This window comes from Phyllobates terribilis, unplaced genomic scaffold (assembly GCF_046119375.1).
Source record: "Phyllobates terribilis strain yellow unplaced genomic scaffold, ASM4611937v1 Scaffold_12__6_contigs__length_324123572, whole genome shotgun sequence".
NCBI classification, from domain to species: Eukaryota; Metazoa; Chordata; class Amphibia; order Anura; family Dendrobatidae; genus Phyllobates; species Phyllobates terribilis.
Window position 1 is genome coordinate 254,826,507 of NW_027362772.1, and position 144,179 is coordinate 254,970,685.

A 144,179-nucleotide genomic window follows, 5' to 3' on the forward strand; every position below is an offset into this window, starting at 1 on the left:
TTGTTTTACAGAACATTCAAGTCACAAGAGAACAAGTGTCAACCTTAAAGCACAATGATAGCATTCAGAAAGATAACTATTATTTGAAGTTCTGAAGACAGTGGCTAACACTAGCCATTTGCACTCCAGTTGTCCAAGAGTCCTAGCAAAAGCCAAAGACACTGAATAATAGTACCGCATGGATAAGATACAGTAGATAGACAGATAGATTGATAGATAGATAGTGTAAGCAAAATACCTTTAATCGAGAATTTATTAGAGCTGATAGATAACAATTTATCAGTAGGGGCATAACGATCACGTTGGCAGAGGACACACATTCAGCTGAAGTGTATTGCGGCACAGAGACCTGCCGGCTCCCTGCACTATAATAAACGCTACCGGCCAATCAGGAGCCAGCAGCTGCCCATAGCTGGCACGCTGAAGTCAGCTACAGGCTATAGGGGCCCAGGATGAGGGGGAATTATACCAGGATGGGGGTCATTATACCAGAAAGGGGCTCAGGATGGAGGATATTACACCAGGAAGGGGCCTAGGATGGGGGACATTGTTATAGGATGGGTCAAATTATATCAGGAAGGGGCACATGATGGAGGACATTATACTAGGATGGGTGACATTGTTACAGTAAGGGGCCATGATGGGGACAGTAAGGGACCCAGAATGGGGGATATTATTACTGGAAGAGGCTCAGAATGAGGGACATTATACCACAAAGGGGCCCATGATGGGGGATATTATACCAGGAAGGGGCCCAGGATGGGGGATATTATATAAGGAAGGGGCCCAGGATTGGGGTCATTACACCAGGAAGGGGCCTAGAATGGGGGACGTTGTTGGAGGATGGGGGAAATTATATCAGTAAGGGGCACATGATGTGGGACATTATACCAGGATGGGGGATATTGTTATAGGATGGGGACATTATTACAGTAAGGGGCCCAAAATGGGGGACATTATTACTGGAAGGGGCTCAGGATGGGTAACATTATACCACAAAGGGGCCCATGATGGGGGACAGTATAACAGGAAGAGGCCCAGGACAGTGGACATTATACCAGGAAGGGGCCCAAGTTGAGGGGCACTACTATAGGATGAGGGGCACAGGTCCAAATTTTACACCTGGGCTTATCGAACTCTAGATACGCCACTGTTTAATCAGACATATTCTGGGTTATTGGGTGAACACAGAAAATGTGTGAAATTTACTTGAATAATTGAAAGACAAAAACCTCAATGCAGACAATCCAGTATAAAACTAATAAAATATCCTGCTATTTTATTTTATTTTTCAATCAGAGAAGGTTTATAATAAGTTCTTTCCACTCTTTTTTCTGGTCCTGGTCTTGTAAAATTGAAGATTGTCACATAGTTCTGTGTTGGAAACAAATGCTGAATCATCAACCTCTGTTTGAAATTGGAGGGAAACTTAGGTGCAGTACGGGCCAATGGATTCTACGAGGCTGGAATACTGAACCGTGCAACAGATCGAGAACACTGTTGTTCACATTAAGTCTTGGAGTGTATCCTGACACTTCCTTCATCCAATGTTTCCCAAGTTCTGTTGCTCTCTATAGATCGCCATTGTAACAAGGCAAATAGCCTGTGGCAAGTGAACGTCCGCCCTTGAATACTATTCCTCAGTTGCCACCGCCATTAGTAGGGGATCAATGCATTCTGCTGATATACTGGACTCAATTATAAAGCCATATCCAGTAAATTTCCAAGCGCTCTCTAGTGGAGTCTTCACACTCCGAGTTTTTAATTTCCGGCTTACTCTTGTTAAAAAACATAAAATCAGCATTACTGACATTCCCCTACTCCACCAATACTCCTGGTTATTGTTGACAGGCTGCAGCAGTGACATCATGACTACAGCAACAAGTGACCACTGCAGCCTATCACTGGGCACAGTGGAATTGCAGTGCTTTGGGAAATCCTTCTTTATAACAGGACAGTTTATTTTAATTAAGATGGTAATATCAGAAAAGTTCAACAATAACAACACAGGACTCACAGTATAGTTTGGGAAGAAATTTGCTTTTTCCCTCTTTGAGTTTGGCTCTCTAGACACCGGGAGTCCTCTTCTGTATGTATGGCCATTTCTAGCCCTTGTTGCTACTGTTTTGCTGGTGACCTAACTTTGGCACTGACTTTGCTCAGGTCCCAAGTGTCTGGCCACCCCCGGCAGTCAGGGCTCACAATATAGTTTGGGAGGCAGTTCAAGTTACCTTTTGTATTTAGCTCTTGGGACACCAGGTGTCCTCTTCTGAATGGATGGCCACTTGTGGCCCTTGTTGCTACTGTTTTGCTGGTGAACTCACTTTGTCACTGACTTTACTAAGATCCCAAGTGTCTGTCCACCCCCCCCCCAGCAGTCATGGCTCACAATATAGTTTTGAAGGCAGTTCACCTTACCTTTTGTAATTAGCTCTCTGGACACCAGGTGCCCTCTTCTGTATGAATGGCCACTTCTGGCCCTTTTTGCTCCTGTTTTGCTGGTCACCTCACGTTGGCACTGACTTTGCTTAGATCCAAAGTGTTTGGCCACCTCCTACAGTCATGGCTCGCAATATAGTTTGGGGGGCAGTTTGTGTTACCTTTTGTATTTAGCTGTCTGGACACCAGGTGCCCTCTTCTATATTGTTGGCTACTTCTGGCCCTTGTTGCTGCTGTTTTGCTGGTGACCTCACTTTGCCACTGACTTTGCTTAGATCCCAAGTGTCTGGCCTCCCCCAACAGTCATGGCTCATAATATAGTTTGGGAGGCAGTTAACATTACCCCCTTTTGTATTTAGCACCCTGGACACTGTGTACACATATTTGTATCCCTGGCCACTTTCCATTGTGATGATGGAGACTTCACTCTGGTGCTGACTCTGCTCAGATTCCCTGTGTCTGGCCACCTTGTATTTTCAGCTCTGGCTCTACATAGGGTACTCACTGACCTGATACTTTGCACACAATTTCTTTGCAGACAGCATACACAGGCTACCCCTAGAGCAGTTCTGTCCCACACGTACTAACTTTCAGTATAATGGACCCCACAGCCCTCCATAAAGTATAAAGGCTCCCACATAGCCCTCCATATAGTATAATCCACTCCCCATAGTCTTCCATAAAGTATAATGAGCCCCACATAATCCTCCATATAGTATAATGCATACCATAGTCCTCCATATAGTATAATGCACTTTTCATAGTCCTCCATATAGTATAATACACCCCATAGTCTTCCATACAGTATAAAGGGCTCACCATAGTCCTCCATATAGTATAATCCACTCCCCATAGTCTTCCATATAGTATAATGAGCCCCACATAGTCCTCCATATTGTATAATGCACCCTATAGTCCTCCATATAGTATAATTCACTTCTCATAGTCCTTCATATAGTACAATACACCCCATAGTCTTCCATACAGTATAATGGGCTCACCATAGTCCTCCATATAGTATAATCCACTCCCCATAGTCTTCCATATAGTATAATGAGCCCCACATAGTCCTCCATATAGTATAATGTACCCGATAGTCCTCCATATAGTATAATGCACTTCTCATAGTCCTCCATATAGTATAATACACCCCATAGTCCTCCATATAGTATAAGGGGCTCCATAGTCCTCCATGTACTATGATGTGCCCCACATTGTGCTCCATATAGTATAATGCAACCTCCCTAGTCCTCCATATAGTATAATGCACTTCTCATAGTCCTTCATACAGTATTATGGTCACCATAATGTACTCACTAATTTAAAAAAATAAATAGAATAATCACCTCTCCTCCTCATTCCCCAGCTGCTCCGGTCTCTGCAGCGAGCGCTCTGAAGCTTTGTCCTCACTGCTCGGCACAGCAGGTGCAATGAAGTGGCGTTATCCAGCCCGCTGCGCTGAGATGTTAGATCTCAGGCTTCGAGGGAGAATGATTGTGGAAGGAGTGGACGACTCCCTCTTTCACCATTGCTTTCAACCATATCAACATCCAGGATGCCGATACAGTTGAATGTGCGATGACAGGTGGGGGCCTGGAGCCAGCTCTGGCCCCTGGCCCCCCGACTCATGGGCTCCATAGTGGCCTGCTGACATTGGCGGTACGCTACTGGCAATTACTTTACACATATACTCCTTGGTGCATCTGGTTTAATGCCAATTCCTTCGTTTTCAGAGAAGATAAGCCGCTGCCAAAGGTGTCTGGCAGCAGCTTTTTCCTCTCTGAATAGAAAACACATGAGAGATCATTCAAGCTGAGCCTTCCCATGCATGGGGCAGTTGGGAGAGATAGCCATCTGCCGAACTATTATTGACTCGACAACTACAGTATCTCATGGGTGTGACCAGCATTAATAATTTTAAGGCTCAAATGAGAATCCTCAGCCCATTAGTTGGCTACAGTTCAAGACAATGCAAACCATAACCATCCATATACAGGAAATTAGCAGAGCTTTAAGAGGCACAACTACTATGACCTTGACGAGATCGTCATTAAAAATGTGCATGGCGCTTGAGGGTGGATGATTTAAGTCCTGACCAGCTTCCATTGCCCCAATGTCTGGGCCATAGTGTTTCTATCACAGTCCAGAGATCACTTTGCGTGTTGCCACTTTGTATTTTGAAGTGTGTGCACACAGTCTGAAACCCAACACTGCATTGCGTCCCAAGGCACACTTTTTCACGCTTGTGGAGTCTGATTATCCACAGCTCTGCACATACATGTTTATGAGGTTAAATTAACATCAATGTGTGTTTGGTGAACTCCTAGTACAGAACCGTGCTGACTGATAACATCAAATGTTAGAAATCCTCAGTGCCCTTGGCTACAATACTTGACATGAAGTTTTCATCATGCGAATGTGACATGCTAAATTATACTAAAGACACTTCTTTTTTTTTCTTATGCTTAAATTAAAACAAATATCATACATATTTGTACAGAATATAAAAAGGTAATTTCTAAAAAGTTCATTTTTTTCTCATTAAAGTACACTCTGCACCCCATCTTCACTAAAAAAAAAAACAGAAATGTAGAAATTTTTGCAAATTTATCAAAAAAGAAAAACTGAAATATCACATGGTCATAAGTATTCAGACCCTTTGCTCAGTATTGAGTAGAAGCCCCCTTTTGAGCTAGTACAGCCATGAGTCTTCTTGGGAATGATGCAACAAGTTTTTCACACCTGGATTTGGGGATCCTCTAAAATTCTTCCTTGCAGATCCTCTTCAGTTCCGTCAGGTTGGATAGTGAACGTTGATCGACAGGTATTTTCAGGTCTCTCCAGAGATGCTCAATTGGGTTTTGGCTGGGCCAGTCAAGAATGGTCACAGAGTTGTTCTGAAGCCACTCCTTTGCTATTTTAGCTGTGTGCTTAGAGTCATTGTCTTGTTGGAAGGTGACCCTTCGGCCAAGTCTGAGGTCCAGAGCACTCTGGAAGAGGTTTTCATCCAGGATATCTCTGTACTTGGCCGCATTCATGTTTCCTTCATTCAACCAGTCGTCCTTTCCCTGCAGCTGAAAACACCCCATAGCATGATGCTGCCACCACCATGTTTCACTATTGGAATTGTATTGGGCAGGTGATGAGCAGTGGCTGGTTTTCTCCACACATACCGTTTAGACTTATCCCCAAAATGTTCTATCTTCATCTCATCAGACCAGAGAATCTTATTTCTCATAGTCTGGGAGTCCTTCATGTGTTTTTGAGCAAACTCTATGCGGGCTTTCATATGTCTTGCACTGAGAAGAGGCTTCCGTCGGGCCACTCTGCCATAAAGGCCCGACTGGTGGAGGGCTGCAGTGATAGTTGACTTTGTGGAACTTTCTCCCATCTCCTTACTGCATCTCTGGAGCTCATCCACAGTGATCTTGGGGTTCTTTTTTACCTCTCTCACCAAGGCTCTTCTCCCACGATTGCTCAGTTTGGCTGGACAGCCAGGTCTAGGAAGACTTCTGGTGGTCCCAAACTTCTTCCATTTAAGAATTATGGAGGCCACTGTGCTCTTAGGAACCTTGAGTGAAATTCTTGTGTAACCTTGGCCAGATCTGGGCCTTGCCACAATTCTGTCTCTGAGCTCCTTGGGCAGTTCATTGAGCTCATGACTCTCATTTGGTCTGACATGCACTGTGAGCTGTGAGGTCTTATATAGACAGCTGTGTGCCTTTCCAAATCAAGTCCTATCAGTTTAATTAAACACATCTGGACTCAAATGAAGCAGTAGAACCATCTCAAGGTGGATCACAAGGAAATGGACAGCATATGACTTAAATATGAGTGTCTGAGCAAAGGGTCTGAATACTTATGACCATGTGATATTTCAGTTTTTCTTTTTTAATAAATTTGCAAAGATTTCTACATTTCTGTTTTTTTCAGGCAAGATGGAGTGCAGTGTGTACTTTAATGAGAAAAAAAATTAACTGTTTAGAATTTACCAAATGGCTGCAATGAAACAAAGAGAAAAAAATTTAAAGGGGTCTGAATACTTTCCATACCCACTGCATATATATATATATATATATATATATATATATATATATATATATGGAAAGTGTGTGTGTATATATATATACAGTATATATAACAAAAAGTGCAGCAGCGCACAGTCTATACGCTAACATATACAATGCTCAAAAAATAAAGGGAACACTTAAACAACAGAATATAACTCCAAGTAAATCAAACTTCTGTGAAATCAAACTGTCCACTTAGGAAGCAACACTGATTGACAATCAATTTCACATGCTGTTGTGCAAATGGAATAGACAATAGATGGAAATTATTGGCAATTATTAAGACACACTCAATAAAGGAGTGTTTCTGCTGGTGGGGACCACAGACCACATCTCAGTACTAATGCTTTCTGGCTGATGTTTTGGTCACTTTTGAATGTTGGTTGTGCTTTCACACTCGTGCTAGCATGAGACGGACTCTTCAACCCACGGAAGTTGCTCAGGTAGTGCAGCTCATCCAGGATGGCACATCAATGCGAGCTGTGGCAAGAAGGTTTACTGTGTCTGTCAGTGTAGTGTCCAGAGGCTGGAGGCCCTACCAGGAGACAAGCCAGTACACCAGGAGACGTGGAGGGGGCCTAAGGAGGACAACAACCCAGCAGCAGGACCGCTACCTCCACCTTTGTGCAAGGAGGAACAGGAGGAGCACTGCCAGAGCCCTGCAAAATGACCTCCAGCAGGACACAAATGTGCATGTGTCTGCACAAACGGTTAGAAACCGACTCCATGAGGATGGTATGAGGGCCCGACGTCCACAGATGGGGGTTGTGCTCACAGCCCAACACCCTGCAGGACGCTTGGCATTTGCCACAGAACACCAAGATTGGCAAAGTCGCCACTGGCGCCCTGTGCTCTTCACCGATGAAAGCAGGTTCACACTGAGCACTTGTGACAGAGTCTGGAGATGCCGTGGAGAGTGATCTGCTGCCTGCAACATCCTTCAGCATGACCAGTTTGGCAGTGGGTCAGTAATGGTGTGGGGTGGCATTTCTTTGTAGGGCCGCACAGCCTTCCATGTGCTCGCCAGAGGTAGCCTGACTGTCATTAGGTACCGAGATGAGATCCTCAGACCCCTTGTGAGACCATATGCTGGTGCAGTTGGCCCTGGGTTCTCCTAATGCAGGACAATGCCAGACCTCATGTGGCTGGAGTGTGTCAGCAGTTCCTGCAAGATGAAGGCATTGAAGCTATGGACTGGCCTGCCCGTTCCCCAGACCTAAATCCAATTGAGCACATCAGGGACATCATGTCTCGCTCTATCCACCAACCACACCACACCACAGACTGTCCAGGAGTTGGCGTATGCTTTAGTCCAGGTCTGGGAGGAGATCCCACAGGAGACCATCCGCAACCTCATCAGGAGCATGCCCAGACGTTGTAGGGAGGTCATACAGGCGCATGGAGGCCACACACAGTACTGAGCCTCATTTTGACTTGTTTTAAGGACATTACTTCAAAGTTGGATCAGCCTGTAGTGTATTTTTCCACTTTAATTTTGGGGGTGACTCCAAATCCAGGCCTCCATTGGTTAATAAATTAATAAATTTGATTTCCATTGATGATTTTTGTGTGATTTTGTTGTCAGCACATTCAACTTTGTACAGAACAAAGTACTCAATGAGAATATTTCATTCATTCAGATCTAGGATGTGTTATTTGAGTGTTCCCTTTATTTTTTTGAGCAGTGTATACAAACATTAAGTATTTGAAATGTAAATTGCATTACTGCAATATAGACTATACTTATAAAATGAAGGTACTTAGCACGCAAATTGGCCAATTTGTGTGTGCCCACCGGTATTTGTCAAGGTGACCTTTCTCTGGAGGGACCCTAACCTTTCCAATATATTTTGATAGGTATAGATATATGTTACATTCAGACTATAAAGTGCAGCAGCACACTACACAAGATATAGTGTGCTGCTGCACTCTGATTTGCATACCGCACAGACATGGCAGCTGGCACCTGTTTACCCTTGCTTCATTCTTAGGAGGTGTTGGTCAGTTTCTTTTGCTTGCATCTAAGCAATAAACTAGTAGTTGTGAGTAGTGTTGAGCCACCCCCGTAGTGTTCGAGTTCGGTTCGGTTCGTCGAACACCCGTGTGTTCGCCGAACTGTTCGTCGAACTGTTCGTCGAACACCTTCGAACACCATTAAAACCAATGGCAGGCAAACAAAAACACATATAAACACATAGAAAACACCTTCAAAGGTGTCCAAAAGCTGACAAACTGCTCAGAAGACACAACTAACACATGGAAAAGTGACAAGTACATATAGTCATGCGAAAAGAAAAGAGGTGGAGGAGTAAAAGGAGGGGGAGACACAGATATAGGCATGTCATGCCCTTCTAAAATCCAAAAAGTGAGAAGCCGAGACGGCCAGTCCGCTCCTGCCCGTGCCACCTCCGTGTCGCCGGGTTTGTGCCAGAGCCGCGGTGAACCCTGACGGCCAGCCCCCCTCTCCCAATACTGGTGCCTGTCCGCTGGTGGGTCGAGAGAGCCCCCCTGTGGTGGAGGCAGCTCTAAGCTTTTTAATTTAAATTGTCCCTCTAATTTGAATGAATACACTTTAAATCCATTTACAAGGATCTATTGGAGGGCAAGTCTCATGCCAGCAGCCGCGTAATTCCAGCTCCAGTAGCGTCCACTAAAGCTGCTGCAGTTAAAAAGCTTTTATAAGGATCGAGCTCGGCTGTCCACCGCAAGGCATCCTAGTGCCAGTCCCAGCCCCTATGCCTTGGGGTGCCTCCTGATGCTCTTCACTAAGTATCCCGTGGTCCCGAAGCATTTCCTTTGAAAAAATTAAGTGTCCAAACTACAGGTGGTGTAGCTTGCTTAACAGCCGGGATAATCCGCTGACTAGCAGACACTGCTACTAGGCACAAAGTATTTCCTGGGCTAGATGCAGTTAAAAATTTGTAAGTAGATACTCTCGTTGGATGCTGAGAAAGCATTCCATAGAGTCTCCTGGCACGCCATATATGATTCTCTTAAAAAGCCTGGGGTAGGGGTCTAGGGGACCCTTTTATAGCCAAAATCACGGCCCTGTATCACAATACGTCACCTAGGCTGAAGATAAATGGAACTGTAGCACCGAGGGCTCGGTTGCTACAGACGTATTGCACCTCACCCAGAGGTGTGATATCTCACTCTCAGATAAGGATGGAGTGTGGATCAGGACCCGACACCTGCATGCATTACACCACATTGCCGTGGGGCAGGGCGACCAATATGCCCCTGAGATGGGCACGACAGTCCCTGTCCCTGGCTGGAGTGGGGGGAGGGAACACTGAGGAAGGGGAACCCTGCAGTGCAGGAGCAGGGAGGAAGCAGTTCCTGGGTGCATTGAGAAGGGAGTATAAAAGGTGGGCACCATCTTAGTTCAGTGCAGAGAAGTCTGAGCAGAAGTGGCAGGGAGCAGGGGCTCTGCATGAGCTCTGCTCCGGAGGCGGGCCTAGTAACAGAGGCCCAGGCCTGCAAGAGGGAGAAGGAAGGAAGAGGAGCGGAGAAGGCTCCAGGAACGAGGAATGAAGGGATCCCAGGGGTGCGGACGGGCGAGTCGCCACCGCACGCCCGAATCCACCTGCGTGGAGGGGTCAGGCCAAAGGCGGAGACCGGTCCCCGAACTAGTGGAGGCAGGAAACGACCCTCAGCTAGAAACCGGAGGCTCTGACATTTTATGTGGCGCAGCCCCTTGCTCCACCCGCTAGGAAGGCACCACATAGGGTCAGGGAAACTGGCGCCAAGTTTACCAAGAGGAGGCCCGAGGCAGCCGGACAGAAGTGTTGGTAAGAAAGGCCAGACAAAGGACACACAAAGGGGGTCCTGTGAAGCGCTCCAAAGTTATCTGGGAGTTGTCTGAGCCCCTCACCTGGTGAGCACAGTACGACGTGGGCAGCCGTTACCTGCAGACGTGGTCTGGATAATAAGAACTGTGAGTAAAGGCCCTGAACTGCATCACTGACTCCGTGTCGTTACTGCTGCTGCCCTGCACCATCACCCCCATCCTCCGCATACACTGCCCTGAGGCTATACTCCTCCCGTGGGGAGTTATGCTACGCTCTGCTGCACCCACAACACCAGCCTTAGCGGTCTGCCCTGTAGCGGCGGTTCACTCTGACCGCAATCCACGGGTGGCGTAGTCGGACATTTAAACATCAAAACCACATAAATAGTTCCGCCACTGGTTTGACCGCCCTGAGCCACGGAACCGGATCGCCGCCACGAAGACTACAACCACCAGCATCCACCAAAAAGGGTCCGGCTCCGGGTGTCCCAAGGCCCAGGGGGTGCGTCAGAACATTTTTATCACCTTTCACAATCACCAATGGGACAAGGCAGGGATGTCCTCTGTCCCCTCTCTTATACATCCTAGTGACGGAGCACCTGCTCTCATCAATTCGCCATAACCCCAATATTAGGTGGATTGAGGTGGGAGGCACCGAGTACAAGTGCTCTCTATTTGCTGATGATGTCCTAGTATATATCACTCAATCACATATATCCATCCCTGCTGTTATGGCTGAAATAGATCACTTTGTTACATGGTAAAATTTTAAAATCAATGCAGTGAAGTCTGAGGCCCTCGATGTCTCCCTCCCTAAATCCATATAGGATTCCATCCAGTCCAACTTTCCCTTTGCCTGGCCCTCACAGGGTATCAAATACTTAGGAATTCCTATTCATAGAGACCTCTCCCATCTATGTTATCTTAATTTTGGGCCCTTTATTGAACAATTCCATACAGACCACGGTTGGCAAGTTGGAACTGTGAGATTCACTACGTGCACCACTGGTATTTTGTGGAAAAGCACATGTAAGATTCTGCAACAGTCTCTGCTGATACTCCTGCATGCGTGCATCCCTTTCTATGGCAGGAATAATTTCTGCAAATTTACTTTTGTACCAGGGATCTAACAGTGTGGCAACCCAGTAGTCAGGATTATTTCTAATTCTCACAATTCGAGGGTCATGTTGCAGGTAGTGCAGCAAGAAGGCACTCATGTGTGTTGCGCATCCAGGAGCACCAAGTCCCTGTTGTGTTGGTGGCGAGGTAACAATCATGCTTCCTTCCTCTGTCCTCTCCCCCCAACCTCGCACAACAGAAATGTGATCAAGGTCTCCCTCATCTGATGAGTCTTCCATCAGTTCGTCCTCCACTTCTTCCTGGGCTCCTGCACCTTCCTCACTAGTTTGGCTGCTACCATGCGCCCTGGTAAAATCATCTCCCCCACCCTCACATGCCTGCCGCCCTGGTGCTGCCGACCGTCTGGACCTTGCAGATGTTAGCCCTTCCGCATACAACTCCTCCTCCTCTACTTCCTCCACCTCCTCTTGTGCCACCACCTGACTCCGAATTCTGTTTAACATGTGCTCCAGCATGTAAATCACCGGAATAGTCATGCTGATAATGGCATCGTCAGCACTAAACATCTTCGTCGCCATTTCAAAACTGTGCAGAAGGGTGCATAGGTCCCTGATCTGAGACCACTCCTCCAGCGTGATTTGCCCCACCTCTGAATCTCGTTGGCCCAGGCTATACGTCAGAACGTATTGCACCAGGGCTTGTCGGTGCTGCCACAGTCGCTGCAACATGTGCAGAGTTGAATTCCACCGGGTAGGCACATCGCATTTTAGCCGGTGAAGTGGCAGGCCCAACGACTTCTGTAGAGATGTAAGTCGCTGAGCTGCGGGATGCGAACGGCGGAAGTGAGCACACAGCGACCGTGCCCTCTGCAGAAGGCCATCTAGTCTGGGATAGTGGGCTAAAAATTGCTGGACAACCAGGTTCAACACGTGAGCCATACAAGGCACGTGTGTGACATTGCCCCGGCGAAGGGCCGCACCCAGGTTTGCAGCATTGTCGCACACGGCCTTCCCTGGTTTCAGGTCCAGTGGAGACAACCATTCATGAAATTGGTTCTCCAGAGCTGACCACAACTCCTCAGCTGCGTGACTCACATTTCCCAGACATTTCAATGTAAAAACCGCCTGATGACGTTGAGCCCTACTGCCAGCATAGTAAGGAGGTGTGCAGGATCCCTTCTGCGCAGTTAGAAAGCTTGTGGCATGACCAGACAGGCTTTGGGTGCAGGTGGAAGACCGAGAGGAGGTTGAGGAGGCAGAAGCAGTGGAGGAAAAATGACATAAAGAGGATTGACGCACAACTCGTGGGGACGGCAAGACTTGGACAGCAGCCCCTTGTCCTGCTGTCACCATAGTTACCCAGTGCCCAGTCAGCGACATGTAACGCCCCTGTCCATGCCTACTCGTCCAAGTGTCTGTGGTGAAATGCACCCTGTCACACACAGAGTTTCTCAAAGAAGCGGTGATGTTGTGTGCGACATGCTGGTGGAGCGCAGGCACACCTTTCTTTGAGAAGTAGTGCCGACTGGGCATCTGGTACTGGGGCACTGCGACGGACATAAGGTCTCGAAAATCCTCTGTGTCCACCAGGCGGAAAGGCAGCATTTCTGTAGCCAAGAGCTTGCAGATGGTGAAATTCAACCTCTTAGCTTTCTCATGGCTAGGAGGAAATGGTCTTTTACTTGTCCACATCTGAGGGACCGAGGGCTGGCTATTGTGCTTAGACGGGGTTGATAAGGGTGTCCCCGGCAAACTGCCGGTCTGTGAGGAAGATGCAGACGGACATGTTAGGTTGCCTTGATCCAAAGGTGGTGCTATCGATGTCGGACAGCGCTCAAGACCAGCTGGTGTTACCACCTCCAAAGAAAATGATGACCTGCCAATCACGCTGGCTGTTGCGGGTAAAGAGGTGGCAGGTCTGCGCCCCAAAACAGGTGTGACTGCTGTCCCCCCAGTCACAGAGGATGAAGAGGCCGCGGATGCACAAGATATGGCAGACGGTGGTTGGCCCGGCCGGCTAGACCGCATTGTAGCACACTGAGCTTCCCACTGCAACTTATGCTTCATGTCCATGTGCCGGTTCATGCATGAAGTACTCAAACTATGTATTTTTTGGCCTCTACTTAGCTTTTGCTGACAAATGTTACAGATAACACGAGTTGGGTCATCTTTATCGATCTGAAAAAATGCCCAGGCTATGCAAGGCTTAGCACCCATGCGACCTGAAGAGCCACCACGACTTGTGGTGAGAGGCAGAGTTGTGTTTGAAGATGCAGTTGTTGACGTGCTTCCAGTACTACGTCTCTGTCCAGGAAGGCGCAACCTGACCTCGTCGTCACTAGCATCTTCCTCCACCTCCTCTGCTGACCTCATCTCTTGGCTGACTGTGGGTTGACAGTAAGTGGGATCTCCGACCTCATCATCATCACCCTGTGCGTTATCACACCCGTCGTCCTCAGAGCCAACCTGTTCCTGCCCTGACAAAAAACTAAAGTTGTCGCTCCAATCAGGTATTTGAGTCTTATCATCGTCTTCCTCATTGTCTCCACCAACAGGAGTTACAGTTTGGGAATGAGGGTCTACATTATGGTCAGAACCTTCTGCGTCTGGTCCTGGATCCGACTCATAAAGATTCTGGGCATCAGTGCAGATCATTTCCTCGTCTGGATTCACAGAAGCGCTGGAGTCGACCTCTGATTCCCAGGCTATAGTATGAGTAAACAGCTCTGCAGACTCAACCATCTGTTCTACCTCATACTCAGACGGGCAGCTGGAGATTTGGGAGCTGTGAGGAAGCAAGTGCGATTTGGGTGACACCTTTGAGGACTGGAGTATTTGTGATGTTGAAGTTGATGTGGAGGAGAGCCCACTTAAAGGAGCACTTGATTTCCGTTGAAGCACCTGCTGTTTTTGTGCCTCATCTGGAATTTGTAGCGATTGGCGTGGCCGTAAGAAAGGGATCTTATCACATTGTCCGCTAAAAGAAGTAGACATTTTAGTTTGGCTGGAAGATGGTCTTTCTTCTGCACCTACCCCACGGACACAACCTTTTTTCCCCTTCCCAACACGCCTATTCCCCTTTCCACCAGCAGCAGGCCTTTTTCCACTCATTTTGGTGGTTAACTAATTCACAACTCTGGAGTTGTTTGCACAAAAAAACAATGGATGGTAACCGAGCAGAGCTGAGTGGCCAAACTGTGGTATTAGGCCAAAACTATTGGCTGGGTTAGATGCAGAAAAAAATTATTTTTAATTTGCAACCTGATGGAGGTCAGTATAGATGGACTAATAGACCAAGTCCCACACACCGCTAGAAGCCCAAATATTTTTTCAGAGCTAGATGCAGAAATTTTTTTTATTCAATTTGCAACCTGATGGAGCTCAGTATAGATGGACTAATAGACCAAGTCCCACACACTGCTAGAAGCCCAAATATTTTTTCAGAGCTAGATGCAGAAAAAAATTATTTTTAATTTGCAACCTGATGGAGGTCAGTATAGATGGACTAATAGACCAAGTCCCACACACTGCTAGAAGCCCAAATATTTTTTCAGAGCTAGATGCAGAAAAAAATTATTTTTAATTTGCAACCTGATGGAGGTCAGTATAGATGGACTAATAGAACAAGTCCCACACGCTGCTAGAAGCCCAAATATTTTTTCAGAGATAAATGAAGAAAAAAATTATTTTTAATTTGCAACCTGATGGAGGTCAGTATAGATGGACTAATAGACCAAGTCCCACACACTGCTAGAAGCCCAAATATTTTTTCAGAGCTAGATGCAGAAAAAAATTATTTTTAATTTGCAACCTGATGGAGGTCAGTATAGATGGACTAATAGACCAAGTCCCACACACCGCTAGAAGCCCAAATATTTTTTCAGAGCTAGATGCAGAAAAAAATTATATTCAATTTGCAACCTGCTGGAGGTCAGTATAGAAGGACTAATAGAACAAGTCCCACACACTGCTAGAAGCCCAAATATTTTTTCAGAGCTAAATGAAGAAAAAATTATTTTTAATTTGCAACCTGATGGAGGTCAGTATAGATGGACTAATAGACCAAGTCCCACACACTGCTAGAAGCCCAAATATTTTTTCAGAGCTAGATGCAGAAAAAAATTATATTCAGTTTGCAACCTGATGGAGGTCAGTATAGATGGACTAATAGAATGATGCTATGCCCAAAAGATTTTACTTCACTAGGTGCAGTAAAAAAATTGGTATTCTATACACAGGTGGTATATCTTGCAACACAGATAGGCTACTCCACTGACTAACACACTCTGCAATAGGCCAAAAAGGATTAGCTTTGCTAGATTCAGCCAAATGCTGTGAAAAAAACTTGCACAGCACTGGCACAGACCTGCCTGGCAAAAACTGATAGGAGCTCATGTAACCTAGTCCTGAAAAGGACTCCAATTACAATTAGTCTTTACTCCCACAATCTATCTATTTAAGAGCACAGACCTGCCTGATAAAAGTCGTAGGAAATGCTGTAACCTAGTCCTTAAAAGGACTGCAATCACAACTATTCCCTACTCCCAAGCTATCTGTATATTTGTGCGAAAATTGGCTTGAAATTAACAAGGTATAGCGCACACAGCAACAGCGGTGCCGTCTAACACGCAGCTGCAGCAGTGAGAAAATGGTGGCGATGGGGAAAATGGCTTGGTCTTATAGGGCAAGGACATGTGACATACACTGCCAATCACACATGCCCTTGCTTGTGTGAAAAAAAGCACTTCGCTCCGTGTGTGCGCTGCTGATAGGCTGACAGATTGCACCTCCCCACTGCAAATGCGGGAAAGAGAAAAAAAAATGGAGATCTTCATTGTTCCTGCAGAGATCCATCCCCTGCCCCTCCCCCCGCCCCGCTGTACACTCAAACTGCGTATTAACATTAATTTTCATCATTACTGAGAAAAAATCCAGTTATGATTTTGGTGCACGAACAGTTATCGAACATAACCTCGAACAGCCGAATTTTTCTCAAATTGTTCGTGTTCGCCGACCGGCTCGAACACCGCCCAAAACAGCTCGAATTTGAGATTGGCGAACAGTTCGAGTAGAACAACGCTCATCTCTAGTTGTGAGGGAAGAGGAGGAGAGTCCACATCTAAAAATTTACCTGGGGTCGCTCTAGCTACTGAACAAAAGAGAGAAAGTCCAGCTTCCAAAAATCCCAAAAATGTTATTGTAAAAAAACTTCACGCAGTTAAAAATATATACTGGGCATATAGGAAAATCTTACATAATGAAACAGAGCGACGCATTTCAAACACACATCAGTGTTTTTTTCTCCAAGCTCTAGTTACACCTCTGTACAGCAGCATTTACAAAAAGTAAAAATATCTATCTATCAAAGTCAATGGCTGCCCACTCTCCCCTGTCCCACAAGCTCGCTGCCTCGGGGTAACCCTTGACTCTGATCTCTCCTTCAAACCTCATATCCAAGCCCTTTCCACTTCACGCCGACTCCTACTCAAAAATATTTCCCGGATTCGTACATTCCTCAACACTACTGCACGCCCTCATCATCTCCCTCCTCGACTACTGCAACCTCCTGCTCTGTGGCCTCTCTTCTACCACTCTTGCACCCCTGCAATCTATCCTAAACTCTGCTGCCCGACTAGACTAATCCACCTGTCCCCCCCCGCTATTCCCCGGCCTCTCCCATCTGTCAATCCCTTTACTGGCTCCCCATTGACCAGAGACTCAAGTTCAAGACCTTAACCTTGGCATATAAGGCCATCCACAACCTGTCTCCTCCATACATCTGTGATCTAGTCTCCCGGTACCTACCTGCACGCAACCTCTAATCCTCACAAGATCTCCTTCTCTACTCCCCTCTTATCTCCTCTTCCCACAATCGCATACAAGATTTCTCCCGTGCATACCCCCTACTCTGAAACTCTCTACCCCAACATGTCAGACTGTCACCTACTGTGGAAACCTTCAAAATGAACCTGAAGACCTACCTCTTCCGACAAGCCTATAACCTGCAGTAACCATCGCTCCACCATACCGCTGCACAACCAGCTCTTCCCCGACCTACTGTATCCTCACCCATCCCTTGTAGACTGTGAGCCCCTGCGGGCAGTGTCCTCTCTCCTCCTGTACCAGTCAGCGACTTGTTTTTGTTCAAACTATTGTACTTGTTGTCTGCTATGTATCCCCTTATTTCACATGTAAAGCGCCATGAAATTAATGATGCTATAATAATAAATAATAATAATATACTGTATATTAAAGGGGTTGTCCAGCCTTAGGTTAGAAGTCTGCAGTCAGTCTATGTGACTGCCGGCTTGTGAATACTCACATTGTGCGCACTGTGAGGATTCTCCGGCTCCAAGAGCAGCGGGCGCGTCACCACAAGTGTGATTTGCATACATGTGGTCACCTGACGACTAGACATGCGCGGTCTTCCTTAATGCAAATCTATTGAGCGAGGCCGGATACAGTCTAGTCAGAATGTGTCCGGAAGTATGTAAATCACATACTTGCGGTCACATGACTGCCCGTACCAGAGTACAGTGCGTGCGATGTGAGGATTCACAAGCCTGCAGTCACCTAGAGTGACTGTAGACTTATAGGCTAAGGCCAGACAACCCCTTTAATGGCAAGTGACAGGTGCCCTTGAGAAAATGTGATAATGTGCACCAAATTGTGCCAAATTTTAGGCACAAAAAAGTAGCACAAAACAACAAGAAAAAATGGGGGAGGGGAGTCGAAAAGTTTTTAAAGATTTCCCCCTAATTTATCATCTCCCAGCTGGATTCCAGCATCAGTTACTGTGATAAAGGTGTTGCATTTTTACACCATCTAGCTCAGATGAGCAAATTGATTTGATGCAAATCAGATTTGTGTAGAATTTTGGGGAATTTTCTGAACCGGGAAAGTTCAAACAATTTGCAATTTGCTTTGCCTGAATGGCTGTTGCCACTTTACACAATGCAGAAGATTGCATCCACCAGAAAAAGATCACATGGCCTCGGGCACTTCCCCATAATGCTTTGCAGCTATCACATCACGTAGTATCACAGAGCCAATCAGAAGGGAGTATAATAGACGGTATAAAAGCAGAGGCAGGGAATGCAGCAGCTGTTTTGTGATGAATCTTGATAGTGAGAGTACGTCACAGCTCACAACTAAAGCTTTTTTCGAAAAAAATTTCAAATTTGGCAAATAAATTTCAAAAGATTTGGTAAGTTCTAAAGTCTACTCTAAAGCTGCCACTAGATATGAGCTGTCAGTATTTTGTCCGGCAGACAGCTATCTCTCCTGACACCATGATATACAGTACAGACCAAAAGTTTGGACACACCTTCTCATTTAAAGATTTTTCTGTATTTTCATGACTATGAAAATTGTACATTCACTCTGAAGGCATCAAAACTATGAATTAACACATGTGGAATTATATACTTAACAAAAAAGTGTGAAACAACTGAAAATATGTCTTATATTCTAGGTTCTTCAAAGTAGCCACCTTTTGCTTTGATGACTGCTTTGCACACTCTTGGCATTCTCTTGATGAGCTTCAAGAGGTAGTCACCGTAAATGGTTTTCACTTCACATGTGTGCCCTATCAGGTTTAATAAGTGGGATTTCTTGCCTTATAAATGGGGTTGGGACCATCAGTTGTGTTGTGCAGAAGTCTGGTGGATACACAGCTGATAGTCCTACTGAATAGACTGTTAGAATTTGTATTATGGCAAGAAAAAAGCAGCTAAGTAAAGAAAAACGAGTGCCCATCATTACTTTAAGAAATGAAGGTCAGTCAGTGCGAAAAATTGGGCAAACTTTGAAAGTGTCCCCAAGTGCAGTTGCAAAAACCATCAAGCGCTAGAAAGAAACTGGCTCACATGAGGACCGCCCCAGGAAAGGGAGACCAAGAGTGACCTCTGCTTCTTAGGATAAGTTTATCCGAGTCACCAGCCTCAGAAATCGCAGGTTAACAGCAGCTCAGATTAGAGACCAACTCAATGCCACACAGAGTTCTAGCAGCAGACACATCTCTTCAGCAACTGTTAAGAGGAGACTTTGTGCAGCAGGCCTTCATGGTAAAATAGCTGCTAGGAAACCACTGCTAAGGACAGGCAACAAGCAGAAAAGACTTGTTTGGGCTAAAGAACACAAGAAATGGACATTAGACCAGTGGAAATCTGTGCTTTGGTCTGATGAGTCCAAATTTGAGATCTCTGGTTCCAACCACCGTGTCTTTGTGCGACGCAGAAAAGGTGAACGGATGGACTCTACATGCCTGGTTCCCACCGTGAAGCATGGAGGAGGAGGTGTGATGGTGTGGGGGTGCTTTGCTGGTGACACTGTTGGGGATTTATTCAAAATTGAAGGCATACTGAACCAGCATGGCTACCAGAGCATCTTGCAGCGACATGCTATTCCATCCGGTTTGCGTTTAGTTGGACCATCATTTATTTTTCAATACCTCCAGGCTGTGTAAGGGCTATTTGACCAAGGAGGAGAGTGATGGGGTGCTACGCCAGATGACCTGGCCTCCACAGTCACCAGTCCTGAACCCAATCGAGATGGTTTGGGGTGAGCTGGACCGCAGAGTGAAGGCGAAAGGGCCAACAAGTGCTAAGCATCTCTGGGAACTCCTTCAAGATTGTTGGAAGACCAACTTTGAAGAACCTAGAATATAAGACATATTTTCAGTTGTTTCACAGTTTTTTGTTAAGTATATAATTCCACATGTGTTAATTCATAGTGTTGATGCCTTCAGTGTGAATGTACAATTTTCATAGTCATGAAAATACAGAAAAATCTTTAAATGAGAAGGTGTGTCCAAACTTTTGGTCTGTACTGTACATGAGCAGACCGTTTAGCTGCGCTTTTATATGTTTTCGATGGGGAGAGAGGAGGAAGCTACTGGCAAACACCACTGGACTATAAAAGGATCATCCTTCGAAATCCCATTGGCCCAATCATCCCCTCCTCAAACTTCTTCTGTCGAGGAAGAATCGGGAAGACCGGCCGTTCCCACCGAAACTGGCGGGTTCAGCCGACTGTCATCAAATGTCCTATTAATATAGGACATTATTAGTAAATCCGCCCCAGAATGTCATGTATCATTTGGATATAAACTGTATTTTCTCAGCGTAATCGTCCTTTATATTGAAACGACTAAATTGTGGTGTAAATCATCCATAATACATTTAATTATGAGCGTAGAAGTGGCACTTTAATGTTTGTGGTTGTGGATAGTTATTATAAGATACCACAGAATTGTTTTTGGACTCCTCGTTTATTGTTTTTCTGGAGTCATCTTATAACCTAGAGAACATTCAGTACATCTTGCCTTACAGAGGATCATCTATGCATTTGCTATACTTGTATGGTGCTTTATTTATACAACTACTATAAAAGAAAAACTTTGTATCCTATGCGAATACTTTAGTAGTTTGGGCTATCAAGGGTTTCGCCTTGTATCGGGTTTCGCCTTGTCACTTCATGACATGCTACCCAAAGGAAGAGTCTGTTCTTTTTTGGCTTTAAAGGACTTGTCTTGTCCTATATGCCCTTTTAGGAATTATGGAAGGAGGTCCTCTGCACAATAAGCTAGGAGAGAGATCTACTCCGTATGAGAAGGTCTCATTCTGGAGGACTTGGATCATTCATGTATAGCATGAATGACCACCATATAATCCTTTCCCCAAATATCTGATGGCCAAGGTGGCTGGTAACATTTTCAAAACAGGTTCCCTCTTCTTAGACTATCCCTATAGAAGAGTATTGCATAGCTGCCAACTGTTCCGGTTTTCCTGAAACAATAGGGGTTTATTGAAAATCCACCCAAAAAAGTGATCAGAAAAGTGGTGCTGCCAGGAAAGGAGGAGCATTACTGGAAGGATGGGTTTGAGGTGGGGCTTAAATAGGTTGCCCACCTCTTTTTTTCTTTACTTAAATAAATGTATTTGAGGCTGAAAATTATTTTTGTCATTTGGTTTTATTAAAAATTTTGCACCGTTTGTTTTTTTATATGCTAATTTTGTTCCTTTCACACTCAACTTTGATGTGGTCTGTGATCATAAATCAGCAGAGAGGAGCTCAGAAAAACACAGATAAAAGAGATAAAAACTCACACATTGGACTGCTAGAATGGGTTCACTGACAAGTACTCAGTTAACCCCTTATGCAGCCAGCATTAGACAGCGCAATACGGAGGCTATAGAAAGCAAACGGTGCAAAGGGAAACCAATTACGAAATTTTTTAGCCTAAAATACATGCATTTAAGTAAGAAATAAAAATGCCTCCTAAAGTGGATAACCTCTTTGAACATCATCAGAACTGTAGCTCTTCAAGTTCTTATTTGAAATAAATGAAAAACTCTAAGGCCTCATTCACACATCTATTGTTTCACGTATGTGTTTTTCAGAGACAGAACACGTACCCATTATAGTTTATGGGGCTGATCTCGGACGGAGTCACAGATAAATTCACCCATAAAAGTCAATGGGTCCATCAAAATGACAGACAGCACCCAGATATCATCCGTGGGCACTCCGTGTAATGTCCATTTTTATCATTGCAGGGATAGTAGGAGAAGCGTTGTATTTTTTTTTTGCATACGAGAAAATCATTGACGTTAAAAATGGACACTAACCAAACACTGATGAAACTCGGTTCAATTTTTTTTTCATGTACATGAAAAAATGGATGTCTGAACGAGGCCTTGGAGGAGGAGGATGCATTGATTGTTTGGAGCAAGAATGGGGGCTTATGTGGAAACCCCTTCTTGCACCCGGTGCACATGTTGGCCAGATGTACGGGCCCTTGTAACATTCTAAATCCTATAAGGACATACAAGTTGCACCTCCTCCCCCATTATGTTGTAATGGCCCCCATCTTGGGCTCCTTCCTGGTATATATGTCCCCCATCCTGGACCCATCCTAGTATATATGTCCTCCATCCTGGTATATATGTCCTTCATCCTGGCCCCATTCTGGTATATATATATATATATATATATATATATATATATATATATATATGAGTGTGTCCTCCATTCTGGTATATATGTTCTCCTTCCTGGCCCCAACCTGGTATATATATCCCCCATCCTGGTATATGTGTCCCTTATCCTGGGCCCCATCCTGGTATATATATCCACCATCCTGGTATACATGGGCCCCATCCTGGCATATATATACCCCATACTGGTGTATGTCTCCCATTCTGCCGCTTTTTTTTAATGCATAGAAAAAAAAAGATTCTACTCACCTTCCCTCCGCTCCCCCGCCGCACGGCATCCTCTTCTGAAGTCTGCAGCCGACTACAGCGTGCAAGCAACGGGAGAGCATGCCGTCACTGCAATGCGCCCCCAGTCACGTGCACGCTGATGTCAGCTGCTGGCCTCTGATAGGCCGGCATAGCGTATTGCAGCACATGGACCTGACTGGTCTCTGCACCGCAATACACTTCCGGCTTAATGTGCATTCAAGGACGCACATCCAGTTGGAGTTTGTACTGGAATCGTGAGCCCCTCACCTGCACAGGCGCGATTGCGACCTCTGTGACCACGACTGTTACAGCCCTGTCCTTAGAGCTATGGTCTTTGAGCTCTCCAGATTTTACCGTAGACATGGCTTGACAGAGACGGGTAGACAGAGGAAACAGTAACGATCAGAGAAGAGCCTGCTGCTGGGTGACTGGGGGACCATACCCATCTCTCCATAGTAATTTTCTGTCCCCAGTTAGGCAAAGTTTGACAGCTCTGGAGGACAAACTGCAAGCCAGATATTCACCCTATCTTAACTCTGCACTATTTACCTGTTCATGGGGTTTGTTCGGGGGTGGGCAGCATTGGGGAAGTGTGAAAAAACAATACCTGATGTTTGCACATATACAGTAGTTGAATCTGACTTCAGCACAGACAAAGACATTATTTATCCAGAAGCTAATTAATGATACAGCGACCAACCCGCCTTGTGTTTTCTCTGTCATATTGCCAAAATCCATTGTCTTCCGCCTGAAGCCATCAGGAAAATTCCCACAAACACCCCCCATTCATTCACACCTTGACTTCTGTAATGAACTTCCTGGCTCCCCCATTTCTATTTTCTCCTCTTCTACTGCTTGGGAGACTATAGATCATCAGATGTATTATGAAGAATGTCCGTCAGCGAGACACCTGCCCTTTCTTGGGCTTCGAGAAAGCGGAAGGATTGTGTTATTTTTCAGCAAAGATTAAAGGGATTGTCCTAATTTTACAGATTGTATTTCCGTTGATTTTTCCCCTGTTGCAATCAGCTGTAATCTGTGATGAAACTCAGCAGAATATGCCCAGGTAACCCACAGTGCCTCCATAGACTAAATAAAGTTAGCACACCCTTTTCGCTCGGAAGTTTACACACATATCCGTTTGCAAATTAGCTCATATTAGCCAAATTAGAGACCTCATCAGCAGAAAGCACTGTATCAGGGTTCTTGCCCCTTATCAATACAGAGGTACTGATTGGTGAAATGAGATGCCTTAAGGTCCCATACACATCAGGTAGTTGTCGGCTGAACGATCCTTCAGTCGAAAGCTATCTATCCCAACTACCCCATACACAGGGAATGCTCAATTTGGTCGATCACTCCTGCGTTTCCTATGACAAAGACGCTGCCAAAATCATCTGGCACCAGCTTATTTCCCGGAAAAAAAATGAATCCAAAAATTCCAACCGCCGCATTCTTCTCTCCCTTGACATCATCTGACTGAGAGAGTCAGCCAGTCCTGCCAATATCAACAGGTTCAGTCAATCTTAGTCTAATATGTATGAGGACCCTGAAGAAGCAGATGCGAAACGCACATTGGGGTATGAGGTGAAAGAACAGCCTTTTAGGTTTATCTTCCTATATCTCTCGTCTTGTGCTGATTGTGATTTCCCTCCTCAGTACATTGTTATATATTAAAAGTATCAGATTTATACTATCATACATTGATTTATTCAGACTTGGTTCAATACATTGGACATTTCCAAGATCAGACCTAGGCAAAGTGTGTCCCATGGCCCACATCTGGCTCTCCGACTGTTCTAGTCCGACAAAGACAGCCTAAGGACTGAAAACACTGGCCCACGGGCCGCACCATGCTGCCGCCCTCCCACCAGCTACTTCCTCCATCATTCAGCGTGTGCAACTGAGACAGCAAACGTGATGAAGTCACTACACAGTGCACACAGCAAAGCCAAGCGCCGGGGGAATGTGAGCAAGGTGTATATGTGTATGTTTTTTTTTCACCATATGTGTGAATGTGTGAGGGGTGTATGTCTGTATATAGGAAGCTTATGTGGGGCTCACATTGTATATAGGAGGCTATGTGGGGGCTCATACTGTATATAGGAGACTATATGGGGACTCGTACTGTATGTCAGGGGCTATGTGGGGGCTCATATTTTATATTGGGACTATGTGAGGGCTCATATTGTACATAGGGAGCTATGAGAAGGCTCATAATATATAGGAGGATTGTGTGGGTGCTCAAACTGTATATAGGGGGCTATATGTTGGCTTTTATGCAGCAAAGGTTTGTGCTGGCACTATCCACAGATACTCCCTTTACTGCAGGGGATAAGCAGGGAACCAGACCTTGCAGGAACATGGGCAGCGTCGGACTGGCCTGGTGGGACACTGGACAATCCCCCAGTGGGCCCTCATGCCAGATATAGTGGGGGCCCGCCGGTAATTGTGGTCTTTCTAACCACGGGCCTATCACTGTCTCTGCAATGCCACTGTGACGCTCACAGCCCTCCCTGGTAAATGGGGTACTCGGAGCCGGGTCAGATGTTGGGGAGGCAGTCGTGGCCAGGACCCGTTCCGTGCCCAGGGCAGTCACATAAAAGTAATGGGCTATCAGGGTTGAGTGGTTGCTATCGACTACGCCACCTGTGGTATCTGGTGATGACCACTAGCACTGCTGCAGTCCTCTGAGGCGGGATGTAGTGGCAGCTGTAGTTGGTGCTACTCCCCACAGGCGGAGCAGGGCCTCAGGGCAGAGAGGTGGATGGAGGGAGTAATAGTCAGAAGTTCTGGTGCTGTGCGGTGTGGTGCAGAAATAAAGGGACCGGAGACCATAGGGGTAGACTTCCAGGGTTTTTACTCAGCATGCAGCTGCAAGGCTTCTCCCTGCTCCTCACGGGGCTCTACGGCCACCAGGACCGGGAGTCCGACAACCTCCGAGTAGTTCAGGTGCTTTGGTCAGGACCCCACACCAGAGTGTTCCTAGACTTCAAACTAAGTCCTCTCCTGTCCGTGTGTGTGTAGAAAGGCCGGGTCTCCCTCTGGACTATGCACAGAACAAGGGTACGGGTGGCAACTCCGCTCCGTCCGTTACCTGGTGGGATCCACTGAGCCTTCCGGGCTTTCCTGACTAAGACGTGAAGTAGCAAAGTCAGGTGTCGGGGGCCGGTACCCCTCTTGCAGCCGGAATCCCTCTGACTAGGCCAGAATAGCGAGGACAGGTGGCGTACACCGCTCCGTCTGCATCCCCCTGGGATCCTTTTGCGGTGGAGCTAGACTCCTCTGCTCCAGGCCTTGATGGGTAGGGACCTTGACCGGGTAGAGACAGCCGTTAACTCTTGCCCGCTCCTCAACTCAAGGCCAGAGTACTAGGACCGTGTCCCCATCAGCTGCAGGTTCACACAGAAAGCCACGTTCAGTGATGAAGATCACAACCAAAAGACCATAAGCCCAAGATGGCTGTTTATTAAATATGAATTATTAAGTGCAATGTACATGTGCGTCCTCCACCCTCACCCACTACATGGTTCCCCCTAGCTTTTGGTTCCCCCATCTCCACCTATCCCGGCTGGGGCAACACACTGGTGCCTATTAACCCCCCCTACAGGTGGGAGAAGTGTAGTGTTGGATGTAGAGGTGGGGTCCTGACAGCTGCACCATCCTTACCTCGAAGGAGAGATACCACACCCCATTAAAGAGATGCAGTATCTCTGTGGCGATCGAACCCCCAGGGGCGCCACACCACGCTTGGATGACATGCGGCGCATAGCACTGCCGTTAAAGGCCGAAGTCCATTTGACATCACTGCTATGCGCTGCCCATGGACGTCGCGCATAGCACTGCCGTTAAAGGCCTAAGTCCATTTGACATCACTGCTATGCGCTGCGCATGGACGTCGTCATGCGGTGCATACCAGTGACGTTTAGAGGAAGCTGGTCATTGAAAGGCCGTGCCCATCAGCGTTAAGCCTCTGATACGCCAGCGGGCATTGAACGTCACTGCAATGTGCCGGGCGCTGACATCTGTGCACGGTGCTTAGCAGTGATGTCAAATGGCCTCCGGCCTTTAACGGCAGTGCTATGCGCTGGGTGCTGATGTCAGTGTTCGGCCTCTGATGGGTTGCCAGCCCTGTTGAAGACCACACAGCCATGAAGCTGCAGAGGACACCGCCGGGGGAGCGCAGGAAGGTGAGAAGATTTTTTCTCCCTATATGAATGAGCAGGTTAGTGAGTGGACATACTGTAAGGAATTGGGATGGGGCAGCATAGAAGCTCAGGGGGGATGATTCATAGGGGCCCATGATGGGGGGGTAATACATAGGGGCCCATGATGGGGAGTGATTCATAGGTACCCATGATGGGGGGTAATACATAGGGGCCCATGATGGGGAGTGATTCATGGGTGCCAATGATAGGAGGGTAATACATAGGGGCCCATGATGGGGGGTGATTCATAGGTACCCATGATGGGGGGGTAATACATAGGGGCCCATGATGGGGGGGTGATTCATGGGTGCCAATGATGGGGGGGTAATACATAGGGGCCCATGATGAAGAAGGGGTGATACATAGGGGCTCATGATGAAGGAGAGTGATACATAGGGGCCCAGGATGAAGGGGGGGTGATACATAGTGGCCCAGGATGAAGGGGGTGATACATAAGGGGCCCAGAATGGGTGTGGGGGGATACATAGGAGCCCAGGATATGGTGGGAATACATGGGGGCATAGGATGGGGAATATTAAATAAAGGGGGCCAGGATGGGTGATAATTACAGTATGGGGGCCAGAATGAGGTATTATTAGTTGATGGTGGCAAGTGGGGACATAATTACAGTAGGGGACATTACTGCTGTAATATAATTTACTTTTGAGGATACTATCTTCCATGGGGAAGGAACAAAATGAAAGGCAGCACTATGTCGCTTTTTTTCTTCATCTGGTGTAGTGTAGAAATCGGGGATTAAGTGTGGAATGTGCTTTAGAAAAAATCAGCTATTGATAACTGTGTGTTATTTTCTGCAGCAATGAGTCCTGGATGGAAGAAGAAAAGCAAAGATGAGGGACTTCAACTCGAGACGTCGCTGGTGATTCAGTGTATTACATGTACACGCACACTATACACTATATAGTATATACAAAGCTCCTGTGTATAATGTCACTGGTGATCACTGTATTACCTGTACACTATATATAGAGCTCCTGTGTATAATGTCACTGGCGATCACTGTATTACCTGTACACGATATACAGAGCTCATGTGTATAATGTCACTGGCGATCACTGTATTACCTGTACACTATATACAGAGCTCATGTGTATAATGTCACTGGTGATCACTGTATTACCTGTACACTATCTACAGAGCTCATGTGTATAATGTTACTGGTGATCACTGTATTACCTGTACACTATATACAGAGCTCATGTGTATAATGTCACTGGCGATCACTGTATTACCTGTACACTGACACCATATGCAGAGCTCCTGTGTATAATGTCACTGGTGATCACTGTATTACCTGTACACTATATACAGAGCTCATGTGTATAATGTCACTGGTGATCACTGTATTATCTGTACACTATATACAGAGCTCATGAGAGCTCAAGTGTATAATGTCACTGGTGATCACTGCATTACCTGTACACTGACACTATATACAGAGCTCCTGTGTATAATGTTACTAGGGGTAATAGTTGTGTTATTAGTATTGTGGTTTTTATTCATGATCCTTATTGTAGTGTTATTCAGTGACTATGTAAGGGTAAGGTGTGATCTGGTCATGATATGGTGGTAATTGTCCTTTGTATGTGGTGGTAATATGTGATCTAGTCAAGGTGTGGCTGTATTTGTTCCTTGTATGTGGTATTATTTGGTCACTATGTGATAGTGATATGTGGTCTGGTCATGGTGTGACGCCATTTGTTCCTTGTATGTGATATTATCCGGTTGCTATTTTGTGGTGATATGTGATCTGGTCACAGTGTGGTGGTATTTGTCCCTTGTATATGGTATTATTTGGTCACTATGTGGTGGTAATATGTGATCTGGTCATGGTGTGGCGGTATTTGTTCCTTGTATGGAGTATTATTCTGTCACTATGTGGTGATAATAAGTGGTCTGGTCATGGCAGTGGCAGTATTTCTATCTTGTATGTGGTATTATTGGTGTCAGTATAGTGCATTCGGTTATGTATGGAGGTCATTTGTTCTCGCTGATATCAATAAGGGGAAGATTCTTTATTTCCAATAGAGATTAATTACTTGGACGTTTAACTCTTCCCTGTCTTGTGTCTATTACACAGTAGCAAATATGCACTTACAGATGTTCTCTGGAGAAAACAAGTAATCACTTTTCCTAAGGCCATGTTCACACGTTCAGTATTTGGTCAGGATTTTACCTCAGTATTTTTAATCCAAAACCAGGAGTGGGTGATAAATACAGAAGTGGTGACTAGTGTTGAGCCACCCCCGTAGTGTTCGAGTTCGGTTCGTCGAACACCCGTGTGTTCGCCGAACTGTTCGTCGAACTGTTCGTCGAACACCTTCGAACACCGTTAAAACCAATGGCAGGCAAACAAAAACACATAGAAACACATAGAAAACACCTTCAAAGGTGTCCAAAAGCTGACAAACTGCTCAGAAGACATAACTAACACATGGAAAAGTGACAAGTACATATAGTCATGCGAAAATAAAAGAGGTGGAGGAGTAAAAGGAGGGGGAGACACAGATATAGGCATGTCATGCCCTTCTAAAATCCAAAAAGTGAGAAGCCGACACGGCCAGTACGCTCCTGCCCGTGCCACCTCCGTGTCGCCGGGTTTGTGCCAGAGCCGCGGTGAACCCTGACGGCCAGCCCCCCTCTCCCAATACTGGTGCCTGTCCGCTGGTGGGTCGAGCGAGCCCCCCTGTGGTGGAGGCAGCTCTAAGCTTTTTAATTTAAATTGTCTCTCTAATTTGAATGAATACACTTTAAATCCATTTACAAGGATCTATTGGAGGGCAAGTCTCATGCCAGCAGCCGCGGTAATTCCAGCTCCAGTAGCGTCCACTAAAGCTGCTGCAGTTAAAAAGCTTTTATAAGGATTGAGCTCGGCTGTCCACCGCAAGGCATCCTACTGCCAGTCCCAGCCCCTATGCCTTGGGGTGCCTCCTGATGCTCTTCACTAAGTATCCCATGGTCCCGAAGCATTTCCTTTGAAAAAATTAAGTGTCTAAACTACAGGTGGTGCAGCTTGCTTAACAGCCGGGATAATCCGCTTACTAGCAGACACTGCTACTAGGCACAAAGTATTTCCTGGGCTAGATGCAGTTAAAAATTTGTAATTAGATACTCTCGTTGGATGCTGAGAAAGCATTCCATAGAGTCTCCTGGCACGCCATATATGATTCTCTTAAAAAGCTTGGGGTAGGGGTCTAGGGGACCCTTTTATAGCCAAAATCACGGCCCTGTATCGCAATACGTCACCTAGGCTGAAGATAAATGGAACTGTAGCACCCTGAGGGCTCGGTTGCTAAAGACGTATTGCACCTCACCCAGAGGTGTGATATCTCACTCTCAGGTAAGGATGGAGTGTGGATCAGGACCCGACACCTGCATGCATTACACCACATTGCCGTGGGGCAGGGCGACCAATATGCCCCTGAGATGGGCACGACAGTCCCTGTCCCTGGCTGGAGTGGGGGGAGGGAACACTGAGGAAGGGGAACCCTGTAGTGCAGGAGCAGGGAGGAAGCAGTTCCTGGGTGCATTGAGAAGGGAGTATAAAAGGTGGGCACCATCTTAGTTCAGTGCAGAGAAGTCTGAGCAGAAGTGGCAGGGAGCAGGGGCTCTGCATGAGCTCTGCTCCGGAGGCGGGCCTAGTAACAGAGGCCCAGGCCTGGAAGAGGGAGAAGGAAGGAAGAGGAGCGGAGAAGGCTCCAGGAACGAGGAATGAAGGGATCCCAGGGGTGCGGATGGGCGAGTCGCCACCGCACGCCCGAATCCACCTGCGTGGAGGGGTCAGGCCAAAGGGGGAGACCGGTCCCCGAACTAGTGGAGGCAGGAAACGACCCTCAGCTAGAAACCGGAGGCTCTGACATTTTATGTGGCGCAGCCCCTCGCTACACCCGCTAGGAAGGCACCACATAGGGTCAGGGAAACTGGCGCCAAGTTTACCAAGTGGAGGCCCGAGGCAGCCGGACAGAAGTGTTGGTAAGAAAGGCCAGACAAAGGACACACAAAGGGGGTCCTGTGAAGTGCTCCAAAGTTATCTGGGAGTTGTCTGAGCCCCTCACCTGGTGAGCACAGTACGACGTGGGCAGCCGTTACCTGCAGACGTGGTCTGGATAATAAGAACTGTGAGTAAAGGCCCTGAACTGCATCACTGACTCCGTGTCGTTACTGCTGCTGCCCTGCACCATCACCCCCATCCTCCGCATACACTGCCCTGAGGCTATACTCCTCCCGTGGGGAGTTATGCTACGCTCTGCTGCACCCACAACACCAGCCTCAGTGGTCTGCCCTGTAGCGGCGGTTCACTCTGACCGCAATCCACGGGTGGCGTAGTCGGACATTTAAACATGAAAACCACATAAATAGTTCCGCCACTGGTTTGACCGCCCTGAGCCACGGAACTGGGTCGCCGCCACGAAGACTACAACCACCAGCATCCACCAAAAAGGGTCCGGCTCCGGGTGTCCCAAGGCCCAGGGGGTGCGTCAGAACATTTTCATCACCTTTCACAATCACCAATGGGACAAGGCAGTGATGTCCTCTGTCCCCTCTCTTATACATCCTAGTGACGGAGCACCTGCTCTCATCAATTCGCCATAACCCCAATATTAGGTGGATTGAGGTGGGAGGCACCGAGTACAAGTGCTCTCTATTTGCTGATGATGTCCTAGTATATATCACTCAATCACATATATCCATCCATGCTGTTATGGCTGAAATAGATCACTTTGTTACATGGTAAAATTTTAAAATCAATGCAGCGAAGTCTGAGGCCCTCGATGTCTCCCTCCCCAAATCCATATAGGATTCCATCCAGTCCAACTTTCCCTTTGCCTGGCCCTCACAGGGTATCAAATACTTAGGAATTCCTATTCATAGAGACCTCTCCCATCTATGTTATCTTAATTTTGGGCCCTTTATTGAACAACTCCATACAGACCACGGTTGGCAAGTTAGAACTGTAAGATTCACTACGTGAACCACTGGTGTTTTGTGGAAAAGCACATGTACACTGCGTTCCAAATTATTATACAAAAAGTGTTTAGGAGTGATAAGGGAAGAATTTGTTTGTTTGTCAGTTAAACTCATTGATGGTGATGTGTGTCAGGGCTCTTTATATCACTGTAAGCAATTGCAGACACCTGTGCTAATTAGTTTGGCAGGTGTGTCCAATGAAAGGCAAGACTACTTAAGAAGGCTCTCTCACATTATTAAGCAGCCTACATTTTCTGCCAAAATGGGAAAGAAAAAGGATGTGTCGGCTGCTGAGAAGCAACAAATTGTGGAGTGTTTAGGTCAAGGCATGACTACAATCAACATTGTGCGATGATCAGGATGAAGTGTCTTGGCAATCAAGAAGTATGTAGCTGATTCACAGTACACACGTGTGCGTGCTGATAAGGGCAAATTGAGGACTCTTTCCTACAGGCAATTACGTCAGGTTGAAAGAGCAGCGGCAAAAAAGCCTTGTCATAGCAGCAGACAAGTTTTTGAAGCTGCTTGTGCCTCCAACGTCCCCCGAACAACAAGATGCAGGGTCCTTCAGAGGTTTGCAGCTGTGCATGCGCCATCCTGTCGACCTCCTCTATCCACTTCACACAAGCAGAAACGGCTCCAGTGGGCCAAACATTACATGAAGACTGATTTCAAAACTGTTTTGTTCACGGATGAGTGCCGTGCAGCGCTCGATGGTCCAGATGGATGGAGTGGAGGATGGCTGGTTGATGGACACCCCACGCAAACACGGCTACAGCGCCAACAAGGAGGAGGTGGAGTAATGTTTTGGGCTGGAATCATGGGGAGAGAGATTGTCGGCCCCTTTAGGATCCCTGAAGGCGCTAAAGATGAACTCCATAATGTATGTGGATTTTCTCAAACAGCACTTCCTGCCATGGTTCAAGAAGAAGAACCGTGTATTTCACAGCAAGATCATTTTTCTGCATGATAATGCACCATCTCATGCTGCACATAAAACATCTGCATCTCTGGCTGATATGGGCATAAAAGGGGACAAACTTATGGTGTGACCCCCATGCTCCCCTGACCTCTACCCCATTCAGAACCTTTGGAGCATCATTAAAAGGAGTGTCTATGATGGCGGGAGGCAGTTCACATCTAAGCAACAGCTCTGGGAGGGTATTCTGTCCTCATGCAAAACAATTGAAGCAGAAACCATCCAAAACCTGACAAATTCAATGGACGAGAGAGTTCAGAAGCTCCTTTCGAACAAGGGGTCCTATGTGAAAATGTAACATCACCTAGAATAAAGTTTTGAGTTGAAAACTGTTTGATTTCAGTTTCTAACAACCTGCTAATGCTTATAATTTCAAAAATGACCATTTTTTTGGTCTTTATTAAAATGAAAAGGTTGATCGAAAAGTTTGGGGGATCTAAGAGTGTGGCAACCCAGTAGTCATGATTACTTCGAATTCTGACAATATGAGGGTCATGCTGCAGGTAGTGCAGCAAGAAGGCACTTATGTGCCTTGCGCATCTCGGAGCCCCAAAATTATTTTCCGGGCTAGATGCAACTAAAAATTATTTTTAATTTTAAATCTGGTGAAGCTTTAGTATAGATGGCCTAATAGGATCAGTGCTGCACACTGCTACAAAGCCCTAATTATTTTCCAGTCAAGATACAGATAAACATGATTAGTAATTTGAAAGCTTAAAACGGTTGGTAGGGTGATTTTAACCAATCATCAAGCTTTTACTCTCCCCAGGATGACACAGGGGTAGAAAAGTCGTTTCGGATCCATGATTTGTTCATCTTTATGAACGTGAGTCTGTCTACATTATCAGTGGAGAGCCGCGTGCGCTTATCTGTCAGCACACCACCAGCAGCGCTGAACACACGTTCAGACAGAACGCTGGCTGCGGGGCATGACAAGATCTCCAAGGCGTAAGTGGCTAGCTCCGGCCATTTATTCAGATTGGAAGCCCAAAAAGAGCAAGGGTCCAGTGACACAGTCGTGGCTTCAATGTTTACTTGGAGATACTCCTGTACCATCGTCTCTAGGCGTTGACTATGTGTCAGACTTCTTGTCTCCTGTGGCCTTGCAAAGGATGGGCTAAAAAAGTGGTGAAATGATTCCGCAAAATTGATGTTACCAGCAGATACTGTGGTTCTGTCACGGTTTGAGTGCTGAACACTTGACGGTCCCACGGTTGGCAAGTTGGAACTGTGAGATTCACTACGTGCACCACTGGTATTTTGTGGAAAAGCACATGTAAGATTCTGCAACAGTCTCTGCTGATACTCCTGCATGCGTGCATCCCTTTCTATGGCAGGAATAATTTCTGCAAATTTACTTTTGTACCGGGGATCTAACAGTGTGGCAACCCAGTAGTCAGGATTATTTCTAATTCTCACAATTCGAGGGTCATGTTGCAGGTAGTGCAGCAAGAAGGCACTCATGTGTGTTGCGCATCCAGGAGCACCAAGTCCCTGTTGTGTTGGTGGCGAGGTAACAATCATGCTTCCTTCCTCTGTCCTCTCCCCCCAACCTCGCACAACAGAAATGTGATCAAGGTCTTCCTCATCTGATGAGTCTTCCATCAGTTCGTCCTCCACTTCTTCCTGGGCTCCTGCACCTTCCTCACTAGTTTGGCTGCTACCATGCGCCCTGGTAAAACCATCTCCCCCACCCTCACATGCCTGCCGCCCTGGTGCGGCCGACCGTCTGGACCTTGCAGATGTTAGCCCTTCCGCATACAACTCCTCCTCCTCTACTTCCTCCACCTCCTCTTGTGCCACCACCTGACTCCGAATTCTGTTTAACATGTGCTCCAGCATGTAAATCACCGGAATAGTCATGCTGATAATGGCATCGTCAGCACTAAACATCTTCGTCGCCATTTCAAAACTGTGCAGAAGGGTGCATAGGTCCCTGATCTGAGACCACTCCTCCAGCGTGATTTGCCCCACCTCTGAATCTCGTTGGCCCAGGCTATACGTCAGAACGTATTGCACCAGGGCTTGTCGGTGCTGCCACAGTCGCTGCAACATGTGCAGAGTTGAATTCCACCGGGTAGGCACATCGCATTTTAGCCGGTGAAGTGGCAGGCCCAACGACTTCTGTAGAGATGTAAGTCGCTGAGCTGCGGGATGCGAACGGCGGAAGTGAGCACACAGCGACCGTGCCCTCTGCAGAAGGCCATCTAGTCTGGGATAGTGGGCTAAAAATTGCTGGACAACCAGGTTCAACACGTGAGCCATACAAGGCACGTGTGTGACATTGCCCCGGCGAAGGGCCGCACCCAGGTTTGCAGCATTGTCGCACACGGCCTTCCCTGGTTTCAGGTCCAGTGGAGACAACCATTCATGAAATTGGTTCTCCAGAGCTGACCACAACTCCTCAGCTGTGTGACTCACATTTCCCAGACATTTCAATGTAAAAACCGCCTGATGACGTTGAGCCCTACTGCCAGCATAGTAAGGAGGTGTGCAGGATCCCTTCTGCGCAGTTAGAAAGCTTGTGGCATGACCAGACAGGCTTTGGGTGCAGGTGGAAGACCGAGAGGAGGTTGAGGAGGCAGAAGCAGTGGTGGAACTTTGACATAAAGAGGATTGACGCACAACTCGTGGGGACGGCAAGACTTGGACAGCAGCCCCTTGTCCTGCTGTCACCATAGTTACCCAGTGCCCAGTCAGCGACATGTAACGCCCCTGTCCATGCCTACTCGTCCAAGTGTCTGTGGTGAAATGCACCCTGTCACACACAGAGTTTCTCAAAGAAGCGGTGATGTTGTGTGCGACATGCTGGTGGAGCGCAGGCACACCTTTCTTTGAGAAGTAGTGCCGACTGGGCATCTGGTACTGGGGCACTGCGACGGACATAAGGTCTCGAAAATCCTCTGTGTCCACCAGGCGGAAAGGCAGCATTTCTGTAGCCAAGAGCTTGCAGATGGTGAAATTCAACCTCTTAGCTTTCTCATGGCTAGGAGGAAATGGTCTTTTACTTGTCCACATCTGAGGGACCGAGGGCTGGCTATTGTGCTTAGACGGGGTTGATAAGGGTGTCCCCGGCAAACTGCCGGTCTGTGAGGAAGATGCAGGCGGACATGTTAGGTTGCATTGATCCAAAGGTGGTGCTATCGATGTCGGACAGCGCTCAAGACCAGCTGGTGTTACCACCTCCAAAGAAAATGATGACCTGCCAATCACGCTGGCTGTTGCAGGTAAAGAGGTGGCAGGTCTGCGCCCCAAAACAGGTGTGACTGCTGTCCCCCCAGTCACAGAGGATGAAGAGGCCGCGGATGCACAAGATATGGCAGACGGTGGTTGGCCCGGCCGGCTAGACCGCATTGTAGCACACTGAGCTTCCCACTGCAACTTATGCTTCATGTCCATGTGCCGGTTCATGCATGAAGTACTCAAACTATGTAGTTTTTGGCCTCTACTTAGCTTTTGCTGACAAATGTTACAGATAACACGAGTTGGGTCATCTTTATCGATCTGAAAAAATGCCCAGGCTATGCAAGGCTTAGCACCCATGCGACCTGAAGAGCCACCACGACTTGTGGTGAGAGGCAGAGTTGTGTTTGAGGATGCAGTTGTTGACGTGCTTCCAGTACTACGTCTCTGTCCAGGAAGGCGCAACCTGACCTCGTCGTCACTAGCATCTTCCTCCACTTCCTCTGCTGACCTCATCTCTTGGCTGACTGTGGGTTGACAGTAAGTGGGATCTCTGACCTCATCATCATCACCCTGTGCGTTATCACACCCGTCGTCCTCAGAGCCAACCTGTTCCTGCCCTGACAAAAAACTAAAGTTGTCGCTCCAATCAGGTATTTGAGTCTTATCATCGTCTTCCTCATTGTCTCCACCAACAGGAGTTACAGTTTGGGAATGAGGGTCTACATTATGGTCAGAACCTTCTGCGTCTGGTCCTGGATCCGACTCATAAAGATTCTGGGCATCAGTGCAGATCATTTCCTCGTCTGGATTCACAGAAGCGCTGGAGTCGACCTCTGATTCCCAGGCTATAGTATGAGTAAACAGCTCTGCAGACTCAACCATCTGTTCTACCTCATACTCAGACGGGCAGCTGGAGATTTGGGAGCTGTGAGGAAGCAAGTGCGATTTGGGTGACACCTTTGAGGACTGGAGTATTTGTGATGTTGAAGTTGATGTGGAGGAGAGCCCACTTAAAGGAGCACTTGATATCCGTTGAAGCACCTGCTGTTTTTGTGCCTCATCTGGAATTTGTAGCGATTGGCGTGGCCGTAAGAAAGGGATCTTATCACATTGTCCGCTAAAAGAAGTAGACATTTTAGTTTGGCTGGAAGATGGTCTTTCTTCTGCACCTACCCCACGGACACAACCTTTTTTCCCCTTCCCAACACGCCTATTCCCCTTTCCACCAGCAGCAGGCCTTTTTCCACTCATTTTGGTGGTTAACTAATTCACAACTCTGGAGTTGTTTGCACAAAAAAACAATGGATGGTAACCGAGCAGAGCTGAGTGGCCAAACTGTGGTATTAGGCCAAAACTATTGGCTGGGTTAGATGCAGAAAAAAATTATTTTTAATTTGCAACCTGATGGAGGTCAGTATAGATGGACTAATAGACCAAGTCCCACACACCGCTAGAAGCCCAAATATTTTTTCAGAGCTAGATGCAGAAAATTTTTTTATTCAATTTGCAACCTGATGGAGGTCAGTATAGATGGACTAATAGACCAAGTCCCACACACTGCTAGAAGCCCAAATATTTTTTCAGAGCTAGATGCAGAAAAAAATTATTTTTAATTTGCAACCTGATGGAGGTCAGTATAGATGGACTAATAGAACAAGTCCCACACGCTGCTAGAAGCCCAAATATTTTTTCAGAGATAAATGAAGAAAAAAATTATTTTTAATTTGCAACCTGATGGAGTTCAGTATAGATGGACTAATAGACCAAGTCCCACACACTGCTAGAAGCCCAAATATTTTTTCAGAGCTAGATGCAGAAAAAAATTATTTTTAATTTGCAACCTGATGGAGGTCAGTATAGATGGACTAATAGACCAAGTCCCACACACCGCTAGAAGCCCAAATATTTTTTCAGAGCTAGATGCAGAAAAAAATTATATTCAATTTGCAACCTGCTGGAGGTCAGTATAGAAGGACTAATAGAACAAGTCCCACACACTGCTAGAAGCCCAAATATTTTTTCAGAGCTAGATGCAGAAAAAAATTATTTTTAATTTGCAACCTGATGGAGGTCAGTATAGATGGACTAATAGACCAAGTCCCACACACCGCTAGAAGCCCAAATATTTTTTCAGAGCTAGATGCAGAAAAAAATTATATTCAATTTGCAACCTGCTGGAGGTCAGTATAGAAGGACTAATAGAACAAGTCCCACACACTGCTAGAAGCCCAAATATTTTTTCAGAGCTAGATGCAGAAAAAAATTATATTCAGTTTGCAACCTGATGGAGGTCAGTATAGATGGACTAATAGAATGATGCTATGCCCAAAAGATTTTACTTCACTAGGTGCAGTAAAAAAATTGGTATTCTATACACAGGTGGTATATCTTGCAACACAGATAGGCTACTCCACTGACTAACACACTCTGCAATAGGCCAAAAAGGATTAGCTTTGCTAGATTCAGCCAAATGCTGTGAAAAAAACTTGCACAGCACTGGCACAGACCTGCCTGGCAAAAACTGATAGGAACTGATGTAACCTAGTCCTGAAAAGGACTCCAATTACAATTAGTCTTTACTCCCACAATCTATCTATTTAAGAGCACAGACCTGCCTGATAAAAGTCGTAGGAAATGCTGTAACCTAGTCCTTAAAAGGACTGCAATCACAACTATTCCCTACTCCCAAGCTATCTGTATATTTGTGCGAAAATTGGCTTGAAATTAACAAGGTATAGCGCACACAGCAACAGCGGTGCCGTCTAACACGCAGCTGCAGCAGTGAGAAAATGGTGGCGACGGGGAAAATGGCTTGGTCTTATAGGGCAAGGACATGTGACATACACTGCCAATCACACATGCCCTTGCTTGTGTGAAAAAAAGCACTTCGCTCCGTGTGTGCGCTGCTGATAGGCTGACAGATTGCACCTCCCCACTGTAAATGCGGGAAAGAGAAAAAAAAATGGAGATCTTCATTGTTCCTGCAGAGATCCATCCCCTGCCCCTCCCCCCGCCCCGCTGTACACTCAAACTGCGTATTAACATTAATTTTCATCATTACTGAGAAAAAATCCAGTTATGATTTTGGTGCACAAACAGTTATCGAACATAACCTCGAACAGCCGAATTTTTCTCAAATTGTTCGTGTTCGCCGACCGGCTCGAACACCGCCCAAAACAGCTCGAATTTGAGATTGGCGAACAGTTCGAGTAGAACAACGCTCATCTCTAGTGGTGACATGTTTCTATTATACTTTTCCTCTGATTGTTCCACTCCAGATTTTGGCTTAGAAATACTGATGTAAAATACTGAACGTAAACGTGGCCCGGCCGATCGGCGGAATGAGCTTTTATCCCCATTAGGCCACAGCCCCACTATCAGTATTCGGTCAGTATTTTTTCTCAGGAGTGGGAGCCAAAACCAGGTGAGGAACAATCAGAGAAAAGGTATAATAGAAACAAGTCACCAATTCTGCATTTATCACCCACTCCTGGTTTTGGCTCCCACTCCTGAGAACAAATACTGACCGAATACTGACCAAATACTGATATAGGGGAGCTGTGAGGGGACTCATGTTATATATAGGGGGTTGTGCGTGGGCTCATACTGTATATGGGGCTCACACTATATATCGGTGGGCTGTGTGTGGGATCATACTGTATATAGGGGTCTGTGTGTGGACTTATACTGTATATAGGGGGCTGTGTGGGGCATCATACTATATCTAGAGGGGCTGTGTGGGGACTCATGCTGTACATAGGAGGCCGTGTGTGGGATTATACTATATATAGGGGGACTGCGTGGGCTCATACTGTATATAGGGGGTGCTGTGCGTGAGAGCATACTGTATATAGGGGGCTCATACATTATATAGGGAGATGTCAGCATACTTAATTCTGCTCAATATTAAATGATACAATTAATATTAATATAAAATTATAATTATTATGTTAATATTAATATTGAGCAGAATTATTTTTTCAGCCAATTGGTTCGGCCCTACACAACAGTCATAGCCTCTCATGTGACCCCTTGGGGAAATTAATTACCCACTCCTGCCCATGATGCATTGACAGTAAATAGTTTGCAATGCAACAACTGGGTCTCTACAATACAAGTCAGTAAGCGCTACGTGCATGTTTGCAGCTTAAGTATGTTAAGGGTTAATATGAAACATTTTCTCACTATTGCATTTTTTTTTTTTTTTTAAATTTTCATTTCCTTAAACAGTCTTTTCCCCTGGGGTTAAAAAAAAAAGTTTTTATAGGTCATTAAAATGTGATTAGCATCTCTGTGGAGAAGGACTGAACTGCTTATCAGCTCTACTTTAATAGGGCTGTTAAAAAACTAGGATTGACAGATGAGCAGGGTGAGTTCCCTCCCTCTCCTTCAAGTAGCAGCTACAGGAAAGAACGATATATTTGGTGAAATGAGCAGCCTGGAGAACAACTGCCAATTTGCAGTTAAGAAGAGACAGAGTAAGAGGGAAACTGAGAAAAGACTGGGACGTAGAAAGAAGGAATATCCCATCATTCTGAACTCTCAGAAAAAAGCTATATTCTCTGAAGACATTTCTGCAGGACATTTTTCTTCTTCTCCACTATTTCAGTGCAGATTTTTTTTCTCTGTGAGCACTTTTTTTTTTTTTTTTTAACACGGCTATTGACAGAGAGCCAAGACCAGATATTGACTTCTGTATGTTACAAGGTTTTATCCACGAAGAGACATAACTTTTATCTGTCTCAAGAATTAATGTTCAACTGAAGAGCCTGATGATTGGATGATTGGGTCACTTTATCGGATCCTAAAGGTGGCTTCAAGTCAAGAAGAAGACGTCAGGTTGTGAATGTGTCCAGTTCCAGTAACAGATGGGGATGACTAGCGATCAACAGAATTTCCGCTTCCTATTGTCCACCTAATGGGTCCACTCATTGATCATCATTACCGAGGAAGGTCTAAGCTGATGGGGCTCTATGCTGGCAGATGTGGGGGCTGAGATGTCATCCTGATCTCTTTAATGGTGAAGGCTTCATAGCCGAGTGAGTTTTAATTATACTGTTTGGACTTTTGAAGAAATTGATGGGAGAACATTTGCTTTCACCCTCCCTCCTATATGTCATGTGTAAAAAGACCTGGTGGAGTCAAGTAGATTGATGCTTTATCTTGACCCCTTTTGTCTTGGCAAGTGCTTATCTTCACAGAAGGATCACTTTCCACTTGTTTTATTCCTCTCAGCATCTTCTCGAAGGTACTTGGAGCTTTCCACAAGTTCAACTTTGTAAACTTTGAAGGATATATTCAACGAGCATAATGAGGTGTTGGGTATGGCTCCTGGTGGCCACGGTACTGTGCCAACAACTTGCAATATTCCCGGTCGTGGCAGCTAAAAAAGAACGTAAAAGGGGAAAAGATCCACATCAGTTCATTGATCCTTTTAATGTTACACTATCCAACAGTGAGGAGGTACATGAACTTGACAAGGTATGTGAGCTATGCATAAGACACCTCCACTGTCTCTTACCTTCTAAGCAAGTCAACTCACATCAGCCTTAATCTTAAAATCACTTGTGTCCTTGAGATTAATGTAACCGCTAGAGTGGCATCTAAGGTACCAAAAGGACCTCAAGCAAGGGGGAGATTCAAAGTAGTCATAGCTTAAACCCAACAATTCATCCAAATTTTAGAGATGTCTTCTCCAAGACCAATGAAGCAATGGGTTGGAGAGAAGTTATGTAATTTTTTTTACCAGCATTTTTATGGTAAGAATCCCCCTTTTAGGTTTGTTGTTGAAAACATTTTTGTGGTCTTCTATGAGATCCTACTATTACATTACATCTTTTAATTATCTGTTTTCCAAAAAGTCTACCTCTCTGCGTGTCGTTATGACTTATGCATTTATATATACTGTATGGGGTAACCTGTAGTAAATACATTTTAATCTTTGTTCTGCTAAAGGTGCTAGTAGAAAAGGCTTTATGTGTTGGCTGACTATATGCAATCTACTCTTTTTAATCTGCTTTTATGTTATATTGTGCTAGGATTAGAAATATTGTCACCTAATTTGTACACTTTATACTAAAGACACAACGTTGGTTTAGGCGTTATGCAAGGTTAGGTAGAAGAACTATATTGTAATGTGTTAATCTTAGGTGGTATTAAAGAGTGTGAAATAAGAAAACTATATAGTGATTGTGACTTTAGTAACTTTTAGAGACCTTTTAAAAGGTTGATGATTCGACTAACAGAAGAAACAGGTAAGAATAGCACGTGAGCCGTAGGTGTTTTTTTTGCAGAACACAGGATTTTCTGTGTAGGGTCATGGTCATTTTAGTCAAGCAAATGTAAGTGAATTGACTTTTGATATATTTTAGTTATATCTTCCCCGAATGAATGGGAGACATTGTCAGGGGGAGGGGGGAGAGTTGGGTTTCTCGAGAAAGTCTTGGTCTGGCTGTGAAGAGGAAGAGATGAGCAATGTAGTGTAAAGTTGTTGAGATAATGAGAGCGAGCGTCTGGAATGAAAGAGATGTATTTCAGGAAGAGAGAGGTGTTTACGTTGTGGGATGCACTGGAATGTAGTGGAAATATTGGACTGAGGCATGTCGGTTGCATTCGGACCAGAGAAATCGGGTTGCCAGCCTAAAGTGGTAAATAAAATGCACACAGGGGACAGATGATGAGGCTGGGAAGAGGCGAACACAAGATGGAAATGTATAGAGACAGAAATAACTGGAAGGCACTTAGATGTGAAGGTTTTGTGGAAATAACCCATAGGCATACACGTAGGGGAAGAAGATCTACAGATGAGTGATGTCAGAAAATACCAGGTGTCTTCAGTGATTGTGTAGAAGAAATGAATTATGAGCTACTCGAAAGAGGGTGATAAGAAATATTATAAATATGTGCATGGATGCTATGTATATCCATAGTCATCACATACCGTAGACACCGTTCACACTTTTGCACTTGCAGTTATCAGGCATGTATCATACATTCAACCAGTTTTCATGTATATTCCAAAAATATGTTGTTAAGTTATTTCATAACTACAACTATCAGATGCACACTATACATAAAAAATAATGTGCATACCATACACACGACTATGACGTCATGCAATGCAGAACGCTGTAGGCAACTATGTTCACATTATAAAACGTGTACGTGGAATGAACTTTGTTAAATGATATTCCGTGAATCTACTGTACGCATAGATCTTATGTACAAGGAGTCGGTTCTAAAAATGAGATGTAACCTGAGCCCTAGTTCCTCTGTAATCAGTTATCTCTGGGGCAGGGTTAGGGATAGGGGTATACAAATTGGAATTCAATGGGTTGGAAAAAGTGGTATCTGTTGTGCTACCACCAGTGCTACTGCAATAAATAGACACTATACGGGGGATCAAGTGCCATGGCTATCTTTCACCTGCCTTAACCCCCCCCCCACCCCCCCAACAATTCAGCGCCACCTCCTCTTCCTAACATTGGGATGAGATAAGAGATAGCATCACAACAAGTCAGCTGCCCACACCCGGACCAGGCAAGTGAGCAACAAATGACCTACACGGGACTCTCCAGAATCTTCTGGAGCAGGCGGCTGCTGCCAGCTGTGGCACGCCAGTGCTTCCCCCTCCTGAGTATGTGAGGCCAACCTTAGTCTAAGTAGTGCAAACCCTTATTATTACTGCATGTCCATTTTTACCATAAGTGGGGCATCTGTTCTTCTCGTAGGCAAAAAAAATCCAAGCTTCTCCCACCTATTAATCAAGTAAAAAATGGATCACACTCGCGTGACACGCGGATGGCATGAATGTATTTTCCGATTATTTTACTGACCCATTGATTTGAATGGACGAATTTGATCCATATAGCGGATCAAAATCGGACATGTCCTTTTTAGGTTTTTGAGGTCCCACAGTCTGCAAAAAAAAAACATAGACATGTGAGCCACCCCAGAGACTATAATGGGTGTATGTTTTATCCCTGAAAAACAGACATCTGAGTAACCGGTCTGACGCCTCTCACCCAGCCAAACCAGAACTCACACTTTGCACTGACGAGGGGCAGTACCCCAAACACAGTGTCTGCAAATTGAGTTTCTGGTCTTGGCTTTTATCCTAAGTCATGTCACAAGGCTTGTTAAAGGGTCAATATTAACTTTTAGGATTGCTACTTCCTATAGGTGGCACTAGAGTTCTAGTCCTCTTCCTCTCTGAAGAGACAATTTGCATATTTCCCAGAGGAGCATTGCGGCTTGAAAAGTCTCCTCAACGTGACGTGCTTAGCATGTCGCTCTCCGCAAGGAGAAACATTACTTGTTAGATACATCTGAGTAAAGGAAGACACGAACACAAAGGAGACACAAGATCTGGCAGTGATTAGGTGTGAAATGGCCTTCGGACCCTCTCTGGTTAAGCTTGGCATCAATTCAGACTGTTGTTTTAAAGTTAGAAATGTCATGTTGGAAATGACATCCCAATGACGGAGACATAAAGGGGTTTAACTTGAAGCTTGTAGGTCCCAAAGCAATATCTCCAACAGGACCACCAACCATCATGGGTCTTTAAGTGGGTTGTCCACTACTCGGACAACCCTTTTCTTAAATACAACAGTGCCCCGTGTAACATAAAAACACCATATACTCGCCTCCCAGACCAGTACCATTCCAGTCTTGTTGGCCATAAGTTTGCCGGTGCTGTCTTGTGAGCGCTGCAGTCAACTGCTCCGAAGGACATGCCAACTTTATCATCTAGCATGAGCCACTGTGATAAATTTGATGCATTTCGAGACTCGGTCTCTAGTATAAAAATTAGAAATGATTAGTAAATCAATCCCCCTATTTTAATTTAGAAGAGCCAAAATAAGTAAAGGCTCATTCCACACTATGTCTGTGACCACGGTATGGCTCATATGCTTAGGAGGTATACGTCCGACAATGTGCCGAGGCATCCGACCACCATAGGAACCCACTGGTATACATTTCTTTGCACTAACCCTCTATATAGAAAATCGTAATCTGTAGTGCTTTCCTATACAGTTAAACAAATGGTATGCATTTGAACACACACTCGGGCTCCGTCTGCTGAATGGGGATCTATGGGAACGTTACAGTATACAGTAGGTCTGGAAAAGCTTCCGACATATATTGTAGGCTGGCTGGACAGACACAGTATGCACCGAGCCAATTACTTATGGAAAGGCTCCTTTACACAAAATGACTTTTCGAATCAACAATGGATGATCGGTGAGTAAAAACATCATTCCTGATGACCCAATGGTCACTTCTCGGCCGAGCAAGGTGCAACACTTTTTACCTAGCACCGGTTCTTGCACATAACGCCCTGTGTCAAGGTGAATATTGCTTTGCACAGCAATAAATTAGGTTAGGTTAATGGATTGAACTTATCTGTAGCGAACATTAACACTGTATTACGGAATCAATAACTGAAGCGGATCTGTCACCCAATTTCACAAAACAAACTACATACATTATTAAATAGACCTTTAATGCCTGTTGGGTCTGGTATACTTTCTTTGAAAATCTATGTCAGAATGGCTGTATAAGACTTTAGGAAAGTTCACATGCTGAATATTAAAAGCTGATACCTGAAAATTGAGACAGCTTTTTAAATAAAAGTACCGTATTTTGCAGATTATAAGACGCACTTTTTTCCCCCCAAATTTGAGAGGAAAAAGGGGGTATGTCTTATAATGTGAACTTACGATATTTTACCTGGGTGGGGTCGGAGTCAGATCGGGGTCCCAGATACAGGAGGTTAGTGGTGGCTGCGGCGGTAGCGGGGCGATGCTGCGGCCCCGTCCTCAGAAGAAGTGTCGTTGATTCAAGGCGGTGGTGATGGCGGCGGGAGCGGGGCGATGCTGCGGTCCTGTCCTCAGAAGAAGTGTCATTGATTCAAGGCGGCGGTGGTGGTGGCGGTAGAGGAGCGATGCTGTGGCTCCGTCTTCAGAAGAAGTGTTGGTGATTCAAGGCGGTGGTGATGGCAGCGGTAGAGGGGCAATGCTGTGGCCATGTCCTCAGAAGAAGTGTCGGTGATTCAAGGCTGTGGTGATGGCGGAGGTAGAGGGGCGATGCTGCGGCAATGTCCTCAGAAGAAGTGTCGGTGATTCAAGGCGGTGGTGATGGTGGCGGTAGCAGGGTGATGCTGCGGCCCTGTCCTCAGAAGAAGTGTCGTTGATTCAAGGCGGTGGTGGTGGCGGTGGTAGCGGGGCAATGCTGTGGCCCCGTCCTCAGGAGAAGTGTCGTTGATTCAAGGCAGTGGTGGTGGCGGCGGTAGTGAGGCGATGCTGCGGCCCCATCCTCAGAAGAAGTGTCGTTGATAAAAGGCGGTGGTGGTGGTGGCGGTAGTGGGGCGATGCTGTGACCCCATCCTCAGAAGAAGTGTTGTTGATTCAAGACCATGGTAGTAGCGGCGGTAGCGGGGCGATGCTACAGCCTCGTCCTCAGAAGAAGTGTCGTTGATTCAAGGCGGTGGTGGTGGCGGCGATAGCGGGGTGATGCTGTGGCCTCGTCCTCAGAAGAAGTGTCGTTGATTCAAGGTGGTGGTTTTGGCGGTAGTGGGGCGATGCTGCGGCCCCAACCTCAAAAGAAGTTTCGTTGATTCAAGGCGGTGGTTTTGGCGGTAGTCGGGCGATGCTGCAGCCCCATCCTCAGAAGAAGTGTCATTGATTCAAGGCGGTGGTGGGGGCAGCGGTAGCGGGACGATGCTGCGGCCTCACCCTCATAAGTCGGTGGTAGCGGAGACGAGGTTCTCTATTCCGTACATAGCCTGCGCTGTGCTCTGGCAAAATAGTCGCCGGAGCATGCGCAGATTGAGATCTCGCAGCATCGCCCCGCTACCGCCGGCACCACCACCACCGCCTTGAATCAGCGACACTTCTTCTGAAGACGGGGCCCGCAGCATCGCCCGACTCCTGCCGCAGCCACCTCCAATCTCCGGTATGTGTGTCCCCTGCTCCACCACCATTGCCCCCCAAGGTAAAAAGTATTATAAGGTGCACCATTTTATTTAAAAACAAAACATTTTTTCCTATTTTGCATCCCAAAATTTGGGGTGCGTCTTATAATTTGCAAAATACGGTATATTAATAAATTCTTTATATTTATGTGAGCAACACATCTAAACAAAATTATTTTGAAGTAGACAACCCCTTTAAAGGGAATCTGTCACAAGGTTTTTGCCACCTAATCTGAGAGCAGTATGATATAGAGACAGAGACCCTGATTCCAGCCATGTGTCACTTACTGGGCTGCTTGCTGGAGTTTTGATAAAATCCTTGTTTTATAAGTAGGAGATTATCACTACGGGACTAATAAACCTGCTGCCAGGTAGTCCAGCCACACCCCCACCACTGATTGGCAGCTTCTGCCTGTACACAATGTACAGAGAAATCAGCCAATCAGTGATGGGGGCAGGGTTATACAGAGTTCAGCATTCTGAGAACTGCTAGATCTATAGCAGATCAAAAGTGATTTTATTAAACTATTACAACAAACAGCCTAGTAAGTGACACATGGCTGAAAATGGGATCTCAGCCTCTACATCATGCTGCTGTCAGATGGGGTAGCATAAACCTGGTGACACATTCCTTTAAAGGGGTTCTCTATATCATTGCTATTTATTTATTATGCTTATTTACATAGGACAATATCCTTTCATTAGAAGGATAAAATAATAATAAGCCGACTACATCATTTTGAACAGCTTTGAACTCGGTAGAAATATGGAAGCAAGTGCTACATTTCCCTGCAGTGCCACCCCAGGGGAAAGAAGGTATTACAAGTTTCCACTTGCAGTGGGCTGCCCATGTAATGCACAGATATGCTAGGTCCTCTAGAGTGAGAGATGCTCTTTGTAGTTTCTTTCCACTTGGCTAATAGATGAAGATATTGAATAAGGAGGCTCCCTCTAAAAATTGGCCAAATTGGGTGTTTGAATGGGTTGTTCTAAGTCGGACAACCTCTTTAACTACAAGAACTTTTTATTTTATTTTACATACCCGGCGTGGTGCGGTAGAGATGGATCACATCAAGGTTGATCGTGACCTGTCAATCATCAGCAGAACACTATAAGCAGGGTGGAGTGGATATCACTGTCATCAGCTGATAGCATCTGGAGCGGAGTCTCACATTCTCGCCAGCAGCTAGTTCTGTCTTTCCGCCCTAAAAACAATAAAATCTAATACAAGATCAAAACAATACAAAAATGATCTTATCAGCCGCATTGGAAATATAGAAGCCTGTGATCCTTTTCTTTGCACTTTGAGTATAAAAAAATAAGATAGTGTATATAAAACACTTTTGCACACAAACATCACAAGAATGATAACTTTCATGCAAATTTGCACGAAAATTTGCACAAGCCCCACTCACTTTTGTGCATTCTGGGTATGCACTATATCAATAGGATTCCCTAGGATCTGGTACAATGCATCCCATGACTTCTGTAATAATGGAAGCCATAGTGCTACTGTGACCAGAGCCTAAATATTCATCTTACAGTCAAAAATTTAGCTATGGCCACTCAAGTAAAAAACATATAGCATGTTCAGGGATGTTGAGTGGTATACTGTAGGTGTAGACAGGGTTTCTTAAGTTGTTTTTAAGTACTCTTTAATCAAAAAATTACATCAAAGCACAACCTAAGTGATGATCAAAAACTGTGCTGTACCTACAGAATTAGAGCATCAGGACAGTGTGAGACCCCCGCTGTAGACATGGGCCCCGTTTCATCATTTGCGTTTTATTAAGGTCACTTTTCTTTTTTCGTCTTGTGGGATTTGTTGACATTTGTTACACCAACTTCTTCAACATTGGGCCACGCGGTTCATGAATTTGACACAAAATAAAAAAATGCTCTTATGACTTTGTCTTTTTTTTTTTTTTTTGCAACTTTTCAGAGGCAAAAGTAGCAAATTCTTTCAAAAGTTGCATGTTTGTATGAAAATACACCAAATTGAATACTCCTCAAAAAAACTTTACTCCAGGCAAGGATTGAAGTGAGGTATGCCAAGAAAATGTGTCATTTGGTAAAAGTCGCATTTCATGAATCTTGTCTAAAGCATCAGGATAAGCAAAGTTGATGAGGAAGAATTAAAAAAAAAAGAAAAGTAAAAAAAAGAAAGACAACTTAAAAAGTGGCGCAAAACGATTAGAGAAGAAGCAAATATTGTATTTCTCTGAAAATAAGACAGGGTCTTATAATATTTTTTGCTCTGAAAGATTGGTTAGGGTTTATTTTCATAGATGTCTTTTTTTTTTTTCTTGTACAACAATCCACATTTATTCTTGAGCAAAAAAAATCAAAATTTAACATGTATATACACACACACACACACACACACTCAGCATACACTGCACATACAGTACATGCCAGCCTGTCTACTCTTCAGTTCCTCTAGACTACTGCAGTTAAAGGATCTTTGGTGACATCATGGTCGCATGAGTGTGATGTCACCAAAGGTCCTTAGTGATAGAACCCTCGTTTGTTTTTTCCATCTTGTGTTTTGCGGTCACGTGACCATCTGCCTTTATACTCCAGCTCCGCCCTTTTGGCTTTGCTGGACTTCAGTGTTTGACTGTTTCTCTAGCCAGGTGCTTCGGTGCCTTTCTCTGTCAGTTCGCTTGGTCCTTCTGGAACCTCTAGTACCTTTTTGTCAGTTTGTCTTTTTGTGTTCTGCAACAACTTCTCTGTTTAGGAGGTGTCCCATTTTTGTCCCAGTCCTTAGTTCTTTTAGGGACCCCTCCCCTTATGCTATAGGTCTTAGTTCTGACTAGCCGATGACTAAGGCGGGTCTGTTCGCTAGGAACAGTCAGCCCGCTACATTGTATCGATTCAGCTTAGTCTTACTGTAGGGACAGCTTTCCCCTATCTTTCCTTAGTACTTGTTGCAGATCATAACAGTAAGTCCAGCCCAAAAAACTAAAAGGAAAGAAATTCGGGGATCAGTATGGTTTCCGTCCAGGATTTGGCTCAACGCCTGCAGAGATTGTCCCTGGAGGTGGCCGAGCTACAGCAACATGTGAGTAGCTGTTCTGGAGCGCATTTTGTGGAACCCAAGGTAGGACTGCCTGATGTTTTTTATGGTAAACAGCAAGATGTTTTTTCCTTTAAAAATGCTTGTTTGTTATATTTTCGTTTGAGAGCAAGGTCCTCTGGGAATGAATCACAGCGCATAGGTTTTATTATGTCACTTTTGCGCAATGAACCACAAGGGTGGGCCTTTTCTCTCCAACCTAATGATCCGTGTTTAAGGTCTGTAGAAGAATTTTTTTCTGCTATGGGGCTATTATATGACGATCCTGATAGAATCTCATCTGCTAAGGCAGAACTCAGGCGTTTGAATCAGGGGTCAGGTGATGTTGAAAATTATTGCACACACTTCAGAAGATGGGCTTCAGAAGTCAAATGGAATGATCCTGCACTGAAATGTTTATTTCTTGCTGGTCTGAGTGAAAGGGTTAAGGATCTGATAATTGTATTCCCCGCACCTGAGACTCTGCAGGATGCCATGTAATTAGGTGTTTTTGTGGACAGGAGACTGAGGTCCGGTCCAGGGTGAATGAGGTAAAGACTCCTGTAATGTCAGGTACTAGTCCCCAGAAAATCTGCTCTGACGGCGGAGAACTGATGGAGGTTGGGGCGATGTCACTCCGCTCTCAGGAAAGAGACCGGAGGTACGCCGAGGGATTGTGTCTTTATTGTGGTAAAGCTGACCATTTGATTAAGTATTGTGAGCTTCGTTTAAGTAAAGAAAAAAAAAAGGTCAGGTATTGCTTGTTTACGCTCTGCAGGAGTATTTCTTTCTGGGAGTACTACTTTGCAGGAAAATTTGATTGAATTTCAGGTATTTGTGGATTGTGGTTCAACACTTAATGTGATTGATAAAGGGTTTTTAGAAAACCTTAAATTGAAATCCAAACCTTTGTCATCACCTATTTCTGTGATTGCAATTGACAACACTCCCTTGAAATGTATTACTCACAAGACTGCTGCATTTCCCCTCACTATCAATGGAGTTCACCAAGAAATTTTGGACTTGGTTGTATTAGATAATTTACCCTCTCAGGTCGTTTTAGGTTTGCCTTGGTTAAAACTGCACAATCCTTTGCTGGACTGGTCTACTAATGTGATTAAGTCTTGGAGTCCGAAGTGCTATGATAAATATTGTAATGGTCGCATTGAGGCTGTGGAAAAAGGGGAATTACCGGTACCTATTCAAGATTTTTGGAGGGTTTTTTTGGAGGAGGAGTCGCATGTTTTACCTCCTCATAGGGATTATGATTGCGCCATTGAGTTTGTTCCGGGTGCTACTCTTCCCAAGAGTTGCTTGTTTAATCTGACTATCCCTGAAAGAAAGGCCTTGGAGGAGTACATACAGACTAGCCTGGCTGCTGGTCACATTAGACCTTCTAAGTCGCCTGTGGCAGTTGGATTTTTCTTTGTTATAAAAAAGGACGGGGGTTTACGTCCATGTCTGGATTTTCGTGAAATTAATAAGATTACCCTACGCAATTCCTACCCATTGCCATTAATTCCTGACTTGTTTAACCAGTTGGTGGGGGCCAAGTGGGTCTCTAAAATTGATCTCCGGGGGGCATACAATTTGTTACGAGTGAAGGAGGGTGATGAATGGAAAACTGGTTTTAACACTCCGGTAGGTCATTTTGAGAATCTGGTGATGCCTTTTGGTCTTACCAATGCACCTGCATTTTTTCAGAACCTTATTAATGACATCCTGAGACCTTTGATTGGTAAGAATGTGGTTGTGTATTTGGATGACATTTTGATTTATTCACCAGATCTAGAGCCCCATTGGCAGAGTGTATGTGAAGTTTTGCAGTTATTGAGCGATAATTCACTCTTTGCTAAGCTGGAGAAATGTGAGTTCGCTGTGCAGAAAATTAGTTTTTTGGGCTACATTGTCTCCAGCGAGGGCTTTGAGATGGACCCGGTGAAGGTTCAGGCTGTGCAGGAATGGCCTAGGCCTATTGGTTTGAAATCTATACAGAGATTTTTGGGTTTTGCCAATTATTACAGGAAATTCATTAAGAATTTTTCTGTAATTGTTAAACCTCTAACCGATCTCACCAGGAAAGGTGCGAATACGGCCCAGTGAACTACTGAGGCCATTGAAGCGTTTGAGTATCTCAAAGAGAGGTTCAGTTCTGCCCCTATCCTTATGCAGCCTGATGAGACCAAGCCTTTTTTGGTCGAGGTCGATGCTTCATCGGTGGAGGTCGGAGCAGTTTTGTCTCAGGAGAACAAGGATGGAGTACATCCTTGTGCCTTCTTTTCGAAAAAATTTTCGGAAACCAAACTGAATTATGATGTTGGAAATCGGGAGTTGCTGGCTATTAAACTCGCGTTTGAACATTGGTGTCATTTTTTGAAGGCGCTCGATTTCCTATTCAGGTTTTCACAGATCATAAGAATTTGATCTATCTGGATGCTGCCAAGCGCTTGAATGCCCGTCAAGCTAGGTGGGCACTTTTTTTTTCTCGGTTTCATTTTTCTGTTACCTATATCCCTGGTACTAAGAATGTTAAAGCCGATGCTTTATCTCGCAGCTTCTCTCCTACGGTCGGTGCCGAGGAGGAGGAGAGTATTTTACAGAAAGGAGTTGTGGTGGCGGCATTGGACTCCGTTTTGGAGAATGGGATTCTGAAAGCTCAAGATGATGCTCCATCTAACACTCCACATGGGAGGTTGTTCGTACCTAGAGCCTTTAGGAGAGATTTGTTTGTGGAGTGTCATGAGTCTCGGTCGGCAGGTCATCCAGGAATTTCAGAGACTAAGAGACTTATCAGTCGCAGTTTTTGGTGGCCTGGATGGCAGAAGGAAGTCATCAAGTGGGTGCGTCAATGTACTGTGTGTGTTAGGTCAAAGGCTTCACATACTCCTGCTGCGGGGTTGCTTTGCCCTCTGGAGGTTCCTAGTGTGCCTTGGACGCATCTCACAATGGATTTTATTACTGATCTTCCTGTGTCCAAGGGTTTTACTGTCATCTGGGTGGTCGTGGGCCGTTTTAGTAAGATGTGTCATTTGGTTCCATTCATTAAGTTGCCCTGCGCCAAGACATTCGCTAAGGCGCCCCCAGGGCCGTGGGGTACTCGGCAGCCGGGCCTCTGGATGCCGGTTGGTGGGAAATATCACGGTGGCTGGCCCGGTCCGTGACCCAGGGCGGTCAGTGCAAAAGGGTAGTATTTTTAGAAAGTTTGTGACGCCACTTGTGGTGCCTGGTGAAGATCACCAGCGCTGCAACAGTCCTCTGAGGCAGATGTTAGGGCAGCTTGTGATGGGACGGCTCCCCACAGGTGGAGCAGGCCTCAGGGTAGTGTAAGATGGTGTGGTGGTTGCGCTGGGCATTGTAGTGCAGAGAGGGAATGATGGCATGGACGAAATAACTGGACAGAGGCGGTGCAGTGCAGTCATCCATGTCTTTACTCACAGTTCTTTAGTTCCACAGGGTGCACTGTCAGATCACAGCCTCCCACGTCGCGCTGCTTTCACCGGGCAGGGGTTCAATCCTTCCTCAGACAGCTTGGGAATACCTGGCAGAACCCCACTTTCTCGTGTTCCTATTTTGACCGACTTCACACTGGTCTTTCTCCCTCCTGCTCTGCGCTGCCCACTCTCAATCCTGTTCAGGTACTCTGAAGTCCCTCCTGTCCGTCGGAGTTACACAGACTTGCTTGACCCTCAAGGGACTAGAATGCGGCCACGATCCCTCTCTCTTCTGGCAGATACGGGGCGTACGGGTGCCTTCCTGCACTCGCCGTACCCCCTGGGATCCCTTCTCAAAATGGAGCCTACTCCCTGCTCCCCTCCGGGGCCTCCAGACTTGGCCCTACTTGTGGAGCAGAGCTCCTAATGAGACTCTGCTCCCAGACTGTTCTTCTGAACTGTCCCGAGCTGTTCTTCTGAACTGCTCCTCTGAACTATCTCTCTAACCACCGCCCTAAGATGGCTTCCCTATCTTATACTCCTACCAAAGTGCTCCCTCTAACTACTTCCTCCTCCCACACCCACTACTGGTTCCCCCTACCTTTGGGTTCCCCCCACTCCAGCCAGGGTCAGGGCTCACCAGCTGCGCTCTGCATGTTGCCCCTACTGCCGGCCTGGAGCAGTGTAGTGTTGGATGCAGGGTCTCCACACGTTTGTTAAGGAGATTGTCAAGCTTCATGGCGTTCCCACGGATATTGTTTCTGATAGAGGACCTCAGTTTGTGGCTTACTTTTGGTGTGCTTTTTGTGACAGGTTGAGAGTCCATTTGTCATTTTCTTCTGGTTATCATCCTGAGTCTAATAGATAGACTGAAAGAAAGAACCAGGATGTAGAACAGTTTTTGCATTGTTTTGTGGCGGACAATCAAGAGGTGTGGTCTGAGTTTCTGCCTCTCGCTGAATTTGCTCTTAACAATCATACATCCTCCTCTGCTGGGTGTTCTCCTTTTTTTTGTTGTACCGGGAGACATCCGTCTTTTGGTTCGTTCTCCAAATTGGGGTCGGCGGTGCCGGAGGAGAAGAATTTTTCCAGTGATTTGGAGAGAGTTTGGACTAATGTATGTTGCAACCTTCAAGAGGCTAACAAGAAGTCCAAGAAGTATTTTGACAGGAAACGTAAGGAGGTTTTGTTTACCGTGGGTGACATGGTTTGGTTATCCTCAAAGAACCTGCGGTTGAAGATTCCCTCTAAAAAACTGGGTCCTAAGTTTTTGGGTCCATTTAAAGTGCTTCAGGTTGTTAACCCGTCTGCTGTTAGGTTGGATGTCCCTACTTCCTGGAAGATTAATCCTGTGTTTCATGTTTCCTTGATGAAAAAGGCTGATGTATCAGATAGGGACGCTACTGTCACAGTTCCTCCTGTTGTGGAAGACGGCGAATATGAAATTTCTCGTATCTTGAATTCTAGATGGCATAGAGGGAGATTACAGTATCTTGTCTCCTGGAAGGGTTTTGGTCCCAAAGATAACTCCTAGGTAAGGACGGATGATGTCTCTGCTCCTAGGCTTGTTAAAGCTTTCCACAAGAGGTTTCCGGATAGGCCTGGGCCTGGAGGATCCGGAGGATCCTCATAAAAGAGGGGGTACTGTTAGAACCCTCCTGTTTGTTTTTTCCATCTTCTGTTTTGCGGTCACGTGACCATCTGCCTTTATATTCCAGCTCCCCCCTTTTGTCTGTGCTGGACTTCAGTGTTTGACTGTTTCTCTAGCCAGATGCTTCGGTGCCTTTCTCTGTCAGTTCGCTTGGTCCTTCTGGGACCATTAGTACCTTTTTGTCAGTTTGTCTTTTTGTGTTCTGCAACAACTTCTCTGTTTAGGAGGTGTCCCATTTTTGTCCCAGTCCTTAGTTCTTTTAGGGACCCCTCCCCTTATGCTATAGGTCTTAGTTCAGACTAGCCGAGGACTAAGGCGGGTCTGTTCGCTAGGAACAGTCAGCACGCTACATTGTAGGGATTCAGCTTAGTCTTTCCTTAGTACTTGTTGCAGATCATAACACTTAGACAGTCTTAAGGTCAGAAATGAAATGCTGGGGGAACCTGGGAGACTGGAATCCCCCAGAACTTGCCAAGTTTGCCCCTTCCACCTATAATGCCGGCTCCGCATACCAGCTTGTCTCCTCTTTACTTCCTCTAGACTACTGCAGTTAAAGGACCTTTGGTGACATCATGGTCGCATGACCGTGATGTCACCAAAGGTCCTTAAGCAGTTTTAACCACGGAATAGAAATGCTGGGGGCCCCTAAGAGAGTGGGGACCATGGGCAATTGACCAGTTTGTACCTCACCACCAGTCCTGGCTGTAACTAGGGCTTATTTTTGGAGTAGGGTTTATATTTTGTTATGCCTCTGCCTTTTTTTTTCTTTTACGTGTGTATATATTTTGGTTTCTTTATATATTTTGTTATACCATGCCTGAGGAAGAGACCTAAGAGGTCTCGAAAGCTTGCTTTGTTACATCATTTATTTATTTTTTGTTGGCCATTAAAATGTATCATAACTACAAGATTATCTTGTTTTTCCCACTGAGAGCAATGGTTTATATTTCAAGCATGCTCCAAAAATCCTTATTTTTTGCAGTCTTATTTTTAAGGAAAAAACCCAACTAAAGATACTAAAGAGGAGCAAAACTGGAGAAACCATAATGTTGAATTGGAGCTATGATGTGTACCCCTGGTGGACACATACAACTGGTTAAGAAATTTACATGTAGACACTCAAAAAAACTAAACAAAACCTAACTAATATGTATCCAATCCCAAGAAGGACAAGTAGCAAGAGTTTATTTTTCTACAATGAAGTAGTGGTTCTTGGGATCACTGGAATTGCCCCAAAGATAGGATTTTCAGAGCATGACAAACAAATATTTCTGTTGCCTCTTTTTCAGGTAGGCAACTTTGAAGATAATTCATGTATGATGTTACAGCCTACTTTCTAGGCATTTTTCCACTCTTTATAAATATCACTAGTGTAAGGAACTATCAGGCTTCATGGCGAGTTCAAGGAGATAAACCATGATTAAACCAATGGAATACCAAAGGACCATCGCTGCTCTTGTAAATTCAGTCTGTGATGATATTTCTTGACCACAGTAGAGATTCTCCATTGACTTTGTTCTAAAGACTAAACAAAACTGGCTGCCATCTTGTGGATATCTGAAGAAGGTATCTTCTCACTGAAGAACAAGGGGAAAGGAGCTCTTCAATCTCAGGCTAGATATTTGAGTTTGCTGCTTTTGTTGACCTGTATCATGATCCTAATTTTGGGCTATGGAGAATTCTGTAGGACTGAATACTATAGTGTCCTCCATCAATCAGTTGAAATCTGGCACAAATGTGTTAAAAGGGTTGTCCCGTCTACAGTCATTTCTGAAACCGGACAAATTTCCCTGCAGCATCACCAATGGGTAGATGAGGCATTGCACATTGTCCATTTATAATATTTGATTATTTTTGTAATGTAGGAGGGGGCAAGTCCTCCAGATGAAGTGATGGTCTTTGCTACTGCTCTGCATTATGACAGAGAGATAAAGATCCCAGAACCGAGGACCTTTTTAACTCAGAAATTCCCAATAGGGTGTATGAAAAAAGTTTTCCAAACTTGATAGCCTCTCTAATCAGACCTATGATTCATGAAGACAAATGATTCCCATTACGACGTGAGTATGAGCCGTGCGTTTCATGATTTGGAACATTTTAGAGCTCTGCGATCCACTGGCACACATAAAGTGTCTGTGTACACGAGGGCTCGGAGACAAGGCATGTCAGACAAAATATTTAAATTAACTTGATAGTATTTACTCCTATTGGTAAATTATATGTGCAGTGATCCCAAGCCCAAGATTGAGAATAAAAACTATAACAGATATGAGTGTTGGGCTAATGCATTGTATAAATATTATTCCTTAAAAGAATTTTTGGAGAAGAAAAGTTGATCGGTGCCATTGTTTACCTAGAAACATTGTCCGTGGGGGTGAGGGGATATTTGAAACTTTGCACAAATAATGTATATTTTTACTTTTTGGACAGGTGTCATCGGGGATTATTCTGGTTCATAAATTATATATAAAAATGCAGATCTGCTGAGTGTAAATCAGTGAGGGCTGTGCATTTCTAAAGGGATTTCCAGGAAGGATTCTGGAAGCAGAGTGTGGACAAAACAATAAGTAGGATTAAGAAGTTGCAGGATGAAAGAGTCTGGAGAGAGACAAGTGATTGTAAAGCGTGTTAAGAAAATAAGATCAACTCAAAATATTCTTCTAACTGATGTGTAAATCTCAGCTGTTACAACAATAAATACAAAAGCTTGCGTGTTTGACATGTAAAGTGACCACAGGGTAGGGTGAGAACCCCAGTTGTGTGGCTCGGAAGTGCGTGATGGATAGGATGCAACAACGGACTGGAAGACACTTCTGATCAGTGCAGGAGAAATCAGACGCTGCGGTCTTCTGGCCCCTCTCTGTCACTGTAAACCTGTGACATGTGGTCAAGTGGCTCAAGCAGACAACAAAGTAGAATCCTGACTGTGTGCATATTGCACACTGTCAGGACGCCACTGTGTTGCTTGTTATGTAACCGTAAGTATGTGATTTACCTAGTTTCGGTCCCGTGCCGACTAGCAACTTTTCCTTCTCTTCTAAATGTTATATTGAGGGAAGCGAATGAAAAGCTAGTTGGCACGTGATCTCAACTATGCAATACTTGCAGCCATGTGGCCGCCCACCAAGCAGGCAGCAGAGCACAATCCCGATGGTGTACACATTGCACACTGTCAGGATTTAATAATCTGCAATCACATAAAGTGATTGCAGAAATTTACATGAAGCCCTGAAAACCCTTTAAAAAATGCTCTTAATTTCTGGGGTATATTAGTATTTACTAGCTGGGCATAAATTTGCTTTTAAAGGGCAGTTAGTAGTGTAATATTTTCCGTGTAACATACGATGAAATAAATCCGGACATTAGGGCAGAGTCATATAAAAAAAATGAAAATATACTATAAACATACATTGGACTTACTGAAACTGCATCTATACAATGGTTCTATGGTTTCACCAATGGGAAGATATTATTACTCCCATATGATTCATATTTTTTAAGACCATCCAATATTTTTTTGACCTATCCCAATTCTTGGAGGACAAGATCTTTTTAATAAAGGGGCAACGCTCGACATAGGAAAGTGGATTTTTCAGGTTGGCTCAGATATGACTGTGTGAATGGGTAGATTTGGGATGTGCTTTATGATTTGGGAGACGCTTGGCGGAAAGGTCCAAACCTTTGTTAATGAAGTTCTTTGAAGTTTTTAGGTAGTGACCCAAAGGTCAGGGAGTCACTTTGTACTCTAGTAAACTTGTTTTAGTGTGTATTAAGTTAATAAAGCCACCAAACTAAAAAGTGCAAGACCTTTCCGAGCCAGGTTTCATCCCAGAAGATGACAACTCCGAAAACTAATTGACCCCCAAGATTACTATCTATCTATCTATCTATCTATCTATCTATCTATCTATCTATCTATCTATCTATCTATCTATCTATCTACCTATCTATCTATCTATCTATCTATCTATCTATCTATCTATCTATCTATCTATCTATCTATCTATCTATCCAGTGTGATACAGTGTGATCAACTCTACACCAAAAAGCAAAGAATAAGTGCTCCTCGGAGAAGATCCCAAGCACTGTACCCCCACCGATCACACTTTCTTGACATCTCAAAATGATTTGTGTTGGAAAACATGTGTAAACCTCCTTTATGCTTGTTAACTTGAGTGCAATATTACAAAAAATAAGCCAATTTTACTTTAAGAGCACGTGTCAGATTGTCAGTGATGTCAGGAATCAAAGGCATATTTCAGCACGGGGCTGGAATTACCTGCTTACATTTCCTTTCATGCTTGAAAAGGCCACAAGAAGCTCGGATCGGGCTTGAAGTGTCAATTTCAAAGTACAGTGGGGCTTTTGATACTCTTGTATTACACAATCAAACAACTAATTTCAGAAGTTGATTTGCTGATAGGAGATTTGTAGAAGTCACAGAGCTCAGCTACAAATTCTCAATTCCCTGGTGTGAGATGGGATTTGTAGCTTGGCTGCAGTACAGACACAATTTTGGTTAGTATAACAGACGGCACTAGTAAAACGAGCCTTATTATTCCCTGGTTGTGAGGATAAAAATAGCATTACTGGCTTTTACATTACCAGACCAAGCTGAAAACAAGAAAGATGTTGGAGTAAGGTAAGTTATCCACATCTGTACTATATGGTGATTTTTTTTGCATTCATTGAGGTGTCTGGCTATTCTATGTCATAAATATCAGTAGGCTCGTCAATAATTTTTGTAATGGAGCATTAGAGCTGGTTATGGACAATCAATATATAGTATATTTATATACAATATACTCTGCATCCATTTTAATATCCAGATGACACCCATACATAGACTCTTTCAGCCAGAGTATGCCCTATACCAGGGATGTCAAACTAAACTTAAGCACACAGAGGGCCAAAATGAAAAATTTGGACAAAGTCGCGGGCCAACCGGTATACAGAATAATGGGCCTCACATAGTCCTCCATACAGGATAATGGGCACCACATAGTCTTCCATACAGGATAATGGGCACAACATAGTCCTCCATACAGAATAATGGGCCCCAGAGTCCTCCATACAGTATAATGGCCCCACATAGTCCTCCATACCGGATAATGGGCACCACATAGTCCTCCATACAGAATAATGGTCCCACATAGTCCTCCATGCAGAATAATTATCCCACATAGTCCTCCATACAGAATAATGGGCCCCACATAGTCCTCCATAGAGTATAATGGGACCCCCATAGTCCTCCATACAGAATAATGGGCCCCACATAGTCCTCCATACAGTATAATGGCCCCACATAGTCCTCCATACAGAATAATGGACCCCACATAGTCCTCCATACAGTATAATGGGCCCCACATAGTCCTACATACAGTATAATGGCCCCACATAGTCCTCTATAAAGTATAATTGGAACCACATAGTCCTCCATACAGTATAATGGCCTCACATAGTCCTACATACAGTATAATGGGCCCCACATAGTCCTCCATACAAAATAATGGGCTCCACATAGTCCTCCATACCGTATAATGGCCTCACATAGTCCTACATACAGTATAATGGGCCCCACATAGTCCTCCATACAGAATAATGGTCCCCACATAGTCCTCCATGCAGAATAATTATCCCACATAGTCCTCCATACAGAATAATGGGCCCCACATAGTCCTCCATAGAGTATAATGGGACCCCCATAGTCCTCCATACAGAATAATGGGCCCCACATAGTCCTCCATACAGTATAATGGCCCCACATAGTCCTCCATACAGAATAATGGACCCCACATAGTCCTCCATACAGTATAATGGGCCCCACATAGTCCTACATACAGTATAATGGCCCCACATAGTCCTCTATAAAGTATAATGGGAACCACATAGTCCTCCATACAGTATAATGGCCTCACATAGTCCTACATACAGTATAATGGGCCCCACATAGTCCTCCATACAGAATAATGGGCTCCACATAGTCCTCCATACCGTATAATGGCCCCACATAGTCCTCCATGCAGAATAATGGGCTTGACGTAGTACTCCATACAGAATAATGTCCTCACATAGTCCTCCATACAGTATAATGGGCCCCACATAGTCCTCCATACAGAATAATGGGCTCCACATAGTCCTCCATACAGTATAATGGCCCCACATAGTCCTCCATGCAGAATAATGGACTCCACATAGTCCTCCATACAGTATAATGGCCTCACATAGTCCTCCATACAGAATAATGGACCCCACATAGTCCTCTATACAGTATAATGGCCCCACATAGTCCTCCATACAGAATAATGGACCCCACATAGTCCTCCATACAGTATAATGGGCCCCACATAGTCCTCTATAAAGTATAATGGGAACCACATAGTCCTCCATACAGTATAATGGCCCCACATAGTCCTCCATACAGTATAATGGCCTCACATAGTCCTACATACAGAATAATGGGCCCCACATAGTGCTATATACAGTATAATGGGCCCCACAAAGTCCTCCATACCGAATAATGGGCTCCACGTAGTACTCCATACAGAATAATGTCCTCACATAGTCCTCCATACAGTATAATGGGCCCCACATAGTCCTCCATACAGAATAACGGGCTCCACATAGTCCTCCATACAGAATAATGGGCCCCACATAGTACCCCATACAGAAAAATGTCCTCACATAGTCCTCCATACAGAATAATGGGCTCCATCTAGTCCTCCATACAGTATAATAACCCCACATAGTCCTCCATGCAGAATAATGGACCCCACATAGTCCTCCATACAGTATAATGGCCCCACATAGTCCTCCATACAGAATAATGGACCCCACATAGTCCTCCATACAGTATAATGGGCCCCACATAGTACTCTGTAAAGTATAATGGGAACCACATAGTCCTCCATACAGTATAATGGCCCCACAATGTCCTCCATACAGTATAATGGCCTCACATAGTCCAACATACAGAATAATGGGCCCCACATAGTGCTATATACAGTAAATGGGCCCCACAAAGTCCTCCATACAGAATAATGGGCTCCACGTAGTACTCCATACAGAATAATGTCCTCACATAGTCCTCCATACAGTATAATGGGCCCCACATAGTCCTCCATACAGAATAATGGGCTCCACATAGTCCTCCATACAGAATAATGGGCCCCATGTAGTACTCCATACAGAAAAATGTCCTTACATAGTCCTCCGTACAGAATAATGGCCTCACGTAGTTCTCCATACAGTACAATGGCCCCTCATAGTCCTCTATAGAGTTTAATGGGAACCACATAGTCCTTCATACAGTATAATGGCCTCACATAGTCCTCCATACAGTAGAATGGCCTCACATAGTCCTACATACAGAATAATGGTCCCCACATAGTGCTATATATAGTATAATGGGCCCCACAAAGTCCTCCATACAGAATAATGGGCTCCACGTAGTCCTCCATACAGAATAATGTCCTCACATAGTCCTCCATACAGTTTAATGGGCCCCACATAGTCCTCCATACAGAATAATGGGCTCCACATAGTCCTCCATACAGAATAATGGGCCCCACGTACTACTCCATACAGAAAATTGTCCTCACATAGTCCTCCATACAGAATAATGGCCTCACATAGTTCTCCATACAGTATAATGGCCCCACATAGTCCTCTATAAAGTATAATGGGAACCACATAGTCCTCCGTACAGTATAATGGCCCCACATAGTCCTCCATACAGTATAATGGCCTCACATAGTCCTGCATACAGAATACTGGGCCCCACATAGTGCTATATACAGTATAATGGGCCCCACAAAGTCCTCCATACAGAATAATGGGCTCCGCATAGTACTCCATACAGAATAATGTCCTCACATAGTCCTCCATACAGTATAATGGGCCCCACATAGTCCTCCATACAGAATAATGGGCTCCACATAGTCCTCCATACAGAATAATGGGCCCCATGTAGTACTCCATACAGAAAAATGTCCTTACATAGTCCTCCGTACAGAATAATGGCCTCACGTAGTTCTCCATACAGTACAATGGCCCCTCATAGTCCTCTATAGAGTTTAATGGGAACCACATAGTCCTTCATACAGTATAATGGCCTCACATAGTCCTCCATACAGTAGAATGGCCTCACATAGTCCTACATACAGAATAATGGTCCCCACATAGTGCTATATATAGTATAATGGGCCCCACAAAGTCCTCCATACAGAATAATGGGCTCCACGTAGTCCTCCATACAGAATAATGTCCTCACATAGTCCTCCATACAGTTTAATGGGCCCCACATAGTCCTCCATACAGAATAATGGGCTCCACATAGTCCTCCATACAGAATAATGGGCCCCACGTACTACTCCATACAGAAAATTGTCCTCACATAGTCCTCCATACAGAATAATGGCCTCACATAGTTCTCCATACAGTATAATGGCCCCACATAGTCCTCTATGAAGTATAATGGGAACCACATAGTCCTCCGTACAGTATAATGGCCCCACATAGTCCTCCATACAGTATAATGGCCTCACATAGTCCTGCATACAGAATAATGGGCCCCACATAGTGCTATATACAGTATAATGGGCCCCACAAAGTCCTCCATACAGAATAATGGGCTCCGCATAGTACTCCATACAGAATAATGTCCTCACATAGTCCTCCATACAGTATAATGGGCCCCACATAGTCCGCCATACAGAATAATGGGCTCCACATGGTCCTCCATACAGAATAATGGGCCCCACGTAGTACTCCATACAGAAAAATGTCCTCACATAGCCCTCCATACAGAATAATGGCCTCACATAGTTCTCCATACAGTATAATGGCCCCACATAGTCCTCCATACAGAATATTGGGCCTCACATTGTCCTTCATACAGTATAATGGCCCCACATAGGGGTTGCGGTTCTGGTGTTGTGGGCCAAATATAACCACCCTGCGGGCCAGATTTGGCCCACGGGCCGGAGTTTGACATGTATACCCTATACAGAGTGCCAACTAAAGTGTACCAGCAAGAGCACTCATAGATAGTGCCAACTGAATATCGCCTCTCCAAATAGTGCCAACAAACGATACCTCTTATACAGTGCCAGTCAGAGCGCTCATAGATAGTGTCAGCTGGACAGCGTCCCTCCAAACAGTGCCAACAAAAGGGTGCTTCTTATACAGTGCCAGTCAGAGCACTCATAGTATCAGCTAAATAGCGCCCTCCAAACAGTGCCAGTAAGAGCACTCATAGGTATTGCCAGCTAAATAGCGCCCCTCCAAACAGTGCCAACTAAAGTGTACCCCTTAGACAGTGCCAGTTAGAACACTCATAGATAGTGCCAGCTGAATAGCGCCCCTCCAAACAGTGCCAACTAAAGTGTACCCCTTATACAGTGCCAGTTAGAACACTCATAGATAGTGCCAGCTGAATAGCGCCCCTCCAAACAGTACTAGCTAGATAATTCCCAAACAGAACAATGCAATGGGTGACATCATAGACAGCATCAGCCAGAATTTATCCCTATTTAAAGGGGTGTTTCCAGAATCCCAATTTATGCGTCTGATTGTTGGAAGTTCCACTGCTGGGACCCCCACCAATCAATAGGGGTCCTTTGTTTCCATTTTAAATGGAGTGGTGGTTGGAGATAACTGAGAAGAACTTTCTTCCCCAGTCCGATATACTTTAAAGGAAATCTGTCACCCCCTGGGTGATATCAGACCACTACTATGGCCATACATGGTATAGAAAAGTAAATCTATACATACCTGTATGGTCCATAGTAGAGGTCTGATTGCAGAGAAATCTGGTTTTATAAAGTTGTTTTCCAGAGGCTTGGTGCCCGGGGGACGCCAAGCAAACCCCTCCTATCTGCTTACTATTCCCCTAAATCACCGTCTCTGTGCTAAATTACCATATTCCCCCCTCCCCTGCACTTTATAAAACCAGATTTCTCTGCAATCAGACCTCTGCTCTGGGCCATACAGGTAAGTATAGATTTACTTTTCTATCACCTGTATGCCCATAGTAGAGGTCTGATTGCTGAGAAATCTTCTTCAATAAAATCCGTTTTGCAGAGGCTTGGCGTCTGGGGGATACCAAGCCAACCCCTCCTATCTGCTTATTATACACGTAATTCGCCACCTCTTTTGGAAATTAACATATTCCCCCCTCCCCGTCACTTCACAGGGCGCTGTGACAGGCCCTGTGACGTTCCCTGCGCTGACACCCATCCCGCGCATGCGCAGAGCTCCGGCCCTGTTTGGCTGCGCACTTGTGAGTCTGTGACTCCCTGGCACTTGCGCAATGCGAGGCTGCGTCAGCGTCACACAAGTGCGCAGCCAAACAGGGCCGGAGGGAAACAAAGCACGGCTCCAAGGGATCCTCGCTTTGCGCATGCGTGGGATGGGAGTCAGCGCAGGGAAAGTCACAGGGCCTGTCACAGTGCCCTGTGACTGTTACGGATCCGGGTGGTGGAACCTCTGTGCTGCGGTGCAAGGAGGCACCCAGAGGGGCGTAACTAGGTATCAACTCGGAGCGACCTAGGTCGTACGGCGGCTCAATCGACTTCGTGACCAGGGAGGATCCAAGCAGAGGGACCAGGTGTTACTCTGGGGATGACCTTGTAAGGGAGCAAGTGACTCCCACGGTACAGATGGCAGGGACTGACCAGTATTGCAGATGGGCACAGCAGGCAGGCTGACGAGTGATCCGGGTGGATGGACTGGCAGACATGGCAGGCGGGAGCCTCTAGGTAGGCTGTCAGGTGGTCACGGCAAGTGACGGGCAGGAGCCTCCAGGTAAACTGACAGGTGGTCACGGCAAGTGACAGGCAGGAGCCTCCAGGTAGGCTGACAGGTGGTCATGGCAAGTGACAGGCAGGAGCCTCTAGGTAGGCTGTCAGGTGGTCACGGCAAGTGACGGGCAGGAGCCTCCAGGTAAGCTGACAGGTGGTCACGGCAAGTGACAGGCAGGAGCCTCTAGGTAGGCACGGCAGGTAGCAAGCGGGAGCCTCCAGGTAGGCACGGCAGGTAGCGGGCAGGTGCTTCCAGGTAAGCAGGCGGGCAAAGCCCATAGACAGACTGGCGGACTGAACGGAAGACAGACTGTCGGACTGGAGAGTAGTCAGGCTGGCGGACTGGACTGGAAGTCAGGCTGGCAGGCAGGACTAGTAGTCAGGCTAGCAGCGGGACCTGAGGGCTGAAGCAGAGGTAAGTACACTGTGCAACAACTATTGCTCGGGCACCTCCATATTGGAGGAGGTGCCTTATATATGGGAGGTCCTCCGGCAATTGACCGGGGACTCCTTAGGACGGCGCGCTCGGCCCCTTTAAGAGGGAAGGAGCGCGCGCCCTAAGCAGAGTGCCCGGGAAGCTGCGCGTGCCGGCAGCAGCAGGAAGGGGAGCACTGGAGGACGCCGGGCGGGGAGAGCAGCGGTGAGAGGGACGGTGTCTCTGCCTGGCAGGAGGCAGAGACGCCGATGCTACAGTGACGTGATGGGGAGGGAGGGAATATGTTAATTTCCAAAAGAGGTGGCGAATTACATATACAATAAGCAGATAGTAGGGGTTGGCTTGGTGTCCCCCGGATGCCACGCCTCTGCAAAACGGATTTTATTAAAGAAGATTTCTCAGCAATCAGACCACTACTATAGGCCATACAGGTAAGTATAGATTTACTTTTCTATACCCTGTATGGCCATAGTAGAGGTCTGATATCGCCCAGGGGGATGACAGATTCCCTTTAATGTGTAAAACCTCTACAGGGACACAGGATGATCAATCTCAGGAGTGGTGGCCAAATGGCTGCCCCTATGCTAAAAAAAATTACGTTACTTGTTTCTCATCATCAGATATGAACTCCTGATACACACTCTGGAACCTTTACCTGGTTGTCATGATGACTTTAAAAGGACCTGCCACTTGCCAAAAATATGTAGCTTTTTTATTTGTTGTAAATTCTACTGTTCTCCTAAGTCCGCCTCTGATTTTCTTTTTTGTTTCTGTGCCTCTCCATTCCTGAGATATGTCCCCCTCTTCCCTGTATGTAGATTGAATCTTGTTAGCCAAATGGCTGTGGTCATCAACTCTTCATTGCAGGTGTGTTTTTTAGGATCACAGCCACTTGGTAACAACACTAGATTTTTATACAGAAAAAAGTGGTATCAGTATTGCTGCCTGCGTTGTTTACATAATTGTTAGCTGGTTTCTAGCAGAACTCAACTCTCCTACACTCCTCCTCAGTGTAGTTTATAAAAATTAGGCAGTGCAAATCTGTGTTTGTTGCCTGTTTCTGACAGATTAGTGATGGGAAATGGCAAATGCTGCTCTGGTGATGCATATGGCAGATAATCCTCTGTCATATGCAGAAACAGAGCAGCATTTGCAGGTTTACATTACTGATCTGTCAACAGGAGGCCACAAACAGCTCAGCTTTTCACTGCCTAGTAATTACAAACTCCTTTGTTGATGAGGGGTGCAGGAGAGTTGATCTGCTAGAAACCAGTTAACAATTATGTAAACAACGCAGGCAGCAACACTAATGTAGATGGCAGAAGATATGTTCAAGTCAGGCAGGTTACTGTACACGAGCAAAGAATGCACAGAAACAGAAATGGTGCTGATTGGGAGAACACATAAGTGGGAGGTAGGGCTCTACAGCACTGAAGAGAAGCAAGGTGATGCTGTCAAATGTAGTATTCACAGATAAGACTAGATATGTGAAGCTGGATGCACATAGGGACAGATAAAGATGAAAAAGACACAAAGGCACAAGAAAGAAACTGGGGGTCTTAGTCTGTACATTAACAACAAGCATGCATTTATTGTGCTTTGTAAAAAATGATAGGATTGTGAAAATAACCCTTTAAGGCTAAAGGTTTCTTCTGATTTTTGTCAATAAGTACAATTCCATTGTCTCTAGTTTGTGTTTAAAACATAATACTTACTGCAGACGCCCGTCGATCGCTATAAAGAAGAAGCAGAATCGGTTAGCTAAATGCTGCTCTCCCCTGAGACTCTGAAAGGTCAGTGAGTCCAACTTCTATCTGACGGGAGAGCAGCAAGCTACTTGTGGTTCTGATCAAAACTCTTGACACGCCTGTATGTCTATGACATTTCAAAACTTTTTTAAAAGTCACACTTTAATTTATGATTAGATGCCTTAAGAGAAATAGGTCCAGTTAGATATTTTTTACATGGAGTTTTAACTCATCATTGAGTGGAAAGAAATACCCAACCCAGTGGGTGCATGATTGGTGTGTGTGATGTCTTTTGCTGTCATCTCTGTTCTAGGTTGTTGACAAGTTGGACTGGGTAGTCTGTTTTTGGGTTTCCTAAGTTGTCAGATGTTTCACAAACCACCACACTAACACTGTGATCATAGCCATGCATTGCTATACAATGGAACATGAGTATCTAGTAATGTATTCGATCCTGGATAAAACAATGGGAATGGATTCCATTGGAAGTACCTTGGCTTCCATTTTGCAATTTGTTCATTTTCTTTTTAAATCTCGAGTTATGGCAACTTGATGGATGAACGCTCTGTAGGAAGATCGATCTTGTGCAAGCCTAGATAAGTCCACCAGGGTCTTGATAGTATCAAGCCATCGGGTTGCTGGTGACGCGCCCCTGGGCCTGTGTCGCGCTGCGTTGCGCACGCGGGAGCTTACCCGGAGCCGGATCTCTTGAGGGTTGTAGTCTCGTGGCGGTGACCCGGTCCGTGCCCAGGGAGTCAAACTGAGCGGCGATGTAACAGCGGTAGATGGAGGACGACTACGCCACCCGTTGAATGCAGCTATGGAGCTGCCGCTGCAGGACAGTCCGCTGAGGCCGGTGGATGGATGGTGCAGCGTAGATGGTATAACCCCCAACGGGAGGGGTATGGCCTCAGGGCAGCAGATGTGGATGATGGGGGTAGCAGGAACCACTCAGAGACGGTGCGGTGTAATTCAGGGTCTTTACTGGTAACAACGATAGACCCTCCCGGAGTACTTGCTAGTGAACGGGGCCTGGTCAGTCCTTGAGCAGATGGGATCTCCCCTGGCCAGGCAGAGTTGTAGGCCTCCCAAACTGACTGTACTCTTCTGGCTACCTTGCTAGAAGCGGATATAAGTAGCCCACGTCCCTGAGTGTACCGTGTGGTGCTCACCCGTATGGCCGGTGACTCGGGGCCTTCTAATGGCTTCCGCTCCACGATGGCGGTGCTGGTCCCACGCGTGTGACCGTGCCTTCGGGTTTCTAGGCCTGAGGACCTGAAATCCCCTGCCGGTCGGCTTCTGCTGCTGGGTAAGAGTTAGTCCCCACAGCCTCGGACGCCGGGTCCGGTAAGAAAGCTTCTCAGTCAGGACGAGCTCTGCAGCTGCCAGTCCCTGACTCGTAGTAGTATTGCTTCTGCTGTTTCTTGTCTCTACTCTCCTTGACTGACTAACCCTGCCTCAGCCCAGGGTTTATACAGGGGAAGTTCTTCCCCTCCCAAGACTGGGCAGGAGGTGTGGCATGCACAGGATCCCTGACCAAAGGACCTCCCACCTGCTCTCAGACATAACATTACATTACTGTGGAAAACCAGACCCCTGGGGTGCCACACTGGTCTTCTTCTTCGCTTTGTTCCTTCTATTCTTCCGACCATGATGTCCTTCTCCAGTGATTGTGTTCTTCAAGAAACTAATAATTGGATTGCATCAGTGTTGTGTGCATATAGCGTGCAAATCTTTTCCACTTGCAGCTGTATATAATCTACATGAAATTGTCCAGCTCCAGTAGATGTCACTGTCACCAGCCAAGCTCTGCTAGCCGGAAAGATTTATGAATCAGCAGCAGTGGCATAAGTAACTGCGAGACTGTGTGCACTCACCATGCTGCTGGGTATTACGCTTCATGTCCAGTAGGACAGCGCCTGGCAGCACCTGAATTGGCAGCTTTGCCTCAATGCCTCAACTTAAAGCTGCCAAAACAAAGAAGATCCCAGCCAGCGAGAGCTGGGACCGCTTCTGCATGCCATAGTAATTAAATAATCACTGTGCAATGGGGCTCCTTCCAGAAGCCATTCAGACTTCACAACAGTACTTGGGTGGAGAGAGTGAATTACTGTTTGTCTACCATAAAAAAACACGCTGAGTGGTTTTTAAGCTGCTATATATCTTAAAATCTAACCAGTATCCCAGATCTGGGGTTGAGACAATGAAGAAAAATTTAAGAAGTTTAACATTTTATATGATTCTTTTTTTAATATTAGTACATATTTTTTTTTTTATTTCTAACCTTTATATGTCTTTTTTAAATGGTTGTACATTGCAGGGGCGGACATACCATTGGTGCAACCGCACTGGGGCCCAAGAGGTAAGGGGGCCCATTTCCACCTTCAAAACGGGTGGAAATATGCATTTTGATGAGCTATTGAATAGCAAGGGGCAAATCAACAATGAAGTCATTGGACAAGGTCTTCAAATCAAGGATCAATTTCACTGGCAACGAAGACACTGCTCGTACAAAGCCTGGTCTTTTCTGTTGTAATATATGGATGTGAAACCAGGACTATAAAGAAACAAGACAGAAGAATCGGCACCTTAGAAATGTGGTGCTGGAGAAGGATGTCATCAATACCATGGATGGCAAGAAGAACAAACCAATTTTGGAACAAATAAAGCCAGACATGTCACTGGAAGCAAGTATTACTAAGTTACGACTTGTCTACTTTGGACACATCATACGAAGAGAGAAATCACTGGAGAAGGACATCATGGTGGAAAGAACAGAAGGAACAAGATGAAAAGGAAGAACAGCAACCCGATGGCTTGATACTATCAAGATAACGGCGGAGAAGACCCTGGTTGACTTATCTAGGCTTGCACAAGATCAATCTTCCTACAGATCCTCTTCCTAAGGCCGTTAAATAATAAATAGGACTGAAAAGAGCCCAGATATTGTTCTTGCACAGGGGCCCTCTTCTGTCTGTGTTTGCCATTGATACATTGCTTATATGCTAGGAACGCTAAAACCTGGCCTAAAGTTTTATATAGTTGAGTTAGTTCCGGTCTTTTCAAGGAGTAAAAACAACAAAAAGTTTAACAATGGACAATTTATATCTATAGCGTAAAGTTGAGTAACTTTGCTCATACTTCGCTTTACTGTTTTTCACTGTTTTGAGTTATTTCATGCTGTTTTTTCCTTTCATATTTATAGCGTTTTTCAATATTTTTCTGGTTGTACATGGAAACAGACAGTAGTTTATCTCTAATCGGTTGTCATACATGTGACCTTTCAATCTAAATCTAATTGTAATCCGGTACTCAAAAATTGTTTTACAGAATCTTATGCAAACATGTAGGAAATATGACATAATGTTATCAACTGGAATCATAAAGTAGCAAGAGGAGACAACAAAAAGCTCTAATATATAAAGAGGAGTTTTTAGAAATTTTTCTAAAAAAGAAAAAAAAGTGCAATTCCAGATAAGAAAGTGCAAATCCACACGTATCCATCAAATACAAAAATCCAGATATAATACAATAAGTGTAAAGTGTACAACAACTCAAAGTATTAATAATAATATAATAATCTTTATTTTTATATAGCGCTAACATATTCCGCAGCGCTTTACATACGTTATCATTATGACTGTATTGTCAAACAATAAATAATGGGTATTTTTTATATCATCCAGCTTCTTTTATACAAAGCTTTTTTGGCCGAAATGTTGCGATTTATTGCAGAATTTTTGTGTGGTACAAAACGCTGTGGTCAAATGTCAGCCTCGAATAAGGCTACTTTCGCACTTCCGTTTCCATCTTTCCTTCCGTTTTGGATCAATTTTTCTCTCATCCGATTTAAAAACTGAAGGAGGTAAACTGAACTTTTTGTTTTTCCATTAAAGGAGATATTTGGGACTTTGTAAAAAAAAAACAAGTGCCTAAGCACTAACAGGCTGGTAGTTCCTGTTGTGCCCGGTGCTATTCTTCGCTGGCACAGACCGCTCCTGCTGATGATTCAGCTGCCTCTGCTGACGTCATGTCGATAGAGTGGTGGCTTCTTTTCCGGGCTGCTCTGTTGACGGGGTGTGACTGCTAACGTCATGCTGATTGACAGGTGGCTCCCTGCAGTTAGGCAGCGGGGAGTCAGCTGTCAATTAACATGATGTTGACAGTTACTTCCCTTTAACAGAGCAGGGCAGAAAAGAAACCGCCGCTCTATCAATGTGACGTCAGCAGAGGCAGCTGGATCGCCGGCAGGAGCGGTCTGTGCCAGCGAAGAATAGCACCGGGCACAACAGGCAGGTAGGTAGGAACTAACTGCCTGTTAGTGCTTAGGCACTTTTTTTTTTATAAAGTCCTGGATATCCCCTTTAACATTTAAGCAACAGCTCAGCTAAAAATAAATGAAATATTGTTGTAAAATAGATGTCTTCCATTTTTCATCCATTTCTTATGGATCACATAGACTCTAATGATCAAGTGTGAGATGAAAAAATGGATGAGAATAGGACATGCTCTTATGGACACATGGATCCGTTAAAAATGAATGTGCGAATGGATCCATTAAACTCTTTGGGGCAGTATGCTGTTCATTTTTTTAAAAAAATGGACAGAACATAGAATAAAAAAAAAAAAACTACAAAAAACCCTGTATGAAGGTAGACTTAATATAATATGAAACACACTAAATATAAGTGCAATTAAAGGTACTGAAACCGCGACAAGCAGGTGACATAAAGTCAGAACTATTTGGATATTTGACAACTTGTTTAACACAGTCGCAGTACCTTGTGAGTCGCATTCTGAGATTTAGAAACTTTGGCTGCGCGAAACATGTAACAGTCAAAGCCCCGACAAGCCCCAACCTGAACCACACTTTAGTAGATCAGACCCAATAGTAGTGTATATGGCCAACTTTATTCAATGTGAATGCACTAATACTTCAAAACTCCCCACAATATTGAATGAGTACTTATATTTTTCATATGATGATCCCCCAACTACATTTACATATTTGAGAGAAATATATATTTATTTATACTCTTTAAAGAAATCTTTTTTAATTTCCAATTCTATATACAGTATTTGATAAAGTTGCATCATTTAGAGCCTGCAAGGTTCTACAGAGACAAAGATGATTTATTACCCATATTGCACAAGACATATCTTGGCCTTGCCATCTTTTCGTGCCTCACCAGAAGAAATTATTGTTCTTTTATTTTATTATTAGAAATAAAATTGACATTTTTTGTTACGAGCACAATGGTCTTGCCCAATGGCTATTATTCTCGTTGCTGGGTTTTATTACATCCTGTTTGAAGTGTGGCTGGCACATACACCCACCCTCATTTCACTAATGGGGAAAGCACACTTTTGCAGAAACGAGCCGACGCTGACTTCTTTTAACCTCTCCTTAGTCAGACATTGACGCTGAGTCTTACAGCAGATGCCACTTTGGGGGCAGAAAATCGGAGGCCCTGAACTTTATACAAATGGTACATGAAAGTTTATTATCCATATGAGATATATTAGTTGCACTGCACCTTTCATCCGCTGAGAGACACTGCTTTATGTGATGTCATTACCAGGCGTCTCTACTGACGGTTTATATTTAATCTTATTGCCAAATTGTCAGGGTGTGAATAGCAGTTTAGGCACCCTTGGGCAAAGGCACCTGTGACGGAAGACACTCTACCCTTAAAGGGTGGGATATTCACGAAATGTCGCTGCTCAATAACAAAAGAGTTGGCAACAACATTTCAGGAGCAGCAGAGATGTTCATTTAATTAGGGTGGCAAGTAGAGAAAGGGTCGACAGATAGGCCAATATGTCTCCAGCTTTGACTCATATAAAAGATAGGTGGCAAATTGTAAAAAAAATAGCTTGTACTTTACTATGTGAGAGAACGTACGACTGTGTGGAATTAGATGCTTGTCTATAATTATTTCAGTAATATATTTATAAATATTTCAGTAAAAATAGTATCAATCAAAAGTGCTAGAGCCATTGCCCAAAAGCGTTGACTTTGGAGAAAGATGAAAGCGTTGACTTTGGAGAAAGATGACGAGTGCCCGATGTAGACACATGAAAGACATTTGTACTGTAATTATCATTGTACTAAAACTTTATAGATGAGAGGAAGTAAAATTGCCATATTCTCCCGTTTTAGCCCAGGATCACACAAGCGTATTTTATGGTTTGCATATGGACCGGACTGACCGCAAATCTACCAACCCGAACTTACAGTCTTATAGACATATATGAGGTTGTAAGTTTAGGTCAGGAGAGTCACCGCCAGATCGGGTATTGCGGTCCATATACTGACCATGAAATACACTCGTGATCCCGGATTTACTATAAACTGATGCAAAGCTGAATGTCCGCCCTAGGAGTTCTGGCCTCTGATCACACAGGGTATGTACTGCTGTCCTGACGTACCTTTCCTCTGTGGATGTTTTCATTAACATATTTACTGGTTCCAGTAGTTATAACACTAGTAGGTGCCATGGACACTTCATTTGCTCTCAGACGTAAGCCTTTCTTTTACCACCTTGGCGAGTTTAAAGTGTTACAGGATGCATGTAAGGCACGGCAGGCAGGCTGCGGATCATGCGGTTTGGTGCGCTGAAGTCAAATGGAATTAGAGTCCATGGAATTCAGCGAGAAGGCAGAAAAATTGTGATTAAAATTAATAATTTATTAGTTGCTTTTAGATTCTGTTGAATTCACTTTTAAGCCTTTATGCAAAAGTATTTGTTAGCAATATATCCGGAATGGAAGTCTCTCACATATGCCAAGGCACAAGTATAAAGCGGCACATGTCACCTGAAGACCCTTGTTATATAAAAGGATATTGTTTGGCAAATTTGAGATCAAAAGGCTGTTATGGACACATTTTTTGCCCACATAAGTAAATTTCCCTACATATAGAATGAAGGTAGTCTTAAAATTTTATTCAATCATTTTTTAAAAAGTAGCGTTTTCTTATCCCTAAAAAGCACCCCAAAGCCACATCAAGTCTCCCATCTGTCTAATTTGCTCTCTCCTGCCTGTTGTCAAGAGTAATCAGCAAAGACACTTTAGGCCTCATTCACTCATTTGTTTTTGGTGTATGTGTTCTTTCCATTGTATATTGTGGATAGAACATATACCTATTATAGCGTACAGGCCTTTTCACCTAACATTTTTTTTTTCTGCAAAAAAGACCGGGTATATGTCTGATTTTGATCCGATGTGCAGATCAGGCTTGCCCAATCCAGTGAATGAGTCCACAGAAAAAAAATGGACAGCTCGCTGATGCCACCTGTTTCTCACCCATGTGCTGTGCGTGTTTCACTGATTAATACAAGGAGGAGCTTTGTAAACCTCTCAGTTTTTCTCATGAAAAATATAACACATGAAACTCATGAAAAAAAAGGATAAAAAATAGATTAAAATGGGATCAAATACACTGAAATTAGGTTGTTTTTTTGTGTAGAAGATAAAAACTGAAATGTGAATCTGGCCTTTCATTGATTTAAATGTAAACTATGTAATGCGTCATTTGCCCAGTGATGACACTACGGCAACTGATTGGGGATTTAAGGAGTCAGATTTGCTTGTGGCTGTCTTGCCTCTAAATATATCAATGTGTTGCTCAGTGTTTGATACATTTTGTGCAAGGTCAGTATTTTGCAGCAAGATCAGTCTTCTGTGGCTTCTGGACGGGAATCCTGCGAACTGTCTCCTACTTGTCAGCTCCTATATTGATTGGCTGGCCTAGTGTGACATCATTGTTGTGGTGTGGCCTTCGCAGAGCTCCCGACAGGCATCCATGGACCCCTGATCTGCTGGCTGGACCAGGATCCTGAGAATTTATTTGCTCATCCCTATTTTAATGTAAGATTCCTTTTTCTATCTTTTGTTTAGCTTGCTGAATCACTTGGTCCTGAAAAACCAGATCCTGCACTAACATGGGTGAATTTTAGGGACCGAACTAATGATGGGACATACCCTAAAAAGAAATGTAAATCTAACAAGAATTCTGTGAGTATCTGAATTGCTCGGTTTTTCACCATTGTTGGACAGATCCATATTTCCCACCCAGGAACAAGTTCAAACATTCCCAGTGTAAAATTTTGCCATTAGCTTCCTCCTTTGGGATCTATTCCTGATAATTGATTCTAATTTAAAAGTATGAATATTTGCAGATATTAATATATTGTAAATATATTTTGACTTTAATATATGTTATCCCCTATTGATAAGATAGGACCCCCATCAATTCCTCTGCGGATTGAGTGGAAGACGTGCTTTGAGGATTGTGATTGTCAACTTTGGGCAGTCCCAACCTCCGCTCCATTCAGATGGGGCTCTGCAAGGCCCCCGCTCTCAGAATTGGTGGTGGTCTCAGAGATTGGACAAGGATATATTGAGATGTTAATCCAGACTAATAGGTTTCTCTGTTCCATATAAAGGAGCCCATACATCTTAAATAGCTGTCCTTAAACTATAACCCCGAAATTGGTGGTTTTGGACAACTTATGTGTGTAGGTAGCTTAAGATCACTTATAGAAATAGTGCAATACATTGAGGAGCACTGGACTGTACATATAATGTTTTTCTATTTTTTTTTTCAGAGACTATCTGGGCCACCAGGCCCAGCAGGGCCACAAGGGCCTCCGGGGCCTCCAGGAGTGCCAGGAGCTGAGGTCACACATGAAGTATTGTTGCAGGAGTTCAAACAGATACTCAAAGGTAGTGTGATTCTCTGAACAATGCCTCATCTATATATATATTTTAAATAAAGCCCCCCATAGACATTAGATGGCGGTTGGCTGAACGATGCTTCCACCGATCGTCCAGCTAGCAGCCTTCTCGGACGTCTTTCCCATACACAGGAGCCCTCGATCGGCTGAACGCTTTTGTGTTCCCTATGAAATTTCCACCAACAGACATCTCTGGTGATGGCTTATTTCCGGGAGAACAATGTGATCGGCAGTTTGAAATCAGACATGCCCTATCAACATCTATTGCGACCATCAGTTGGACGGTGCCCCATACACACATTACACCATCGGCCAAACCTTTCAGTATCGGCAGGTTTGGCAGACAAAAGTCGAATGTGTATGGGAGGCTTAAGTTCTGAACAATACCACTAGAGATAGATCAATATGTTTGTGCATAGCCATCTCTGTGGTGGCCAATTATTCCGGTGATGCTATTTTCCAATTTCCTAGTAGGAGATTTTTGTGAAGGACAAGTCTATTAATCAAAGACCACCTGGACCCAGTGGCATAAATATGACTTCAAAGAATTGAGATCCTTCATTTATTAGCTTGTGTAGAGAGTAATTACAGAGTGTCCCCAGCGCTGGAGGACCCAGCATGTCTGTACATTACTCAGCCTAAGGATTCCGGGGTGTAATACTTCATTGCTCTTGCGGCAGCAGTGTAGGGAAACTAAATACTTGTTGCTGTGTTCCCCATCATGTGGGTGACACCTTGTGTTTGGCTTAATGGTGGATGACCTTTCTGATGTCTAAAATATTGGATTTGCTCTTCACAAAAATTTATTTCCATCTTTGCTTGAATGAGGACCAATCGCCTTATATATTTAGACTATAGAATACACTTTTTAGCAGGAGAAAAAAATGTGAAAATCTGTAGCCAGGTGGGCCTCTGACCACTTCCGAATTACAGGGCAGAGCACTAATATAGAGCTTTGCCAAATCATTGAGAAAATAATGTGCTGCTGTTCATAGCTGTTCTTCCTGCCCAACTCTGATCTGTATGATTAGTGTGGGGTAGAAGAAGACAGGACACCAAAGGACACAATTCTGGAGTCTGGGTAAATTAGTAATTACCAGGTATTAAACTCTTATTTTACCCTAGATTATCAGGGAACATAATGTGATCTTCCTAGTAATACCCATTTATATTTCTCAAAACCACAAGAAGATAAATTATATACCCTGATATATCCTTATATTTTGATTCACCACAAAAGAACACCAGAGCTAGTGATATTAGTCTCTTCACTGCCTCACACCACCAGGAAAGTTATCATTTTTCCAATATAATATTTTTCTTACATTTTAAACCTGGTTGCGAACTATAATCTGGTGAGTCGTATAGCGCAGAAAATAGTATTTTATTATATTTTACTGTTCTTTTTAAAATATCCAATCAATATATTCTTATTTCTTAGAGGCCACAGAGCGTCGCTCGACATCTGGCGATAGTGCTGATCACACCAGTGAACCTCCTCCTCTGGTGCTCCCAATTAATGATCTCTATCCATACAGACGAATAGATGAAGCTTTTCATTGTCGACTTAAGGGTCCCGTGCTTGTGGACAAGAGGACATTGGCAGAACTTCAAAATTTTCAGCTGGTAAGAAATAAGATAGGAAAGAAGTGCACACATATCATATCACTGACCAAGGAGAAAGAGGGCAACAAAGGTGGACTGAGAGGCTACCGAGCCCTGGACATTAACTGAATGGACTCAAAATGGGACAGAACTGTAGTACTACCTTTTGGCAATTTTCTTAGCAGGTTAAAACAACTGTGTTGCTCAATAGGGGGCGACAGTGAGCACAATAGAAAGTTGTCTCAAAGTAAAGAAATTTTTTTTTCCCATTTTTCTTTTATCTAAAACAGCTGAGGCTAACAATGTTCTTCTTCTGTTAATTAGCTACCAAAATTCAGAATTTCAATAATTATCCCCCCTATATGTTAAATGTATTTTTTGGAGGGGCAATTTTTATTTTTTCTCACTTCACAATCTGTATTAAAAATGAAAAATGTAAATCTTGCAATTCTCACATTGGCCACTGGGTGCTTTTTTGAAATTACACCTCCTTTTGTTTCAGGAAACAATACATGTACATTAGCAACAATGGTCAGACCCCGACCCTATATTTTGCACTGAAGCATCTAATGAGCATGTGCAGGAGTCATTGTGGAGGGAGGGGGAGCGGGATCAGCTGTGACATCACCAATTATGATTGGTGGATTCTGTGTTATCAGCTGTGTATAGAGCTGTTATCAGTCTCTGTAATCCTGCCACTGATGATAAGGAGCCTGCTGAAAACTCTTCCTGAAAGGACAGGATGTATGAGTCTTAAAAATCCCTATTGACCAGTGTGAAAATTATAAGATTAACAATTTTTTTGTTAAACATTGTAATATGAAAAAAGACTGGCAAAAATTTGTTAAAAATACAAGTACGGTAAAACCAGATTTAAACAATAGGTCATTTTCTGATGATGGCTTCTCTTTAAGTATATGTTGTTTTATTTCAATTGCAGCCAACAGCTAAGGGCTCCTTCCTTCGTGGTTCTGGGATGAACCTGCCAACAGGTCGGTTTACAGCTACTATTCCTGGGATTTACCAGTTTTCTGCTCATATTCATATAGGTAAGTGATATGCAAAATGGTTTCCGATTTGAATGTGAAAGGATGGAATGAAATGTTTTCAACAAAATGAGTCAAACGTCAACCCCTTGGATACCACACCGGATGGCTGGAAGCGATATCGGCACCGCCTGGATGTCAGCAGGACCACTGCAGTCTGTCATTGGCTGCAGCAGTCAGGTGAGCAGAAGTCCGCGTCATTGGATGTCTTTCTGATGGTGCGCTCTTCTACTCTGACTGCTGCTGCCAATCTCCGGCTTCATCAGTCATGTTGACATGTTGAGCTGATGCAGACCTCCAGAGTGACTTGAACGGTGATGACGGAAAGTGAGTATGGCTCTCTTTGTTGCCTTGAAAATATCCATACCTAAAAAAAAATGGAAACTCCCTTTAAATGATAACATCCTACAACTATTTCCTATAGCAATACAACATTGCGCTAAGTCGCATTATATCATGTTATCGGCATTCTTATGGTACGCAAGTTCAAGTGTGAACATAAGATGTAGGCAGAATCAACTCCAGTAATTCTATTACACTCATCCATCTACATTCAGTGAGCTCACTTTCAAAATCTCGTTAGAAGAACTGAACATTCATGCTCGGACCTCTAGGGGTGGAATTTGGGAGTAAGAGATTGGTTTTCCTTCAGCACCCCCACTGGGGAAAAAAGGAATTACACTGGTTTCAATAAAACTGATATTACTCTGCCGTCTTGTATGTACTATTTTACTAAGCTTCGTCCTTCAATATTGTTTGTAGATCACAGCGAGATGAAGAGTAAAGGACAGTTGCGTCCCCGAGACAGTATCCGCGTCCAGATATGCATTGAGTCCCTTTGTCATAGATATACGTAAGTATAGTGTATAACTGAGACACTGGGATATGTTTTAGGTATTTGGTTGAAAAAAAGTTTCTCTTCTCTTACAGCACCACTTTTGTTGAGAGGCTTTGTCTGGTATTGCAGCTCAGCATCATTAATTCACACATCCATGTTTAGCAATCTGAATGTGGATCATGATGCCCAAACCAGCCGAGAGCTCCTTACCAAAACTCCATGGCCTCATATATGTTTACGAGGAGGTCAGGAGACCCATGACCGGTCCATACTCACACTGCTAAACATGGAAGCGTGAAGTGTCGGACTGGAGTGACATTGTTTCTGGTGGCCCACTGTTTAGCTACATGCAAATATTTCCTTACCATTTTCACAAATTTGCCTATGCTTCTATATAATAATAAACTGGGTAGTTTGTTAAATTAATGATAAGATGCTGTTTTTGTTTGTATATGTTGCTTTAAATATACTGTATCATTTATTGTTCTTATAGGAGGCCCACCGAGGAATTCACCTGTCCTCCGGTGGGCCAGTCCAAGCCTAGATTTATATATATTGATCCAGGAGAAGAGAAAATCAAACCTTCTATGAACCATCTGCCAATTTACCCTCGGGCAATGTTCCCACGTAGCGCAAATATTTTGATTTTTCTGATTCGATTTTTACTGTGTTTTTTCTTTATAGGCTTCTATAGGGAGTCTGAAAAAAATGCATGTTTAAAACGCCGTTGCATTTTTAAGTGGAAAATCAAATCTTTTCTGTTCTAAAAACTGCATTAAAACACTGCTTAATATCGGCACCAAAATCGCATCAAATAAAAAGGAAAACACAAAACAGTACAGCAAAAACACAATAATCAGAAAATATTTTTATCGTGTATTTTGGTGCGGCCCCCTGCAGAAAAAATAAAGCAGAAAAAGTCAGCATTTACACTACATGTGAACATGACCTCAAAGAAAGGAAGTACTCTTTTCCATCAAGCAGGCTCCAAGTACCCTTAATTTGTAAGGAAGGAATCTACCCATTACTTAAAGGGGTTATCTGGCCTTAGGCTACAAGTCTGCAATCACTCTATGTAAATAGACCTGTAAATCTTTACAGTGCTTGTGTGACACCCCAGGGGTCTGGTTGCCACAGTGATAGAGATATTACGTCTGAGAGCAGGTGGGAGGTCTCTTGGTCAGGAATCCTATGCATGCCACACCTCCTGCCCAGTCCTGGGAGGGGAAGAACTTCCCCTATATAAACCTAGGGCTGAGGCAGGGTTAGTGAGTAGAGAAGAAGTAGAGACAGAGAAGCAGATATAGGAAAAGAACATCAGGAGCTCTGTGGGAGCAGTGCTACAAGGAGTCAGGGGCTGGCAGCTGCAGAGCTCGCCCTGACTGAGAAGTTATCACCGGACCCGGAGTCCGAGGCTGTGGGGACTAACTCCTATCCAGCAGCAGAAACCGACCGGCAGGGGATTGCAGGTCCTCTGGCCCAGAAACCCGAAGGCACGGTCACACGCGTGGGACCAGCACCGCCGTCGTGGAGCGGAAGCTACTAGAAGGCCCCGAGTCACCGGCCATACGGGTGAGCACCACACGGTACACTCAGGGACGTGGGCTACTTATACCCGCCTCTAGCAAGGTAGCCGGAAGAGTATCGTTAGTTTGGGAGGCCTACAACTCCGCCTGGCCAGGGGAGATCCCATCTGCTCAAGGACTGACCAGGCCCCAATCGCTAGCCAGTACTCCGGGAGGGTCTATCTTTGTCACCAGTAAAGACCCTGAACTACACCGTACCGTCTCCGAGTGGTTCCTGCTACCCCCATCATCCACGTCGGCTGCCCTGAGGCCATACCCCTCCCGTTGGGGGTTATACTATCACGCTGCACAATCCTACCACCGGCCTCAGCGGTCTGCCCTGCAGCAGCAGCTCCTTAGCTGTACTCAACGGGTGGCGTAGTCGTCCAACATCTACCGCTAATACAGCGCCACTTAGTCTGACTCCCTGGGCACGGACCGGATCACTTGCTGTCAGGATTCTCCGGTGTCGGCACTACAAGTATGCAATTTGCAAACTTTCGGCCACATTCCGACTAGACGTGTCCGGCCTCGCTCAATTCACTTGCATTAGACAAGGCCTTGCACGTCTAGTCGGTATGTGACCGCATGTATGCAAATCACTTACTAGTGGTCACGGGTCTGCCGTTCCCGGCACTCACATCAGAGAATCTTCACAGCGTGCAGTGCACACGATGTGAGGATTCACAAGTCTGCAGAGTGACTGCAGACTTGGAGCCTAAGGCCAAACAATTCCTTTAAGAGTATGCAATAACCACGTGATACCATTCTGCAGACTAAATTTAGAATTAATTTACCCACATTGTGGATTACATTACCTGTACTGATCCTGAATTGTAGTCCTGAGCTGCTTTCACAACTCTTGTGTCTACAGAGCTGAAATCTCCAAGCAATCTTTGCTTGTTGATTGTTGTACAGAGCTAGTTTTGGTGGATTTACATTTTGATAATTGATGTTTTAACAGCTACTAGACAAAAATCTACCATAGAAAAAAATATATTTATCCCACTGCCATAGGATATCTGTGACTACAGGCATATTGATTGGCTTCATCAGAACCAGCAGAATTATTAATGCAGCATTGGACTATAATTTAGGATCTGTGCAACATCCATAATAAAATACATTTACAAAGTTACTCAACCTCTGGGGATTAATTTCGAGGTTTGGAATTCTGTTAGCTCGGTTGTAAAATTTTTCTACGAAGAATGCAACAAATATTTCAATTTCTTGGTTATTATTTATAAAGTGCTGGCCAGTCTATTGTGTGCAAGAAATGTCATCCTATGATGATCCAAGGAGTGTGATTTGGAAATTTTGGAAGCTTCTCTGATGTTGGAACATCACATTCGTTGCTTTTTTTTTTTTTTTTATTGAAGTGTTTTTACAGAAATGTTGGCATTTCTTCAGATATTTTTACGAGAATGCTCCCAATTAAAGGATCCCATCTTATTCTAGATTGGAATTGACATCTACTTAAGCCCTCGGCCTCTCCTCTTGGCCCACAAAGTGTTAAATCACATTACGGCAAAGTAAAAGGTTTCCTTTTTAGTTCGTATAATAAAAGTTCAGAACAATTGCAGCAAAGTGAATTTACAGGAAGGTTTGAAAAAAAAAAAAAGAAAAATAGGATTAGGTGCCAAATGTCTTTTCAACGTATCACCATATTTACCTTCCCCGAATCACCCCCTCAGGTCCTGCCCCTCCTCCTATTCCTTGGCAGGTATGCCAAGACAGAATCAGGTTTTGCACTTGTAACGCTAGAGACCTTCTGTCGTCAGTGTGATCTCATGCCCCAGCAATGTTCCATTTGCGTCCTCTTCTGCCCACCAGCCTGGCACTTATTATTTCCCAGCAGAGTTTGTTCCTCAGCATCATTTTCCAGTAAACTGTCTTTTTATTGTTATGAAAGGTCTAGCTGATATTGTGTCTCAGGAGGAAAGGAATGGTCAATGAGCTGGAAAAGTTCCATACACCTTCATAAAGAACCTTCACTGTGCTCCAGAACTTACGAATGGAGATGTTCAGAATTCTGAAGACCTTGAAAACTTGGACTATTCTCTCATGAATATCTATCCTTAGCATCTGCCCTTAGTCATTTAGGTATCAAAATCAACTTATATAATAGAAAAATAAAACAAAAAGAGTCAACTGGGTTCATCATCAGACCCCAAGAGTCTTCCGTGGGCCCAGCTTCTGGCAACAGTAATGACCCTCAAAAGTCCAGAAGAAGACAACCCTGTTTGTAGTTGACTTTGGAGCCAATAATTTACCACTTAGGTCTATTTTTATGGGATTATTCATAAATAATCTAGCAGACCTTATTGATGATACTTCTTGCATTGACAATTAAGGTTGGGATGCAGTGCACCTGCTCTGTATAGATGGAGCAATGTCCTCTGAATCATTTCCTCTGTGAGGCCAAGGAATCCCAGTTGGACACTGTACAAGTAGAGGAGAATATTTAAGCCATTGTGTACAAATTGTGTATGAAGGCTACTAGAAAAGTAGTCATGGTCGAAATATAACCGTAGGCATTGATATAACTTGAAGCTCATGGACTATAATGCAACATTTACAACAGGTACCCCCAATTATCATGGGTTTTAACAGTCCTTTTAGACAAGACCAATACTTTCAGTTCCCCCTCTGGGTGTGATTGCAAACACAGCTCCCACTGTAGTTATGCCTCTGACTATAGCATATATCTTTCTTGTCCTCATAGTATATACTGATTGCTTAGTTTAAAGGGATTGTCCACTACCTGGACAACCTCTTTTTAAATGAAGTAAAATAAATGAAAACGTATACTCAGATCCTTCAGTGGTGTCATTCCAGCAATGTGGGCGCCAAGCCTCCCAGGGGATTGCATGGCATTGTTATGTCATGGGAGCCCTGGAGTCAATCAGCGGCCGCTAATGGGCTGCTGTTCTCTTACTTTCCTCAGACGAATGCCAAACAATTGGAAGAAGTGAGAGCACAGCATACGAATATTGTCCGCTGCCTAGCTGCAGGGCTCTTGTGGCATAGCAAATCCATGTTAATACCAACAGATATGATGCTAACATCATTGGAATGGCGCTGGGGCGGGAGGTGAGTATTTGTTTCCTCAATCTTACAAGAGGGAATAAAGTATTTACATAAGAGTTGTCCTGATAGTTGACAAGAGGCTCAGAGGATGCTGGGTTGAGGACACCAGGTGAATAAGTGAAGTCTACCCTGGTCCAGCTGGACTGGACACGAGTGCAAATCTTTTTGCTCAACTCTAGTGTACATGTGTTCTCCATGAGAAGATGGCAGCTAAGCTATCTTTAAAAAACAAAAGGATCAAGCATGTTGAAATTTAATGCCTGATCCTTTTTTCCTAAGAGACCGGCCAAGTGAACACCTAATACATATTAGTTGGTCTTCTGCTCCCACTAAAATTGGATGGTTCAGCCAACTTAGTCTAATGTGCATGGCCAACTTTAGCAAGTGCATTCAATAGCGCTCAAGGAGCTGTCATCAAAACCACACGAGAAGGACCTTAATAACCTATACACCATATGTAAGACTTATATGACCAGCTCCACAACCTCTTTCTTCTCTGAAGTTACAGTGTCGTTAGTGTATCCAATAGATGCTCTACTGTAAATAGATCCGACTCCATGACAGATTATCCTTGAATAACTTTGGCAGTTGCCACCATCCTATGCATTGGTATGTAATAGTAATGTATCTGGAATGCAAAAATACTATTGTACATTTGCAAGATCTTCTAGATAATGTAACAATTGAAGTCCGACCCTGAATATAATCTTACTGCTATGCCGCCAGCTTCCAGTATCTTGTAATACAACATGCCGGGAATAACCAAACTGAGATAGATAACAACAGAAACGTTCATCCAACAGACGGTCAAAGGCACAAAAGAACAATCCATAACTTGTTGATGAATCATGGTTGGTAAACTTAAAGGGGTTGTCCAGGACTTCAGCATTGATGACCTATCTTTAGAATAGATCATCAATGTCCGATCGGTGGAGGTTCGACACCTGGCACCCCCACCGATCAGTTGTTCCCGTGTCTGCCGGAACTGATTAGTTACAGAGCTGCACAGCCATTGCAGTGAGATTGTCACAACCCCCCAATATTTTAATGTGTATGATGATCTGAGCTCTATTTTTCTATTTGCCCCCATACATATTTGATAAAAGTTGTCCGTATCTGCCAATTTCGATTGGACCAGCTGACTATCTGATATGGGGGGTCTCCCAACTATCACCTGACTGATGATGCTGGGGGGAGAGATAGATTGGGCCGTTGGAATTTCAACACCTGATCCTCTTATTGCCAGAGAAGATAAGATGCTGCCAGAGGTGTCTCCTTCCTCCGTTGGAAGAGTTTGGAGACATAGCTGATTGGCAGAAAGGTAAAAAGGTCATTGATTTGCTTTAAAGAGAACCTGTCAATAAGTCCAACCCACCAAATCTCATATATGGGAATGTAGAGCTTTGAGATTTTCATCCTTTGACACCTTTGCATCTTCTATCTGCTACTACATTCCCAAGAAAAAAGCGTTTTAATAACATTCAAATAAGGCATTAAGTAGTCTGGGCATTACAGAGCACTTATCTAGCCTCTGCTTCCTGGAGTTGTTTCCCCACCCAGCACCATACTCTTTAGCTTGACTGATAACTTACTGTCTAATTTTCTTGTCCAGCACCTGATGAAGCACAGACATTGAGATATTAATCCAGCTTAAGAGGCTGGGTGCTGAGCAGGGAAACAACCTGAGGAGGCAGTGGCTTGTTAGGTGCTTTGTCACGCCTGAAGCACTTAACACCTCATTTGCATGTGAATTAAAACGTCAGTATCTCGGCAATGCAGCAACAGATAGAAGATATAAACGTGTCAATTAATTTATATTTTAAAGACGTGCACGCCCATGTATGCAGTTTTGGTGGGGTGGGTGGGGGGGGGTTGATCTTACTGACAGATTCCCTTTAAACAGAGCTCAAAATTATTCAATTCTGGCTGCCTTCAGATAACAAGATAGGCTTGAAATTTAATGCAAGCTCTTTATTTTAATGTTCCCCAAACCCAATGATTTTCATATGACCGGCTGCCCATCTAAGCTTCTCCTCACACACCCACTTGTCATCTATCCTTAAAGGATCCAGTATTAAAAAAAAATGGATCCATTACAAAAACAGAAAAATTGGATGCACACTTGGTTTCCAGTTTGCATCCGTTTTAATTTTTTCTGTAGTGTCTGTGAACACCTCTAATGTTTTGGGCTTAAAAAACGAACGACATAACAGATGACCATCCATTACGATCCATTTCCCATAAACTTTTTTTTTGGCTCGACAAAAAAGTTGTGCAGATCATGATTTTTTCGATCCGGGGATTTTTTCGGACATTTCCTTCCCTATACAAATAAATGGATCTTTTTTTTGGATCACATTATTTCCGTTTTTGTTACCCCAAAACTGATCCAAAAAATGGTAAACCCATTCAGTGGTCCCGTCGGGGCCGATTGTGATGTGAAAGCACGCTTAGGCGATGTGCCCACGGTGCAGAAATGCCCTGGATTTTTTCCTGAGCGTTTCTGCATCTCCCTGGCAGAAAAAATGCATGCGGGTTGTACATGCGGATTGTACATGCGTTTTTCCTGCCAGGGACATGAGGATGTGAAGCGTTCTTCACTTGCATTTCCGCATGCGATTTTAGCATCACTTGGGAAGTGCTTGACAACTTGGTCACACTATATAAATCCATGCAAAGGGCATGGATTTATATAGTGTGACCGTAAAGAATGGTAAAAAATAAATATTATACTTACCTTCTGATGGCCCCCGGTGTCTTTATTCGATGCGTCCTGGCTTGCCGGCAGATCGCGGAACACTGAAGGACATGCCGACGTCAGCGGTCGCGTGACCCATCACATGACTAAATGAAGTCACCGCAGGTCCTTGAGTCCACCGTGAGCTGCCGACAAGCGAAGACAAAGACACCGCGGGTTATCAGAAGGTAAATATAATATTTATTTTTTATTTTATTCTTTTTTTTACAGGTTCTATGGTACCCGGGTCCGGAGGAGAGTCTGAAATGGATTCCGCATGTACAGATGCAGTGATGCGGAATCCATGCGTTCCAATGCAAGTCAATGGCGGCGAAAACGCAGCGCTTCCGCAAAATAATTGGTGGTGCTGCGGCTTTTTCTGCAATGATAATCCGCAGCGGAAATTTCCGCAGCATGTGCACAGCACATGCGGATTATCATTGGGGAACATGGCAGACCTCCTACCATGCGTTTTTTAAGCATTTCTGCAGCGGAATTGCCGCTGCTGAAACGCTTAAAAACGCATTGTGGGCACACAGCCTTAGAGGAGGGAAGGATTGCACACTTGGATTTCAACATGCCCCATCCTCCAACACCCATAGCCCAGAATGTGGCAAAGATGTATCTTTCTTTCTCTCTCTAGTGCATTTAGAGTTTACTGTGGATGGCCGCCACAATGTAACAAGCATTGCATGCAACGAGCAACCCAATGTAAAATGGTGACCTTTATCTTCTGCAAAACATTTTTTTGCACTTTTCTTTTTTGCAATTTGCAGATCTGAAATCATGATATAATATTGGAGTTTTGTCCGTATACTAACACTTTCCTAGCAGTTATTAGTCGCTGCCAGTGAGCAGCTCATCCTGAGCCCCTGCACATTTCACAGTTGATATTGGTTGGAGGGGAGTGGACACTGTGTCATCATCCTGGAAGAATCTCAGGCTCCTGGAAGAATTTCAAGCAGAAAGATTCATGTCAGGGCTAGATTTTGCCTGGCACCAAGTACTGCACACTGCTAGCATGCTGGCGATGTCAGTCTTATGTGTGTACTGCAGTCATTCACATCTTAGCCTCAGGGAAGTTGGAGGCAGAGATTGGAAATTACTAAATTTAACTCTTTCTATCCTGCCAAGAAGAGTGGAGAACATACAACAGTTCCAGAAAATTATTGCAATTACACATGCTTTGTTATACACATGTTTAGTTCCTTTGTGTGTATTGGAAAAACACACAAAAAAAACAGAGAAAAAAAGGCAAATAATTTCACACAAAACCCCAAAAATGAGCTGGACAAAATTGTTGGCACCTTTCCAAAATTGTGGGTAAACAACTTTGTGACGCTCGTTTAAACTTACCTGTGGCAAGTAACAGGGGTGAGGAATATGAAAATCACACCTGAAACCAGATAAAAATGGGATAAGTTTACTCAATCTTTGCATTGTGTGTCTGTGTGTGCCACACTAAGCACGGAGAACAGAAAGAGGAGAAGAGAACTGTCTGAGGACTTGAGAACCAAAATTGCTCAAAAATATCAACAATCTCAAGGTTACAAGTCCATCTCCAGAGATCTTGATGTTCCTTTGTCTGTAGATAATCTCTGGACGTGTATGGCAGAGAAAAACTGATGAATGGTTGAATGGTTGCAATGCAGGATAATCTGGATGGTGGATAAGCAGCCCCAATCAAGTTCCAAAGAAATTTAAGTTGTCCTGCAGGCTCAGGGTGCATCAGTGTCAGCGCAAATTATCCATCGACATTTGAATGAAATGAAACGATATGGCCGGAGACCCAGTAGGACCCCACTGTTGACACAGAGACATTAAAAAGCTAGACTGCAATATGCCAAAATGTACGTGAGTAAGCCAAAATCCTTCTGGGAAAGCATCTAGTGGACAGATAAGACCAAGATAGAGCTTTTTGGTAAAGCACATCATTCTACGATTTACTGAAAACAGAGTGAGGCCTACAAAGAAAAGAACACAGTACCTACAGTTAAATATGGTGGAGGTTCAAAGATGTTTTGGGGTTGTTTAGATGCTCTTTCAAACTCACTTGTGGCAAGTAACAGGTATGGGCAATAAGAAAATCACACCTGAAACCAGATAAAAAGGGGAGAAGTTGACTCAATCTTTGCATTGTGTGTCTGTGTGTGCCACACTAAACATGGAGAACAGAAAGAGGGGAAGAGAACTATCTGAGGACTTGAGAACCAAAATTGTTGAAAAATATGACAATTTCAAGGTTACAAGTCGATCTCCAGAGATCTTGATGTTCATTTGTCCACGTTGCGCAACATAATCAAGAAGTTTACAACCGATGGCACTGTAGCTAATCTCCCTGGACGTGGACGGGACAGAAAAATTGATGAAAGGTTGCAACACAGGGAAGTCCGGATGGTGGCTAAGCAGCCCCAATCAAGTTCCAAAGAAATTCAAGCTGTCCTGCAGGCTTAGGGTGCATCAGTGTCAGCGCGAACTATCCTTCAACATTTGAATGAAATGAAACGCTATGGCAGGAGATCAAGGAGGACCCCACTACTGACACAGAGACATAAAAAAAGCTAGACTGCAGTTTGTCAAAATGTACGTGAGTAAACAAAAATCCTTCTGGGAAAGCGTCTTGTGGACAGATGAGACCAAGATAGAGCTTTTTAGTAAAGCTCATTATTCTACTGTTTACCGAAAACAGAATGAGGCCTACAAAGAAAAGAACACAGTACCTACAGTCAAATATGGTGGAGGTTAAAAGATGTTTTGGGATTGTTTTGCTGCCTCTGGCACTGCGTGACTTGACTGTGTGCAAGGCATCATGAAATCTGGAGATTACCAAAGGATTTTGGGTTGCAATGTAGTGCACAGTGTCAGAAAGCTGGGTTTGTGTTCTAGGTCATGGGTCTTCCTGCAGGACAATGACCCCAAATATACTTCAAGAAGCACCCAAAATTGGATGGAAACAAAATGTTGTAGAGTTCTGAAGTGGCAGCAATGAGTCTGGATCTAAATCCCATTGAATACCTGTGCAAAGATCTTAAATTTGCTGTTGACAAAAGGCGCCTTCAAATATGAGAGGCGTGGAGCAGCTTGCAAAAGAAGAGTGATCCAATATTTTAGATGAGAGGTGTAAGAAGCTTGTTGATGGTTATAGGAAGCGAGTGATTGCAGTTATTTATTCCAAAGGATGAGCAACCAAATATTAAGTTGAAGGTGCCAATAATTTTGTTCAGTCCATTTTTTTTTTTTTTGTGAAATTATGACCAATTTGCCTTTTTTGTCGTTTTTTTGTGTTCTTCCAATACACACAAAGGAAATAAACTTGTGTATAACAAAACATATGTAAATGCAATAATTTTCTGGGAGAAATACTTCCTTTTCTGGAACAATTTCAAGGGTGCCAACACTTTCGGACATGACTGTATACGTTTATTACATTTGTAGAAGAAATGTAGCCACAGCTAAAGGGGTCCCATGTTTTTTCTTATGCAAAAATGTGTATTTTTTGCTTTTTTACACCTGTCTGGCCACTGGGTTGGTGTGAGAATGAGCATGAAGAGCTATGTAAATGAGCACAAAGCCAGATTTCAGAATTGTGGCTTTTTAAAAATTCTCAATCTCAGGCATAAATCTTATATCTAAAAATGCATCAAATTTATTAAACATTGTGCAAGTTAGAGAAAATAACAGTAATGCAGTCCCAAGCAAGAGTGACTTTAAAGCACCACTCCAGCACTGAAATGTAAAAAAACAACAACGCTGGAGTGGTTCTTTAAATGGAAACTGTTACAATGAAGATGCAATACAGAGCAAGCTGTCAATCAAAGTACCGGGGCGTGCTTAGAGCCGCCGCTCACCATGTTGTTCTCCAGGTAGCCACACTTTTAGTACGGCGGCCAGGCGCTAGTTACCTAAATCTGCGAGTAAATAGCATATCCAAAGTGACAGATTCCCTTTAAAAAAAAAACCCTTATGACACTTTGTGTTCACATGTTGTATTATGTTGCTTGTTCTCAATGGAGCCTGTAAGTAGCAATAATACGTTTTTCAAGTGATTCATCTTAATGCCTGTTGCATTGTTCTCTGCATAATAATTTAGTAATATTATTATTTTTTTTTTATTGAACGTTTTTCAACTTTTTAATAGTAATTTATTTGATTTTTTAGGTCACTAGAAGTCATTGCCGGATTGGAAAGTAACAGTAGAATATTTACTGTACACGTCCAGGGATTGCTTCAATTACAGGTAGTACCCAATGTCTGGCTCTGTTATTTGGGCACCGCTTACACAGACATCTACTTCTGTTATTTCTAATCTTGTATCATTCTTTATCGGTGCAATGTATGATCTGGCTTTGTAAACATTGTATGGCCATTTATTGTTTTGTTCCTATTATTTGACATCATTACTTTTGGCAATTTTTTATGTTCCAGCTATGTGTTGTCTTTATAATTTCATATACATATGCATTATACAACCGTGTTATTTGCACACTGTAGAGTACGGTCATGTACACCCTGTGTGGCTATGTTGTTTGTTCATTTATGTTTCTGTAATTTCATCTTTATGGCCTTAAATTTAGTCTGTTAGCAACTTTTACTCCACCTACTGAGAGCAGCATGATGTAGGGGCAGAGATCCTGATTCCATCTATGTATCATTTATTCATCTGCTTGATGCAGTTTTGATTAAATCCCTGTTTTCTCTTCAACAGATCTAGCAGTTCTCTGAATGCTGAGCTCTGTATAACCCTGCCCACACCACTGTGGACACTGTGCATAGGCAGAAAGCTGCCAATCAGTGGTGTGAGCGGAGTTATATAGAGCTCATGAATGTGGAGGTCTACATGGCAGCAGGTTTAATATTCTTCTGCTTTTATAACAGTGATTTTATCAAAACTACAGCAAGCTGCACAGTAAGTGGCACATCTCTGGAATCAGGGTCTTTGTCTCTACATCATGCTGCTCTCAGATTAGGTGGCAAATATCCTTCAACATTACTGGAACTGTAAGACGCTGCATTTTTTTGCGTACTGCAAATACGCAGGGTCAAAAACTCATCATGGGAAATTAACCCTACAGTTCCAGCAAGATGGATGAGATTTATGGACATTTTTTATTGCCTACTGTTTTTTTAACGCTGTGGAAATTGACCTGCAGTGCGATTTTGAAATAATCATGTCAATTTCTCTTGCAGTAAAAATGTGTTTAATTTGCAGATTTTTTTTCTTAGAATAGAATAAAATGCTGAAAATCTTATAATATATATATATATATATTGCACATGTGTATTTATTGTGTTTTCCCTTCTTTCTTTCTGCTGGGATCTCCCTATCCTCTGTCATGGTCTCTTCTCACTTTAGGGACACCCACTTTATGTGGCACTGCTCACTTTTCTATGCACACTGGTCCCTATTTGATGTTCTGACAGGAAATTGTCTCTGTCTCTTCACCTTAACCCCTCCCACTCTGGGCTAGTCCCAAACTTAACTCTAACTCTCCCTACTGTCGAGTAACACACTTTACCATTATCATTAACGCATATCACAATTCACGTTATACAATACAACATTACACTTATTCTTCAAGGGAGAAACGTGGGCAATATGTTCACCTCCTTACAGAAACGCAGTAAAAATGAATGTACAGCTTTATCCATAAAGTTTTATAACAGCTCAGCAACACAGGAAGTTTAAAAAAAATACAGCTAGTCTTAACTAAAACTAGACAACTCAAAAAGAAATAAAAACCGGTATAAAAACGCATGTAAAAAAAAATACTGCAAAAATGCAAGTAACCCAAATTTAGTTAATTGGTGCAGAAATATTGCAGAAACTGTATGTAATCAAAAACTCACTAAAGCCTGATGTTGCCTTTCTGCGTGATTTTTGTTGTGCAGAAAAAAAAACCCACAGCATTTTACTAATTTACAAAATGTCCTTCACACAGCTTTTTTTTCTTGCATTTTTTTTTTTACAATTCTTTCAACATTTTTGCTGTGTTTTTTTACTTATCCAATTGAATGCATAAAAAAACACACTAAAAAAAATCTGAAAAATGAATCAAGAACTTGTATAATGTATGCATGCGGAAAAAAATGATGCAAAAAAGCACTGTGTGAACATACCCTTAGTCCCGGTCTGACCGACTATGTAAAGGACAGGCAGCCTATATCATATACCCTTTTCAGGACTCTTTGGCCCCTATTTTTTGTAGTTATAGCTGTATGTATTCCCTACTACTTGCTATAAACTTGCAAGATCTCCATCTAATGTTGAAGACCCATACTTTCTTATACCATAGGTCAGACCCCTGTACATTAAAATGAATTATTGCTTAATCAGCCGTAGCACCCGTTGACTTTAGGAGGGGAGAACAGCCATAACAGACAGTAAAATAGGCTATAAAAGTTGATGAATAACCCCTTTATTATCGTTAACTGTCCATTCAATTACAACGGCTGGGGGGCAGCAATATAAATGGCTTTCTCAATTTTTATTTTAAGTCTCGGGCACTTTGTGGAGTTACACTACTTTTCCCAAGATGCCGTTGACTTTGGTATTTTGTTATTCCAAGTGCCCCACACGGCAGATCTATAAAGAGGATTCCTTCAGCTTGTGTTTATTTGAATCTTCTCGTTTCATTGAAAACCTTGGAATCATAAAATTCTGCAGAGCCATCCTTTCTTCAGTTACTTTTCTGGAACATTAGCAGTTGTCTCAATGAGACAGCTAAAACTTACAGTTATTGTTTTTGGACGGCCCAGACATTATCCAGTGAGCCATTAAGATACTCATCGTGGCATTTGTTATTCTTATGGTTGAGCATCTTTAAAAATTTGATTTGCTGCTTTTGCTTTAGGTTCCAAGAAATCGGACTGGAAAGTGTTTTCTTAACGACAGTTTATAAAAGCAATGAACCGCGTACATGTGCCGTATGCAAATACCAGTACAAGCGCCTTCATTCAATAGTCTGGAGGGAGCTGTGAAGGCAATGAGTGATTTTACCAAACACATTTAGATGTATATATAGAAGAAATGCATAAAGTATGCACTCACAAGGAAAATGTTTATTTCGAGATATGACATCTTGACTCTCAAATAAACTCGCTAAGGAACATTAACCAAACACTGCAAGGAAGCGAGCGCTTTATCTGCGGGAGTGTCAGTGCTAGAATCGCTAATTTTGGCACCCGGGATTATAAGAAAAATATCATATAAAATGTAAAATGCACTTTAATATGGTGACTCTAAGGGCAGAGTTGGGAGCTATGTCCACGCGAAAACCTTCCAAGCCAAAGTAGTGGCATTAGTAGTAAGACCTTGTAAAAGTTTGACCATGAGAGAGCCATAGATATAGCTGAAAGGGGTTCTGCTATGAAAAACATTTATCAAGTATCCTTAGGATGGATGATCGGTAGAGTTGAGCAGAAAGATTTTCAGGTCCCTGGTCCAGCGGCCAATTTGGTAGTCCGCGTCTGCGGCAAGACGAAAGCGCTGCGAACCTCATGCTACCTGTGACATTCCCGGTACATCTTTCACTTTTTAGGCCCTATGACGTTACTACTGACACATGATATCGCTTGGGTCTACTAATCAAAAGGCAAACCCCCCCCCCAAAAAAACAAAATGAGCATATACCCTATAGTAATAGCACAGTACATGTAAATAACATAGAGTACTTAGGTAACACTATTTTGATCAACAAAACGCAAAAGCTATCCCACCGTGACAAGGTGTACCCATCGGGACTGTCCTATCCTATCTCTATTATTAAAACCTCACCTTTTATCAGCCGACCTCAATGTAGATAAGGGCAGAACAGGCACCATGCCAGACTGTTAAGACACCCAAATATGGGAAGCTATATAGATGAAATGCCCAGCTCAAAAAGAGGGCGCCTCGTCCCTGTTTGTACAAAGTACAATAAACAACAGCAAAACCAAAGAAATGAGCCGGAGCATACGTTGGTATACGTGCAATGTGTAAGAGTACGTTCACATTGTGGCCATTTCACAGACATGTACATGTACTATTTATTTATTTGCTATAGAGTACAGCATATGCTCATTTTGTTTTTTCCTAGGTTTTGTCTGTGAGATGGCCACGATGTGAATGTGCTCTTATACATTGCACGTATACCAACTTATGCTCCGGCTCATTTCTTTGGTTTAATCAAAAGTGGCTCCAAGGAGTGGAGTCCCCAGGTAGAAGGAGATACAGTGTTTTGGTCCGGCAGCTATGGACTACCTATGTGGCAGTTGAACCAGGGTTCTGTGAATCTTTTTACTCAACTCTAATGATTGGTAGTGGTCTGACAGTTGTATCGTTCATGAGGACAGAAGTTCCTTGTCCCCCGAGTGAATAGAGTGGCAGTGTGCTGCATGATCACTGATCAATTTCTTGTCTATGGGATGGGTGGTGGGACATGACACTATTATGATGTTCCCTTACTCACCCATAGTCTCCTAGAAGGAATGGAGCCATGGCCACTACCGCTCTATCCATAAGTGTACACAGGTCCTCGCAATTGTGGAGATTCCAATGGTCAGACCCCAACAAATCATATATTTATCAAGAGAAAAGTGATGAATGTTGTTGGACGTATAACCCCTTTAAAACTCTTGGATCCCAATGCCAAATCTGTACCAGAAACCTTCACCAGCCATGTGCCAAAATGCTGTCAGGTACCTCAGTAATACAGCACTAAAGTGGTAATCAAATTTGGACGCTTAAATTGTAATGTGATTGCTTGTTATGTGCATCTTATCTTCTTTTCTTTAGCACAATTTTTGAAAAATCTTCCAAAATGTGATCAATACAGATACTTAGGGTTCAATTAAATGCTCATCGTTTCTATCTGTTTCACTATTTTTTTTCTCTTGCCAACAACAAAAGTACTGTAAATCCAAGAAAAGGAAAAATAAAAAGAAAGGCCTTCCTTCTTCTTGTGATGAAACTTCTTCCTGTTTTTTGGCAAGAAATACATGGATGCACTTTTGAACCGGCCCATCAGCGGACTAGAGCATTCTCTAGTACAGTGTTCCCCAACTCCAGTCCTCAAGGCCCACCAACAGGTCATGTTTTCAGGATTTCCTTAGTATTTCCCAGGTGATAATTACATCACTGCACAGGCAATAATTCCATCACCTGTGTAATACTAAGGAAATCCTGAAAACATGACCTGTTGGTGGGCCTTGAGGACTGGAGTTGGGGAACACTGCTGTAGTAGACCCATATTCTGATATTACAATAAGGGTCATCTACAACACGGCCCATCAGACATTAGCTTGTATAACCTATTAGTCTCCACTGGTAATTTCCAATGTGACTGTGAATTTGTTCTGTTGCGTAGGCCTTCAAAGTGATTTCCTCTGGTGGATCCATTAATCTTGACATGGTTGGTCATATTTTTGGTCCATCTTTCATCGATACCATGTGATTACACCTTTACAGAAACTTTAAAAATAAGGATGAAGCAAGACTATGATATGGATTGATGAATTCTTTCATACACTTTTCCTTCTTTTTGTTTTCGCAGAGTGGTCAATATACGTCCATATTTGTCGATAATGGTGCAGGGGCACCGATTACCGTCCAAAATGGTTCTGATTTTATGGGCATTTTTATGGGACTGTAGATAAAATCCAAGGAGAAGCCTCAACTCCAGATTATAATTAACCCTCAGATGTACACATTCACCCACCTGCAATGGAAGAAGCTTTCACAGTATCCGCTACCTGGGACCATTTCTTGTGTTACTGCTTGATATCTGCAAGGCAAGGAGGAAACTTATTGACTCCCCCACTGCTTGTTACATCTCCGAACCTTACATCACCTTAGAGGTCAGCAATTGCTTTAAATAACGCTCTTAATGCAACATGTTGTAGGCCCCGATGTCTGGGGAATGTTGGACTGTGTAAAAATAGTAATATTTAGGAGAACTTGTCCTTTTGTCATTGTTCGTTCTGTATATGTTATAAGAAGCTGGGGTCGTGAAGAAATAAACAGGAGGAATGCCTGTAATGGACACGGGAAATCCATGGGATAAACCCAGAACTATGCAAGATATTCAAAACCGACTTAAAAGGGATCTACATCAGAACGCTGCTGATGAGCGATGTTGCGGGACTAATGGCGTTCTTTGTGTCACATGACATAAACTGATAAAGACTTGTCTCCATTTAAAAGCAATGACACTTGTATTGATTTCTATATTATAAAGTATTGCTTAAATGTCTGTAATTTAATAAAGAAAAGTCACATTATTCTATATCAATCATATACAATTATTTTGGTGTTATTGTTATATGTTTATTCTTTTTTTTTTTTATTGGAAAATATGAAAAAAACAAATATTGGCGGATGGTGGTCTGTGCACCTTTCCTATCAGTCTGCTAGTGGTCTTGTTATTTCCTGATTTCCAGGTTTTGGTAGTTGTGATACAACCCTGATGTTTTTGAGATACCCACTTGTTGACTTGTCTATAGATATAACAAAATTCTTGACGGAATAGGTATTAAATTCCGCAAAGATAAATCAGTCGAAAATATAACATTGTAGTAGACTATTAGATAAATGATATATCACGTGGGACATTTGGCAGCCACTATTGAAGCGCCAGAGGATTGTAAACATTGCACAGGGATTTTTGTATATTGTTACAATTTATTTATTTTACTCACTTACGTAATATAGTGCCATTAATTCCACAGCACTTTACGACATTATCAGCACTGTCCCAATCAAAGATAGATATATATATATATTTATACTTATATATCTGTACACTCCTCAACTCTGAAATGGTAGCACAAAGAAGGAAAAGTCATGAAGTTATGAAAATTACAGGATAGATAGACATGTTACTGATCTGCAAATGATGAAAAAATGTAAACAAAATTTTCAAGACATCTCGATGTATTCAATATTGAGTATGAGCACCACATGCAGAAATCCCGACACTTACAGCCTTGGTTAGCTGTCAATGAAGATATTAATGGTCGTCTTGAGAAATGTTCTGTCGCACTGAATGCACTTGGGCAAATCATCAAGATCCGCTTCTAGCAGCTTATTTTTTAATCACCGGCCAATGACGTCCCAGATGTGCTCGATGGGAGACAAGTCCGGAGATGCTGCAAGCCATGGTAGCACATTTCGTCCATGCAGGGTGCTCACAGTAGCAAGAGCAACCTGTCGCTTTCATGTTGAAAAATGTCTCCTGGGACATTTTGGAGAAATGGCTGTAGCACTGATTCCACCACCAAATCAATGGAACACTGAGCTATTAAGTGTACCTAGAATGAAGACTACCATACGTTATGCCACACCACATCGTGATACTAGGAGTAGGACTGGTGTGATGTTTCGTAATGAAGGTCTATTCATGGTGTTGCCCGCATGGACTCACCAGATTCAAAGACTAGCGCTTAGTAATCCATTATTAGTGAAATCTGACATCATATCCCAAGCCTAAGGCGTCAACAGTGTTTATACTAACCATCAGTAGTCGTCTGCACAACATTGGCCCCAACCAAAAGTCCATCTACAATTTCCATTGGGTAAATACTCAGTAGATCCAGCTCAACAAAGCAAAAATCTTCTGCTTTATTGGTGCATTGTTAATATAACTTCAAATGATCTGTAATCCATAAATAAAAACATCAATGTTTTTCTGGTATGCTCTGCACCCTTACTCAGGGTTCCATTGATCTCAGGGCACCGCTCTCAAATGCTATCATGGTGCCGAGCAAGACCAAAATGGAGGTTGGAAGGGAGGTATATCCTCTTCAGTGATAAGTCCCACTTTTGTCTTGGAGGCAATGATAACTGAAGATTGATCTGGAGACCATGTGGGCAACGCCATGAATAGGCCTTCACAAGGGAACATGAAAGTGTCTCAGGAGTCATTTTTCAACACAACGCCAAACCGCATGTTGCTTGTGCTACAGTGAGCAGCCTATTGGCCTAAATGTGTTACCATGGCCTACAATGTGTCTGGTCTTGTCTCCTATCAAGCACATCTGGGACAATATTGGTCGATAATTACATAGGAAACTGCCAACAGCGGATCTTGATGATTTGTGTGACCAAGTACATTCAGTGCAGCAGAACATTCCACAGACAACCATTAACAAACTGATTAATAGCTCCCATTGCTGTAAGTTCGGGGATTTCTGCATGTGGCGCTCATACTCAATAATGAATAAATTCAGATATTTTAAAAATTGTGTTTCCTTTATTTCCTTATTTGCCGATCAATTTTTCTATAAATCCTGTGATTTTCATAATTCCATGACTTTTCCTTCTTGGCATTACGATTTCAATGATGAGTATGTCCATGTAAATATACTGTATATATATATATATACACCATATGTTTTACTGTGCTCTTTTAGGTACCACTTATATTAGCGTAATTTTATCAGCTTTTTGAATGTCTTACAGTAGACAGGGGGTCTTCTTAGGTAGAACCTACAAAGACACCAGTGAAGACCCAAAGTATATTCAGTAGGTAACAAAATTGAATTTTATTTATTAGTAAATATAGCTGGACAACCAAAGATAAAAAACAACACCAAGACACAAGACTAATTAAAAATAGTGGAGGTGAGGAACACAGAATGTATGTGATGTAATGTATATTGGATATTGGACATGATAATGAGTAGAGTACATGGACATATTGTAATAATACTCGTGATTAGCACCGCAAATGATTGGGGGAAAAAAAGGTGGCATTAAAACATATGGGACACAGCAGGAACACTGACAAGTGCTATAGAGTGCAATAGATAATGTGCAAGATCAAACAAAAGTGTCCTCAGCTGTCACGTACAGTGTTGGAAATACAAAGTGTGACACGAAGGGATGAGGGGAAGGGAGCCCAGACACTAGGGAAAGGGGGAAGTGGAGACCTCCTAGACTGATCTGATATCACCCTGTCTCCTCCTACCGTCCCTATATTGGTTCCTCACCAATCGCCGCACAAGAACCTATCCCTGTATTTCCCTAGTGCTTGGCCCTGGATAGGGAAGGGAGGGATGACACTAGTTAATCCCCACTGACAACTAAAGACAGCAAGGGGAGACAGACACAGGGGAAGTAGCTTAGCTTGAGCCGACTTCAGAGAGATGGCACACATGTCATCTTAGCACCAGAGAGGAAGTAAGAACTGCACTTGCTCCAAGTCTTCACAAGGGGTCATGTGAATATCACCGGCACCTCTGCGGATCAACCAGGAAGTATTTAAACACCCAGGCCTGATTGTCAATTAGAGCAGGAGCGAGGTAGCCACTGGGTCCTAGAGTGAGACCGCTAAGAACATGTCTGTAATGCCAAACGAAGTGATCTCCTGCAACCAACTGCAGGGCGACTGTCGTCACATTTGACACACCTGTGACATCAGGTCAAAAAAATAAATATGAATGCAGACCATACAAGTGTAAAGAAAATTCTAAAAATAATTTGCATGAAAGTAATCATAATGGGTACTGACCAGAGGTCTCCATGCCCAGATAATTGCTGTGTAGCCTCCACTTTACCCTCCAATGCACTTTTCCTTGATGCTTCCTCAGGGGAAGTCTTCTAAGGCCTTAAATAGATGAATGGATTATGGAAAAAAGGGCAAATGGATGCCAGACCATAATGGTCCCCAACTAAAAAGGACAGGGTTCTCTACATGATATTTTGACCACAAGGATTAACCAATATTTATCTGGCTGTACAAAGATCAAGGCCTTAACAAATACTCTTTTGATGGGATGTCAATGTTCACCGAGGACTTTCAGGAGAGCAGCAATTTAATAAAGCCATATTTTATTGCAGAACCCCACAAATCAAGCAAAGTTAATTAAAAATTGGAAAAATATATTTTTAGATTTAGACTAAAATCTCTCAAGCAAAATATGACAATAAAAAAGTATCTCATCTTCCAAGTTCTTCATGCCTATAATGCAATCCTTCACTGTTCCGGAAAAAAATTTGTCTGAAGTCTCAGTCATAAAAATAGTAAAATTAGCTTTTTTTTTCTTTAATGTTCTTTTAATGTAGAACACTCTTAACATAAAAACTGCAAAATCCATTCAAATAGTTATTACATTCCTATTATGTGTACTGTACCGAGTACAGCCGAACGAGCTATTGTAGTGTTCAATGCTACGCTCATAGGGGAAAAGTTAGGGTGTAAAATTCTACTACACGGCGTAGATACAATATGCAATAGAGGATGAATTACAGACAATGTACAAAACATTGCTATATTTTTCTTGTACTGATTCGGCGTTAATCCTGTAGACCAGAACTATGTTCCTAATTTGTCAACTTGCTGACAATCATTTCAATAGAACAATGCTGCAATATCCAGCACAAAAGTAGAACAAGAGACAATGGTACAATGGTAATGCTGTCGAGTTTAACTGTTGTTTAAACAATTTTTGCATAAATCAAAAGTATATGTAAAAATTACAAACTTTGTAATATATGTAATAAAAAAGTATACTTTTTTCTCCACTTACAAACCACTTCATCACCACCCCTACGCACCACCTCCAGAACTCACCATTCAGTTTGAAAAACAAAACAGTCAGTTCACTGTGGTGTTAGATTACAACTTCCCACAAAGACTATAGAGAGTGGAAGAGGAGGAGCAGAGTGAAAAAGAGTTAGAGTTTATTTCACCCCAGTGCTGGATTCACAGCTACACTGCTCAGTACTGCTGTATGATGTCCTCCATTCTGGTGCTACATATACAGTGGAGCTCGGGAATCTCTCATGTATCTGTGTACAGTGTATGAGAGACATCACAGGAGCTAGTCTCAACTCCTTGATTAGAGATAACTGAACATTAGAGAGAAAGTCTGAAAAGGGGAAAACTGATGAAAATGCAGGATTGCGTGTTAGGGCTATTCCTCATGTGCATACAATTTATTTTGAAAAGTCGCCTGAAATCACAAGTATGCTTTAAATATTAATTTTTTTAGATGAATCCTTTGATTCCAAGAACACGAGGATTATTATTAGCAAAGAATTGCTTTTAAATATATGTTTGCTCACCTTCAAACTCATTGTTTTTCACAACCAGGACTATATTTTTTATTAGGCACATTATATGTAAAAGTATAATGTGCCTGTACTATTATGTTCCTGCCCTTGAAGACACCAATCTCTCTGTGCTGTATATTATAATGTGAAGGGTATCATGCGGTTTTACATATATTTTGACATGTGAAGTGTGAACTGTGTTTTGCGGTTTTAGGAGTACATAATATGATATGGTAATGTATAATGTATAAAGTGTGATAAGCATTGTTAGCATAATAGCTATAGTGTGCTGCCCGAATATAGGGAATGTAAAGTATAAGATAAGTGATATAATACATAGGTTAAGTTTTAGGCCATAAGGTAGTGACCATAGGATAAGATAGAATTTGGTAAGCAGCAGGGATGAGCAGATCCAGGGAAGTTCGGGTTCTGGTACCCGACCCGAACTTTATTCCATTCCAGGAGGAACGGATAGTAATGCTGAAGATGTACTGTACTGTTTATTCCAAAGTTTTATTCTAGTACCAGAAATGTACCCGAACTTGAACCAGAACCCGATGCCTATTGAAAACAATGGGGACCCAAACTTTTGAGCTGGAAAATTCTCTCTCCCCCTGGAACTCCGAACATTACATCGTACTTCCGGGAGAAGTCAATGTTCGGAATTTAGCACCGGACTCTAACTGTCCGGTACGAACCCCGAACATTTAAGTTTGCGTTTGCTCATCTCTAGTAAACACTATAAATGTAATATTTTTAATATATGTGTGGCACCCCAGGGGTCTGGTTTCCACAGTAACAGCAATGTTATGTCTGAGAGCAGGTGGGAGGTCTCTTGGTCAGGGATCCTGTGCATGCCACACCTCCTGCCCAGTCCTGGGAGGGGAAGAACTTCCCCTATATAAACCTAGGGCTGAGGCAGGGTTAGAGAGTAGAGAAGAAGTAGAGACAGAGAAGAGAAGCAGATCTAGGAAAAGAACATCAGGAGCTCTGTGGGAGCAGTGCTATAAGGAGTCAGGGGCTGGCAGCTGCAGAGCTCGCCCTGACTGAGAAGCTATCACCGGATCCGGAGTCCGAGGCTGTGGGGACTAATCTTTACCCAGCAGCAGAAACCGCCCGGCAGGGGATTTCAGGTCCTCTGGCCAAGAAACCCAAAGGCATGGTCACACGCGTGGGACCAGCACCGCCGTCGTGGAGCGGATGCCACTAGAAGGCCCCGAGTCACCGGCCATACGGGTGAGCACCACACGGTACACTCAGGGACGTGGGCTACTTATACCCGCCTCTAGCAAGGTAGCCAGAAGAGTACAGTCAGTTTGGGAGGCCTACAACTCCGCCTGGCCAGGGGAGATCCCATCTGCTCAAGGACTGACCAGGCCCCGATCGCTAGCCAGTACTCCGGGAGGGTCTATCTTTATCACCAGTAAAGACCCTGAATTACACCGCATCGTCTCTGAGTGATTCCTGCTACCCCCATCATCCACGTCGGCTGCCCTGAGGCCATACCCCTCCCGTTGGGGGTGATACTATCACGCTGCACAATCCTACCACCGGCCTCAGCGGTCTGCCCTGCAGCGGCAGCTCCTTCGCTGCATTCAACGGGTGGCGTAGTCGTCCAACATCTACCGCTAATACATCGCCGCTCAGTTTGACTCCCTGGGCACGGACCGGGTCACCGCCACGAGACTACAACCCTTAACAGATCCGGCTCCGGGTAAGCTCCCGTGCGCGCGATGCCGCGCGACGAAGGCCCAGGGGTGCGTCAACTTTTGGCGTAGTCGGCAGGATCTCGTGCCCGCAACCACCGGGTACTGCGTGCCTGAAAAAGACTGTTCAAACTTACCAGTGGTGAAGATTCCCGCCATCCGGCGCCATCTTCTGTCTTCTTCCCGCCATCCGCGAAGTTTTCCCGCCATCCGGCGCCATCTTCTGCCTTCTTCCCGCCATCCGTGGAGTTTTCCCGCCGTTGGACGCCATCTTGAAGACGCCGCGCGGGAAGAAGAGGGGCGTGGACTCCGAAAGCGCGCGAGAACTGAAGCCCCGCCTCACGTCCGGACGTTGCGTAAGGTCCTGGAAGGAGCCCAGCAGACGCCGACGTCACAGGAGCGCGACGGAAGGTCCTCAACCCTGACGATCCACTGCGGAGCCGCGGCCTACGGAAGAGGATCATCGCAAGGTAGGCCACGGTCCACTAGGGGGGAGGAAGATGTCGGATACGGAGGAGAGCTTCACTGCCTCAACCCCCGCCAGCGCCACCGCTGCTGCAGTCATGCCTTTCACCATGCCCTATATCCCGGGAGCGGCCTGGCTACCCCAGTACTCAGGGGAGTCACATACCCTGCATGACTTTAGAGAAAAGCTGGATAGCCTCTTCCAGGTGTATCCCCTCACAGAAGAGCAAAAAGTGAGCATCCTGGTGGCCCAATTAACCGGGGCAGCCCAAAGGGAGGTAAAGTCCTGGCCACCTGGGGGAAGGACTGTTGCAGGGATACTAACCCGGCTGAGGGACACCTTTGATACCCCCACCTCAGCCGAGATCAAGCTTGGATTCTACGGGTGCAAGCAGCGAGCACACGAGAGTATAAGGGACTATGCCCTGAACCTACAAGAGGCCCTGAGAGCCATTAAGCAGACCGACCCTGACGGCGTGGGAGACGAGGACAGGCTGTTGACTGAACAATTTATAGAGGGTTTATATTGCAATGCCCACCGAACCCAGTTGCGGGCAATGGCCTTACAGGACCCTCATCTGGGATTTGCACAGTTCAAGGACAGAGCCATCCGGGTGCTCCGAGAACCGGCACCAGGTGGCGTTGTGACCCACAGACGCCCCACTACCACTTACCACCAGGAGGCGGCACCCTTGTCGGCAGGGCCTGTGGGAGCTGATGCGCAGGCTTTGAACAATGACCCGGCTCCAGACGTGCACCATCAGGTCCAAGAGCTAGCTAAAAGCGTTGCCGCGCTAACCCGAACTGTGCAGTCTTTACAGGTTTCCACTCCAGGGAAGATCCAGCTGGCATCCGGACCGGAGGACATCCCGTGGCGTCGACCCAGGAGGACCCCACCGGCCAGAGGAAGACCCAGCGACCGATACAACGAGGACGGACAACCCATCTGCCGCCGCTGCAATCAACCCGGACATATGGCAAGGTACTGTCCTTTAAACTGGCACAACCTGGGGTAGAGGGCCAAACCCCAGGAAAAAGATCATCAGGCCCATCGAACTGGCGCGACAAATATGTGGGAGGACGTCCAGTCTTGCCCGTGGTACTGGATGGCATCCCCATGAGTGCCCTACTGGACACCGGGTCACAGGTTACCACTATCCCGTACGTGCTCTTCAAGCAGTACTGGAATGACTCGGATATCACCCGCTACCCTGACGACGACTTGAGTATCATCGCCAGCAATGGTCAGCCCGTGCCACAGATTGGATTTAAAGAGGTGACCATTAAAATCGGTAGAGTCGAATTGGCGGCACAGGGACTGATCATTGTAGACATTGACAAGCGCGAGAGTCACCCAAAGATAACTCTAGGAACTAATGTAATTGAAAATTGTTTTGCAGAGGTGATTTTCCTTTTACAGCAGGTTGCCAAGAACGCCAGCTCCGGCCAGCAGCGAGTGCTCCAGAAAGAGATCCGGGCACTGATGCGACGGCAACAGATAGAACTCTCCGGTGGTGAGATTGGTAGCGTAAGAATGTGTGACCCTTTTCCTATTGCCATGCCCCCAAAAAGTGAAATGATGATTTGGTGCCGGGCAGCTATTGGTCTGAGAGGTAGAGATTACCAGGCAATGGTAGAACCAGTTTACTCAGACAGTAGGCCCACCATTTTGACAGCACGGGGGGTGGTCAATGTACGCCATGGGAGGGTGCCCGTTCGCATAATAAATATCGGGAAGAGGGAAGTGTACCTGCCCCGGTATGCCACGCTAGCCAAATTGTATACCATCAATCAAAATTCCATACAGTCCGTAGAACCCTTGCCTCCATCTTCCCCGGAGGAAAGTAACGGCTCTAAGGAAACAATGGAGGACTGGTGTCAGCAACTACATTTGGGTACTGACTCCACTCCCTCACACCAGAAACAGGGAGTCTACCGGGTGGTTCAAGAGTACGAGAGAGTGTTTAGTAAACACCCGTTAGACTTCGGGCGAGTCAAGGGGGTAGAGCACCACATCCCCACGGGAGACCATCCTCCCATAAAAGAGAGGTATCAACCCGTACCCCCTGCACACTACCAACACGCCAAGGGGATGCTTAGAGACATGAAGGAGGCTGGGGTAATCAGGGATAGCTGTAGCCCCTGGGCAGCTCCACTAGTCTTAGTCAAAAAGAAAGACAACACCATGAGGATGTGTGTAGATTACCGGAAAATCAACCGTATCACACACAAGGATGCGTACCCCTTACCAAGGATAGAGGAGTCTTTGGCTGCTTTAAGATCTGCTAACTTCTTCTCTACCTTGGATCTCACTAGCGGGTACTGGCAGGTTCCTGTAGCAGAGGCGGACCGGGAGAAGACCGCATTCACCACCCCGATGGGACTTAGCGAGTTTACCTGCATGCCGTTCGGACTCTGTAACGCACCAGGAACCTTTCAACGATTAATGGAGTGCTGTCTGGGCCACAGAAACTTCGAGACGGTCCTGTTGTACCTGGACGATGTCATCGTATATTCCAAGACTTATGAGGACCACCTGAAACACCTGGCGGAAGTGTTCGAAGCTCTGGCAAACTACGGCCTAAAGGTAAAACCCTCCAAGTGTCACCTCCTAAAACCAAAGGTGCAGTACCTGGGACACGTGGTGAGCGCTGACGGAGTGGCTCCCGACCCTGATAAAATCACCGCAATTAAGGAATGGCCAAGTCCCTCCAGTGTAAAGGAAGTGCGGCAGTTCCTCGGGTTGGTAGGCTATTACCGCAGATTCATCCCCGGTTTCACCAAAAAGGCAGCTCCTATGCAGGACCTCCTGATAGGCCAGTCCCGGAAGGCCAAGAACCAGAAGCCGCCCTTCAAATGGGAGAAGTTAGAAGAAGAGTCCTTCCGCCAGCTGAAGATGGCCCTCACGGGGGATGAAATCCTGGCGTACCCTGATTACAGCCAGCCCTTTATCCTCTACACCGACGCAAGTAACATCGGGCTAGGAGCCGTACTGTCCCAGATCCAGCAGGGGAAAGAACGAGTAATCGCTTATGCCAGTCGAAAACTGTGACCCACCGAAAGAAACCCTGAGAATTACAGCTCATTTAAGCTAGAGTTCCTGGCAGTGGTGTGGGCAGTCACCGAACGCTTTAAGCACTACCTCGCTTCTTCCCGGTTCACCGTGTACACAGATAACAACCCGTTGACACACCTGGACACGGCAAGACTCGGTGCCCTAGAGCAGAGATGGATGGCCCGTCTGTCCAACTACGAGTTCACAATCAAATACCGGGCAGGACGCTCCAATACCAACGCGGACGCCCTGTCCAGGATGCCAAACCTACCGGACGTAGTAGAAGATCCAGAGGGATTGGAAGAAGTCGAACTCCCCGCGTTCCACCGTCATGGGACTATCCAGTATTCCCATCGGGTAAGGAGTAAGCAAGCCGCTACGTTTAACCCCTTGCCTCACTACAACTGGGAGGAAATGCAAGACAGTGACCCTGCCGTCCGACTGGTGAAGGAGATGCTCACTCAGCCAGATGCCCGCCTTGACCCAGACGCTCCGGAGGAAGCCAAACAACTGTGGGCTGAGAAGAGTCGACTGTTCCTTTACAAGGGGAAGTTGTGCCGCAGAATGGTTAACTCCCGGACGCATGAACTAATCTGGCAAGTAGTGGTGCCACGAAGAGACGCAGCCATGGTGATGGAGGCATACCACGACGGGGCTGGACACTTCGGATGGAAGAAGCTGGAGTTCCTGCTGTGCGGGCGGTTCCACTGGGTAGGCATGAGGGGAACCATCGAGAGGTGGTGCAGAGACTGTGGCCCGTGCAACCTAAGAAGGAAGGACCGTGCCAGCCAGAAGACCCCCCTTCGGTCCATTGTCACCAAGCAGCCGTTGGAACTGGTAGCCTTGGATCATGTAAAACTGACCCCAAGCAGAAGTGGCTACGTCTACGCGTTAACCATTGTGGATCATTACTCCCGGTTCTTGGTTGTCGTCCCCGTTAAGGACTTAACAGCTCAAACAGCAGCTAGAGCCTTGCAGCAGCACTTCTGCCGTCCACACGGGTACCCGGACCAAGTGCTGACGGACCAGGGACCTGCCTTTGAAGCGGAGGTCTTCCAGGAATTCTGCAATCTGTATGGCTGCCGGAAGATAAGGACGACACCCTATCATCCGCAAACTAATGGACTTTGTGAGAAAATGAACCAGGTGGTAATGGATCTTCTGAAAACGTTGCCCCTGGAAGAACGCAGTCTGTGGCCTGAGAAGCTGCCCAACCTGGTGGACCTATATAACTACATCCCTGTAGGTTCCACCAACTGTACCCCGGCTTACCTAATGAGGGCAAGGCCTGGTAAGCTACCTGTTGACCTGGAGATGGGAGTCCTGACACCCGAGGACACTTCACCGGAAGCAGACTGGGACACAGAGAGGCAGCAGCAGTACCGGAAAGTACAGGAGAGCGTGGAGCGAAGTCTCTGTCTCGCTAGGGAAAGACAAGAGAAAAATTACAATCAGTATGCTCCCGCTGTTCCCCTGGTACCCGGAGAGCAGGTCTTGAAGAGGAAGAGACGGCTCCACAAGTTGGACGACCAGTGGGAGAAGGACCCGTACACCGTACTGCCCTCAAGCCACGACAACCCAAAGGTTTGTACCATCAGTAAAGACGGAGGGGAAACCACAGCCATTGTATCCCGGGATCACCTGAAGAAGTGTCCCGAACAGCTACGGAACCCAGAAGGAGAGCAAGAAGACCCTCGACCCGTAGAGGAAAGGGAAGATATGGTTAGTACTGTGCTCGGAGACTTCCCTCGATCCTGGACTCAAGTCAATGGTGCAGTTGTGGTACCCGTCCTCACGTTCCTCCAACCAGCATCCCAAGTGCCTACGGAGCAACAGGTAGAGCTGGAAGAGCAGCCGGTCCAGGAGGCAGCAGACTCCACACAAGCAGAACAGGAGGATCAACCCTCTGCTCATAGTGAGCCTGCCGTACCCCTAGTGAGCCAAAGAGCCCGTAGACAGCTGCCCAGTTTACCCTTGACAGCTCCTACACCCTGTAGTTCAGGGCCAGACAGTCAACTCCGTAGGTCCACTAGGGCCACTAGAGGCCAGTTACCCGCACGTTGGAGGATTTGAAGTGTTTAAATTGTTTTATTTGTGGTCACCTGTCTGTTACTTGTAAATAATTATGTGTTTCTAGTTATTTTTAGGAGTCCTTGGTGGATTTACCGGGAATCCTTGTACAATTGGTTGGAGTGTAACCCAGGAATGGACTAAAAGACTGTTAAGGACTCGGGGCAGGACAGACCCCTACCTGGTTACGTCTCCCTGTTTTGGTGAAATGGACACCTTTGTTTTCTTCAAAGACTGCACCCGGTTGCGGACACGCCGTAACCATCTTTATGTGTTTTTCTTATTGTATTATTATTGTTTATACCTTGTTATGTTTTTCTAAAAATATGTTTAGTCCCGGAGTACTAAATTTCACTAGGGGGGAATGTGGCACCCCAGGGATCTGGTTTCCACAGTAACAGCAATGTTATGTCTGAGAGCAGGTGGGAGGTCTCTTGGTCAGGGATCCTGTGCATGCCACACCTCCTGCCCAGTCCTGGGAGGGGAAGAACTTCCCCTATATAAACCTAGGGCTGAGGCAGGGTTAGAGAGTAGAGAAGAAGTAGAGACAGAGAAGAGAAGCAGATCTAGGAAAAGAACATCAGGAGCTCTGTGGGAGCAGTGCTATAAGGAGTCAGGGGCTAGCAGCTGCAGAGCTCGCCCTGACTGAGAAGCTATCACCGGACCCGGAGTCCGAGGCTGTGGGGACTAATCTTTACCCAGCACAGAAACCGCCCGGCAGGGGATTTCAGGTCCTCTGTCCAAGAAACCCGAAGGCACGGTCACACGCGTGGGACCAGCACCGCCGTCGTGGAGCGGACGCCACTAGAAGGCCCCGAGTCACCGGCCATACGGGTGAGCACCACACGGTACACTCAGGGACGTGGGCTACTTATACCCGCCTCTAGCAAGGTAGCCAGAAGAGTACAGTCAGTTTGGGAGGCCTACAACTCCGCCTGGCCAGGGGAGATCCCATCTGCTCAAGGACTGACCAGGCCCCGATCGCTAGCCAGTACTCCGGGAGGGTCTATCTTTATCACCAGTAAAGACCCTGAATTACACCGCATCGTCTCTGAGTGATTCCTGCTACCCCCATCATCCACGTCGGCTGCCCTGAGGCCATACCCCTCCCGTTGGGGGTGATACTATCACGCTGCACAATCCTACCACCGGCCTCAGCGGTCTGCCCTGCAGCGGCAGCTCCTTCGCTGCATTCAACGGGTGGCGTAGTCGTCCAACATCTACCGCTAATACATCGCCGCTCAGTTTGACTCCCTGGGCACGGACCGGGTCACCGCCACGAGACTACAACCCTCAACAGATCCGGCTCCGGGTAAGCTCCCGTGCGCGCGATGCCGCGCGACGAAGGCCCAGGGGTGCGTCATATACAAATTCGATGCATAATGTTTGTAAAGGGACAGACATAGTTAAAGTTTGGGACTAGCCTATAGTGGGAAGGGACTGCTTCCTGATGGCAGATTAGATAAGGAAGTACAGTAACCAAGGTCAAGTTCAAGTTGCAGTGGGCAGTCAGCTATTGTTCATGGCAGTGGGAGGCCTTACTGGAATCCCTTGCGGACATTCCTGCAACATCCGAAGCTCAAGGCTCAAGGTACAGGTACTACTAAGAGTGCCTTATCCTCTGGCGTACAGGGGACTATGGACGTGGAACAGTGTGAAGGGAAGGTAATGGATCCCCAGTGCACAGCCGGACTGGACGGAAAATCACTGGGACTGACAGGAACAGTAGATATAGGGAGATAGTCCAGGAGGAACGGATAATAATGCTGAAGATGTACTGTACTAAGGAAACAAGGACTAAGAAGTGTTGTGCCCAATACTGCGTGCTACAATCTCATGAACTTGAACTGTCCAGTAAACATTTGCTTGCTGAAACGAACTGCGTGTCCACTGAGTTATGTGCAGCGGCTCCTGAAGATGGTGGCCTGGAGAAAACGGAGGCCCGCGGCCTACAAGTGAGTGTGATACGCTTCACACTTCACAGCACATTGGGACTTGGATACGATTTTCCTATAAAGTGCCAGGGCGTTATGGAGCAGCAGCTCGTCCACAGCTACTGCCCTTGGTCACTTTATATATACTGTACACCTTCTACTGGGAAAGACTACCTAGTCCTTATGGTTGTGAGTCCCAGATTATTGTTCAGTGAGTGGAGTTGATATGAGGTCTGATGTGATATTCAGTGTCTGATGTAAGCACTGTCGGAAGAATAATTCAACTCCTTTCAGAACAGACTGGCATGACTACTCTAGTTTTTTTTGGATTGTTGAAGATCTTAGAGGCTGAATTCTGACCAACTTTTGTATGACATATTATAAAAGTTAATTACTATAAAACCCAATTATGTGAAAAATTGCCAGAATAAATCGAGGAATGCAGAACCTTTTTTTAATAAGTGGGCATTAGCTGTGGTGTATGGTGAAAGGTCAATTCCACCCATTTTCCACAATCTTATCCAAATCATTTTTGAAGCTTCTTCATGTGAGCATGGTGGAGAAGCGCAGCCATCTCTAGTTACAAATGATTTCTCAGGCACGACATTTCTTATGTTACTTGTGGGTAAGTAAAGATATTCCATTATGCAAATGATTTTTGGATTCTGGCAGGAGAAAAGTATTATATAAGCATTTTATGTTTCACTAAAATATTATCTTATAATTTTGAGAAATTCTCAAGTGTTTGGGAAAACAGATTTAAACACATTTCATGAAATTGATAGTTTTTCTTGGTTTGTCTTGGACTCACCATTAGAGGCTGACCGTTTATTAATTCTGTATGCGATAGAACATCCTTGTACTACAGTTAGGGGCGTAGCTATAATTGGTGCAGTCATTGCAATTGCACCCAGGACCTGGAACCTAGGGGGCCCAAAAGACCCCTTTGGCCAATATGAATGTCATGCTCCTGGATTTGATCCCTTGAGTTTGTGTTCTGTGGTCGGCTTCTCTTTCCGCCGAGCCACAAGAGATACACCTTTCCTCTGGGTGTTTGGGTTCTAATTTTCTGACTGCAGTCTGCTTAGCTTAACACAAGTGTTTATTTGTGTGTCTATCGCCTTTTGGGTGCAGCTTTATATTCTGTCCCCCCAGCGGGCGTTTCCTGTTGGTGATAGATTCATTTGGATGTTCTGACATGTTTGGAGCCAGTCTGTGAAATTCCAGCTAAGGGTTTTTGCTTTGCTGTTTCTTTGCTATATTTTGCACCTATCTTCTGTTTATCATTAGGTAGTAAGCAGTATATTTGTTAACAGTACTTGCTCTATTCTTTGTTTAGTATATTGTTATTTACTTTACTCACTCTGGTATCTTTCCTTTGTTCAGCACACTTCTCTTCTAGTAGGTAATTCACACTCTGCTCTGCCCTCCAGTTCTTTCGGAGGAAAATGAAACAACTTATTGGTCTTTTAGGCAGTTTAGGCCAGAGTTCCCATCTCCTAGTCTGTGATTAGGTTTATCTCCTCACACACAGGTACCACTAGGGACTGCGCTGTCAGGATATCTTGTTTGCAAAGGAAACATGCTGTTTCAGTTGCAGTTTTTAGTGTATAACCTATTTTCTCAAGTGAGTTACTACACAGGCATAGCTATACTAGGAGCTGTTAGGAGCATTCAGGGTGAGCCGCCGTTGAGTGGGGGGGTCATTGCGTTATCTTAGGGTGCCCATCTCCGCGGTCAGGTAGGGACAGACCAGGGTCAAAGTAGGGCTTTTACCAGTCTGACCAGGAATGTCAGGTTCAGTTTTTTGTCCGCATGGTTTATATGCAACCCATGTGATTGTGCTATCATAACAATGATAAGGTCATTCGTATTAAAGACTTGCAATAATTGAGTGCCCCGTTGGAGCTCTTGCATTGGGGCTCACAAGCTTCAAGTTACACCACTGGACCTCAGTATAGGGTATCTGTATGAATACCACTGTAGCAAAAGTATTATCGAGGTCTGCTGTGAATATTTTATCAGGAGGGTCTTTCACCCTTTTTATGGAAGTTTTTAGTGTTTCTACAGTATATTGGTGGTATAATAGAATGTGTGCAATGTAACATTAAAGGGGTTGTCCAGTACTTTTATATTGATGGCCTATCTTAAGGATAGGTCATCAATATCAGATTGGTGGGGGCGTGACATCAACCAACACGCTGGCGGCGGACGGATGTGATCAAGTTGTGGAGCTGCACAGCCGCGGTGGGGTACTGCACATCCGCCCCTATTCGAATGAATGGGGTGGATCTGCAGTATCCTGCTGTGGCCACTATAGGGTTGACCAAGCTGTTCGTATTATACAATGTGAAGATCAATTTACCTATTTTTTCTAGAAATTTAACAAATGGATAAATGACAAACATAGTGAATTAATTCACGGTGTATCTTTGAAACAGAAGGAACCTCCGATAGAGGCATAGATTGGGATGACACAATCAAAATTGAAATAGACTTTTGTGCTTTTTTCCAGCAAAGTTCATCTTTTCAGTTGGGCACAAGAATCTGGTTTACTACTTTTTGGTGTCTTTTTGGAAAGACATAGCACCAAAAAAAGCATTGTTTTCATCGAAGTTTCCATCTGAATCTCATTTTTTGGAAATTTAAAAGGACTCTTCAGTAGAGTCATAGACTCATTGCATACATGCAGTGTGAACAAGGCTTTTTGTAACTACATCCAGAATGAAGTAAGCTGACAACAAAGATCTCACTCGTGTTTCCACAGCTGTCAAAATTGCATTATAGCAGAAAGTCCAACTTTAGCTACAGTCTCTCACTCTTAATAGGCCAGAGATTCATTTTTATCCAATTATAAACATTGGAGAAAGGTTTTATATTTTGGTCTCCTTTTACTTTATGAAGTCCGCAGAGGTGATAGGTAGGCATGAGCGAACATTTCATTGTTCGGTACGGAAAAGTTTGCCGAACAAATTGATATTCGCCGAATTTATTCGCCGAATGTTCGTCGAACATTTCCGAATCTCATAGGAGTCAATGGTGGGACCAAAATAATGCATATGAAGCGCCCAGTGGATGGGGACGACTCGGCGCCCGGGCCTTGTTGCCTGACTCTGGGGGATGTCGCGGTGGTCGGCTCCCGGGCCCGTACCCTGGGGTCACTCTTAAAAGAAGGGGAAGTTATATGGGATAGGGGAATGTTCGTGACGTCACCTGTGGTGTCTGGTGAGGATCACCAGCGCTGCGATAGTCCTCTGAGGCCAGTGTTCAGGCAGCTTAGTTGGTGCGGCTCCCCACAGGTGGAGCGGGGCCTCAGGGCAGCGTAAGTGTAGGGATGCAGGACAGAGGGAACCCAGCCGGGTCAGAGGAAAAATAGGCACACACACGACAGTTCACTTCAGTACCTTTACTGGTGGTGTTTCAGGCACGATCCAGGGCACTTTAGGGTGAAGGGTGCATATCAGGACTCTCCCCAGTGAGCGGGTGTGGGGCCTCCTGTTCCTTGCCTTTCCTTGATAAGTTTCTGACCTGCCTGGAGCTAGGCCTAACTTGGTCTCTGTCTTGCACCTGCTGACCTGGTGGTAGGGCCTTCTGTTAGAGATCACACTCCCTGGTCTCTTGGGCCTCCGTGACTCCTGACCCTGGTATGTAATCAGCTTTTGGTGTTCCTGGGACATATAGTTCGCCAGGGGTTCCGGTTATTCCTGCTGGGGATACAGGCCCCTGTAGGCGCGGACCCGGTGTCCGGTAAATGGTTTTGGGGTGAGCCGGTTAAGCTCCTCTGCCCCCTATGTAGCTTGCTTACTCCACTCGCCTTCGGCCACGCTCGGGGCCCTCACTAGGGTTCACACTGGCAGTAGGCCTCGCTACTCTTCACCGCTCTTTTGCATCGGCACGCCCTAGGCTCACTAACTAGAGCTCTCTGAGTCTGGACTGACCTGATAACCTCTCTGGCTGCAGCAGACTTCACACAGACTTCACTCTCTGTGGACTCCAGACTGAACTGCCTATCTCCACCTTCCCTTTATATATCCCTAACAGGCTCCCTCTGGTGGTCTGAGGTGGAAGGTGGAGGTGTGTGAATGCTATGAGGGCCTCTTGTGGAGGAATCCGTCCATGCACCCCTCTGAGATCTGTGGCACCAATGCGCAGCAGGGCGTGACATTCCCCCCTAGCAAAGCTCAGTACTCCCGGACTGAAGTAATTTTTATAACAACAATAACTCTTCTCTTTTTGGGAGGCACTTTGCTTAAACGTTGCATATAAAACATTACAGATAATAAATAGATATGTACAATACAATAAGCAACCTCAGAATTCAAGTCTCTTCCGGTAAGGTCCCCTAACAGGGTGTCCATCTCACAAGTTAAAGTACTTGGTAGCTTGAGGCACCTGTCCAAAGCAAACCCTCCACGTAGGCCCTGGGGTGGCTGCAGGGCATGGCGATCCTGAGTTGGACCTCCACTTGTGCCACACCAGACAGGTTTTTGTTCTGAGGTCACCTAAGGGGGCACTCCAGTGAGTGCAATTATTTACAAAAAGCAGTTTTTGGGCTGTACACAGTCCTCAGCCACAGAGTTCTTTATGTACCCTTACGGGTAATTAGAGGCAAACAAGAAAAGTGTCCATTTCACTTAGATTGTCCATTGCAAACATAACACAAAGTAATAAATTCATACATGAAAATACACAATATAATACCCCAGTGGCAACTATCTACACTGTCAGAGTTTTACTACTCTCTGTATCTGACAGGGGGCTGGCCTCTCATACTGCATGTTGACCTGCGTAGTGCGGGAGTGTGGATGGTATCTGAATCTGCACTGTCTACTACCCTGTCAGTTCTACGCGTGGGTAGGTTGTAAAACTGCCTTAACCTCTCTATGGGACTGGCAAGTATACCATTAGCTGGGCCTTCTTGCTCTGCTCCAACCGGGGATCCTTCTTCCGGGGATTCTTCTTGAGCAGGCTCTTCTGAAGCACTTACAGGTTCTACTTGCTGTGGAGGGTCTTCTGGCTGTTGAAAGAAGAGGATCACAGGTATTATTACTGCTCCTCCTAGTTGAGGCCAATCTGCTGGGAAATCCCCTAAGTCAGTATGGAGTACTGCTTCTTTAGGCTCCTCCGGTACGGTGAGAGGCACTTCTTGGGGCTTTAGCAGGTCTGGACACAACTTCAGATGGTCTCTAGATACCGTTGCAGTCGTTATTCCTCTGTCTTTGCTAATCAAGCATGTCTTTTTGTTATCGAATCTTGAATTTAACACAGTGTAGGGTTCTCTCTCCCACTGGTCATCAAGTTTGTGGTTTCTCCTTTTCCTCTTTAACACCACTTCTCCTGGTGTGAAGGATTCTCCGGGCTCACTTTTATTGTAGTGGGCTTCCTGCTTGTCCCTTACCCGAGTGAGACTGTCTTCGACACAGGCCTGTACTCTTCTGTACTGCTCCTGTCTGGTCGTGTCCCAGTCCTCAGTGGACATATCTGCTTCTGGTTCTACTACACCAAGCTCCAGGTCCATGGGCAACTTCCCGGGTCTTGCTCGCATGAGATATGCCAGAGTACAATTGGTGGAACTCACAGGTATGTGGTTGTACAGATCTACCAGGTCAGGTAGTAGGTCTGGCCACTGATTTCTCTCCTCTAGTGGTAAGGTCTTCAGCAGGTCGATGACGATGTTATTCATCTTTTCACAGAGACCGTTGGTTTGGGGGTGGTACGGTGTAGTCCGGATCTTTTTACACCCGTACAGATGGCAGAACTCCTTGAACAGTTCGGCTTCAAAGACTGGGCCTTGATCCGTCAGCACCTGCTCCGGGCATCCATGGGGCCTGCAGAAGTATGCCTGAAACGTCCTCGCTGCTGTCTCTGCCGTCAGATCCTTGACGGGGGCGACCACCAGGAACCGGGAGTAGTGATCCACCATGGTCAGGGCATAGGAATATCCTTACCTGCTGGGTGACAGCTTGACATGATCCAGGGCCACGATCTCCTGGGGACGAGTCGTCTTGATGGGTTGCAGGGGTGCCTTCTGGCTGCTGTAGTCTTTACTTCTGAGGCTACAGGGTCCACAATTCCGGCACCACCTCTCAATGGAACTGCGCATTCCTACCCAATAAAAACGACACTTCAGCAGGATTTCTAGCTTCTTCCAGCTAAAGTGCCCCGCCTGATCGTGGTAGGCCTCCAACATCATCTGGATATGACTCGCTCCTTGGGCCGTGGGGCACTCGAGATCGGACTTCAGGGCAATGCTGGGAGTAGTAGTGGCGACCCGGTCCCGTGGCTCAGGGTGGTCAGACCAGTAGTAGTCTATGATGTGCTGTAGGTAATGTCCGACTACACCACCCGTGGATTGCGATCAGGGAGGACCGCCGCTGCAAGGCAGACCGCTGAGGCTGGTGTTGGGGATGCAGCAGGGAATAGTACAACTCCCCACAGGAGGAGTGTAGCCTCAGGGCAGTGTAATAGGATGCTGGGGGTGATGGTGCAGGCGCAGCAGTAACCACACAGAGTCCAATAATGCAGTCCAGGGTCTTTTACTGCAGATCTTATCACAGACCCACCAGGAGTACAGGGTAGGAATGGACCTGGGTGTCTGAGGGCATTCAGGCGAGCTCCGCTGGTCAGGGTGAGTGGGTAGGCCTACCGTTCTCTCTCTGCCCTTGCTGACTATCTCCCCCTTTAGTGGTATGATAGCCCACGTCCCTGAGCTTGCTGTGTACTACGCCTGTGTGGCTTGCGACTCGGGCCTTAGGTACCTGTAGCTTCTCCGTGCTGTACTTCTGTGTGGCGGAGCCTCCAGGCTTCTTGGCCAGGGGACCTGAAATCCCTTGCGGGTTGGTTTTCTGCTGCAGGACCTGCAACCCTGACAGCCTCGGACCCCAATGTCCGGTTGTGTAATCTCTCTCTCTGCCAGGACCGGCTCTCGTCGCCTCTGTCCCTGGCTTTCTGCTCCTCCTTTGCCTCCTGGACTCCTCAGCTGCGGCTGACCTGTCCCTCTCTTCTGGGAACCCTTCTGGATGCTTCAGAAGTGGGTCCTGGTCTCTCCAACCCTGCCCTCAGTACCAGTTTTTATAAGGGCAGCCTGCCCCCCCTACTGGCCTGGGACAGGAGGTGCTGCATGCAAATGGTCCATGACCAGAGAACCTCCCCTGCTCTCAGACACAGCCTTACAAGTTTGTGGCATCCAGGCCTGGGGTGACACATTCCCCCCTAGGAAAGCTTAGTACTCCGGGACTAAACAAGAAACACGATACAGGGTAGAAATTATAACATAAACATAACTGAGAAGAAAACAACAAACAACACCACATATTGAGTTCTTTAGGTCACAGTATGGCCTGTGACCGGGTGTCCATATCACCAACAAAAGAAGAGGGTCAGGCTATGTGCCCACGTTGCGGAACTGAAGCATATTTTTTACGCTTCTCCCTGGCGGGAAAATCGCATGTGGATTTTACATGCGGTTTTCCCGCCAGGTAGAGGCGTTTGTGAGGCGTCTTTGCAGCGTCTTTGCATGCATTTCCGCATGCGGGTTATCAAGCACTTCTCCAAGTGATTTAAGCATCACTTGGAAAAGTGCTTGACAACTTGTTCACACTATATAAATCCATGCAACCGGCATGGATTTATATAGTGTGACCAAGTAATAGTTAAAAAAAAAGAATCAGAATGGTAAAAAATAAAAAAATAAAGTTTATACTCACCTTCCGATGCATTCTCTGCCCCGTCCAGAGTCTTGAGCGGCTCACGCTGTTGTGTGCAGGACCTGCGGTGACGTCATTGAGTCATGTGATGGGTCACATGACTCAATGAAGTGGCAGGTCCTTCAGACATCAGCGCGACGGAGGGAAAACATCAGAAGATAAGTATAAACTTTATTTTTTCTTTTTTTTACAGGTTCTTTGGTACCCAGGTCTGGATGAGAGTCTCCTCTCCTCCAGACTTGGGTACCATCCGCACATTGATTCCGCATGCGGAAACGCAAAATTAATGAACATGTTGCGGATTTTTGACCGCAGCATATACGCTGCGGAAAAATCCGCAGCATGGGCATTGACATTGCGGAATGCCATTGGGGACCATGGGGTGCGGATATACATGCGTTTTACAAGCGTTTACGCTGCGGAAATTCCGCAGCATATACGCTTGTAATACGCAACGTGGGCACGCAGCCTCACAGTATGATCCGTGACCGGGTGTCCATTTCACCAACACAATGGGAGCCTTAACCAGGTGGGGGTCTGTCCTTGCCCCGAGTCCTTGACAGTCTTTATTCTTTCCTTTGGTTAGGCTCCGAACATATTTACAAGGAAGTCCCGGTTACTCATAACCTTTTAGTCCATTTGTCACTATGAAAAACTGGAAAACAGTATTAATAACCAGGGTACAAACATAACACATTAAATATATGCATTATACATTTACATCTTGCAGCGAGCTGGCATTTGACCCCTAGTGCTCCGGGTTGACCTCCGTAGCCCACTGTCTGGAGGTGGTCTAACCTGGCTTTCCCCACTATCATTGAGGGTACAGATACTAGCTGGGTGTACAGGTAGGGCAGGTAGCTGTCTGCGGGACCTTTGGCTTACCGCAGGCATGGCAGGCTCACTGTCAGCAGAGGGTAGACTCTCCTGGGATGCTGGCGTGGGTTCTTCCGCCTCTGGGGCCGCTTGCTCTTCTTGTTCTTCCTGTCCTCCTGTAGGCTCCTGCTGGGTAGGCTGAAGGAAGTGTAGGACAGGTACCACTATTGCGCCATTTATCTGAGTCCAGGTCCGGGGGAACTCTCAGAGAACTGTGCTGATCATCTCTTCCCTGTCCTCTGCGGGTTCAAGGTCATGTTGATCTTAACTTGGACTCTGTAGTTGCTCGTGGCACCGTTTTAGGTGGTCTCTGGAGACGGTGCTAGTGGTTTCTCCTCCATCCTTGGTAATCACACATACCTTTGGGTTGTCGTGGTCGGACTGCAGTACTGTGTACTGGTCTCTCTCCCACTGGTCATCCAGCTTGTGTAACCTTCTCTTCCGCTTCAGGACTTGCTCACCAGGTTCCAGGGGACCAGCAGGGGCGTGTTGGTTGAAGAGCCTCTCTTGCTTTTCTCTCGCTTGAGCCAGACTCCTCTCCACACTCTCCTGTACCTTCTTGTACTGTAGCCGCCGTTCCGTATCCCAGTCTGCGTCTGGGGAGGTGTCCTCAGGTGTCAGGACTCCCATCTCCAGGTCTATCGGCAGTTTACCTGGTCTTGCTCGCATCAGGTAAGCCGGGGTGTAATTTGTAGCATTCACAGGGATATGGTTGTACAAGTCAATCAGGTCTGGCAGCTTCTCCGGCCACAGGCTGCGTTCTTCCAGGGGTAACGTCTTGAGGAGATCGATGACGATATTCTTCATTTTCTCACACAGCCCGTTGGTTTGCGGGTGGTAAGGCGTTGTCCGAATCTTCCTACAGCTGTAGAGGTTGCAGAACTCCTCGAATACTTCAGCCTCAAACGCTGGACCTTGATCTGTCAAGACCTGTTCCAGATACCCATGTGGACGGCAGAAGTGTTGCTGGAAGGCTCTAGCCGCTGTTTGGGCTGTCAGGTCTTTAACAGGAACCACTACCAGGAACCGGGAGTAATGGTCCACAATTGTCAGGGCATAGACGTAGCCCGACCGGCTTGGAGCCAATTTCACATGGTCCAGAGCTACCAGCTCAAGAGGCTGCCTGGTGACGATGGGCCTCAAGGGTGTCTGCTGGCTGGCACGGTCCTTCCTTCAGAGGTGACATGGGCCGCAGTCCCTGCTCCACTTCTCGATGGCCCTTCTCATGCCGACCCAGTAGAACCGCTCCCTCAGTAGGAACTCCAGTTTCTTCCACCCGAAGTGTCCCGCTCTGTCATGGTAGGCCTCCAGGACCATTGCTGCATCTCGCCTTGGGACCACTATCTGCCAGGTTAGCTCGTGCGTCCGGTGATTGACAAGCCTTCTGCACAGCTTACCCTCGTAGAGGAATAGCCTGCTTTTCTCCTTCCATATCTGCTTGGCTTCCTCTGGAGCGTCCGGGCCAGGGCTAGCGTCTTCCTGGGTTAACATGTCTTTCACTAGGCGTATTGCAGGGTCACTATCTTGCGTTTCAGCCCAGCCGTGGTGGGGTAAGGGGTTGAACATGACGGTGGTTAAGTCTTTGTCTCTTACCCGGTGAGAAAGCTGAGTGGCCCCATACCGGTGGAACGCAGGGAGCTCTATTTCCTCCAGCTCTTCCGTGTCATCTACTCCTTCGGGTAGGTGGGGCATTCTTGATAGGGCGTCTGGGTTGGCGTTGGTTCTGCCTGCCCGGTATTTGATTGTGAAGTCATAATTGGATAGCCGGGCCATCCACCGCTGTTCTAGGGCACCTAGTCTTGTATTGTCCAGATGTGTCAACGGGTTGTTGTCCATGTACACGGTGAATTTTGCGGACGCCAGGTAATGCTTAAACCGTTCCGTGACGGCCCACACCACTGCCAGGAATTCTAGCTTGAAGGAGCTGTAATTCTCCGGGTTTCTTTCAGTGGGCCTCAGCTTCCGGCTGGCATATGCGATCACCCTTTCTCTGCCCTGTTGGTTCTGTGACAGTACGGCTCCCAGCCCCACATTACTGGCATCTGTGTGGAGGATAAAAGGCTGACCATAATCGGGGTAGGCCAGGATCTCATCCCCCGTGAGGGCCATCTTCAACTGGTGGAAGGACTCCTCTTCTGGCTTGTCCCACTTGAAGGGTGGCTTGTGACTTCTGGATTTAGATTGCCCTATCAGGAGGTCTGCATAGGGGCTGCCATCTTAGTGAACCCGGGGATGAACCTTCGGTAGTAGCCTACCAACCCGAGGAATTGCCTCACTTCCTTGATGTTAGAGGGGCTTGGCCAGCTCTTGATGGCTGTAACTTTGTCGGGGTCGGGGGCTACTCCCTCTGCACTCACCACGTGTCCTAGGTATTGGACCTTCGGTTTTAACAGGTGGCACTTTGAAGGCTTCACTTTCAGGCCGTAGCCTGCCAGGGCTTCGAACACCTCGGCCAGGTGCTTTAGATAGTCCTCGTAAGTCTTCGAATACACGATCACGTCGTCCAGGTAAAAGAGGACCGTCTCGAAGTTTCGGTGCCCTAGACAGCATTCCATCAGCCTCTGGAACGTCCCTGGTGCGTTGCAGAGCCCAAAGGGCATACAGTTGAACTCGCTCAGTCCCATCGGGGTGGTGAATGGGGTCTTCTCCTTGTCAGCCTCTGCCACAGGAACCTGCCAGTACCCGCTAGTAAGGTCCAAAGTAGAGAAGAAATTAGCTGATTTTAGAGCTGCTAAAGACTCCTCTATCCTAGGTAACGGGTACGCATCTTTATGGGTGATACGATTGATTTGCCTATAGTCCACGCACATTCTCATGGTACCGTCTTTCTTTTTTACCAAAACTAAGGGAGCTGCCCAGGGGCTACAGCTATCTCTAATGACCCCAGCTTCTTTCATTTCTCTCAGCATACCCTTGGCGTTCTGATAATGTGCAGGGGGTACAGGCCTGTGTCTCTCTTTTATTGGTGGGTGGCTCCCCGTGGGGATATGGTGTTCTATCCTTTTTACTCTGCCGAAGTCTAGCGGGTGCTTACTAAAGATTCTTTCGTACTCCTGAACCACCCGTTAGACTCCTTGTTTTTGGTGCAGGGGAGTGGAGTCAGCACCCACATGGAGTTTCTGGCACCAGTCCTCCTTTTGTTTCTGGGAGCCATTACCCTCCGCCTGAGGAGATGGAGGCAATGGTTCCACGGCCCTGATAGCATTGTGTTGGACGGCAAACAATTTGGCAAGTGTAGCATACCTGGGTAAGTGTACCTCCCTCTCCCTAATGTTGAGAATGCGAACGGACACCCTCCCATGACGGACATCAACCAACCCCGGGCTGTCAAAATGGTGGGCCTGCTGTCTGAGTACACGGGTTCTACCATGGCTTGGTAGTCTCTGCCTCTCAACCCGATTGCAGTCCGACACCAGATCATCATTTCACTTTTGGGAGGCATGGAAATGGGGAATGGGTCGCTCATTCTTACGCTACCGATCGCACCACCAGACAGTTCTACCTGCTGCCGTCTCATCAGGGCTCTTATCTCTTTCTGGAGGACCCTCTGTTGGCTGGAGCTCGCATTCATTGCCACCTGCTGTAAAATCACAATTACTTCTGAAAGACAGTTTTCAATCACATTAGTACCCACAGTTATTTTAGGGTGACTTTCACGACGGTCAATGTCCACAATGATCACTCCCTGTGCTGGCAGTTCCACCTTACCAATCTTGATGGTCATCTCTCTGAACCCCACCTGCGGCACGGGTTGGCCATTGCTGGCAATGATGCTTAAGTCATCGTCTGGGTAGCGGGTTATGTCAGCGTCACTCCAGTACCGCTTGAAAAGTACGTAGGGGATGGTAGTCACTTGAGACCCGGTGTCCAGCAGTGAACTCATGGGGATACCGTCCAGCACTACGGGTAAGACCGGGCGTCCTCCCACGTACTTATCACGCCAATTAGACGGGCCTGATGACCTTATGCCTGGGGGTTGGCCCTCTGCCCCAGGTCGGACCCATTTACAGTACAGTACCTTGTTATATGTCCTGGCTGACTGCAACGGCGGCAAATCGGCTGTCCATCCTCAGCGTAGCGGTCGGCGGGCCTCCCTCTGAACGGCGGGATCCTCTTCTGTCGACGCCACGGGACATCCTCCGGACTGGAAGCCAGCTCGATTGGTCTTGACGGTTCCACCTGCAACGACTGTACGGTCCTGGTTAATGCAGCCACACTCTTTGTTAGCTCCTGGACCTGATGGTGCAGGTCTGCAGGCTGGGATGGATTTAGGGCCTGTGCATCAGCCCCCACAAGGTCTGCAGGGTAGGGCGCTTCCCCCTGAGAGTAAGTGATGGCAGGGCGCCGGGAAGCTACAGCGGGTTCTCTGAGCACTAGGATGGCCCGATCCTTGAACTGCGCAAAAGTCAAATCGGGGTTCTGTAGGGCCATGAGGCGCAGCTGGGTTCTGTGGGAGCTGGACAGCAGACCTTCTATGAACTGGTCAGTCAACAGTTTATCAGAGTCCTGCACGCTGCCGGGTCAGCTTGTTTGATAGCTCTCAGGGCTTCTTGCAGGTTCAAGGCATAGTCTCTGATACTATCCTGGGCCCGCTGCTTACAGCCATAGAACCGCATTTTTATTTCTGCTGAGGTACAGGTATCAAAGGTACTCCGCAGCCGGGTCGGAATGTTCTTTACTGTGTTTTTCTCTTCATCTGACCATGATTTCACTTCCCGCTGGGCTGCACCGGTGAGCTGCCTCGTTAGAATGCTCACTTTCTGTTCTTCCGTCAGGGGATAAACTTTGAACAAACTGTGCAGTCTTTCCCTAAAGTCAGTTAAGGTATGGGATTCCCCTGAGTATTGGGGCAGCCAGGCTGCTCTGGGGATGTAGGGCATAGAGAACGGCATCACCGCTGCTGCAGCCCCGCTGGTTGTAGAAGGCCCATCTGTGTCCGTCATCTTCCTCCCCCCTAGTTAAGCATGGCCTACCTTCCGACGATCCTCTTCTGTAGGCTGCGGCTCCGCTGGTGCTGCTCCGGACGAGGACCTTGCGTCGCGTCCTGGTGACGTCAGCGTCGCTCTCTCTCACTTCCAGGACCTTGCGCAGCGTCGGTGCGTGGGGCAGAGCTTCGGGTCTCGCGCGGTTTGGACGTCCACGCCCTCTTCTTCCCGCGCGGCATCCTGAAGATGGCGTCCGATGGCGGGAAAACGGCTGAAGATGGCGGGAACCGACGGAAGATGGTGGGAGACGGCTGAAAATGGCGGGAAACGGCTCCGGATGGCGGAAAACCTCTTCTTGAGGTACGTGTACTGTCTTTTTCAGGCACGCAATACCCGTTTGTGGCGGATTGGTCTCAATCCTGCCGACTACGCCAAAGCTGACTCGCCCCCTGGGCCGTTGGGCACTCGAGACCGGACTTCAGGGCAATGCTGGGAGTAGTAGTGGCTACCCGGTCCCGTGGCTCAGGGTGGTCAGACCAGTGGTAGTCTATGATGTGCTGTAGGTAATGTCCGACTACGCCACCCGTGGATTGCAGCCAGGGAGGACCGCCGCTGCAAGGCAGACCGCTGAGGCTGGTGTTGGGGATGCAGCAGGGAATAGTACAACTCCCCACGGGAGGAGTGTAGCCTCAGGGCAGTGTAATAGGATGCTGGGGGTGATGGTGCAGGCGCAGCAGTAACCACACAGAGTCCAATAAAGCAGTCCAGGGTCTTTTACTGCAGATCTTATCACAGACCCACCAGGAGTACAGGGTAGGAATGGACCTGGGTGTCTGAGGGCATTCAGGCGAGCTCCGCTGGTCAGGGTGAGTGGGTAGGCCTACCGTTCTCTCTCTGCCCTTGCTGACTATCTCCCCCTTTAGTGGTATGATAGCCCACGTCCCTGAGCTTGCTGTGTACTATGCCTGTATGGCTTGCGACTCGGGCCTTAGGTACCTGTAGCTTCTCCGTGCTGTACCGGTCCTTCTGTGTGGCGGAGCCTCCAGGCTTCTTGGCCAGGGGACCTGAAATCCCTTGCGGGTTGGTTTTCTGCTGCAGGACCTGCAACCCTGACAGCCTCGGACCCCAATGTCCGGTTGTGTAATCTCTCTCTCTGCCAGGACCGGCTCTCGTCGCCTCTGTCCCTGGCTTTCTGCTCCTCCTTTGCCTCCTGGACTCCTCAGCTGCGGCTGACCTGTCCCTCTCTTCTGGGAACCCTTCTGGATGCTTCAGAAGTGGGTCCTGGTCTCTCCAACCCTGCCCTCAGTACCAGTTTTTATAGGGGCAGCCTGCTCCCCCTACTGGCCTGGGACAGGAGGTGCTGCATGCAAATGGTCCATGACCAGAGAACCTCCCTCCTGCTCTCAGACACAGCCTTACAAGTTTGTGGCATCCAGGCCTGGGGTGACACAGATGTCTGTCTTGGGCACCACTATCTGCCATACCATCTCATGGGTTTTGGGGTTGACGTACCTCCGGCACAGCTTCTCTCTATAGATGAACAGCCGGCTCTTCTCATTCCACAGCTGCTTGGCTTGTAGAGACACGTCCTTCTCCAGGGAGGAACCTTCTTGGGTTATCAGCTCCTTGATACGGCTGACAACCGGGTCGCTGTCCTGGGTCTCCTTCCAGCTGTGGTGAGGCAGGGGGTTTAACGTCTTACCGCGATGCCTGCTGGAAGCTCGTTGCTCGTGGACCGTTCCATTCTGATGAAAGGCAGGTAGTTCAATCTCCTCCAGGTCATCCACTTCTTCTTCAGTGTCCGACTGATGAGGCATCCTGGACAGGGCATCGGCGTTGGCGTTCTTGCGGCCCGCGTTGTTCCATGGCTCCTAACTTGGCTGTTTCTAGATGAGTCAAGGGGTTATTATCAGTGAAGGCGGTGAACTTACTGGAGGCTAGGTAGTGCTTGAACCGCTCGGTGATGGCCCAGACCAGGGCCAGGAACTCCAACTTGAAGCTGCTATAGTTCTCTGGGTTCCTCTCGGTCGGGCGGAGCTTCCTGCTTGCATAGGCGATCACCTTCTCTCAGCCATCCTGCTTCTGACTCAGTACAGCTCCTAATCCCTCGTTGCTGGCATCAGTGTACAGCAGGAACGGTTGGCTGTAGTCAGGGTAGGCTAGGATCTCTTCGCCGGTCAGGATCTCCTTCATCACCTTAAAGGATTCAGCTTGCTCCTTACCCCACTGGAACGGGGGATTTCTGCCTCTGGGGGACTGTCCTACCAGGAGGTCTTGCAGAGGCGCTGCTTTCTTGGTATAGTCCTTCACAAACCTCCGATAATACCCAACTAGTCACAGGAACTGACGTACCTCCTTGAGGCTCTTCGGCTCCGGCCATTTATGGATGGCATGACCTTCTCCGGGTCTGGTGCTACTCCCTCTGGACTGACGATGTGCCCCAGGTACTGTACCTTTCGCTTGAGCAGTTGGCACTTTGAGGGCTTCAGCTTCATCCCATACCGGGACAGCAACTCAAATATCTCCGCCAGGTGCTTCAAGTGGTCCTGCAGAGTCCAAACGGCATACTGTTGAACTCGCAGAGTCCCATCGGGGTAGTGAAGGCCGTCTTCTCCCGATCCTCCTCAGCAACAGCTACCTGCCAGTACCCACTAGTGAGGTCAAGGGTGGAGAAGTAATTTGCAGACTTTAAGGCAGCCAGGGATTCCTCAATACGTGGTAAAGGGTATGCATCTTTATGTGTAATGCGATTTACTTGTCTTTAATCTACACACATTCTCATGCTTCCGTCCTTTTTCCTGACTAGAACTAGGGGAGCTGCCCAGGGACTACAACTATCCCTTACTACCCCTGCCTTCTTCATGTCGTGCAACATCTCCTTCGCCTTCTGGTAGTGTGCTGGTGGTATAGGCCTGTACCGTTCTTTGATGGGTGGATGGGCACCTGTGGGGATATGGTGTTGTACCCCTTTAATCCTCCCAAAGTCAAGTGGGTGCTTACTGAATGCTTACTGAATACCTGCGCGTATTCCTGAACCACCCGGTGTACACCCTGCTTCTGATGGGCAGGAGTGGTGTCTGTCCCAACATGGAGCTGTTGACACCAATCCTCCACCTGGGTTGCCGGGTCATTATCCTCCACTTCATCTGGTGAGGTTAAAGACTCCGCCGTGTGTATGGAGATGTTATTTACTGTGTACTGTTTGGCAACAGTGGTATAGCGTGGTAATCTAATCTCGTCCTCCCCATAGTTTAGGAGGCAGACGGGCACCCTCCCATTGCGTACATCCACTACCCCTCTGGCAGTTAAGAGTGTAGGTCTATGCTCTGAGCTAAGGGGCTCTACTACCGCCTGGTAGCTCCGTCCTTTGAGACCTATTGCTGCTCTACACCAAATCAGCATTTCACTCATCGGGGGAATCACAATGGGTACCGGGTCTGTCACCCGTACATTACCAATTTCACCGCCTGTTAGCTTTACCTGTTGCTGGTACATAAGGGCTCGGATCTCTTTCTGGAGCGCCCTTCTCTGCCCTGGTCTGGCAGTGTCAGCTATCAGTTGGAGCAAGAATAACACTTCTCCCAAACAGTTACTAACAATATGTGTGCCAAGTACCATATACAAGTCTGTATCATCAGGATTAGTCTCTACTACAATTAGTCCCTGGTCCTTCAGTTCCACTCTTCCCACCTTTACTGCCACATCCTTAACCCCGACTAGGTTAAGGGGGAGGCCGTTTGAGGCATACACGGAAAGATCTGGATCTGGTGGGTGAAGTTCGTCTAGGGACCAGAACCTTTTGTAGAGGACATCAGGCATGATGGTTACCTGAGATCCTGTGTCCAGCAGGGCAGGTGTTGCGATGCCGTCCAGCACAATGGACAGGAAAGGTCTTCCTCCCACGAACCTGCGGTACCAGTTTGATGGGCCTGGTTGGTCTACTCCTGGGCGTCGGCCCTCGGCCCCAGGGTTTGCTCGTTTAAAGGACAGCTCCAGACGGCGTGACCTGTCTTGTGGCAGCGGTCGCAGACAGGGTCCTTCGGCGGGCGGCGTTGGTCGCTGGTCCTTCCAGGAGGTGGCGTTGTCCTCCTCCTCCTTCTCATCCAGGGGACATCCTCAGGGCTGTCGGCTAGCAGGATCCTCCCTTCCTCTTCGGGCTCCGTCCGCAGCTGCAGGGCACTCAGTACAGTGGTCAGGGTTTTTCTCAACTGACGCACTTCAGAGCGCAGGCTGTCCAGCTCACTAGGGGACGTTGCTGGAACCTTGGCTTCAGCAGCCACCGGGGAAAAGGTGGATGCTGCAGGCACTGGGGTGGCCGCACCCTGGTAACATTGGATAGCAGTTGTTTCCAGGGGCTGCAGTCCTTTTATAGCCATGTCCTTAAGGGTGTCAAAGGTGGCATCTGGATGATCCAGGGACCACCAACGCACAGTCCTGCTCTCCTCTTGAGACCTCAGTCCCCGGATAAACTGTTCCTTCAGCATTTTATTTTCACTATCGATGCTGGTTGGACTAACCTGTTTCAGAGCTCGCAGGGTCCCTTTTAAACGCCAGGCATAGTTCCGAACACTGTCCTCCGGTTGCTGAGAGCAGTTGTAGAACCTCATCCGGAGGTCTGTCTCAGTATGATTCTCAAAGACAATCTGTAACTTTTTAAAGATTGCGGACACTGACTCCTGGTCTGCGGCCGACCAGGTTTCTACTTCTCGCTCCGCAGCACCAGTCAATTGTCCCAATACAACAGCGGCTCTTTGCTTGCCTGTCATAGAGTACATGTCCAGTATACCGCATATTTTCCTTTTGAATCCAGACAGGGTATCTGGTTTGCTGCTGTACTGGGGGAGCCACTTCGCTCCAGGGATGTAAGGTAGGGCCATGGGTATGACAGGGGTTACAAGCCCTGCTGGTGGAGCGGCTGCCCCGGCCTGCTCGGCGCCGAGCGCGGGTTGGTCATCAGGGCGGTTAACCGGTACTCCGGCGTTGTGCTGTTCTTCGGACATTCTGGCGCCCCCCTAGCGAACCGTGGCCTACCTTCTTTTCTTTTCTTCCGGTAGGCCGCAACTCCGCAGGTGACGGCCTTCCTTCAGAACCTTGCGTCGCTTGTGTCCTACGTCAGAGCGCTCACCGGGGCTCCTTCCAGGACCTGGCGCTTCCTGGTTGGACGTCGAGGCGTGGGGCGTGTCCGGGGCTTCGCGCGCTTCAGCAGGTACGCCTCTCAGTTTCCCGCGGTTACACCCTTCTTCCCGCTCGGCAGCACAACAATGGCGGCGATCTTCGCCACAGTTAAATACACAGTTCTGATTAAAGGCGCACAGTACCCAGTGGCAACGGGCACAACACTCCATCGTTGCAGCAGGCACGGAATCCTGTTCGTGACGCCAGGAAGAGATGACGCGCCCAGGGGATGGGGACGACTCGGCGCCCGGGCCTTGTTGCCTGACTCTGGGGGATGTCGCGGTGGTCGGCTCCCGGGCCCGTACCCTGGGGTTACTCTTAAAAGAAGGGGAAGTTATATGGGATAGGGGAATGTTCGTGACGCCACCTGTGGTGTCTGGTGAGGATCACCAGCACTGCGACAGTCCTCTGAGGCCGGTGTTCAGGCAGCTTAGTTGGTGTGGCTCCCCACAGGTGGAGCGGGGCCTCAGGGCAGCGTAAGTGTAGGGATGCAGGACAGAGGGGACCCAGCCGGGTCAGAGGAAGAATAGGCACACACACGACAGTTCACTTCAGTACCTTTACCTTTACTGGTGGTGTTTCAGACACGATCCAGGGCACTTTAGGGTGAAGGGTGCATATCAGGATTCTCCCCAGTGAGCGGGTGTGGGGCCTCCTGTTCCTTGCCTTTCCTTGATAAGTTTCTGACCTGCCTGGAGCTAGGCCTAACTTGGTCTCTGTCTTGCACCTGCTGACCTGGTGGTAGGGCCTTCTGTTAGAGATCACACTCCCTGGTCTCTTGGGCCTCCGTGACTCCTGACCCTGGTACGTAATCAGCTTTTGGTGTTCCTGGGACATATAGTTCACCAGGAGTTCCGGTTATTCCTGCTGGGGATAAAGGCCCCTGTAGGCGCGGACCCGGTGTCCGGTAAATGGTTTTGGGGTGAGCCGGTTAAGCTCCTCTGCCCCCTATGTAGCTTGCTTACTCCACTCGCCTTCGGCCACGCTCGGGGCCCTCACTAGGCTTCACACTGGCAGTAGGCCTCGCTACACAACACATCAAATTAGGTGTAGACACCAGGGAAGTGCCATCAATTGACCCAGAGTACAATTGCTATAATTATTATTACTGTGACAGCGACATTTATTCAGTTGCGCTTTACATGTAAAAAGGGGTCACCGACTGGTACAACAGGAGAAAGGACTCTTCCTGCGAGGGCGCACTGTCACGGATGTGGTTTGTGGAACCACCGTGCCACGGACCCCGGAGAACCTGGTGGGGCGTGACTAAGCGAGCACTGGACTGTTCAATAGAGCCTCTGATGGTGAGGTTAGACTTGGCTCCCGATGAACGCCAGGTGCCAGTTCAGGACAGACCAACGGACGCGCAGCTGGACCCAGTAGGACAGACTAAATGGTGCAGCAGGCAGAGTCAGTATCAGAGTGCAGCAGGCAGAGTCTGTATCAGAGTGCAGCAGGCAGAGTCTATATCAGGAGTGCAGCAGGCAGAGTCTGTATCAGGAGTGCAGCAGGCAGAGTCTGTATCAGGAGTGCAGCAGGCAGAGTCTGTATCAGAGTGCAGCAGGCAGAGTCTGTATCAGAGTGCAGCAGGCAGAGTCTGTATCAGGAGTGCAGCAGGCAGAGTCTGTATCAGGAGTGCAGCAGGCAGAGTCTGTATCAGAGTGCAGCAGGCAGAGTCTGTATCAGAGTGCGGCAGGCAGAGTCTGTATCAGGAGTGCAGCAGGCAGAGTCTGTATCAGAATGCAGCAGGCAGAGTCTGTATCAGAGTGCGGCAGGCAGAGTCTGTATCAGAGTGCAGCAGGCAGAGTCTGTATCAGAGTGCGGCAGGCAGAGTCTGTATCAGGAGTGCAGCAGGCAGAGTCTGTATCAGACTGCAGCAGACAGAGTCTGTATCAGAGTGCAGCAGGCAGAGTCTGTATCAGAGTGCGGCAGGCAGAGTCTGTATCAGGAGTGCAGCAGGCAGAGTCTGTATCAGAATGCAGCAGGCAGAGTCTGTATCAGAGTGCGGCAGGCAGAGTCTGTATCAGAGTGCAGCAGGCAGAGTCTGTATCAGAGTGCGGCAGGCAGAGTCTGTATCAGGAGTGCAGCAGGCAGAGTCTGTATCAGACTGCAGCAGACAGAGTCTGTATCAGAGTGCAGCAGGCAGAGTCTGTATCAGGAGTGCAGCAGGCAGAGTCTGTATTAGAGTGCAGCAGGCAGAGTCTGTATCAGAGTGCAGCAGGCAGAGTCTGTATCAGGAGTGCAGCAGGCAGAGTCTGCATCAGGAGTGCAGCAGGCAGAGTCTGTATCAGGAGTGCAGCAGGTAGAGTCTGTATCAGGAGTGCAGCAGGCAGAGTCTGTATCAGGAATGCAGCAAGGACTGGTACGCAACCTTACACAACTTAGACTGCAAAACAGGAAGGTTCCACTACAGCCAACCCAATAGATGGAGACCCAAGCAGGATTCCCCACATTTAAAAAAATTAGTGGCAGACACCAGCAAAATGGCATCAATTTCACTACTGTACAAAAAGTGTAAATAAGACCCACACCTCTTCCAGTACAGCCAACCCAGGAGATGGAGACCTAACCAGGAGTGTTCACATTGCCCTAAATGAGGGCCTAACACCACCAAAGTGGCATCAATGTCATCAGACTACAAGTAGTTTAACGCAGACCCAAACCTGTCCCACTACAGCCAACCCAATGGATGGAGACACAATCAGAATTCTCCACATTTCCCAAAATTAAGGCCTAAAACCTGCAGCAGCAGCAAGAGCAGGCACAGAAGTCATATCACAGACTGCAATTTCAAGAGATCAATGCAGCACACTCATAACGACAACATCGCCTACTCTGTTCAGTCTGCAATTGGGGTGCAAAAGTCCTTGGAGATCCATGACTTGTTCATCTTGATGAAAGTTAGGCGGTCTACACTTTCAGGGGACAGCCAGGTGCGCTTATCCGTCAAGACACTACCAGCAGCGCTGAAGACACGTTCAGAGAGAACGCTGGCTGCCGGGTATGATAAAACCTCCAAGGTGTGAGAGGCGAGCTCAGGCCATTCATCTATTTTTGAAGACCAAAATGTAAAAGGGTCCAAACCCTCCCTGATTGTATTGATATTGATACTCCTGCACCATCCTCTCCAGTCGTTCACCACGTGTCAGACTTGTACTCTGTTGTGCTGGTGCAAAAAATGTGTGAAAGGACTCCCAGAAATTGCTTCTGTCACTTACTCTGCTGCTGCTGTTAATGTTTTGGCGTTGACGAACTGACGTGCCGGAGGTTGAAAGACTACAGCTGCGATGCACACTGCGTGCCTCACTGTTATCTTGGGGAAAACCTCTATTAAAGTTGCTTAAAAGCTTGTTTCGATACTCCAACATAAGTGGGTCCCTTTCCAGGGCGGGAAACATCTGGCAAAATTGACTCTTATAACGTGGATCTAACAGAGTGGCAACCCAGTAGTCAGCATTATTTCGAATCCTAACTATACAGGGATCATGTTGCAGATAGTGCATCAAGAAGGCACTCATATGTCGGGCTCTTCCAGGAGGTCCAAAGCCAGGCTGTATTGTGGGCTGCGTAACACTGATGCTTGCTTCCTCCGTCCACTCCTGCCATCCACGTTCAAACGAGAGGGGATGATTATCCTCTTCATCCGCTGACAGCTGCTCGCCCATCACCTCTTCCTCCTCCATTAGTTCCTCGGCTCTTGCACCTTCATTAACAGTTTGCCTGGTATCACCAAACCCTCTCGATTGCTGTAATCCACCGTCACTTGGCATCCGCCTGTGTGATGACAGTCTGGAAATTTGAGACATTGGTATTACTTCCGCATCTTCCTCTTCTTCTGGGGCCACCACCTCCTGCCGCAGGTTATTCAAAGTTTGCTCCAGCATGTATATGACCAGAATAGTGATGCTGATGATGGCATCATCAGCGCTAACCAGTTTAGTAGCCATTTCAAAACCGTGCAGAAGGGTGCAGAGGTCCTTAATCTGTTCCCACTCCGCAAACGTGATATGCCCCAAGTCCATAGTGCATTGCCCCAAGCTATACGTCTTGACATACTGTGTCAGAGCTTGTTGCTGCTTGCACAGTCGCTGCAACATGTGCATGGTGGAATTCCACCGCGTCGGCACATCGCAGATCAACCTGTTAACTGGCACGGACAAAGATCTCTGTATCCATGTGTAGCACCCCGAGGGCTCGGCTGCTACAGGGGTATTGCACCTCAAACCAGAGGTGTGATATTCCACTTCTGGGTAAGGATGGAGTGTGGACCAGGACTCGTTTAGCTGCATGCACCACACACACCCCATTTCCGAGGGACAGGTCAACGGTGCTCCCACTAGACAGAAGTGCAGGCACGACAGCATCTGTCCCTGGCTGGAGTGGGGCGGGGGGTGGAATACCCAGTGGTGTAGGAGCAGATAGGGGTGGGTCTCTGGGCATAGGTAGGAGCCCATTGGTTGCTAGTCACCTGGGCTCGGGTGTGAGAAGGAGGTATATAAGGTGGGCACCATCTTAGGACAGTAGTCAGTTCGAGCGAGTTCAAAGAGGAGTTCAGCCAGAGAGGGCTGACAGGGAGCTGTGGCTCAGTCTGGGCCCAGCTCCAGAGGCAGGCCTGGAGTGGAGGCCAGAAACAGCAGAAAGAGAGAGGAGAAGGAACGGAAAGGAAAGTAAGAAAGGAACTGGAACAGAGGAGAAAGGAAGCAAGGAACACAGAGAAAGGCCCAGAGACACGAGGACAGAAGGAACCCCATATGCCCAGGAGATACAGGGTGAAGGGTTGGCAGAACAGGGTACCGGAACCCAAATTGGTGGAGGCAACAGATTCCTCAGCCAAAGACCGGAGGTTGTTACCACATCTTGGTGCGACCCCTCACTACATCCACCAGGAAAGCATACCGCATAGGGTCAGGGAAACCGGAGATAGGTTCCACCAAGAGAAGGCCCGAGGGAGCTGGACAAATGTGGGTCACTGGTGGGGACGGCCAGAGAAAGGAAAGGAAGGGAGCCCTGTGCCACGCTCTGGAATTGCCTGGGAGTTGGTCGAGTCCCTTGCCTGGTGAACGCAGCACGGCTCAGGCGGTCCCTCATGTGCACAAGTGACCAGAATAACAACTGTGAGTAAAGCATTGGAAACTGCAATTACAAGTCTCTGTGTTTCATCGCCGCACCAGCACCATCAGTACTGGGACGCTCACACCATCACTCCCAACATTCACTCTAGCTGCCCTGAGGCAATACTTCTCCCGTGGGGAGTCATCCCATTCCTGGCTGCGCATATAACATCAGCCTCAGCGGTCTGCAGCGCAGCGGCGGTCCCCACTGACCGCAATCCACGGGTGGCATAGTCGGACAATTACAATACCAATAGACTGCCACTGGTTTGACCACCCTGGGCACGGACCGGGTCGCCGCCACACGGAGACTACAACCCCCAGCATATTACAGAAGGCCAGGCTCTGGGTATCCCCTGCGCAGCACAGGCCCAGGGGGCGTGTCTACTTTGGCGTAGTCGGCAGGATCTTTACCAACCCGCCACAAGCGGGTATTGCGTGCCTGAAGAAGATAGTACATGTACCTTGAAAAGAAGTCTCCCGCCATTTCCAGAAGTTTCCCGCCGTCTGGAGTCATTTCCCGCCATCAGACGCCATCTTGGACCGTTTCCCGCCATCTTCATCCGTTTTTCCCACCCTGGCAGAGCGGACGCCATTATGTGCGCACCAAAAGACAGCAGGAAGCCACCTCCCATCGTGGGCCAGGTCCCAGAATGGCGCCAAAGAAGGAGCCCGCCCCCACCAGCCATGAATGCAGCAGTGGAGATGTCCATCAACGTGGGGGGGCTGCCCCTAAAGGTGATTGTCAGCAGATGCCCCCAAGACCACCCCCCATGGGGGCGGATAGGAAAGAAAACTGTGGGCTCGGGTGCGGCCTGGATCAGTCTGGACCTGCTGCACCCGGAGATGGAGGGAGCAGAGAACTCCACCAGCACCCTGGCCCGCAGCCTGCTGCAAGCTGAGCCACCCTGCAGCCTGACTGAGTTGCTAGCCCAGCTGCCCAGGGACCCGGACAATGTGCGCGCAGCGCTGGAACACCTGAACAGGAGGATGGTCCGGGCGCAGCGGGATGTCCGGCAGAACGAAGGCAGCCAGCGGAGGACCCCGCCGGGACCGGGCAGTGCGCTTACCGCTGGGCGCGGAGAAGAGGGACCGACAGCTGCAGACGACGCCGCGGAGGAGGCCACGTAGACCGAGGCAGGTAATGGGGACGCCACCACCCCAAGCCCTGGGAACACCAGCCTGCCCTCACCCTCCACTGCGGGACCCGAAGCCCCGGGGACCGTACCTGACATCATGCCTCCACCGCCGCCAGCTAGGCCTCAGGCTGCAAACGTCACCGTCACGTCCCGCCCCGCGCTGTGCCCTCTGAACCCGGGCGCCGTAAAGCGGGAGACGTCACAGGCCAGGACGCAAGGCCTCACACACTCGGGCGCCGCTGCCTCACCAGCGCCCCCTACCTTGGCAGTGCCACCCCCGGGCGCGACCAACAAGCGAACACCGGCCTGGTCGCAAGGCCGAGTGACCCCGGGTGCTGCCACCCGTCTGAAGCCCGCGGTGCCACCCCAGGGTGCGGACCTGTACGCCCACCATACCAGCCCGGACGGGCTGCCCTTTGAGTGGCCACCGGAGTTTGCCAACGTCCGTCTCCGGAGAGAACAACCCCTGAGCGAGCCTCTGATCCCAGCCCCGGAGCCTGCCAACATCGCTCCACCCCCGCCGGAGGATGCCCAGTTTGCATGGGACCCCACCGGCGAGAATCTCATGGGGTTCACCCAGGAGACCCGGGCAGAAGCAGCCCAGCGCCTGGATTGCTGCCGTCAGCAGCTGACCACCTATGAAAGGGAGCGGCGGCAGAGGCGCATCAGGGAGGAGCGACTCCAAGCCCGGAGCGCGGAGCAGAAGAGGAGGGCCAGACAAAACCCCCAAGCCATCCGCGGTCCCCGAGCCACCGGGACCGTAGTAAAGTTCCAGCTAGAGCATGGCTGGGGCTTCATCAGAGACCCGGAGGCTGACACCGACGTCTTCGTCACCAGGAGAGACGTGGAAAGCCACCTGCCGGAGGGACATCACGGACGTGACCTGTACCCCGGTGACGTGGTCACCTACACCCGGCACAAGGGCGCAAAGGGACTGTATGCCCTCCATGTCCACCGTCTAACGGAGGAGGAACTGCGGTACCGCCCAGACATGGACTACCCTGAGGGCCCGGACGGGTCTGAAGATTACGAGGAAGGAGCATCAGGAGGACACCGTTACTAATGAACGGTAAATGGAACTGTATATAGTTACCTGTCGGGGTATAGAAACTGTTGCTGAGTGGAGTGTGGTCCCCGTTAGGACTAATGTGGACTGTTACCTGTGTGCCCCTAATCCCTAACCAGGCTGAGGACTGTGAGCAGCCATTCCCCTATCCCCACTGGCCAAGGACTGAGAGCGGCCAATCCCTTGTAAATAGTTGCGCTTCTTAAAGCGCCCCCTACTGGTTTTATACAAAAACCGCAACGTCTACCTCAAGATTAATTGGACTGTTGCACCTTTACCTGGTCGCAAGTTGCACAGCGGCCAGAGCTCAAGAATGTGTTTTTGAAGAAAATGTTTTACTTGAAAATATCTCATGTGAAGAAGTTTAAAATGCTGCTAAAATAGTAATGCAAAAGTTTTATATAGTATTTTATAAAAGAGTTCCAGTGGCCTTAGCAAGATGTTGTATGAAAATGTAATCAGTAACGTTGGAAAGAAAAGAGTACCTCCCATAAAGGGATGAGTTTTTGGTTAAATGTCTTATATGCGAATGCATTCTAAAAATTTGTATGTTTTTAAATTGTTTTGCTCTTTTCCAGCCCGAGGACGTGCTGTGATTTACCAGGGGGGAATGTAGCACCCCGAGGGCTCAGCTGCTACAGGGGTATTGCACCTCAAACCAGAGGTGTGATATTCCACTTCCGGGTAAGGATGGAGTGTGGACCAGGACTCGTTTAGCTGCATGCACCACACACACCCCATTTCCGAGGGACAGGTCAACGGTGCTCCCACTAGACAGAAGTGCAGGCACGTCAGCATCTGTCCCTGGCTGGAGTGGGGCGGGGGGTGGAATACCCAGTGGTGTAGGAGCAGATAGGGGTGGGTCTCTGGGCTTAGGTAGGAGCCCATTGGTTGCTAGTCACCTGGGCTCGGGTGTGAGAAGGAGGTATATAAGGTGGGCACCATCTTAGGACAGTAGTCAGTTCGAGCCAGTTCAGAGAGGAGTTCAGCCAGAGAGGGCTGACAGGGAGCTGTGGCTCAGTCTGGGCCCAGCTCCAGAGGCAGGCCTGGAGTGGAGGCCAGAAACAGCAGAAAGAGAGAGGAGAAGGAACGGAAAGGAAAGTAAGAAAGGAACTGGAACAGAGGAGAAAGGAAGCAAGGAACACAGAGAAAGGCCCAGAGACACGAGGACAGAAGGAACCCCATATGCCCAGGAGATACAGGGTGAAGGGTTGGCAGAACAGTGTACCGGAACCCAAATTGGTGGAGGCAACAGATTCCTCAGCCAAAGACCGGAGGTTGTTGCCACATCTTGGTGCGACCCCTCACTACATCCACCAGGAAAGCATACCACATAGGGTCAGGGAAACCAGAGATAGGTTCCGCCAAGAGAAGGCCCGAGGGAGCTGGACAAAGGTGGGTCACTGGTGGGGACGGCCAGAGAAAGGAAAGGAAGGGAGCCCTGTGCCACGCTCTGGAATTGCCTGGGAGTTGGTCGAGTCCCTTGCCTGGTGAACGCAGCACGGCTCAGGCGGTCCCTCATGTGCACAAGTGACCAGAATAACAACTGTGAGTAAAGCATTGGAAACTGCAATTACAAGTCTCTGTGTTTCATCGCCGCACCAGCACCATCAGTACTGGGACGCTCACACCATCACTCCCAACATTCACTCTAGCTGCCCTGAGGCAATACTTCTCCCGTGGAGAGTCATCCCATTCCTGGCTGCGCATATAACATCAGCCTCAGCGGTCTGCAGCGCAGCGGCGGTCCCCACTGACCGCAATCCACGGGAGGCGTAGTCGGACAATTACAATACCAATAGACTGCCACTGGTTTGACCACCCTGGGCACGGACCGGGTCGCCGCCACACGGAGACTACAACCCCCAGCCTCTTACAGAAGGCCCGGCTCCGGGTATCCCCTGCGCAGCACAGGCCCAGGGGGCGCGTCAGATGCAAGTCGATGACATGAGGGGTGCACAGCTTCCGTACTTTGTGAATCCAGGCCAGGATAGTGGCGGAGAAATCGCTGTACCACCAGGTTGAAGACATGAGCCATGCAAGGAACGTATGTGAGCTTGCATTGGCCTAGGGCCACTAACAGGTTTGCACCGTTATCGCACATAGCCTTCCCTGGCTCTAGGTTCAGCGGAGACAGCCATTGCTCAAACTGAGCCTGGAGAGCTGCCCACAACTCTTCACCTGTATGACTGCGATCTCCAAGGCATATTAATTTGAAGACTGCCTGATTACGGTGAGCCCTGACTGCGCAGTACAGAGGTGGTGTGTATTCACTCTGCACCCTTGGAATGTGTGTCTCGTTAAGGCAGAGGTTGAGTGCGCAGGTAGAGGCCCTAGAGGAGGTGGAGGACGCAGAAGCAGCGGAGGAAGTGGGAAATACAGAGGTTTCTTCTGCAAGCCTTGGGGACTCCAAGATTTGTGGAGCAGCCCCTTCCCCGCCTGCCCCCACAGCCACCAGAGTCACCCAGTGCCCAGTCAGCGAGATGTAACGCTCTTGGCCATGCTTACTCATCCAAGTGTCTGTGGTGAAATGCACCCTGGCACACGTAGATTTAGACAAGGAACGCGTGATGTTGTCTGCGACATGCTGGTGTAACGCAGGCACAGCCTTCTTAGAGACGTAATGGCAACATGGCAACTTGTACTGGGGACTGCGACGGCCATCAGTTTTCGGAAACTGTCTGTATCTACCAGGCGGAAAGGCAGCATTTCCGTGGCCAACAGATTGGAGATGGTGGAGTTCAACCTCTTAGCTTTGTAATGCGTAGGATGAAACAATCTTTTACGTGACCACAACTGCGGGACCAAGGGCTGGCTAAGGTGCTGAGAGACGGTGGAGTATGGTGAACTGGAAAAACTGGTGGGGCGTGAGTGAGGTGCAGATATTACGATGGATTGAGAAACAGGCAGTGTGCTAAGTGAAACAAACACAGCAGGCGTGTCCGCTTCCGTTAGAGCTGACGGGCTGTCACTCAGCCTGACTGGAGTTTCTGCGATGGGAGACCTGCGTGACAATACTTGGCACAGTAACGGAGGAGGAGGAAGAAGCAGCGGATGTGTTTGATGGGGCAGCTGATGATTGTTGAGGTGCGCTGGTCCGCATTTCAGCAAGGTAAGATTCCCAGCGTAAAGAATGTTGTTTGAGCATGTGAACGTTCATGCGTGTAGTAGTCAAATTATTGCAGTTTTTCCCTCTACTGAGTTTTTTATTGCAAAGTTTGCAGATAAGGTGAGTTTGTTCATCCTTTGCAGTGACAAAAAAGACCCATGCTAGGCAACCCTTGTTTCCCCTGCGAGCTGCAGACCCGTGACCGCTGCTGGCCACAGGCACGGTTGTGGCTAAGGATGCAGTGCTCTTCGTGCTTGCATCTGACTCGTCCCCTGGGCCGTGGGGCACTCGGAACCGGGCAATAGGGAGACGATGGAGGTAGTAGTGGCGACCCGGTCCGTGGCTCAGGGTGGTCAGACCAGTGGTAGTCCCTTTATAAGTTTTAAGTGATGTCCGACTACGCCACCCGTTGTGATGAACCTGTAGCCGCCATCTTGGTAATGATAAATCATATCCAGGGATGGCCACACTTCAGCAGCCCCCACCCTTGGGACCTTCTGTTAAAACGTCAACTAGATAGTTTCCCCCCATCCAGGCTCCTGTAAGATAAGAAGCCTACTTAACACTTGAATGCTAGGAGCTTCAAAGACTTCGAGAGGAAACACAGCCAGCAGGGGGGGGTGCTTCGTCTATCTGTACCTGACCATTTGTCCCATAGGACTAGTTTCTTTGTCTGTCACAAGCATGGAGGCATAAGATATAGAAACATGAAAAGTACACGCATGTTGCGTGGGATGGGCCAATAAAAAAATATCACGGTGTCCCGGAGCCATTGCGCACACAAGCCTCCGCGGTAGACGTTTGTACGTGCTCTGGAAGCCAAGATATAGCGCTGAGCCATTCCTGAGGACCGTATGGTATCATAATTGATATCAAAAGGTCGGTTACGGCGGCCCGAATCCGTGGGAACCCCTGTGGGTATCCTGAGACCATCCCAGAAGAAGTTATTGGGTTCCTTAGAATTTGGGCTTCTGATCGAAGTTAGACCTGAGGGTGGAGACTGAGTCAGCTGACCTCACCAGCAGTGGGCGGGACGGGGCAGGTAAGATAGCAGGACAGACAAGAGACAAGTCAGTCTTGACCCAAGAGTGGTGTGCTGAACATCTGAGCACCAGCTGAGGCCACCAAGGGGAGGAGCAGTTTGACCATGCGGTGGTAGGCCTCAGCCTGTAACAAAGAACCGTGCCTGCGATCGCAGAATCCTCTCCCTGCGTCACAAGAAAATCAAGAAACCGGTAACTGATATGCTGTGGTGATTCTGTGTGTTGTATTCCATTGTTGTATAGTTTAGCCTGACCTTATACCTGTGTATATTTAGTTGTATATCGTGTATCTAGTGTATTATTATAATCAATTACCTCAAGTAATTGTGGGCCTGCCTTTTATTCTGCATAACGAACGCACGTCCGTGTGAGCTCGGCTCAAGCCAAAACGCTACCCAGGGTTGGTTCCTGACCCGATATAGGCCCATTCACGGACTGGGCGTATATCTAAAATAGGGACTGGTGGCAGCATACCAACTGGGGATTGGGGAAGGCTGGTAGTGACGGTCGGAGGTTCAGATATATATATTCCTGGCGCGGCCAAGGAAGATATATATACCGCCCTCACTACAGAGGGCCCCGATACCCAGTAGGTTACAGGACAGTCTCCCTGGCGACCGCTTATCCTAGGTGCAGTTCCTTGACTGACCTGAGGCTAAGAGGGCGCTAGCGAGTTGTGCTGTGTAGTGACGTTACGGTTTAGTGACGTTGAAGGGATAACACACTACCGTGTTCCCTGCGCGGGTTGCAGCTACCTGGCACTACTTTCTCTAGGTGCAGTACCTTGACTGACCTGAGAGGTAAGGGGGCGCCAGAGAGCTGCACCCACCGGCCGGCTTTCATCACACCCGTGGATTGCGGTCAGTGCGGACTGCCGCTGCCAGGTAGACCGCTGGGGCTGATGATGTATGCAGCTGGGATAGTGTGACTCCCCACGGGAAGAGTGCGGCCCCAGGGCAGTATAATGGAAGATGGGGGTGATGGTGTAGGGCGTCCCAGTACCGTTAGTGCTGGAGGGGCAAGGAGCACACAGACAACAGATTGCAGTCCAGGGTCTTTACTAGAACAGGTGAACTGACCCACAAACAGTCCCGGCTAGGAGGGGACCTGGATGTCTGAGAGCAATTGGGAAATTGGCCCTGGTCAGGGTGAGGGTGTAGGCCTACCGTGCTCTCGGCGCTCCTTCTGGCTATCTCCTCCTGGTAGGGTAACAGCCCACGGTCCCGAGCTCACTGTGTCTTCTCGCCCGTATGGTTTGCAACGTGGGTTCCTTTCTACTCCCGGCCTGGTACGGCTCTGCTGGTCCCTTCTGGTGTGGCGGAACCTCCGGGCTTCTTAGGCCAAGGAACATACAGTCCCCTGCGGACTGGTTATCTGCTGTAGGACGTGGAATCCTCACAGCCTCAGACACCAAAGTCTGGTAGAGTAGTCTCTTTGTCTGCCAGGACAGGCGTACTTCACCTCTTGTCCCTGGCTTGTGGCTCTCCTACTGCCACACGTCCTCTTAGGGTGCAATACAACTGTCCCTCTCTGTTCTGGGACACCTCTCAGTCCTGAGACAGGTCGTCCAGTTCTCCCTAACCCTGCCCCCAGTTCCAGCTTTTATAGGGGCAGCCTGCTCCCCCTACTGGCCTGAGACAGGAGGTATTGCATGCTAATGTTCCCCTGACCAGAGAACCTCCCCCTTGCTCTTAGACACAGCTTTATTATATTTGTGGCATCCAGGCCAGGGTGACACATTCCCCCCTAGTAGAATTTAGTACTCCGGGACTAAACAATAAACAAGAACAATATGCATGACCATAAAACATTAACAGACAGACGACGCACAGGTTGAGTTCTTAAGGTCACAGTGTGGTCTGTGACCGGGTGTCCATATCACCAACACAACGGGGAGCCTTAACCAGGTGGGGGTCTGTCCTACCCCAAGTCCTTCACAGTCTTAGTTCATTCCTTGGTTAGGCTCCGAACGCAGTCCATACAAAGTCCCGGTTATTAAAAGTCCATAACCTTCGAGTCCGTATGGTAACTGTAAGAAACTGAAACACAGAATTAT

At 46.4% G+C, this 144,179-nt stretch overlaps 1 protein-coding gene across 1 annotated transcript; it reads left to right on the forward strand.

The window, feature by feature from the left end:
• The first annotated feature begins 40,371 nt into the window (after positions 1-40,371).
• Positions 40,372-97,969, forward strand: C1QTNF12 (C1q and TNF related 12). The gene is made up of 8 exons (XM_073656864.1): positions 40,372-41,470; positions 75,993-76,109; positions 76,703-76,820; positions 78,273-78,457; positions 79,377-79,485; positions 80,245-80,335; positions 91,871-91,949; positions 97,243-97,969. Exons 1-8 carry the CDS (start codon positions 41,300-41,302, stop codon positions 97,339-97,341), a joined length of 969 nt encoding a protein of 322 aa, XP_073512965.1. The 5' UTR covers positions 40,372-41,299; the 3' UTR covers positions 97,342-97,969.
• Positions 97,970-144,179: the final 46,210 nt, after the last annotated feature.

Bases quoted from the DNA above. Each gene is read 5' to 3' on its own strand.
- C1QTNF12 (XM_073656864.1), top strand. From the start codon at position 41,300: ATGAGGTGTTGGGTATGGCTCCTGGTGGCCACGGTACTGTGCCAACAA. The intron at 79,486-80,244 runs GTAAGTGATATG...TATTGTTTGTAG, and splicing joins TTCTGCTCATATTCATATAG to ATCACAGCGAGATGAAGAGT. The intron at 80,336-91,870 runs GTAAGTATAGTG...TTGATTTTTTAG, and splicing joins TCCCTTTGTCATAGATATAC to GTCACTAGAAGTCATTGCCG.